This window comes from Mytilus edulis, chromosome 1 (genome assembly GCF_963676685.1).
Source record: "Mytilus edulis chromosome 1, xbMytEdul2.2, whole genome shotgun sequence".
NCBI lineage: Eukaryota > Metazoa > Mollusca > Bivalvia > Mytilida > Mytilidae > Mytilus > Mytilus edulis.
The window spans coordinates 61,866,778-61,983,421 of NC_092344.1; the positions used below are offsets into that span (position 1 = coordinate 61,866,778).

Sequence of the window (116,644 nt, forward strand, 5' to 3'; positions counted from 1 at the left end):
AATAAGTGTTTAGTATGATTATAGATTTTCACTTCTGTCGTCGTAATTTTGAAAATCAGTATTATTTATTTCGTAAAAATTATTTCCATTCTCCATTTATACTGTATACTTACCAACAAAATTATTTTCATTTACTGTGTACATCGTTCTTTTTGGCGACATTTTCCTCAAGGTTATAATTAACTTTCTTTAATCGTTAAACCTCTAACCCTTATTTCATTGATTTTGTATTCACATAATGTCAAAGATCATTTTTTTTTCGTTCAGTATATGTTCACTTGTGTTAATATGTTTTTGGATTACGTTAACCCATTTCAACCGATATTTTATAGTGTGACTTTCCGTGTGTTGTTGTTACATTATTGTTTCATCTAAGTTTAGTGTTAGTACCTATTTAAAATGTATGTTAAAACCCGTTGCATTTGTTTGCATTTGACCTTAATTAGGAGCCTGATGTTCAGTAGTTGTCGTCTGTTGATGAAATCCTTAAGTGTTTCTCGTTTCTAGTTTTTTTTATGTAATTTAGACCGTTGGTTTTTCATTTTATATGGTTTTACACTAGTGTTTTGGGCCCTTCATATATATAGCTTGTTGTTCGATGTGAGCAAAGGGTCCGTGTTAAAGACCTTACTTTGACCTACAATAATATACTTTTAGAACTGTTGACTTGGATGGAGAGTGTCTCATTGGAACTCATACCAAATACTCTTTTATCTATTGAATCATCTTATGAATTGAAATGTATTTTACTGTAAGAATTCTACAAAACAAACAACTTCATTTTTAGGCAATAAGGATTTTCAAAGCCATGAGACACATAAAATGCTCCAAAATTGAAAATATATATAATTTACTATTTTTATCCTTGTGAGAGGACTTGATACAGAAATAAAAGTAATTTTTCGTTTGGTATGTCAATTAACAGTCGTCCTTTTCTGAAAAACTTTGAGGGACTAAGTATTCATTAATAGATATCATTAGAATTAGTTAGTTCAGTGGCGTATCTAGAACTTCATAAGGGGGAGGGGCGCTGACTGACCTAAGGGGGCCCGCTCCATTGGGATAAAACATCCGTCTTCTGATGAAAGAAGAGGTAAACATGGATTCCAAATATGGTATTGTTGATCGTTGAAAGAATAGTTCGAAAGTGTTTATACTCCGATATACACAGAGTATGAACTAAATATATGATGTATTTCGACATTCTTCTCCGAAAATGATCTTCATAATGGCATTTATTAGTTTAAGCTTAAATACGGACTTTAGTACAGGTATGAAAATATGGATATTGTGTTATTCAAATTTGCTCTTGCAAAATTTTGAAATAATATTGAAAATAGGTTTATATCTTCCTCATGCAAACCTCTGTAATCATGGTACTATTATGAAGAGGAATACTACACATCTAGATCTGTAATGGCATCTTTTCCACTATAATGAATCACTATTACTAACAGTATTTTCCAACCATTTTTTCTTAAAACGTCCTGTACCAAGTCAGTAAAATGGCAGTTGTTATCTTATAGTTCGTTTCTGTTAGTGTTGCATTGTCGTTTTTGTTTTGTGTTGCACTTCAGTGTTTCTGTTGTTTCGTTGTTTTCCTCTTATAGACGATGTACGTGTTTACCACAGTTTTAGTTTGTAACCCGGATTTGTTTTCTCTCAATCGATTAATGACGTATGAACAGCGATATACTACTGTTACCTTTATTTACTATTTGTTCGTGATGCATCAAGAGTAGCAGCCCCTTGTCCTGTCATTGCAACCGGTTCGTTTCAAAGTTGATGTGATTACCTCAGTGTTCAGTTGGTATGTTATTTTTCATTCAGTTGTGTGTTTAAGATTTTCTTTTTCGACATTTGAAAAGGGACAACCAAGAGTTAAACATTTTTTAAAAGCCAGAGGAAACAGTATCATTGCCTAAACATCTTTTTTCATATACTAGTAAAACAAATAAATGTGAATAAATGAATGAGTTTTATTTATCATTAACTTCAAATAATATAGTCACAGAGAATATATGTGTAAACATTTGTAATTGCATACTGTTACGACCAGAAATTAACTTTAAAATTGTAGCCAACAAAGGTCACAAATCAATTATAAAGTCTAACGACACAAGTGTGTAAAAAATACTCGACAAATTGAAAATTCAACTTTACGACTAAAATATACGTTATGTTTTTAATCTAAATTTGTCTCCTACCTGTACATAATATGTCTAATCTGGTATGATGTAGCTTACGTAAATAATTGTGTGAAATCAACAATTTCAGATATCTTATGATAATCCAAGTATACTAATGTCTAATCTGAAAGTCTAACTTTTGTGTCTGTATATATGTATATACAGTTGTCATGGAAATTTCTATAATACTGTAAAGGGGTAACTCCTCATAAACTTCTCGGGTACGGTAGAAATTTAATTTACACATCGTAGATTATGATCATTCGTGAATTATTATGTAAATCAAATAGAAAGTTTTATCATTTCATCAGTATCTATATTTAATCTAGTGAATTCTACACTGTACATTTATAACAATATTTTGTGAGCAACTACAAGGCCAATCAAAACAAATTAGGTCAAGACATATAAACGGGATAATAACAATACCAGCAACTGTTTTCAGTTTTGTTTTTATTACAGTGAATATCAAAAGACACCCCTTTGGCAAAATAACTACATCAAGTGCAAAACTGGTATTTCAACAATGTCTCGAAATATGAACCGATTAAAAGTTGTTATTGATGACTTGACAGTATTGACACTTAACGAAACATTTCAATATTTACCGGATCCAACATTTGACATTTCGACTGAAATACCGAAAGCTTTACAAAGGTTAGTATATATAAATATAATTTCAAAAAATTACGAGAGACAAAAAATGGTTTCTACTGAATTAAATTACTTTTTTTTGCCTTAATTATTGTCTTGGATTGATATTAAATTGGTGTACAACCCATATATGACATGCTTAAATACAGCAGACGATATCCAGTAGTATTACTTCACTCTGATTTTATTTTTAGTGGAGGTGTAACGTTTACAATTCGGGGCGAAGGTTTCAATAATGTAGGAGCGATCACAGTAGACAGAGTGGTAAGTACAAAGATTAATTTTTCACGAACTCCTTTTACATAAAGGAGGACTTGATACGTGTACTTAGAACAGTTACAATAGTATTATTTATTTCCAAAAAGATATTTTTTATTAAACTGTCTCGATATCAGATTGACTAAGACCCATAAAAGCAAAAACAATTTTGAGCATAAATTAAAACAGGTATTTGTACTGCTTGTAAACTGTTCTAAATATCGTTTTGAATTTTTTGTAAAACAAATTTTATTTTAGGTTAAACCATGTGATGTACCAGATGATACTTCAACTGAATGTGAAACACCTCAAAGATTACAGAATCAGACTAATTACCAAACAATTGAGGTTCATTTTGATGGAGTGACAATTCAAGTTACTATAGAATATGTGGATGACCCTGCGTTTGAAAATTTCACTGACGTTTATCAGTATGATAAGCAATCTTCTATTGAAATTAAGGTGAGGTCAGTAAAAGAACAAGCTTTTCGTAACAGAGAAGCTTAACAGTATGCATTGTATGCTGACTTGTGCGAAGTGAGACTTTATTCAAATTCATGACTATCATTCGCATGGCGACAACTAAAAAGATATTAGAAGGTGTGGTATGAGTGCCAATGAGACAAATCTCCATCCAAGTCACAATTTATAAAAGTAAACCATTATAGGTCAAAGTACTGTCTTCAACACATAGTCTTGGCTCACACCGAACAGCAAGCTATAAGGGGCCTAAACATTTACCAGTGTAAAACCACTCAAACGAGAAAAAAATAACGGTCTTGTCTCTATACAAAACAAGAGACACGTATGAACCACATCAACAAACGACAACTACTGAACATCAGATTCCTGAGTAAGGACAGGTGCAAACAACTGCGAGCGGGGTTTAACATTTTAACGGTACCAAACCTTCACTCTTATATGAAACAATAGTGTAACATCACAACATAGAAAAGACACACTATAAAATATCAATTGAAACGGCTTAACTCACTCAAAATAAATATTCAAACAAATGAACATACACTGAATGAATAAATTTTATCTATGATCTATGTAAATACAAAATCAATAAAATAAGGATGAATAATCAAAGTAACATTATTATACCTCTGTAAAATGTTAAACAATTTCATTAATAAAAACCAGAAAAAAATCCGCCATTTACAATAATAGTACAGGCAAATGTACATAATTGTGTTGTTAATAGTCCAGTTATCATAAGTAAAAATTACTTCTTCACATGTTTTTTTTTATATTAAAAGAAAGCTTCTTTCCAGGTTTAATCAATATATGAAGGCTTAAAAATTTATCACGTCAAAACAATAATCCTTTAATGTTTGTATCAGTTGACTAAGACCATCTAATAAAGCGACACAATGATTAGTTTTATGCATGGATATTTGAAGTTCCGATTCAAACTGTCAAAAATAAATGTTTACTAACGGGAACAGTTTCTGGTTTGTTTTATTCAAGAAAACTGCAATACAAATGTATTATCAAAATTGAATTCTTAAAATCGTGAATAATTATGTTAATGGCAAAAATTAATCAGAAAAGGGTAATCAGAACTTTGAAGTTGGTTTGCCGCTTTTGTTTTTCGTTTGGTTTCTACCATAATTCAAGCCGTTAGTTTTCTCATTGAAATTCATTCACAAGTTCTGATGTCGGGCACTTTAATATCTGACTAAACGGTTTATGAGTTTTGCTCTTAATTTAAGTTCGTATTATTACATGTAGTTGGTTTCATCGGTGTTATTTAAACTGTGGTATATTATTCTTATTGGAAATCATAGCTCTTCTCTGTTATTTGAAAAAAATACTTTAAAGGTTGTGCGTAATTTTTCAGACGAAAAGTAAGTATCCACATGAATGACAAAGAATATGACAAATAAACTGTTACATGGAATAATATTTGGTTTTTTTTAACAGAAAGTAAGTTTCACCTGAGGGACAAAGAACTGTTACTTGTATAAAAATATATTGGTTTTTAATGAAAAAGTTATTTTTTACTTGAGGGAAAAATTTGGAATATAAACTGTTACATAAAATAATATTGGTTTTTAGACGGAAACCAAGTTTTAACTTGAGGGACAAAATAATATGACAAATAAACTGTGACATAAGAATATATTAGTTTACACACTAACAAGGATGATAATTTAATGTGGAGCACCTGAGTTCAGCCAAGTTTTAAAGGGGTTGACGTTGTTCAGTCCTTAGTTTGTTTTCTATGTTGTTTGAGTGACTGTATTGTTTAGTGTTTGTTTGTATTTTTTCTGTTTTAGCCATGGTTTTGTCAGTTAATTTCTACTTTGCTGTTTAATTGTCCCTTTGGCATATTTATTTAAGTTTTATAGCTACCTATTAACGATATTTTTTTGCCAGAACATCAATTTTAATGCCATTTAAAAAAAAAATTGAAATGTTAATATTTACAAAATTTATTTATAGGGTAGTAATATATTAACTGTGGCACGCCTTGAAGATTATCATATTCATATTGGATTAGATGGAATGTGTTTCATAACTGATATCAGTATGTATAACATCACGTGTTTGCCACCCAAATCAGTACCTCGGACTAATAATACAGATGAGAATACAGTTCATATTATTGTAAGTAAATTACTTAATGTGTTATAACTCTACTGCAGGCATATACCCATAAAACTTCAATGCGTAAAGCTTAATTAAAAACTACAATACATTTACAATTATCTTCCTTTTCAAAGATAGAATTTGTTTTCTTATGCTTTCAACAATGTTCAATTAAAAAAGTATGTATATATGTAATTAAAGGGCAAAATAAAAAAAAAAACCTTAACCACATTAAACGAATGGATAACAACTGTCATATTCGTGACTTGGTAAAGACATTGTTTGATGTAGAAATGATGGATTAAACATAGTCTTACGGCTAACTAAACCGCTCACTTGTATGACACTTAAATGTGACACTAGCTGAATAAGACCAATCAAATTGAAATAATTCTTATGTAAAATAATATTGTGCTTCCCTAGAACTCTGATTTCATTTCCTCAAATTAAACTCAAAGTATTGAGGGCATCGAAGTGTATTTTGTTTAAATTAATCAGCAGTATAATAACACTGAACATAGAAATGAAGCTAACAAGCCTTGTCAATTGTGATTACGGAGGGAAGAAACATAAGCGTCATAACAATTTGTTAATTAGGCACAATACATTTAAGAAAGATTATGCAATTAATCAAATTAGTATCGAAACACAGACTCCTAATAAGCCAATATCCTCAAAGACTAGCTAGGAGACCACCAGGAAAGGTATCACTGCAGTTCTTTAAAACGGAATTAAGCCTATAACAACTTATCTGAGTACGGCGCAGTATTCTGGATTAATCATAGCTCTGCAATCGAAGATTTTTAAAACAAAGGTAGTATAACAAATGTATAACAACTTTTTTACGCGAGGGACTTTTTAACGCAAAAAAATATCAAATAAAAGATAACTAACCCCGGCTCCATGCGATTACATAAACTTTACAATTTTCCAGCACTGCATTTTTCTTAAAACTAGGTGAACGTCATAAAGATAAAGGTGGATATCGGGGATTTACAGTACAAAACAGAAACAACAACAGAAAATAGCAATACATTTGTCATGGTAGTTGGAATATTAGCCGCTGGAGTAGTTGTAACTATTATCATTGGCATTTCGGCTGTTTTAGTTTTAAGGAGAAAGAAGACTAAAGCTGCCAATGAATTCAAAATGGAATTAATAGCAAAAGCAGAAATGATACAACAAGCTAGAAGAGAAGGTAAATAGTTTATTCTTATAACAGCAGTTTTATTATATGCAAAATAATAAATACAAAAATAAATAAAAAATATGTTCAAATATAAGACGCAATTTGCACTTAGAACTCATTTTTACTTAAAACATATCCAAGGCGTATACTTTTTTACATTAGATACGCGGTTTTTTTTAAATAACACTCGGTCATCGGTGGTGATCCAAACAGTTGTTAAGAATCGGGGACTGTGTCAAAGAGGGAAAACGGCCCAATGCCATAAGGTTTTCAACGTAGCGAAAATTGTCGCATCCGGAGGCGGGCTTCTGCTGGTGCTTAAAAGAAAATATATGCTAGCAAAATCGACGTAAAGTTACAATACGACAGTTTGAGTTGTATCCAAATTATTGATAAACACTAGACTAGTACTGTTACAAGTTTCTGTATGTTTCAGGTCTGTCTGAAAGAATAGAAAACTTAAGGTAAATTATACATATTGTTATACATTTAATATGTTTAGATCTGTTTTAGAAGTTATACCAATTCTATTTTCCATTGGTGTTTTACTATACTTATAAGAGATTACATGATATAAAGAGGATTACGTGGTATGATTGCTAATAAATGAGACTCTTCAAAAGAGACCAACTGACACACATATATATTGTTAATTGATACTCACGGAAACAAATAGCATATAATACTTAAACGGTAAACCTTTGCAACTTAAATTAAATTAAATTAAATTAAATCTTGTTTCACGCATATTTTTCAATTTCTTTACTGGATTAATTTGTTAACAAATGTGTAAACATACCAATAGCCATGCAATAATAGACAAAGTCACTTATAAATTTCTGTGTAAAACATTTTAAGGATGAAACAGCTAATTAAGTTCGATTTTTATTTCTAAAACAACTGGGTAAAGAGAGATCAAAATGAAACATATTTTGTTGTTAATGATACTTTCTTATAGGCCATTACTCTGCCGGTGGACTATTAGTCCCCGAGGGTATCACCACCCAAGTAGCCAGTACTTCGGTACTGGCATGAAAATACGGATTTTTGTGTTATGAAAATTTACTGTTACAAAATGATAGAAATTATTATAAATTAAGGAATGTATCTCCCTCATGCAAAGCTCTGATTCCTTTCACGGATTTGGCTATACTTTTTGGACCTTTTGGATTACAGCTCTTCATCTTTTATATAAGCTTTGGTTTTCAAATATTTTGGCCACGAGCATCACTAAAGAGACATGTATTGTCGAAATGCGCATCTGGTGCAAGAAAATTAGTACCGTTAATTTTATTAGTGGTATATCCTTAACGCTATTTCCAGGAAATTGAATAAATCCAAAAAATTCGAAAATGATAATTAATTCTAGTAATTTTTTGCGTTCCTTTGAATGGTTTTCAATATACAAATATTTTGTATGCATACCAAGGCAAATGTATAGAACTCTTACATTTACCATTGATGCTGATAAAAACATATTTGTTATCAATTTCTATTAACACAATTATCATTTTCAATTATAATAATAACAATTTTATTTTGTCAGGGGAGAAGATGGAGATCCTTATACTGAGCCTGATGAATCAGTATATGACGAAATACATTCAGATGAGGAAAACGCAAATGACGGATATGATGAACTCGGGCAACGATCACCAAAAAATCCTTATAATCAGCTTCAACAAAAAAGAGATTATAATCCAAGTCAAGATGAAATAAATGCAGATGACGAATTGCAAACCAATAAACAAAGTGATTATCTAAATATATGTGAAGGATATGAAAAACAAATATCACGAAACGATCCATTATTTATTAATCAACTTCAACAGGTGCTGAAAGCAAAAAATAGTGACAAATCTTGATAAACAAAAACAAGAGCATATGTTTAGCCGTCTGGTAATGCGATACTTACACTAAATCTCTTAGAGTTTTACTGATTGATACTTTAAAAAAACATAATTTACCTCATTGTTTTAATTGGCTTTGATCTCGCTTTCAAAATACTCTTATATTGTTGCTTTTTATTATCTGTAGTTTGTGTGTTAGTTGGCCTATTTTTGCTTCGTATCTTATATTAGTGTTGAACCCTTTATGTCAAAGGTCTGTTATAATTGGTTCTGATGTTGTGATGTACTACCACTGTCCCAGGAAGGGGGTTAGCCGCTCAAAACATGTTAACCACGCCGCCTACTTTATGGGATTATCCTAAGTCACGCGCCTGTTATTTAGCGGGTGTGGTTGGTTTATATCTATGAAGCTATATGTCTGCCATATTTGTTTTTTGACTTCTGTATTTAATATTGGCCGTTCATTTTCTCGTTTACTAGTAAATTGTTTCATATTTTTCATGCTGATGCCTTTTATAAATAACTATACTTTATGGGTCTTCCTCACTGTTGGAACCTCATATATTTGTTTCAATCTGTGCCATTGGAACTTCGAGGAATAGTTGTCTCAATGGTAATCATATCACATCTTGTTACTTGTTTATATGTACATGTATATATAACGGATTGTCTCAAAATGACGATACAAATCTCAAAAGTAAGAGTAGTTTGTTAGTATTAAGACGGATGAGTAATTTACATTAATTTATGACTGCCCATACCTTTCTGTGTAAAACATGTGTATTAACTTCTCAGTATATTAAAATTCCATTTCTTTTTTTTTTTAAAAAGATGTTTATAAAAACATAAAGAATCTTATATTTCAATTTTATTTTACTTAATTATATATGTATGTTAAATAAAGAATTCTAAAATAAAACCTATACATGTTATTCTTTTGCGTGTTATTTTGTTCATATTGATGGGTTGCCAAACCTCTAGGACTTTGAAATGAGAAATAGCAATAAAAGCGAAGTTTTATTTTTATTTTTTTACTTGGCATGTCCTGATTTTATGTCATGGATTCATACACCTTATCATTTAAATATGGGGAATTTTTTTCCGAAATTGTTGACTCCATGCACTTGGCCGGACGAAGAAAGTATGATTTATAAACACTATTATATAATAAAACATCGTATTGTTCAAAATCTTATAATAAAAGCAAAATAAATAAATCTTCCTGTGTGTGATTTGCGTAATACATTACGTTTTTGTAGCATTAAATTATGAGCTCCGTACCTAATTTAAAGCGAAGAATAGATGTCGTTTGCCTGCTAGTGCTTTTTCATGGTGTTTGTTGTATTTCTTAAACTATTAGTTCTATTATCTTTTAGACTAGACTTCATTGAAGAATGTGACAAAAGCTTGTGTCATCTATAGGTGTCATACCACCAATTAAAAGTCCCTTTCTGTTCAACCAAATTTTGCAATTTTCACAGCTTTCTAAATATTTTACCTTAAGTTTAACTTCATAGAAACTAGGCATATCCTGAATTATACATGTATCAGCTTTCAACATGCCAATTTTCACTATACCTTTAAAGCCTTCTAACATAAACCTGACCTTTGAACAGAGGTACTCCAAAAATAACCCCTGGTTTTCTGGAAATCTTAAATTAGTATACTATGGAGCGCATTAATCCTCATTTTTTTAATGCAAACTCATAGACAAGTAAATTTTGACTCAAAATGGTCTAGATATATTTCTCTTTCACCAAAAGTTTCATTTCTGCAAATTTGTTGGTTAGTTTAAGTAGACAAGGACATAAAAAGCACTATTTTGTGTCAGAGTAGGGCTACTTTCACATACGTTCTAAATTGGAAGGAGTAATTGGTGGTGTGACACCTACATGTATATATAAAAATCACAAATATCGCAAAGAAATGTGTACAATCATGTACATTGTAGCTCAATTTCAAGATTTTTATTTAGTCCTACCAAGAGGTAAAACTTCTCTAATTGACTGAAATAGTTTTGTATATACAAAATAACGAGACGAGGTATGATTGCCAATGAGATAACGATCCACCAAACTTCAAAGGAAGTGATTGGTCGGAACTATAGACAACCGTATGTCCTTCAAAAATGAGAAAAAAATAATCTGTATAGTCGGCTATAAAAGGCCCTGACATGAAAAAAAAATGAGACACTTCAATTGAGAGAAGCTAATAGCTTAACAAATATCAGAATAATTTACGGAAAACAGAAATGACAGACATAAACCAACGACAACCACTGAAATACATGTTCATGACTCGGGGCAGACACATAAAGAATTTGGTGATGTTAAATGCATGAAATGTGTTAATTGTCTCCCAACCGTCTCCTTACGTGGGACAGCGGTGTAACAATACAACATCAGAACAGACTGAACAAACGATTTGAAAAGAGCTTAACTCATTAGATCGATACTAAGCTGAGAGGGTGAAAGACATCTTAAAATTTTTAAAAAAACCAGACCAGACGTGGCAGGGTATTCATACATCCATTACAACAAAAATGCAATAAGTAGAGATTGAGAGTACTCGCAGTTACTGAAAAAAAGTTCAAAATCAATAGCCAATAAGAAAAATATGTATCTAAGATTAAACATCATCAGTACACATCCATCATCCAAAAGGTTTAGTATATAGACGTCATTAACAGTCAGAGGAAAACATGAACTTTTGCGATGCTAAAATACAGGTATCGACAGATTGTAGCACAGTGAATAAATATATTTTAAGCAACAAAAAGTTAACATACTGTATTATACTATACATATTTGTAACTTGATCTATTATATATTTGATTGTCTAACGCAAATCATGCATATACTGTATTAAATTAAATGCATTTTTTTCCTTTTGAATAATAGTGCAAATTGTTACATATACATGCAACAATGCACTACTAAAGTCATTATCATTTTTACCACATGTTGTATGGATTTTATCATACGATGTGGATAGATCATATTCAACAAATATTATAATTGACAAGATTCAGTCGTCTTCAGGTAAATTATTATAATCATGTTTGACTTTCAATATATAACTTTTCTCATATTAATGATATTAACACAGAAATAGTGAAAAGAGGAAGCGACTAAGTATTTTCAAATTGGCGATCCTTGAAGTTAATAATGAGGGAGCAATCTACAATGAAACCTGTATAAGAACTATTTGCAAACTTTATCAGTATCAAGGTCATTTATCAAATGATACACTAAGGCAGACGCAAATCCTGAAAAATCTCAGAAGTTAAGGGTTCACAACAGGATAACAAATCAAATCAAATCAAATCAAATATTTTATTGTATTGTCATATAAACTTTACAGTTTGATAACAACCATATAAATGCAAACGATTATATCACATACTATACTTAGTTTATTTGGGTCTGACATTTATAGGCTGCATTGCTCCTTTCAAGATTTTATTCAAACACTTAACCTGGTAACAGTTGAACAGAGAATAACATATCATAAGTTTGTGATGACATTTAAGTGCATCATATCCTATTTTACTAACAAGTTTCGTTTCAAACATAAATTCATACCCCTTGAGAAATGTTGTTCAAGGAAACCTCATACTCCCTAAACCTAGAATAGAATTGTTCAAAAAGACTTTTATATATTCTGAACAATTCTTGTGGAATAATTTCCAAATACCGTTAAGGATTATTACGAATGTGAATTTTTTCAAATACAAAATAACAGAATATAAAAAACTGATTATGTCATCACGTTTATTTTTATTAACGTTTTATCAAGCTGTTTTGTACGGAGCCCCGCTAGGGACATGCAAAGAAAAAAAAATATATTGTGCGCACAAAATAATATATTGTGCGCACAAAATAACATATTGTGCGCACAACTTAAATATATTGTGCGCACAAAATAATATATTGTGCGCACAACTTAAATATATTGTGCGCACAACTTAAATATATTGTGCGCACAACTTAAATATATTGTGCGCACAAAATAATATCGTGTGCGCACAAAATAATATCTTGTGCGCACAACTTAAATATATTGTGCGCTCAATTTAAATATATTGTGCGCACAACATAATATATTGTGCGCACAACTTAAATATATTGTGCGCACAAAATAATATCGTGTGCGCACAAAATAATATCTTGTGCACACAACATAATATATTGTGCGCTCAATTTAAATATATTGTGCGCACAACATAATATACTGTGCGCACAATATAATATAATGTGCGCACGACATAATATAATGTGCGCACAAAATGTTATTCAAATTCATTCAGCGCTGATGGTACGGCGACTAATATCTTCTCTTAAAAGTGAAAGAATGGAGAAATACATAAGGGTTTATTTCGAAATGGGACTCGATTATATGGAAATACTGGCACTTTTAGCAAAACATCATCACTACATTATTTCTTATCGACACCTGAAACGAATATTGAAGAAGCTACGTTTATTTCGCCGAAAACACTACACGCCACTTGAAGATGTCGTTGCTTTTATCAAAGACAACATTAAAGGATCTGGAAGGCTTCATGGTTATCGCTGGATGTTTATGAAGTGTAGACAAGCAGGTATAACTATACAAAAAGAGTATGTGCGAATTATAATGCAAATTATAAACCCTGAAGGAGTTGAAATGCGACGAAAAGGTCGATTACATAGGAGAGAATATTGTTCGAAAGGGCCAAACTTTATATGGCATTTGGATTCCTATGATAAACTTAAACCTTTTGGAATATGCATAAATGGATGCATAGATGGCTTTTCTAGACTGATAATATGGTTGGAGGCAGGACAGACTAGTAGTGACCCTCGGGTTATTTCTGGGTATTTTGTCAAAGCTATTCTTCGGAAGGGAGGACCTATGGTGATAAGAGGAGATCTTGGTACCGAAAATAGTAAGGTCGCTGAAATGCAGTCTTTTTTACGACGCAATGATAATGATACGTATGCTCGAAATAACAGTGCGTTTCTTTACGGCACAAGCCAACATAATCAACGAATTGAATCATGGTGGGGAATTTATAGAAAAGAAAACTCACAGTTTTGGATGACATTTTTTAAAGATATAAAAGAGGATGGATTATTTTCAGGAGATCATCTTCATAAAAACTTGATAAGGTTCTGTTTCCTGAGACTGATTCAGGTACTTATTTTCGAACAAAATTATCCTTCCTATTTCCCTATTTTAACGCTAATATAATTATATAGACCAAGCAAAACAAAGGAAAATTGTTTACGTCCACGGTTAATGTAATTGTGGATAAATAAAAAGAAGTCATAATAGTGACTTATGTACCCATCAATGCATGGGCATAGACCAAATAAACGCCCTTTAAACTTCTATCCGCCCTCATGTCCGATTTTAATGCTTCAACTTAAGTCCGTTTATCTGTTCATTTATACCTTTTTAAGGCTAGCCATTTGTTTTAAACTTCAATATTTGTTTGTTTAACTGTTATTATACATAAGAATAAAACCTCTCTGAAAAACAAATCAAATGTCATTACAAGGCAGATTAGTACTCCCGACATGAAATTCATTTATAGTGAGGAAATTAATTGTTTTTATTTGAGAAAAAAAACACTGTAAAGAAATGTATATACTATAGCATATATTTCTGTTTATTTACGTTAAGCAGACAACAGCTTAACTGCTTTATAAAGCTATCATAAAATTCTTTTCACTTAGATAATAATTGTGAACTAAAGACTATAATACGAACATATTTTGTGCAATAAAAATGTTATCCAAATTTTACAATGTCAACATCAGCCTTAAAATATATGCTTTAATATCATACATAATGTCACCTTCGAAAATATTCGTACCATTTCATGTCTTTGCATATAAGGTGTTTTATACACGAAAATTCATCGACTGAAACCTGAAACTAATTATTTATTTTCAATTCCAGAAAGAACTTTTAGAGGTTGTAAGTATTTGGAACGCCCATAAAATCAGAAAAAATAATAAACAACATGGTGTGTATGGACGACCGTATGTACTCTACTCGGTTCCTGAAGTGTACGGAACAAGTGATTATGTTACTAGCCCTGACATCGATGAAGTTGAAATTTGTTTAGAGCAATCTACGTATTGTAGTCTACCATGCGATGCAGACATTTACGATCTCGCAAACTTATACATGGAAGTATTAGGACATAGTTTACCAACAGATGCTTTTGAAGCTGCAACTTTGTATCGGTGTTTACTGGAACGATTTGAAACGGACTTAGCATTACAGTGATATCACTTTCAAACTTATGTAGACTTCGATATTATGATTATTTTTTCTCTGGTAACATGTAAAATTTTAAATTATATTTGTGTTTATGCATTTTACTTTATGTCTGGTTTCGTTATAGTCCGAGATTACTCTGACGTCCAACGGCTTTTTTGCCAGACAAGCGACCGTCCCACGGCCCCATCTTGTCTGGCAAAACAGCCGTTGTACGTCAGAGTAATCTCGGACTAGTTTCGTTAATGTTGATTGACACAAGACTGACATGCTGCTCAATTTACGACATTAATTTTGTTATGCCACGTCGACGATATATTTAAGATGGTTATTATATTCAAAAGTCTTGGGTCCGTCCGTCTCTTTTTAGAATAAATGTTTTTAGTCATAGTAGTTTATGTGATATAGATACAATGGATAAGCGTTGATTCTTGAAAAAGAAACCATGAGCTCGCAGGTTATAAAGTCTTCAACTGAAATAAATTCTGTGGTTTCTCTGAAGATGTCATCGGCAAAGTGTAACATATATAAAGTTAGCCAAATCGAATTAATACTTAGTTCACATATCAAAAGATTACTTTTATGTTTGATCATGTACGTAAAAGTACGAGTTTGACCCAAAACTTACTGTTCATCAGTAGTGAAATGTGACTGTGTGATCAGTCGAAGGAGTTTACCATAAATGCTCACAACAAGGTAAAACTGAGTACATATATAATTCAGAAGATGAAATATGAGTGCCAATGAGACAACTCTCCATCCATGTCACAATTTATTAAAAGTTAAAAATTATAGGTTTAGATACGGTCTTCATCACGGAGCGTTGGCTCACATCGAATAGCAAACTTTAAAGGTTCTCAAAATGACTAGTGTAAGACAACTTAAACAGGAAAATCAACTGTCTAATCTATAAAGAAAACTAGGATCACTTATGATAACATCAACAAACGACACTCAACAGGATCCTGAACAGCATTCTAATTATGATGAAAACTTTGTAAGAATTGTGTGAAATGTTTCAGGTCATGTTTTAGTTTCATTCTGGTTAATATGACAGATATTACAATAGGTCACAAGTATCTATTTTTTTTTTTATCGATCTACGATAAATTTGTACAAAAGTTGTCAGTATACATTTTGAAACTGTAACAAAGCAATTTAGGAACAGTCAATGAAAATGTATACCTCAGTAGTATATTTTGAATCAAAATATACAATTATGAATCGTTTTTCCCCAAATATGGTCCCTTTTGGTTCATCATTTATTCGAATAGTTTTGGTGCGATTGATCGCGATCAATGAGACAAATTAACTGCATATCCATCCTATCCCATAAAAAGAAAAAATCAACGAAACCAATTTTGACAGACGTTTATCGATGCAAGCCTTTAATTGCGGAATCCTGACTTTAAGCAGGCAAACATAAAATGTCACAGTTTAAACATGTTTATGAACGAGCAATCATCCACACAACTGTGACAAAACTGAATCAGCACAAAACAAGAATAACTTGTTGAAAACGGATTTATTTATGAAATGAAAAAAGGCACAGAACTTGTAATAAATAAACCCAATAAAGTACTGAAAACTAGTTTAAATTCAATTGCAAAAAATGGAAATCATTTTCCCTAGTCTAAGATATTATTAATAAGCATACACAGATATAATGAAAAAACAAGAGTGGCTATATTTTTATACCTTATGATGTCTGCTCTATGGTCGGGTTGCTGTCGCTTTGACACATTTCCTTTCTCAATTTTATTTATAAGATATTTTACATATAAATCACAAAAAGTTAACTTTGCAGGACCACTGAACCAGGATCCCTTACCGAAAAATCAGCCTTCTGGCAAACTGTTGGTGCCGCAAACACTGCGGTACGGTTGTTGCAAATAGTTTGCCGTAACTTCACCACGACTTTTTACCATGCAAACGAAGGTTGCAGCAGAACTGCCGCTAAGTTTTATAGCCTTACATAGTTTGTGATGAATTTCTGGCGACTATTTGTGGTGAACCTCCGGCAAACTTTGATCTATAGCCTGATAAAGTTTGTGGCGAACTTCTGGGAATTTTTGTGGTAAATCTCCGGCAAACTTTTAAAGCCTTAACAATTGTATAGTTTGCGGTGAACTTCTGACAAAACAAATGATAATGATGCCTTATGACCACCTTTCTGTTGATTCTTTTTCAAAACTGCACTTCTTATTCAAAATGATGCACATGAGGATCAACATTTAATTAATTATTATGACCAAAATTATTATTATGCAAAAACTGTCTAAATTAACTTACAAAGAGATGATCAATGATGAATGGCCTGTTCCAGGAACTAATCAATCATATATAACATCCGTTTACTTTTTACATGAAAACACCAACATTAAAACTTCCCTCCTATTTCAAATTCAAAGAAGCAGCAAGTCTGACTTTAGTACATGGAGCATGCTCAGTATGCGGCGAAGGATTGCTTTAAAGTTTGTTTACAAAGTTCCTTCAAATTTAAGAAAGTTAAGAGTTTGCGGCAACATTGCGGCAACTTTTACATATATTTGCCGGAAGGTCGCTGCTAGTGGCGAACACTGGTGAACAACTTTCAGGTCTTCTTGCAGCAATGTTTCTCTTTTCATAAGGGATAATGAGAACAAGGTCAGATGCCTGCCAGTTGGAAACCTTGGGTAAAATCATTCCATACAACCAAATATAGAGGGCCTATTATCACGAAAACATAACAGTCTAACACAAGGATCTTGCTAGATATGCATACACCAAATATAGTCATCCTTTTTCTTATAAAAAGAGAGAAATTAACATAAATAGTTTCCAAGTAGTCACTTTAATTCGTACATAGGTGTATGTCCAGACTACTCAGTGAACAATATTTTCTATGTAGTCAAGTTCGTCGCTTGTTGTTAGCAAATGCGTGTAAAAGAACTTAAATTTTACTTTTATTTTATCATACTATTGCTTGTATTTGTCTGGAGTGTCATTATGATAAAATAGGGTTCGTCTTCACCGTTTGACCAATCCATGTACTTTTCTACATTGGCTAGATGTATAGGGGGAGGGTTGAGATCTAATAAACATGTTTAACCCCGCCGCAATTTTGCGCCTGTCCCAAGTCAGGAGCCTCTGGCCTTTATTAGTCTTGTATGATTTTTAATTTTAGTTTCTTGTGTATAATTCGGAGTTTAGTATGACGTCCATTATCACTGTTCTAGTATACATATTTTTTAGGGGCCATCTGAATGACACCTACGGGTGCGTGAATTCTCGCTACATTGAAGACTCATTGGTGTGCTTCCGCTGTTGTCTGCTCTATGGTCGGGTTGTTGTCGCTTTGACACATTCACCATTTCCTTTCTCAATTTTTACTTTTGTTTACCCTTACGACCCATGTTCCCGCTTTATAATATTTCTGTTGTATTTGAGTAAGGCCTGACTATTGTAACCGAAGTCCTTTCATGTTTAGGATAAGGTAAGTTAAGCTCCTGTTGCCTATTTTCAGTGAACTTGTAACCTTAGATCCCAAACAGCGTCAAGCAAAAGGCAACATTTACCGGAGACACAAGCTTCTGTAACAGAAGTATAAATACAAGTGCAATCAAGGGTTCTGCAACCAGGGTATTCACATTCAGAAAATGGCCAGAGAAAATCAAAAGTGTCACCATATAAATAGTACACATTGAATATGTTTATTTCACAAGACAAGACAAGACAAGACAACAAGATATATATATATATATATACATGAATCTAAAACACACTTTCATGTTTGTTGTCTAGTTATTAAAAAAAAAACCATACATATATCTTACTGAAATTATTTATTTCAAATTTAATAAAGTATTCAAATATGTTGAAATTATAAACAATCACAAAAGTTGCATTTCAGCAACCATTCATTAAAAATTAACAATGCAAAACTCTTTAATCAGTAAAATCTTTTCTTTCTCTTAAGCTGTATTTCACCAAAAAAATACTCTTCTTTGTCATACCTTGCTTGTAAGCTCTTGTTTGTTTATTTTACATTCATGAAATAACAACAAAGTGTATGTTTGAGTATGAAACAAACTGAAAATACTGAACATGACCACTCAATGATTTTTCCACTTGTGATTATGTTAATTAATGCAATAATCATACAATGTTTATAAAAACATACACATACACAAGTGCTTAACATGCTGTTAAATTCACCACATGAACAAATGACTGCTGGTCAACGTCCAAATTATTTTAGGAGAACAAGGTCTACACAAATCAAAAATTGTGAAAAATCTCTCAAATAATATATAAAAAAAGTATACAAAAGTCAAGTTAATCCAACTTCCTTATTTAAGGGTACTCTGTATAGCTAATAATGAAGTTGCACTTCAGCAACAAACAGTTTTATAACAAAATTAAAACTGTATGAACTAAAAAATGAGTTGCATTTCAGCTACTTACATGACTAATAAAAAACAATTGAAATCTCAATAAAAATGTTAAATCTTAATATCTAATAAGTTGTGTATTTCACAAAAAAGGACTTAAATGAACAAAACCACTATCTTATTTCCATTCATCATGAGCTTCATATCATGCCTAATTTGTAGGTTCTTAGGCTAATTTCTTTTATTGTCATGTGAAAAAAACCAGGAAATACTGAACATGATATTGATACAAAGGCAATCAATGATAAAATCCTGCTGCTGATTTTACCTGGTTTGATGTAAATCAATGCAATTATACAATGTCCATTACCCATACAGAAGTATTTAAAATGTTGTTGAATTCGCTACGGAAAATAGTAAAATTTTCATAATTTCTTGGTATTCTGAGAACACGACCACATGTATGGGCTATTGGTCGACGCCCAAAACCATCAAGAACTACAAATTCAACAGTGATTGTATCCTTTCCATCCAAAATTAAATCAGATCCAGTGCAAAATCTAAGAAATTTTTTCAACAATACTTTATCAAGTTCTCTAACATACCGCTGAAGGTGGTTCATAACTTCACGTTCCAAATTAGACAAATTATCTGAAAAATGCAGCATTTTGGTAACTTTGCGATTGCTGGGTTCCATTTTACTGTATATTTCTGTCAAATTCTCATAAGAAAGAGACTGTCCGAGTTGAGATAATATCTTGGCCCAAGCATCAGTTATAAAGTTGCACTCCTGAACCATTTCCTTGTGTGCGATTTCTAGCAAAATACGCGTAATGCTTTCTTTTGTGACTGCAGACCTGCAGCTATGGTTCTCTAAAGCTTCTATAAGTTCATCATTTTCAACTGACTCGTAATCTTTTAAAGCAGTGGAAAATAAGGTTTTGTCTTCCTCAGTGATAAAACAAAGAAAATTTTCCATTAAATCTGACTTAAACTTTCCATACATTGCATTTTCCATAACAATTATGGAAAGTCCAATGGGCAAGTAATTGGCTATCTGCCATCCTTTAAATATAATTCTGCCAATGGACAGCCACTGCTCCTCTTGAAAATCGTGTCTTATTGTAGGGACTTTCTGTGAATTTCCAATGCAACAATTGTCCATAAACTCATTCCAAAATTCAGTAAGGCAATCTCTAAAAATTCCTTCCCCTACCCCTTCTTCCGCTTTTCCAGTTGGCAATATCATACTGACATCAAAAAATGTAGCATACATTATTGTTGGATCTGAAAATATTTTCATCATTTCTATCATTAAATTTCCTCTATGAACCCTAATTTTCACAGAATGGAATGGATCAAGAAATAATTGTTCATTATTTATTAATCCAGGACCATCGGTGATTATTCCAAGACTATTAGTGATTATTCCAGGATCATTGGCGATATAACTATTCTCTGGCTGACTGTCAGATTGAGTGTGGATATCATTCAAAGGAATTGTTGAGTCATAGATATCATCAATATCAGCCAATACAGGTCCAAACTGAATTTCATCATCACTGCACATGTTCAAACTGGTATGCTCATTATAAGAACTATGAGAACTGTTATTTTCATGGTTTTCTAACCTCAACAGCTGTGAAACACTTTTTTGGTCTTCATTTTCTTTGGTCCTTGTTGTTGAATTCTTTTCTTGTTCAGTGTTATCCCTTTCTTTAGGTACAGTTAGTAAATAAAACCTTAACAGCCTCATTTTGCTTCGGTCATAAATATTCTCTACAGACAAATCTAAATTAGCTGACTGGCGTTTAAAGTCCATGATGTCAACCACAAAATTTTCAATCTTACCCCTGGGTGATATTCCTTCTGGAAAGTAAAGTTTTAAAGCTGTTTCTTTTATGGCACTCACTAGAGTATCTTTATCAACAATAAGATGTCTCGTCCCCCCTCCAGTTGGCCCGCGAACTTGTTTCATCCTATCCCCTTCTTTCATCAGCCAACCAAGTTCTATACGCCTTTCACTTTTTGCTGCATGATCATTTCCAATATTCTTGGAAGTAGAAGGATTGTCATCACTATCACTTGAGCTTTCATCTATATCTTTTTTTGTTTTAAACAAGTTTCTTTTTGATGATGGATGGAGTCTTTTTAGTTTAAACATATTTTATTTACTCAAAGTAAAATGGATTGGACACAAGTAAGCCATACTTATGAAGTCCGCTCCGAATGACAATAATTTACAATACAATATTAATATGAGCATGCAATATCAAAATAAACAATATTTTACGAGTCTATCAATTGAGAAAAACAAATGAAACAGAAGTAGATGTAAACATTGAAAACGGTGATGATGATGATGATGATGATGATGACGTGAACTTACCGTAAATACATTTTCTACATAACAAGAAATCTCTCAGACCTTTTGATAAATTCGAATACGTGTTTGAATATATTCACATTTTGTTCATACGAGAGATTCGGATTACCAGATGTAAGTAGCTTAACATTTAAAATAAGGTCATCAGGAAGCCATCTTAGATTATTCATCAGAATTTCTCTCTGGTGTATATATAAAGAGCAGTCGAAAAGGAAATGGTGTACAGTCTCAATGTTACATCCACAAAAGCAAGATGGATCAGCAATTATATTGACTCTAAACAAGTCATAGTTCAAGAAAGATGAGTAGCATCTAAATTGTGTTAAAATCATATTTAGTTTCCTCGGTCCATATAGAAAGTGCTTTGGTACATCTTTATTTGGGGTATTTAACCTTTTTAATTGGATTTTAAACTTTGCTATAGAGTCTGATTTTCGAAGGGACAAATCGGTATGATTCCATAGGTTAATAGTTGATGGTATAAAAGATTCTTTAGTAAGAGATAATCTACAAAAAGGAACAATGATGTCATTGCCATTTCTCAAGGGATATGTAGTTGTGCTCTGTACACTAGGTGGAACAAGTTTGCATAGATAATCCGGAGCTTGGTTATGTTGAATGCTATAAAACATTTGTAATTTTCGTCTTTTTCTCCTGTCAGCTAAAGTTTCCCACCCAATTTCCTCATACAGAATTTCAGATTTTGTAAATATAGGCAAACCAGTAACTATTCTAGCAGCTTCTAGCTGCAAACTTTCAAGTTTATTAACATATCCTATCCCGCAATTATCCCAAACTTCAGTTGCATATTCAAAAATTGGTCTTATAAATACTAAATAGAGTTTTTCTAAATTTTTCCTACAAAGCTGATACTTGAGTTTTCTCAGGATATTTAAATGTTTCGTAACACTGATAATCAGATTGTCTATATGACTGTTCCACCGAGCATCAGAGCAAAACGTTACCCCAAGGTGTTTGTGAAATTTTGTTATAGGGATTTCTTTATCATTTAAGCAGAATTTTAAAACGGGTGCATCTTTATTTGAAAAAATCATTATTTCTGTTTTGTCTGGATTAAAAGACATTAGCCACCTCCGTGACCACTCGTTTAGCTCTTCGAGGTCACGATCAATAACAGTTTTTATTTGCTCTTGGTCGTTCCCCGAGTAATTAAACGAAGTGTCATCCGCATAGAGTCTAGTTAGAGATGTGAGTTTCTCTGCAATGTCATTTATATATATTATGAATAATAAGGGACCAAGTACTGAGCCTTGGGGTACTCCAGCTGAAAGACTGCAAAATGAGGATGATGATGTATTAATCACGACTTTTTGTTGCCTATCACAAAGATAACTCTCAAACCAGTTAAGTAGATTACCATGTATTCCGTAAGCTTTCATTTTATGCAAGAGTCCTCTATGCCAAACCTTGTCAAAAGCTCTCGAAAAATCACAAAAGACAAAACAATTTATTTCCTTCTTTTCTAGTGAGTTAAGAATACAATTATACATTTCTAATAGCTGATGTACAGTTGAATTTTTTGGCAAAAATCTAGACTGATATTCATAAATTAATTTATTCATATGTAAATGATTATATACATGTTTAAAGACAATTCGTTCCATGATTTTACCTACACAGCTTATTAACGAAATTGGTCTATAGTTTGAAGGTAATGACGAATCACCTTTTTTAAAAATAGCAATAACATTTGCAATCTTCCAGCTAGAAGGATACTTACATTGTTGGAGGTATATTTAATATTATTTGTAAAGGAACCGCCACTTTCTTAGGGCAAATTTTCAGCATTCTGTGACTAATCAAATCTGGTCCTGATGCCTTATTCGGATCAATAGTTTTGATAATATCAATTATTTCATTTTGATTTATGTATATATTTTGAATATAAGTATTAGTTTTTTCTTTAAACTCTGGAATAGGAACATTTTCTTCCTCGAGTTTAGATATCAAACCAAAGTATTTGTTCAATAAGTCACACTTCTCGCTATCCTCATAAACTATGTCACTGAACTCCTCATCTTTTATTATGTTTTGTAGAGGAGGAATATTATTTGAACTCTTATTCGACTTTATCAGCATTTTCATTATTTTCCAATAGTTTTTTGAATTTGGGGCATTACTCAATATAAGGTTATCTAAATTAGTTTCAAATCTTTCCTTAGCAAGTTTTTTTAAATTGTTAACTCTGTTTCTCTGTTTCTTGTACTTCGCAATATCCGATTCTCTTTTAAATTTCAGGGCATATTTTCTAAAACGGTCTCGTTTTCGAATTTCTCGTTTTAATTCACCATTAAACCATGGTTTATCAGAACTACGTATAGTAACTAATTTAGTGGGAATGCACTCCCTCGCGATATTTAAGAATGTTTCAGTAAATATTCCAGATAGTTCGTCCACGTCTTTATTATCAGGAAGCAGTGCATTCCAGTCTACGTCGTCCATTTTTTCTGAGAATTTAACTTTGTCAACTTTTTCATATATCCAAATTTCTCTTTTATACGAACGTGTAATAGTTGTCGGACACTCGAGAAAAATTATTGGCGCATCGTGGTCACTTATATTAGAAGGCGTTGGTAAAACATCTGAGATAAAGTACGACAAAGTGTCACTTAAAATAATTGGATCAAGTAGTGTGCTACTGTGATTTGTCACTCGAGTTGGTTTATCAATAACATTTCGCAAATTAAATATATTTAAGATTTCAATTAATTTGTTGTTTTGCGCCTTGAATAAATCACTGTTCAAATCACCCGTAATTACAATATTTTCATTGAATTGATAAGCCAATCCTATTGCATGATTTAAGCGTGTCCAATAATGACCGTCGTTCGATTCGGGAGGTCGATAGGTATTGCAGAGTAAGAATGTTTGACCTTTCGCACGGATTTCAACCCAGATAGTTTCATCTGATTGATTTTCAAGATCATTTCTACGGAGAATACCAATATCGTCTTTAACATAAATGAGAAGGCCGCCGCCAAAATTGTTACGATCTTTTCTGATGATTTTGTTTGAAAATGAATTAAGTTCGATGTCTTTGTCGCATATATTTGGATCTAAGTGAGTCTCTGTGAGAGCTAAAATATCAAATTCATCGCTGAAATTGTCTAAGAACTTTAGTTTATTCCTTATACTACGGATATTTAAAGTGCATATAGAAATAGTTTTTTCATTGACCGTTAAAGGTGTATTCGATTTCTTCATTTCACAAGGACCAGGATTTGTTTCAATATTCCCAATAATTAGGATTAAGTGAAGTACAAAAAACAGAAAAACTATGTCGATGTTTGGATTTACTGATTGTAGAAGAAAAAGTGAGAAGATTAAACAAGTGCAGCGTAAGTTGTTTATCAATATTTCGTAATATGAACTTGACCGAAAGTCGAAAAATTTAAAAGTCTTTTTTCTTGTCATATGAAATGAACCTATGGCTGCCCTGTAGTCTTCTATACTGTTACCCATTTGGGTTCAGAATAGCAAATAAGTTAAAGCAGAGGGCAGCCACACGATCCAAGCATACATATAAATACACATACAGCAGCATCATCATCATCATAGAAACAAAGTGAAAAAATATACACAAAATAACACAAAGTATAAACAAAATTGAAAGAGAAAAATACAAATAGATGTGGAGAGTCATTTTTGTTGGCTATGGGATTTATATACAAATTACATAAATAGGGATGATGAAAATATGTTTACAACATTCTTACTTAGAAGGGGTAAATTTTGGATATATAAATAATTTCAACATTGTTATTAAAGCGAAATACGGTGAAGAGAGAAATACAAACGATACTTATACCTCAACATGATTTTACTCTGAAGTATTGAATGATATATAAATGAAAGATACATGTGAACTGTTCACCCCCCCCCCCCCCCCCCCAAAAAAAAAATTCCTACATTGTAGTTTATGTTAACACCATTAATCAATTGGCCTTGTTTATTTACCTTTTTACATGATGGAATTGAAACGAAAACTACATTATCAATTTAGACTTGAATAAAAAGAACAAATGGAATAATAGTAAGTAAAACGGGAAATTTTTTGTTTGGTGTGATAGCATTATACTAATATGTGTATGTGGATGCTACTACCAAGCATCCAATTTTAGTCTGAAATTACTTCTTTTTTACAGTACCGGTATAAAATTACATTAAATATAATATAACATGTTTAGGAGATGACTTAGGTGTATATTCGCATTCAAAGGAACACGTCTTGATATACATATTATTGAGACAGTAACCTATCAACAAATACAACCCACAATAGAGACTATATTTGGACTATAATAACTGTTGTTAATAAGTTACATAATATACAATTTTGTTGTCAAATTAACATGCATGAGTATCAAAATTTACATATCCTTTTTTTTTTAAGTATTAGTAGGACTGGTGATTTATTCAAAAGCGATTTTTATATTTAACATGGAAAATCATAAACTTTATGCTTTATAGAAGTTTTTGAGAAATAAACCATGATTGGTTATAGATATATAAAATTAAAGAAAAAAGCTGTCCTGGAGAGATACTGACACTGACTGTTTAAAACATTTTTGAACGCTTTAACATTAATTGTTTTATAATCAAATAGCATTATGCCGATTGGTTATACAAACAATTGGATGATATTGATTTGTTTTGCAATATTTAGCACATATATTGAGTTACTGTTTTAAGACTGAAACCACAGATTCACAAACAAATAGGACATAAAAAGTTGTAGCAAATCTTTTTCTTATCTTTTGTAATAGTGTCTTCTTTTTTTTGGACTTTGAACCTGTACCACCCTGGTTCTTACAAAAATCTTTCACAGCTATCCTGTCCCCATAGATAGGGATGTACTTTGTCAGTTCATCATCAGACAATAATAATATCACTTGACAATCAATCTGAAAATATCAAAGAGACAAATGTTGATATAAGAGCTTGTATCATTTTGTTTGTACAACAGATGTATGTCAATATACAACAGAGCCTAAAATTGCTCACCTTGCAATTTACACTTTCTATTTACAACAATATTAACTAGAGGCTCTTAAGAGCCTATGTCGCTCACCTTGGTCTATGTGCATATTCAACAAAGGACACAGATGGATTCATGACAAAATTGTGTTTTGGTGATGGTGATGTTTTTGTAGATCTTTACTTTACTGAACATTCTTGCTACTTACTATTTTCTCTATCTATAATAAACTTGTCCCATTAGTTACAGAGGAAAATATTTTGTAAAAATTTACCAAATTAATGAAAATTGTTAAAAATTGACTATAAAGGGCAGTAACTCCTTAAGGGGTCAACTGACCATTTTAGTCATGTTGACTTATTTGTAGATCTTACTTTGCTGAGCATTGTTGCTGTTTACAGTTTATCTCTATCTATACTAATACTATATAGTACATGTATTCAAGGTAATAACAAAAAAATGCAAAATTTCTTTAAAATTACCAATTGGGGGCAGCAACCCAACAACCAGTTGTCCAATTCATCTGAAAATTACTAAGTGGATATGTATTGACTTGACAAACGATTTAACCCCTTGACAGATTTGCTCTATTAAAGTGCTTTGGTTTTTGAGTTATAAGCTAAAAACTGCATTTTCCCCCGATGTTCTATTTCTAGCCATGGTGGCCATCTCGGGTCACCTGACACATTTTTTAACTAGATACCCTAATGATGATTGTGGCCAAGTTTGATTTAAATTGGCCCAGTAGTTTCAGAGGAGAAGATTTTTGTAAAAGTTAAAGACGACGGACGACGACAGACAACGACGGACGCAAAGTGATGGGAAAAGCTCACTTGGCCCTTTGGGCCAGGTGAGCTAAAAATATGGTTAAACATAGATTTGAGGAGAACAGCTTGACATAAGTATAATTTTTTTTATGTATGCAGATTTTAATAATATATGTTGCCTTTTTAAAAAAAAAAGCTGTTTGAAAACATTTTATTTCTAATTTCAGTCTATCCTTTGTTAGTACGACTTTGACCATGACATTTGATTGATGGATGGTGGTTTTAAAAACATGGCATTCAGATGCATATTCATAGTCTTTTTCTTATAAATTGTAATATATTCAAATTCATGCTTACCTTATCTTCCTCTACCTTGTCTACAGGAATGTTTCTTTCTTTTAAAAATTCTATCAGGGAGACCATTTTTCTTTATAATTTCTATCAAAGATACAATCAATAATTAATTCTTATCAAAATACATTCATTTTGCAATAAAAATGTTTTTTTTAAACTGTGAGGGCTACAGTAACAATACTGTTTTGCTACTAATTTTTGATACACAATAGGTTCTGTCTATTGCATCAACTCCTGAACATGCTGGATAGCTTTAAATTTGACAATATACATAGATGTTTATTTACTGAATAATGTTAATTTTAGTTTATGACATGTGTAAAATAAAATTGAGAATGAAAAAAGGAAATTTGTCAAAGAGACAGCAACCTGATGCGAACAGAGAGCAGAAAACAGGTGAAGGCCACCAACAGATCATCATCACAGCAAGGCAATGCTTTGGCTGGCCCCTAAACAAAAACATGTACACATTTAGGGACGAAATCAAAAGATCAATGTAAGATTAAAAACTTAATTCAAATAGTTTGGGGGTGGGGGGTTGAACTGCTGCAAGATTTGGTTATCCGATATTGATTTTTACATATCCATATGGGTCAATCATTTTTTCTCAAATTAAGTTAATAGGGGGGTAGGGGGGTCAGCGAAAAAACTATTTGAATTAAGTTTTTTATCCTTCATTGAACTTTTGATGTCGTCCCTTAGTGATAAACGACATCATACTATAAACATCAACATACATGTATACATGAACTAAAATTAAAAATCATAAAAGACTAATTATTAATAAAGGCCACATTTAATGATTCAATATCAATTTTATATTGTTTTACTTTTTTAACCAGATACAGTAAGTGGTGTCATATATGCTACTTATTTATATACAATGTTTTGCTAAGTAAGCATACCCATACTTGGATGATGATCAAATTGAAGCGTTTAAGTAATGAGGGGTGAAGCCGGACCATGCATACATTTTCTGCTCAGTTTAGATCAAATTTTGGTGGCCAAGGTGTTTTTGAGATTATACCAATTTGTACAAAAATATGGAGAATAATTCAACTATTGGTCAAATTCAGTCTGCCTCCTAGTTTATAGACATACACATGATGTGACATAAATCACCTTCTTCGTTCGATTGTACGATCTTTGACTTTGGGATCAGATTATATTGCGTTCCAAAGATGGGTGGGGAAAGGAACGATTATCGTCGCGGTGGTAACTTCAATATTTTTTTGTAAGATGTCCCCGGGTGTGAATGTGCCATTTCTCCATTTAAAATATACCCATCTTTCTATATATATAATACATTAAAATTGTGTATCCATATTATTTATACTGAAAGAAACAGAGATTGATCTGTACTTATATATATATATATATATATGTGTAATTTTATTAACCAACTAAGAGTATGTTGGATGTGTACGGATTCAGTGTTTAGTCTTAGAGGCATGATTTTTTATAAGTTGTTAGTGGCTTTGAACTAGCTGTCAGATAACTGCGAATACTCTCAGATCTGTTCATAATGTCTTTTTGTGTCGGGATGTATAAATACCCGGCCACGTCCACTTGTATTTTGTGTCTATCTGATGAGTTCAGCCTTTTTCAACTGATTTTTATAGTTCGTTCTTATGTTGTACTGTTATACCACTGATCCAGGTTAGGGGGAGGGTTGGGATCCCGCTAACACAGGGGCGGATGCAGGAATTTTCGAAAGGGGGGTTGCTAACCCAGGGCAAAAGGGGGGGGGGGGGGGGGTGGTGCAGGGGGTGCAAAACATATGTCCCGATACAAATGCATTGATCGGCAAAAATAAAGGGGGGTGCGCACCCCCGGAACCCCCCCCCCCCCCCCCTGGATTCGCCACTGTAACATGTTTAACCCCGCCACATTATTTATGTATGTGCCTGTCCCAAGTCAGGGATCCAGAGGGGGGTTCCGGGGGTTGGAACCTCCCCCTTTTTGTGGACGATCAATGCATTTGAATGGGGACATGTAATTGGATCCCCCCCCCCCCCCTTTGTCCTGGGTTAGGAACTCCCCTTTTTAAAATGGCTGGATCCGCCCCTGCTGTAATTCAGTGGTTGTCGTTTGTTTATGTGTTACATATTTGTTTTTCGTTCATTTTTTTCTTAAATGAGGCCGTTAGTTTTCTCGTTTCAATTGTTTTACATTGTCTTATCGGGGCCTTTTATACGCGGCTGACTATGCAGTATGGGCTTTGCTCATTGTTGAAGGTCGTACGGTGACCTATAGTTGTTAATGTTTGTGTCATTTTGGTCTTTTGTGGATAGTTGTCTCATTGGCAATCATACCACATCTTCTTTTTTATAAGTACATTATTGCCAAAAATTACTGCCAGTTTATTAAAAACCCTAACTGGGCTGCTTAGTACAGACAAACTGGGCATTAATACAGGGGCATAACAGAAAAAACAGGGCAATTACAGAAAAACACATACACTTTTGTTCAGTTGGTTAATAAATGTATTAAGAAATGGGTGTTTTTATCACGGGGGGGGGGGGGGGTCAACTTCCTATTATTGGGTATACGGGGATGTGCCAAAAATATGGGTCATAATTTTGCGAGATTTTATATAAAAATGACCCTCCTTTTTAATGACATCCTATATAAAAATGCATTTACGTTTGATAACTGTATATTGATTTGGGGAATGAATTTCATATCATATATAAAGATGCTATTGAGAATGTCAATTCATATATAAAAAATTAAGGGTAGATAGTATATTTATGAATTATGAGTGATGATGAGTTAGTGCTTATATAAGCATGGGTCTTAAGGTAATGACGTTGCTAACGTAAAATGTTATTTTCGCGACGTCAAACTGTGACTTATCGGGAAAAGATGCATTTTTCGACTGATTTTTATCATTCAAATTGATTTAATTTGAAAACGAGTTCATGGACCCCTATTTTTCAAAACAGCCATTTGTTTCATTTTGCAGGGAAATGATGTGAACCAAATTTTATAAAACTGTAAATAGAGATTTTTTTTTAATTTCAATAAACATGCAGCAAAAAATGACGTATTTTCCCCTATTCATGAACATTTGATAAATATGAGTTATTTCTGAATAAAAAATGCATAATTTTTTAGGATACTTATAAAATACAGAAATTACCGATAATTTAACCAAAAAAAATTTGTGACACAGACATTAACAACTATAGGTCACCTTACGGCCTTCAACAATGAGCAAAGCCCATACCGCATATAGTCAGCTATAAGAGGCCCCGATAAGATAGCCATTTCAAAAAAGAAAGTACCCCCACCCTTTCCCATTTCCGAAAACCACTATATAGAATACCTTTTATTGTTTTGAATAAAAAAAGAAGCTTACCTTACATACATAAACCATTTTGTAAACCTTTTTCAAATTAGTCTTCTTGAACACATGGTAATGTCAGCTTGAGCTTTATTCTTCAAACGTGTGGAGCAACATGCAGTTATCTGTTCCTACTTATTTTGTGCGCACATTATATTATGTCGTGCGCACATTATATTATATTGTGCGCACAGTATATTATGTTGTGCGCACAATATATTTAAGTTGTGCGCACAATATATTATGTTGTGCGCACAATATATTTAAATTGAGCGCACAATATATTTAAGTTGTGCGCACAAGATATTATTTTGTGCGCACACGATATTATTTTGTGCGCACAATATATTTAAGTTGTGCGCACAATATATTTAAGTTGTGCGCACAATATATTATGTTGTGCGCACAATATATTATTTTGTGCGCACAATATATTTTTTTTTCTTTGCATGTCCCTAGCGGGGCTCCGTAGTTTTGAACGTTAGTATCTTACTTGACTTTTTATACTAATGTTTGCAATGTATATGTCTGAATTTTGTGTATGATCTTTCAGATGAGGGTCTCAGCTAACTGTGTAAACCTCTTAATATAAAGTATTGCTGTTATGTTGTTATTACAAACTAGGTAGTGTGGGTTATTTGGAAAAAATTTGATTTGGTATCGTGTCATGTCGGCACGTGTATGTATCTAAAACTTCGTCGAGATTGTCTTCTAAATTATTGAAGAAATAAAACTTTAAGCTTTAAGTAATTATTGTTCCCATTGTTGCAATCAGTATTAAAAAGAAGATCTGGTATGAATTCTAACGAGACAACTTTTTCCAAGAAACCAAATGACACAGAAATTAATAACCATAGGTCACATTTCCCAAGACAAGGTAATGTTCGCGCGCACTGAAAGTTAGTTAAACTAAGGATACAAACAATTAAAAAGTATATAAATTATATACATGATGTACGAATTTTATATTAAGTTACATACACACATCAAGTTTGCATCCCCCCCCCCTTTTTTTGCTTGGACTTTTTTTAATGATTAAGCATACTAGACTTCGTGAACTTTGCCATTTCCCGTGTATAATTCTAAAGATGTTTTTCGCTGGTATTTACTGATTATGTCAAAGTCATGTTATTCGCTGTGGTGGAGTTGACCAGTTCGTCCAAAGAAAAACGTCACTCAGTCATTTTGAAATTCAAATTACAGTAACACATTGCATAGGCTGAGGATGACATGCAATCATGACACATTCAAAGCTACACATGATTGAGCATGAATGTATTAACTTCTTTTTCACAATTAATAATCTTCTTAAAAGTATCCTGGATTTCTACCAAACTTGGACAGAAGCTTGTTCATGATCAAAAGATAGTATCCAGAAGTAAATTTTGTTAAAATTTTGTACCTGTTTTCTGTATTTTACTTATAAATGGACCCTTAAAATTTTTATTATAAACAATTTCAAATAGGGAGAATACAGCATAAAAAATGTCCAACCCTTACACTTTAACTATATAATATACATTCCCACGTCAGGAACCGTTTAAAAAGTGCATTTTATGTTTTTAGCCAATAACTGGTCCAAAAACATTTCGCCTCGCTCCGCTTAGCGACCTTTGAGAACTTTGCCCCCTTTCCAAAATCCTGCATCCGCCCCTGCACATCGGCTGTTCTTTAATTTGGATAGTGTTCATTTTTTTAAATTTTTCCCATCTGTGTTGTCTGAAAGTGATTACATTATAGGTTTGAGCGATAATAATATTCATACGACTTAAGAATCTCGCTTCTATAAAAAAAAAATGCTACAATGCGACTTTTCGCTCGATATGCATGGTAAAATCGTATGAAAATTGTGTCCTGCATTTTTTTAGTTGTGATCTCTGTCCTGTCTTTATATGGTTCACTCTAACCGATCCTGTCTATTTGTTCTCCTTACTTTTTTACATAAATTGTCATCTTATCTTTTTTTTATTTTGCCAAGTTGCTCATCCTGACTTTGTTTTACTCAAAACTCCTGTTATGCCTTTTTCAAATTTAAAATGGGGGGGGGGTCCAAACCCAGGACAAAAGGGGGGGGTCCAACTATATGTCCCCATTGATCGGCCAAAAAAGGGGGTTCGAAGATCGACTGGTAGGATCCAGATTGACATTCCTTATTTCCAAGTTAGTTTTCACCATGATATTTAATACTTCTAATTTGCCACTTGAATTTTCCTTCATATAAGTTTGCATTTCTCACTTCCAACATGACATTTTGAACTTGTTTCAAAATGCTTTTTATGTTTTGGCCGTCATGTGTAGTTATTAGAGTTATAGAAGCGTATGTTGATAAGATACGGAATTTCTCCCGTATTGTTTTACAGTTCATTACATGGGTGTGTTTGACTTCATGTAATTCCTGTCATTAATGCATGACCAACCATTGTTGATGATTTTCTTTAATTTCCAATGAACGTAAGTATTGTTCATATTTAATCAAGGAATACCTTTTCTGATAAAAATATCATATCAAGACCATATTTAAAAATACTTTATTGCTAACCGCGTTACGACGAAGGTTATTATAAAATTCATGTTTTTTAAAACACTATACACGGTGGGTAAGGTTGTCCTGCGAGAAAACGTTCTGTGCTGGTGATTCGGTCCTGACTGTTGCTGGTGATCATTGAAAAAATGTAAACAAAGAAGAAAATGATGATTTTTGACGTTTTCTCTCATAAAAAATGGAAGGAAACATATGGGTTCATAAACAAACCATTAAAACATTGACCCTCTAAACTGTTTCAGTAAGCGTAACACAAAAGTGCCCATTTTCAGAAAATCTAGAACTGGAAAAAAAAAAAAAAAAATGCTCATGAAGTCCGCTTTCTATACTCAAATCCAAAAGACAAAATTATTTTGTGAAAAACCCGTGCAATTTAAGAAAATTTTGCATTTTCTCAGTTTATTTATGTCCTGATACTGTGCTGGTGGGTCCTGTCATTGTGCTGGTGCTGGTGATTTTGGGTAAAAAGTTTGTCATATTTGAAACAAATGTTACAAAATCAATAAAATTTGGCTGATAATTGTATTCAATCGGATCTGTGACTCCTATTTTTACTTTAGTACATCCATTTGGCTGTTTTATAAGCGTTTTCAAATAATAGTAACTTATATTACACATTACACAAATGAGCAACATCTTTCGTCCAATAGCAGATGAAAATGTATCTAATTAGAATAGTTTTATTCAAGATATTTAACGTCTTTGAATCGATGATTCTTTACATAATATGTTAACTTAAACAGTTTTAAAAGGTGCATAAAGTAAAGCGACATTTATAAGAGGGGGTCTTTTTATTGACATTAAGGTTTGACTGGTTTATTCAGTTAAATATGCGTTCCACACACCGCTCGCAACTCCATCAAACCAACCCCTCCTCCTTTCCTCATTCATTGGTACAGTGGTGTAACAACACAACAATTTATCACATAAAACAATAACATTAAGACACAAATTATTGAACAACGCATACTCGCAGCTACTGTGAAAGCTAGTTCAAAGCCGCATTTTCTACTAATACCGGTAGATAAACCAAGTTATCTTAGATAAAAATCTCAATCGTACCGATCATAAAGTTCATGTTTTAATGTTTGATAAAGCAGAACTTTGAAAGTGTGCAGTGAATCTTGTGCTCACAACAGGTATTTCATAACTATGTATAAATCAGACATCTTAATAGAGAAGATACCGAGAAGTATTTTACAGTTAATGATCATGAAGGGGTAGAGATTGCATGGAAGTTAAACTAGGATAAGAAAAAAAATATAGCATGTTCTTGCGAAAGACTTTAAAAAGTCTTTGCATTAAACTCTAAACAGCTTCTTATTGTCGTAAATTGTTAAATTATCAACAAAATCTCAATAACTTTGTTGGAACAAACAGAACAAAGGTGACCTATACATGTAGTTGTTAATTTCTATGTCATTTTGGTCTCTTTTGGAGAGTTATCTCATTGGCAATCATAAGCACATCTTCTTTTTTTATATTTAAATAAAATTTTTATGGAGTTTGATTTACTTTTAAGCTTCAACCCTGGTCAGCCATGTTAATTGTCGGTATGCTGTTGCACCCATCGCACGTAAATTTTCATATTTCCATCTTTTTTTCTGATTTATTTTTTGGGTTTTTAACCGATCTATGAACATGATGAATACAGAGATATCATCAACATTCCTTATCGCTTGTTATAAATCCATTTCTTTAATGAATACTCATCGAATACTTTTTAAATAAGATAAATATTAATAACATTAAAATGTTTTGTTGTTTGTATATACAATAATATCTATGCACACGCATGGGGAAGAATATCTCAAAAACGTTTGCAATCTCAAGGAACGATAACTCTGCATGGATGATTAAACATATTTTGCGGGAAAATACGAATGCCTACTCAAATCCATTCTATTAGAAAAATCTAATTATTTCAGTAGAGTGTCCAATATGCACTTGTACTGCACTATTATTAATATAGTAGAAGAGAATGATATACAAATATATGAACATTATATATACATGTAGCTGTAATAAACAAGTATGAATATAATAAATAACGATAAACCAGAGTATACTGAGTTGTATCACTACAATATAATAGTCATTACGTGGAGGTTGAATTCCCTGTCAGTAATTTATTATCAACGCACGAATTTGTCCCAGAAAAAGAAATTATATCTGTAAACAAACCTTACTTTCAGGTATAGAGATGTGATTTTTTTCTGAGACAAGTCTTTATCATTTTATAAATCGGACAGCTGTCATCCGATGTTCAGTACATCAGTACTTTGTTAACTGTTATGGCTTTTAAAAGTTAAATGTACTAGGTGTATGATTTAGGTTTTTTTTTTTTTTTTTTTTGCATCTTATATACTTTTATAATTATCACTCAATTGGTAGTATGAAGCTACGAGATATTTTAATTTTAATTTTTGAAATTAAAAGCACATTTAACAAAACCGATTTCTGTATGTGCAAACAAGTGTAAATTCAACTGAAAAAAAGTACACGAAAAGATAAAATATTGATTTTGATTTGCATATCTGACCCTCCTTTCCCATCCAGCAACAGCTCTTTTTTTTTTTTTTTTTTTTTTTTTTAACACACACACGAACTATAATTTACCAATGGCCATTTTCCTGACTTGGTAAAGGACAATTTGATAAATAAAAAAATGGTGGGTTGAACCTGGTTTTGTGGCATGAATCCTCCCGCTTTCATGGCAGTGTTAAATATATCATTAAAATGACAACATAACATGTCAGGACTACAATTCAAATAAATGGGAGAACATATACTGATGATATAGGACAGAGAAACACACGAATAAAAGCTAACAAAAGGTACCAGGTTTAAGATTTAATACGCCAGTCGCGCGTTTCGTCCACACAAGACTAACCAGTGACAGTCAGATGAAAAAAGTTCAAAAGCCAAAACAAGTACAAAGTTGAAGAGCATTGTGGACCAAAAGTTCAAAAAAGTTGTGCCTTATACGGCTAGGGTTTTCTGCCTTGGATAAGAACATCCTTATTGTTAAGAATAATTCATACTTTTTCAAACAGTAATTTTTTTATAAAATGACTATATAATAGATATACATGATATTGAAACCGAAATGGTGACTATCTACAGAATAAAACCGGATAAATAAAACTACCGAAACCAGCACATAAAATTCACAGCCGAGTTAGCTAAAGCCATCAACACACAAAGTGACGTCACATTTGCATTTCTAAAACAAAATCCCAAAAATAGGATAGAATTAGGATATAATTCACGATTAGATTTGTAATACTGATATAACATTTATTAATAACAATGAAAATTACAAAACTCATTAATATCAAATTGTGGTAGTAATTTAATTTAGATAATTAATTGTATTATCTAGCTACATGTATGTCGGTGTTTTATCTGAATCAAACTGTAAACCATATTATATCGTATAAATTTACAATCTAAAATCTAGTAAAATGAACTGGGTGACTAATTATCTTTACCATATGCATATTTTTGCCGAACCTAAAGATTACCTGACTGAAGTAAGCTGACCACTGATATTTTGGCCCCTTCGCGGATTATTTTTAAACATATGGACACACTATAAATGCATAAGCACTGCTATATGTATACATTTTGGAACATTGGTGTACAATTTTTGAAGATCTTAATGGACATGTTATACCAAAATCAAAACGTAGTTGGAAGTAAAACCGGTTAAATATTTAAATAAAAAGGAATTTATTCCAGATAAAGATGTTCTTTAATGCAAAATTTTACAAAAATGTAAAATATGCAAATTTTTCGTAAACATGATATGTAGAGCTGGATATACATTTTAACATGCAGTTGAGAGCCATTCTATGCGGTACTGAATTGTTACGAGGATGTACTGTATGATGCAGAATCAAAGAGGAAGGGCCATTTTGCCGGGGATTTTTTTCACAGAAGGGCCAATTTCAAAAAGTGCCGACAGAATAAAATTTACTATAAAAACAAAAAATAAAAATGCTTTTTGATATATTTCGATTTACATATATTATGATATGTGTGTTCAATAGTTAATTTAACCCTCAAAAAGAATGAAAGTCCAATATGCGGATTTTCGGGTGTTTTTAAGTGGAAAAAACAGGGAATCCCCCCAGAAGGACATTTCAAACCAACAAAAAGTTATGTTTTTTATGACTGTTGTTATTCATAATACTTTTTCCCTCAAAAATGAAATTGGTTTAGTGTGTCCTTATTACATAAAAAAACAACTTTTTGAAGAAAAAATTGTAACATCGATAAATTGTACCGATATAGCTTCTTAATAAGAAATCTAATGATAAGTATCGCCGTAGCTCCATCAGTAGAGCACAGAACTACTAATAAATGATGGTTTTGAAGAAAAGGTTCGAATCTCGCTCAGAATAGTTGCATTTGTTTGTGTTGTTAAATTAAATTCTAATGTTTCTATTATATTTTTTCGGATGTTTGCTTAATTCATATGAAAATTCTGGTTCATTTTGACTACCAGACTCAAGCTAGCGACCAATCATAGCGACCAATCAAGCTAGCGACCAATTCTAGCGACCACTGAAGAACACAATGAGAATCAACTTGTCAAAGAATCATAATGTGGTATATGAGAAAACCACAAAACGACATTATGAAACAACGTTCTGTTAAAAATAAAATATGGCTACCAATACGGTTTATATTGTTTTTTTAACCTTTAAATAACTAGAGATATCCATCATATCAAGTCAGAAGGGACACTACAACAGCAATGTTGTCTGTAGCCTAATGTACTGACTAGTTTGCTTGCTAAATGACTGCATCAATATAAATAAGTAAAGGGAGAACGTCCCAGAAAATCGTAAAAAGTCAAAATATCGTAATACAATAGAACAACAAAGGAGATAGGGTATCTTTAATCAGCAAATGCACAGCGAAAAATATACAAAAAGCAAAGGAACAATCTTTTTTAGCGAACGATTTTTATTCCTCTACATAAACACATACTTTATGTAATTATATATTATGTATTTATAGAATGGAAAGTGCGCTCCTCTACGTATTTTACTCTATAGAGAAGGGCATATACTATATTTTGAGGTCTTCTTTACGTTTTCTCCGTTTTCCAAATGGTAAACAAAAATCAAGGATTGCAAATAAACTATTAAAAACTGATCGTATATCCCCAACTCATAATAGTTATTTAGTAATTTACAGATACGAAATGAGAATAAAAAGTAAACGAATTGAATTAGAAAAAAAAACCAACAGTGTTTGTCTATGATAATTTGCTCGCACAATTGTTTTCCATATTCAGAGAACCGTAAATAATTTTAAAAAGAACATACTTTAATAAACATGTGTACCTAGTTTCAACTTGATCTGACTACAATGTCGTCTTAGATTCAATCTAATACAGTATAAATGGATGGATACACGGACAAACGAACGAACGAACAAACCTACAGATCAGATAACATTACGGTCTTTACTGTTGTAGGCGTAGCATAGAATAACTATTTAATGTGAGTTGACTTAAACTCGTTCCTGTGTACAATGTATAAGCTTTCAAATAAACGAAATAAGAAATATCTTATGTTCGAAAGAATTACTATATACTGCCTTTCTATACATTCGGCCGCCTCAAATGGTCCGAGTACGATACACAGTTATCGTCCTTTGATTTTTCGTTGTCCACGAATATAGTCCTTAGTGTGGACAGTGTGTTACTTGCCATTTTTTTTGTATACCCCTTCCAAATGTATTTCTTCATGTTCTATGCCTCAAATAGCAAGTAATGGGGGTTAAAGCATACTGTAAAAAAAATTGGGTCATCAATTTTAAAGTAATTTAAAAGTAGTGATTTGGTCCGATTAATTAGAAAAGGTTAAAAAATAGCACATCGGAAGCTTTCAAAAGACTTCAGGACCCCCTTAACATAAAATAGTCCATATTTGGAGTTAGAGCCAAAGATTTTTCTTTAATATTTGGATGTTATTGAAAAAGTGTAGGTGGGATTCTATTCCCAGAATGGTTTTAACCCCCAAAAACTCATTTCAGTGGGCCCTGCTCTGATTTATTACCTTTCATTTGAGCCATATCCGGTGGCAAACTTTACCGTATGGAGCTTGCGAGGCTTGCCGAAAGAATGTACGTTGGACACGAAAAAAACAACATCGCCACGTGTGGGAAAAAACTTTGCCGTAGGGAACTGTACAAAAAAGACTGAAAAATGAGCCCATACCCATAACTGTATAGGTACCTCAGACTTTGGTTGGCCAGTGAAATCTTCAGGTGCACTTTCCCACCAAGGGATTGATACGAGTTGACGATATGGATAATAGCTTTCAATCTAACCACCTGCGGTCAAGAACTTTGCCGTAGTGGGATGGAAGTAAAGCGACTGCTGCCACTACCCTTAATGAACCAAAATGAGAAATTGAGTATGTTGTTGTCAGCTTCCGGTGCACTTTCCCACCTGCGCATTTTCATGAATAAAAGGGTCTGGGACAAGCTTTCAATCCCACTAGGTGTGGGAAAAAACTTTGCCGTAGGGAACTGTACAAAAAAGACTGAAAAATGAGCCCATACCCATAACTGTATAGGTACCTCAGACTTTGAATGGTCAGTGAAGTCTTCAGGTGCACTTTCCCACCCAGGGATTGATACGAGTTGAAGATATGGATAATAGCTTTCAATCTAACCACCTGCGGTCAAGAACTTTGCCGTTGGGGGATGGGAGTAAAACGACTGCTGCTACTACCCATAATGGACCAACATGAAAAATTGAGTATGTTGTTGTCAGCTTCCGGTGCACTTTCCCACCTGCGCATTTTCATGAATAAAAGGGTCTGGGACAAGCTTTCAATCCCATTAGGCGTGGGAAAAAACTTTGCCGTAGGGAACTGTACAAAAAAGACTGAAAAATGAGCCCATACCCATAACTGTATAGGTACCTCAGACTTTGGATGGTCAGTGAAGTCTTCAGGTGCACTTTCCCACCAAGGGATTGATACGAGTTGAAGATATGGATAATAGCTTTCAATCTAACCACCTGCGGTCAAGAACTTTGCCGTAGGGGGATGGGAGTAAAATGACTGCTGCCACTACCCATAATGGACCAACATGAGAAATTGAGTATGTTGTTGTCAGCTTCCGGTGCACTTTCCCACCTGCGCATTTTCATGAATAAAAGGGTCTGGGACAAGCTATCAATCCCACTAGGTGTGGGAAAAAACTTTGCCGTAGGGAACTGTACAGAAAGACTGAAAAATGAGCCCATACCCATAACTGTATAGGTACCTCAGACTTTGGTTGGCCAGTGAAATCTTCAGGTGCACTTTCCCACCCAGGGATTGATACGAGTTGACGATATGGATAATAGCTTTCAATCTAACCACCTGCGGTCAAGAACTTTGCCGTAGGGGGATGGAAGTAAAGCGACTGCTGCCACCACCCTTAATGAACCAAAATGAGAAATTGAGTATGTTGTTGTCAGCTTCCGGTGCACTTTCCCACCTGCGCATTTTCATGAATAAAAGGGTCTGGGACAAGCTTTCAATCCCACTAGGTGTGGGAAAAAACTTTGCCGTAGGGAACTGTACAAAAAAGACTGAAAAATGAGCCCATACCCATAACTGTATAGGTACCTCAGACTTTGAATGGTCAGTGAAGTCTTCAGGTGCACTTTCCCACCCAGGGATTGATACGAGTTGAAGATATGGATAATAGCTTTCAATCTAACCACCTGCGGTCAAGAACTTTGCCGTAGGGGGATGGGAGTAAAATGACTGCTGCTACTACCCATAATGGACCAACATGAAAAATTGAGTATGTTGTTGTCAGCTTCCGGTGCACTTTCCCACCTGCGCATTTTCATGAATAAAAGGGTCTGGGACAAGCTTTCAATCCCACTAGGTGTGGGAAAAAACTTTGCCGTAGGGAACTGTACAGAAAGACTGAAAAATGAGCCCATACCCATAATTGTATAGGTACCTCAGACTTTGAATGGCCAGTGAAATCTTCAGGTGCACTTTCCCACCCAGGGATTGATACGAGTTGACGATATGGATAATAGCTTTCAATCTAACCACCTGCGGTCAAGAACTTTGCCGTAGTGGGATGGGAGTAAAGCGACTGCTGCCACCACCCTTAATGAACCAAAATGAGAAATTGAGTATGTTGTTGTCAGCTTCCGGTGCACTTTCCCACCTGCGCATTTTCATGAATAAAAGGGTCTGGGACAAGCTTTCAATCCCATTAGGCGTGGGAAAAAACTTTGCCGTAGGGAACTGTACAAAAAAGACTGAAAAATGAGCCCATACCCATAACTGTATAGGTACCTCAGACTTTGGATGGTCAGTGAAGTCTTCAGGTGCACTTTCCCACCAAGGGATTGATACGAGTTGAAGATATGGATAATAGCTTTCAATCTAACCACCTGCGGTCAAGAACTTTGCCGTAGGGGGATGGGAGTAAAATGACTGCTGCCACTACCCATAATGGACCAACATGAGAAATTGAGTATGTTGTTGTCAGCTTCCGGTGCACTTTCCAACCTGCGCATTTTCATGAATAAAAGGGTCTGGGACAAGCTATCAATCCCACTAGGTGTGGGAAAAAACTTTGCCGTAGGGAACTGTACAGAAAGACTGAAAAATGAGCCCATACCCATAACTGTATAGATACCTCAGACTTTGGTTGGCCAGTGAAATCTCCAGGTGCACTTTCCCACCCAGGGATTGATACGAGTTGACGATATGGATAATAGCTTTCAATCTAACCACCTGCGGTCAAGAACTTTGCCGTAGTGGGATGGAAGTAAAGCGACTGCTGCCACCACCCTTAATGAACCAAAATGAGAAATTGAGTATGTTGTTGTCAGCTTCCGGTGCACTTTCCCACCTGCGCATTTTCATGAATAAAAGGGTCTGGGACAAGCTTTCAATCCCACTAGGTGTGGGAAAAAACTTTGCCGTAGGGAACTGTACAAAAAAGACTGAAAAATGAGCCCATACCCATAACTGTATAGGTACCTCAGACTTTGAATGGTCAGTGAAGTCTTCAGGTGCACTTTCCCACCCAGGGATTGATACGAGTTGAAGATATGGATAATAGCTTTCAATCTAACCACCTGCGGTCAAGAACTTTGCCGTAGGGGGATGGGAGTAAAATGACTGCTGCTACTACCCATAATGGACCAACATGAAAAATTGAGTATGTTGTTGTCAGCTTCCGGTGCACTTTCCCACCTGCGCATTTTCATGAATAAAAGGGTCTGGGACAAGCTTTCAATCCCACTAGGTGTGGGAAAAAACTTTGCCGTAGGGAACTGTACAGAAAGACTGAAAAATGAGCCCATACCCATAATTGTATAGGTACCTCAGACTTTGAATGGCCAGTGAAATCTTCAGGTGCACTTTCCCACCCAGGGATTGATACGAGTTGACGATATGGATAATAGCTTTCAATCTAACCACCTGCGGTCAAGAACTTTGCCGTAGTGGGATGGGAGTAAAGCGACTGCTGCCACCACCCTTAATGAACCAAAATGAGAAATTGAGTATGTTGTTGTCAGCTTCCGGTGCACTTTCCCACCTGCGCATTTTCATGAATAAAAGGGTCTGGGACAAGCTTTCAATCCCATTAGGCGTGGGAAAAAACTTTGCCGTAGGGAACTGTACAAAAAAGACTGAAAAATGAGCCCATACCCATAACTGTATAGGTACCTCAGACTTTGGATGGTCAGTGAAGTCTTCAGGTGCACTTTCCCACCAAGGGATTGATACGAGTTGAAGATATGGATAATAGCTTTCAATCTAACCACCTGCGGTCAAGAACTTTGCCGTAGGGGGATGGGAGTAAAATGACTGCTGCCACTACCCATAATGGACCAACATGAGAAATTGAGTATGTTGTTGTCAGCTTCCGGTGCACTTTCCAACCTGCGCATTTTCATGAATAAAAGGGTCTGGGACAAGCTATCAATCCCACTAGGTGTGGGAAAAAACTTTGCCGTAGGGAACTGTACAGAAAGACTGAAAAATGAGCCCATACCCATAACTGTATAGATACCTCAGACTTTGGTTGGCCAGTGAAATCTCCAGGTGCACTTTCCCACCCAGGGATTGATACGAGTTGACGATATGGATAATAGCTTTCAATCTAACCACCTGCGGTCAAGAACTTTGCCGTAGTGGGATGGAAGTAAAGCGACTGCTGCCACCACCCTTAATGAACCAAAATGAGAAATTGAGTATGTTGTTGTCAGCTTCCGGTGCACTTTCCCACCTGCGCATTTTCATGAATAAAAGGGTCTGGGACAAGCTTTCAATCCCACTAGGTGTGGGAAAAAACTTTGCCGTAGGGAACTGTACAAAAAAGACTGAAAAATGAGCCCATACCCATAACTGTATAGGTACCTCAGACTTTGAATGGTCAGTGAAGTCTTCAGGTGCACTTTCCCACCCAGGGATTGATACGAGTTGAAGATATGGATAATAGCTTTCAATCTAACCACCTGCGGTCAAGAACTTTGCCGTAGGGGGATGGGAGTAAAATGACTGCTGCTACTACCCATAATGGACCAACATGAAAAATTGAGTATGTTGTTGTCAGCTTCCGGTGCACTTTCCCACCTGCGCATTTTCATGAATAAAAGGGTCTGGGACAAGCTTTCAATCCCACTAGGTGTGGGAAAAAACTTTGCCGTAGGGAACTGTACAGAAAGACTGAAAAATGAGCCCATACCCATAATTGTATAGGTACCTCAGACTTTGAATGGCCAGTGAAATCTTCAGGTGCACTTTCCCACCCAGGGATTGATACGAGTTGACGATATGGATAATAGCTTTCAATCTAACCACCTGCGGTCAAGAACTTTGCCGTAGTGGGATGGGAGTAAAGCGACTGCTGCCACCACCCTTAATGAACCAAAATGAGAAATTGAGTATGTTGTTGTCAGCTTCCGGTGCACTTTCCCACCTGCGCATTTTCATGAATAAAAGGGTCTGGGACAAGCTTTCAATCCCATTAGGCGTGGGAAAAAACTTTGCCGTAGGGAACTGTACAAAAAAGACTGAAAAATGAGCCCATACCCATAACTGTATAGGTACCTCAGACTTTGGATGGTCAGTGAAGTCTTCAGGTGCACTTTCCCACCAAGGGATTGATACGAGTTGAAGATATGGATAATAGCTTTCAATCTAACCACCTGCGGTCAAGAACTTTGCCGTAGGGGGATGGGAGTAAAATGACTGCTGCCACTACCCATAATGGACCAACATGAGAAATTGAGTATGTTGTTGTCAGCTTCCGGTGCACTTTCCCACCTGCGCATTTTCATGAATAAAAGGGTCTGGGACAAGCTATCAATCCCACTAGGTGTGGGAAAAAACTTTGCCGTAGGGAACTGTACAGAAAGACTGAAAAATGAGCCCATACCCATAACTGTATAGGTACCTCAGACTTTGGTTGGCCAGTGAAATCTTCAGGTGCACTTTCCCACCCAGGGATTGATACGAGTTGACGATATGGATAATAGCTTTCAATCTAACCACCTGCGGTCAAGAACTTTGCCGTAGTGGGATGGAAGTAAAGCGACTGCTGCCACCACCCTTAATGAACCAAAATGAGAAATTGAGTATGTTGTTGTCAGCTTCCGGTGCACTTTCCCACCTGCGCATTTTCATGAATAAAAGGGTCTGGGACAAGCTATCAATCCCACTAGGTGTGGGAAAAAACTTTGCCGTAGGGAACTGTACAAAAAAGACTGAAAAATGAGCCCATACCCATAACTGTATAGGTACCTCAGACTTTGAATGGTCAGTGAAGTCTTCAGGTGCACTTTCCCACCCAGGGATTGATACGAGTTGAAGATATGGATAATAGCTTTCAATCTAACCACCTGCGGTCAAGAACTTTGCCGTAGGGGGATGGGAGTAAAATGACTGCTGCTACTACCCATAATGGACCAACATGAAAAATTGAGTATGTTGTTGTCAGCTTCCGGTGCACTTTCCCACCTGCGCATTTTCATGAATAAAAGGGTCTGGGACAAGCTTTCAATCCCACTAGGTGTGGGAAAAAACTTTGCCGTAGGGAACTGTACAGAAAGACTGAAAAATGAGCCCATACCCATAATTGTATAGGTACCTCAGACTTTGAATGGCCAGTGAAATCTTCAGGTGCACTTTCCCACCCAGGGATTGATACGAGTTGACGATATGGATAATAGCTTTCAATCTAACCACCTGCGGTCAAGAACTTTGCCGTAGTGGGATGGGAGTAAAGCGACTGCTGCCACCACCCTTAATGAACCAAAATGAGAAATTGAGTATGTTGTTGTCAGCTTCCGGTGCACTTTCCCACCTGCGCATTTTCATGAATAAAAGGGTCTGGGACAAGCTTTCAATCCCATTAGGCGTGGGAAAAAACTTTGCCGTAGGGAACTGTACAAAAAAGACTGAAAAATGAGCCCATACCCATAACTGTATAGGTACCTCAGACTTTGGATGGTCAGTGAAGTCTTCAGGTGCACTTTCCCACCAAGGGATTGATACGAGTTGAAGATATGGATAATAGCTTTCAATCTAACCACCTGCGGTCAAGAACTTTGCCGTAGGGGGATGGGAGTAAAATGACTGCTGCCACTACCCATAATGGACCAACATGAGAAATTGAGTATGTTGTTGTCAGCTTCCGGTGCACTTTCCCACCTGCGCATTTTCATGAATAAAAGGGTCTGGGACAAGCTATCAATCCCACTAGGTGTGGGAAAAAACTTTGCCGTAGGGAACTGTACAGAAAGACTGAAAAATGAGCCCATACCCATAACTGTATAGGTACCTCAGACTTTGGTTGGCCAGTGAAATCTTCAGGTGCACTTTCCCACCCAGGGATTGATACGAGTTGACGATATGGATAATAGCTTTCAATCTAACCACCTGCGGTCAAGAACTTTGCCGTAGTGGGATGGAAGTAAAGCGACTGCTGCCACCACCCTTAATGAACCAAAATGAGAAATTGAGTATGTTGTTGTCAGCTTCCGGTGCACTTTCCCACCTGCGCATTTTCATGAATAAAAGGGTCTGGGACAAGCTTTCAATCCCACTAGGTGTGGGAAAAAACTTTGCCGTAGGGAACTGTACAAAAAAGACTGAAAAATGAGCCCATACCCATAACTGTATAGGTACCTCAGACTTTGAATGGTCAGTGAAGTCTTCAGGTGCACTTTCCCACCCAGGGATTGATACGAGTTGAAGATATGGATAATAGCTTTCAATCTAACCACCTGCGGTCAAGAACTTTGCCGTAGGGGGATGGGAGTAAAATGACTGCTGCTACTACCCATAATGGACCAACATGAAAAATTGAGTATGTTGTTGTCAGCTTCCGGTGCACTTTCCCACCTGCGCATTTTCATGAATAAAAGGGTCTGGGACAAGCTTTCAATCCCACTAGGTGTGGGAAAAAACTTTGCCGTAGGGAACTGTACAGAAAGACTGAAAAATGAGCCCATACCCATAATTGTATAGGTACCTCAGACTTTGAATGGCCAGTGAAATCTTCAGGTGCACTTTCCCACCCAGGGATTGATACGAGTTGACGATATGGATAATAGCTTTCAATCTAACCACCTGCGGTCAAGAACTTTGCCGTAGTGGGATGGGAGTAAAGCGACTGCTGCCACCACCCTTAATGAACCAAAATGAGAAATTGAGTATGTTGTTGTCAGCTTCCGGTGCACTTTCCCACCTGCGCATTTTCATGAATAAAAGGGTCTGGGACAAGCTTTCAATCCCATTAGGCGTGGGAAAAAACTTTGCCGTAGGGAACTGTACAAAAAAGACTGAAAAATGAGCCCATACCCATAACTGTATAGGTACCTCAGACTTTGGATGGTCAGTGAAGTCTTCAGGTGCACTTTCCCACCAAGGGATTGATACGAGTTGAAGATATGGATAATAGCTTTCAATCTAACCACCTGCGGTCAAGAACTTTGCCGTAGGGGGATGGGAGTAAAATGACTGCTGCCACTACCCATAATGGACCAACATGAGAAATTGAGTATGTTGTTGTCAGCTTCCGGTGCACTTTCCCACCTGCGCATTTTCATGAATAAAAGGGTCTGGGACAAGCTATCAATCCCACTAGGTGTGGGAAAAAACTTTGCCGTAGGGAACTGTACAGAAAGACTGAAAAATGAGCCCATACCCATAACTGTATAGGTACCTCAGACTTTGGTTGGCCAGTGAAATCTTCAGGTGCACTTTCCCACCCAGGGATTGATACGAGTTGACGATATGGATAATAGCTTTCAATCTAACCACCTGCGGTCAAGAACTTTGCCGTAGTGGGATGGAAGTAAAGCGACTGCTGCCACCACCCTTAATGAACCAAAATGAGAAATTGAGTATGTTGTTGTCAGCTTCCGGTGCACTTTCCCACCTGCGCATTTTCATGAATAAAAGGGTCTGGGACAAGCTTTCAATCCCACTAGGTGTGGGAAAAAACTTTGCCGTAGGGAACTGTACAAAAAAGACTGAAAAATGAGCCCATACCCATAACTGTATAGGTACCTCAGACTTTGAATGGTCAGTGAAGTCTTCAGGTGCACTTTCCCACCCAGGGATTGATACGAGTTGAAGATATGGATAATAGCTTTCAATCTAACCACCTGCGGTCAAGAACTTTGCCGTAGGGGGATGGGAGTAAAATGACTGCTGCTACTACCCATAATGGACCAACATGAAAAATTGAGTATGTTGTTGTCAGCTTCCGGTGCACTTTCCCACCTGCGCATTTTCATGAATAAAAGGGTCTGGGACAAGCTTTCAATCCCACTAGGTGTGGGAAAAAACTTTGCCGTAGGGAACTGTACAGAAAGACTGAAAAATGAGCCCATACCCATAATTGTATAGGTACCTCAGACTTTGAATGGCCAGTGAAATCTTCAGGTGCACTTTCCCACCCAGGGATTGATACGAGTTGACGATATGGATAATAGCTTTCAATCTAACCACCTGCGGTCAAGAACTTTGCCGTAGTGGGATGGGAGTAAAGCGACTGCTGCCACCACCCTTAATGAACCAAAATGAGAAATTGAGTATGTTGTTGTCAGCTTCCGGTGCACTTTCCCACCTGCGCATTTTCATGAATAAAAGGGTCTGGGACAAGCTTTCAATCCCATTAGGCGTGGGAAAAAACTTTGCCGTAGGGAACTGTACAAAAAAGACTGAAAAATGAGCCCATACCCATAACTGTATAGGTACCTCAGACTTTGGATGGTCAGTGAAGTCTTCAGGTGCACTTTCCCACCAAGGGATTGATACGAGTTGAAGATATGGATAATAGCTTTCAATCTAACCACCTGCGGTCAAGAACTTTGCCGTAGGGGGATGGGAGTAAAATGACTGCTGCCACTACCCATAATGGACCAACATGAGAAATTGAGTATGTTGTTGTCAGCTTCCGGTGCACTTTCCCACCTGCGCATTTTCATGAATAAAAGGGTCTGGGACAAGCTATCAATCCCACTAGGTGTGGGAAAAAACTTTGCCGTAGGGAACTGTACAGAAAGACTGAAAAATGAGCCCATACCCATAACTGTATAGGTACCTCAGACTTTGGTTGGCCAGTGAAATCTTCAGGTGCACTTTCCCACCCAGGGATTGATACGAGTTGACGATATGGATAATAGCTTTCAATCTAACCACCTGCGGTCAAGAACTTTGCCGTAGTGGGATGGAAGTAAAGCGACTGCTGCCACCACCCTTAATGAACCAAAATGAGAAATTGAGTATGTTGTTGTCAGCTTCCGGTGCACTTTCCCACCTGCGCATTTTCATGAATAAAAGGGTCTGGGACAAGCTTTCAATCCCACTAGGTGTGGGAAAAAACTTTGCCGTAGGGAACTGTACAAAAAAGACTGAAAAATGAGCCCATACCCATAACTGTATAGGTACCTCAGACTTTGAATGGTCAGTGAAGTCTTCAGGTGCACTTTCCCACCCAGGGATTGATACGAGTTGAAGATATGGATAATAGCTTTCAATCTAACCACCTGCGGTCAAGAACTTTGCCGTAGGGGGATGGGAGTAAAATGACTGCTGCTACTACCCATAATGGACCAACATGAAAAATTGAGTATGTTGTTGTCAGCTTCCGGTGCACTTTCCCACCTGCGCATTTTCATGAATAAAAGGGTCTGGGACAAGCTTTCAATCCCACTAGGTGTGGGAAAAAACTTTGCCGTAGGGAACTGTACAGAAAGACTGAAAAATGAGCCCATACCCATAATTGTATAGGTACCTCAGACTTTGAATGGCCAGTGAAATCTTCAGGTGCACTTTCCCACCCAGGGATTGATACGAGTTGACGATATGGATAATAGCTTTCAATCTAACCACCTGCGGTCAAGAACTTTGCCGTAGTGGGATGGGAGTAAAGCGACTGCTGCCACCACCCTTAATGAACCAAAATGAGAAATTGAGTATGTTGTTGTCAGCTTCCGGTGCACTTTCCCACCTGCGCATTTTCATGAATAAAAGGGTCTGGGACAAGCTTTCAATCCCATTAGGCGTGGGAAAAAACTTTGCCGTAGGGAACTGTACAAAAAAGACTGAAAAATGAGCCCATACCCATAACTGTATAGGTACCTCAGACTTTGGATGGTCAGTGAAGTCTTCAGGTGCACTTTCCCACCAAGGGATTGATACGAGTTGAAGATATGGATAATAGCTTTCAATCTAACCACCTGCGGTCAAGAACTTTGCCGTAGGGGGATGGGAGTAAAATGACTGCTGCCACTACCCATAATGGACCAACATGAGAAATTGAGTATGTTGTTGTCAGCTTCCGGTGCACTTTCCCACCTGCGCATTTTCATGAATAAAAGGGTCTGGGACAAGCTATCAATCCCACTAGGTGTGGGAAAAAACTTTGCCGTAGGGAACTGTACAGAAAGACTGAAAAATGAGCCCATACCCATAACTGTATAGGTACCTCAGACTTTGGTTGGCCAGTGAAATCTTCAGGTGCACTTTCCCACCCAGGGATTGATACGAGTTGACGATATGGATAATAGCTTTCAATCTAACCACCTGCGGTCAAGAACTTTGCCGTAGTGGGATGGAAGTAAAGCGACTGCTGCCACCACCCTTAATGAACCAAAATGAGAAATTGAGTATGTTGTTGTCAGCTTCCGGTGCACTTTCCCACCTGCGCATTTTCATGAATAAAAGGGTCTGGGACAAGCTTTCAATCCCACTAGGTGTGGGAAAAAACTTTGCCGTAGGGAACTGTACAAAAAAGACTGAAAAATGAGCCCATACCCATAACTGTATAGGTACCTCAGACTTTGAATGGTCAGTGAAGTCTTCAGGTGCACTTTCCCACCCAGGGATTGATACGAGTTGAAGATATGGATAATAGCTTTCAATCTAACCACCTGCGGTCAAGAACTTTGCCGTAGGGGGGGGTGGCAGTAAAGCCACTGCTGCCACCACCCGTAATGGACAAAAATGAGAAATTGGGTATGGGGTTGTCAGCTTCTGGTGCACTTTCCCACCCGGGCATTTTCATGTATAAAAGGGTCTGGGACAAGCTTTCAATCCCAATAGGTGTGGGAAAAAAGTTTGCTGTAGGGAACTGTACAGAAAGACTGAAAACTGAGCCCATACCCATAACTGTATAGGTACCTCAGACTTTGGATTGTCAGTGAAGTCTTCAGGTGCTTTTTCCCACCCAGAGATTGATACGAGTTGAAGATATGGATAATAGCTTTCAATCTAACCACCTGCGGTCAAGAACTTTCCCGTAGGGGGATGGGAGTAAAATGACTGCTGCCACCACCCGTAATGGACAAAAATGAGAAATTGGGTATGGGGTTGTCAGCGTCCGGTGCACTTTCTAACCCGGGCATTTTCATGAATAAAAGGGCCTGGGACAAGCTTTCAATCCAATTAGGATCCCACAACCACATACCCAATTTCTCATTTTGTGCATTACGGGTGGTGGCAGCGGTTGCTTTACTCTCATCCCCCTACGTGAAAGTTCTTGAGCGCAGGTGGTTAGATTGAAAGCTATGATCCATATCTTCATATATATAGGTACATATACAATAATGGGTATGGGCTCATTTTTTCACTCTTTCGGTACAGTTCCCTACGGCAAAGTTTTTACCCACACCTAGTGGGATTGAAAGCTTGTCCCAGAACCTTTTATTCATGAAAATGCCCGAGTGGGAAAGTGCACCAGAAGCTGACAACCCCATACCCAATTTCTCATTGTTGTCCATTACGGGTGGTGGCAGCAGTGGCTTTACTGCCCCCCCCCCCCCCCCCCTTTACGGCAAAGTTCTTGACCGCAGGTGGTTAGATTGATAGCTTTTATCCATATCTTCAACTCGTATCAATTCCAGGGTGGGAAAGTGCACCTGAAGACGTCACTGTCCATCCAAAGTCTGATGTACCTATACAGTAATGGGTATGGGCTAATTTTTTCACTCTTTCTGTACAGTTCCCTACGGCAAAGTTTTTACCCACACCTAGTGGGATTGAAAGCTTGTCCCAGAACCTTTTATTCATGAAAATGCCCGGGTGGGAAAGTGCACCAGAAGCTGACAACCCCATACCCAATTTCTCATTGTTGTCCATTACGGGTGGTGGCAGCAGTGGCTTTACTGCCCCCCCCCCCTACGGCAAAGTTCTTGACCGCAGGTGGTTAGATTGATAGCTTTTATCCATATCTTCAACTCGTATCAATTCCAGGGTGGGAAAGTGCACCTGAAGACGTCACTGTCCATCCAAAGTCTGATGTACCTATACAGTAATGGGTTTGGGCTAATTTTTTCACTCTTTCTGTACAGTTCCCTACGGCAAAGTTTTTACCCACACCTAATGGGATTGAAAGCTTGTCCCAGAACCCTTTATTCATGAAAATGCCCGGGTGGGAAAGTGCACCAGAAGCTGACAACCCCATACCCAATTTCTCATTGTTGTCCATTACGGGTGGTGGCAGCAGTGGCTTTACTGCCCCCCACCCCTACGGCAAAGTTCTTGACCGCAGGTGGTTAGATTGATAGCTTTTATCCATATCTTCAACTCGTATCAATTCCAGGGTGGGAAAGTGCACCTGAAGACGTCACTGTCCATCCAAAGTCTGATGTACCTATATAGTAATGGGTATGGGCTAATTTTTTCACTCTTTCTGTACAGTTCCCTACGGCAAAGTTTTTACCCACACCTAGTGGGATTGAAAGCTTGTCCCAGAACCTTTTATTCATGAAAATGCCCGGGTGGGAAAGTGCACCAGAAGCTGACAACCCCATACCCAATTTCTCATTGTTGTCCATTACGGGTGGTGGCAGCAGTGGCTTAACTGCCCCCCCCCCCCCCCTTTACGGCAAAGTTCTTGACTGCAGGTGGTTAGATTGATAGCTTTTATCCATATCTTCAACTCGTATCAATTCCAGGGTGGGAAAGTGCACCTGAAGACGTCACTGTCCATCCAAAGTCTGATGTACCTATACAGTAATGGGTATGGGCTAATTTTTTCACTCTTTCTGTACAGTTCCCTACGGCAAAGTTTTTACCCACACCTAATGGGATTGAAAGCTTGTCCCAGAACCCTTTATTCATGAAAATGCCCGGGTGGGAAAGTGCACCAGAAGCTGACAACCCCATACCCAATTTCTCATTGTTGTCCATTACGGGTGGTGGCAGCAGTGGCTTTACTGCCCCCCCCCCCCCCCCTTACGGCAAAGTTCTTGACCGCAGGTGGTTAGATTGATAGCTTTTATCCATATCTTCAACTCGTATCAATTCCAGGGTGGGAAAATGCACCTGAAGACGTCACTGTCCATCCAAAGTCTGATGTACCTATACAGTAATGGGTATGGGCTAATTTTTTCACTCTTTCTGTACAGTTCCCTACGGCAAAGTTTTTACCCACACCTAGTGGGATTGAAAGCTTGTCCCAGAACCTTTTATTCATGAAAATGCCCGGGTGGGAAAGTGCACCAGAAGCTGACAACCCCATACCCAATTTCTCATTGTTGTCCATTACGGGTGGTGGCAGCAGTGGCTTAACTGCCCCCCCCCCCCCTTTACGGCAAAGTTCTTGACCGCAGGTGGTTAGATTGATAGCTTTTATCCATATCTTCAACTCGTATCAATTCCAGGGTGGGAAAGTGCACCTGAAGACGTCACTGTCCATCCAAAGTCTGATGTACCTATACAGTAATGGGTATGGGCTAATTTTTTCACTCTTTCTGTACAGTTCCCTACGGCAAAGTTTTTACCCACACCTAGTGGGATTGAAAGCTTGTCCCAGAACCTTTTATTCATGAAAATGCCCGGGTGGGAAAGTGCACCAGAAGCTGACAACCCCATACCCAATTTCTCATTGTTGTCCATTACGGGTGGTGGCAGCAGTGGCTTTACTGCCCCCCCCCCCCCTTTACGGCAAAGTTCTTGACCGCAGGTGGTTAGATTGATAGCTTTTATCCATATCTTCAACTCGTATCAATTCCAGGGTGGGAAAGTGCACCTGAAGACGTCACTGTCCATCCAAAGTCTGATGTACCTATACAGTAATGGGTATGGGCTAATTTTTTCACTCTTTCTGTACAGTTCCCTACGGCAAAGTTTTTACCCACACCTAGTGGGATTGAAAGCTTGTCCCAGAACCTTTTATTCATGAAAATGCCCGGGTGGGAAAGTGCACCAGAAGCTGACAACCCCATACCCAATTTCTCATTGTTGTCCATTACGGGTGGTGGCAGCAGTGGCTTTACTGCCCCCCCCCCCCTTTACGGCAAAGTTCTTGACCGCAGGTGGTTAGATTGATAGCTTTTATCCATATCTTCAACTCGTATCAATTCCAGGGTGGGAAAGTGCACCTGAAGACGTCACTGTCCATCCAAAGTCTGATGTACCTATACAGTAATGGGTATGGGCTAATTTTTTCACTCTTTCTGTACAGTTCCCTACGGCAAAGTTTTTACCCACACCTAGTGGGATTGAAAGCTTGTCCCAGAACCTTTTATTCATGAAAATGCCCGGGTGGGAAAGTGCACCAGAAGCTGACAACCCCATACCCAATTTCTCATTGTTGTCCATTACGGGTGGTGGCAGCAGTGGCTTTACTGCCCCCCCCCTTTACGGCAAAGTTCTTGACCGCAGGTGGTTAGATTGATAGCTTTTATCCATATCTTCAACTCGTATCAATTCCAGGGTGGGAAAGTGCACCTGAAGACGTCACTGTCCATCCAAAGTCTGATGTACCTATACAGTAATGGGTATGGGCTAATTTTTTCACTCTTTCTGTACAGTTCCCTACGGCAAAGTTTTTACCCACACCTAGTGGGATTGAAAGCTTGTCCCAGAACCTTTTATTCATGAAAATGCCCGGGTGGGAAAGTGCACCAGAAGCTGACAACCCCATACCCAATTTCTCATTGTTGTCCATTACGGGTGGTGGCAGCAGTGGCTTTACTGCCCCCCCCCCCTTTACGGCAAAGTTCTTGACCGCAGGTGGTTAGATTGATAGCTTTTATCCATATCTTCAACTCGTATCAATTCCAGGGTGGGAAAGTGCACCTGAAGACGTCACTGTCCATCCAAAGTCTGATGTACCTATACAGTAATGGGTATGGGCTAATTTTTTCACTCTTTCTGTACAGTTCCCTACGGCAAAGTTTTTACCCACACCTAGTGGGATTGAAAGCTTGTCCCAGAACCTTTTATTCATGAAAATGCCCGGGTGGGAAAGTGCACCAGAAGCTGACAGCCCCATACCCAATTTCTCATTGTTGTCCATTACGGGTGGTGGCAGCAGTGGCTTTACTGCCCCCCCCCTTTTACGGCAAAGTTCTTGACCGCAGGTGGTTAGATTGATAGCTTTTATCCATATCTTCAACTCGTATCAATTCCAGGGTGGGAAAGTGCACCTGAAGACGTCACTGTCCATCCAAAGTCTGATGTACCTATACAGTAATGGGTATGGGCTAATTTTTTCACTCTTTCTGTACAGTTCCCTACGGCAAAGTTTTTACCCACACCTAGTGGGATTGAAAGCTTGTCCCAGAACCTTTTATTCATGAAAATGCCCGGGTGGGAAAGTGCACCAGAAGCTGACAACCCCATACCCAATTTCTCATTGTTGTCCATTACGGGTGGTGGCAGCAGTGGCTTTACTGCCCCCCCCCCCTTTTACGGCAAAGTTCTTGACCGCAGGTGGTTAGATTGATAGCTTTTATCCATATCTTCAACTCGTATCAATTCCAGGGTGGGAAAGTGCACCTGAAGACGTCACTGTCCATCCAAAGTCTGATGTACCTATACAGTAATGGGTATGGGCTAATTTTTTCACTCTTTCTGTACAGTTCCCTACGGCAAAGTTTTTACCCACACCTAGTGGGATTGAAAGCTTGTCCCAGAACCTTTTATTCATGAAAATGCCCGGGTGGGAAAGTGCACCAGAAGCTGACAACCCCATACCCAATTTCTCATTGTTGTCCATTACGGGTGGTGGCAGCAGTGGCTTTACTGCCCCCCCCCCCCCTTTACGGCAAAGTTCTTGACCGCAGGTGGTTAGATTGATAGCTTTTATCCATATCTTCAACTCGTATCAATTCCAGGGTGGGAAAGTGCACCTGAAGACGTCACTGTCCATCCAAAGTCTGATGTACCTATACAGTAATGGGTATGGGCTAATTTTTTCACTCTTTCTGTACAGTTCCCTACGGCAAAGTTTTTACCCACACCTAGTGGGATTGAAAGCTTGTCCCAGAACCTTTTATTCATGAAAATGCCCGGGTGGGAAAGTGCACCAGAAGCTGACAACCCCATACCCAATTTCTCATTGTTGTCCATTACGGGTGGTGGCAGCAGTGGCTTTACTGCCCCCCCCCCCCCCTTTACGGCAAAGTTCTTGACCGCAGGTGGTTAGATTGATAGCTTTTATCCATATCTTCAACTCGTATCAATTCCAGGGTGGGAAAGTGCACCTGAAGACGTCACTGTCCATCCAAAGTCTGATGTACCTATACAGTAATGGGTATGGGCTAATTTTTTCACTCTTTCTGTACAGTTCCCTACGGCAAAGTTTTTACCCACACCTAGTGGGATTGAAAGCTTGTCCCAGAACCTTTTATTCATGAAAATGCCCGGGTGGGAAAGTGCACCAGAAATATTACATTAATTTCTGGACCTATGGCTGGTATAGCTATGAAAATACGGAAAGTCAAACAGAAAACAGCCCATTAAACATGTAAAAGTAACATTGATGTTTTTATAAACCATCTTTGAAGGCTAAATTAGTAGTCAGCTGTCTGAAAATGAATTTTATTGCACAACAACTTTCATATATAAAAAATCCCAAAATGCGAAACCAAACTCCTAACTGTGTATTGCTGTCTTCTGGTTCCCAGAAATTCCAGAATAAAAAACCGGTACTAAGCCAACTATACAACGGGGGAAATTTGCCCTGTTTTTTATTAATTTTTTTCTGATTATTTTTCAACACGGGTCTTTAGTGATCCTAAGTGAATACGCTTTCATTTGATACCAAAATGAACTAAATATTATACTTATTGACAAAGATTTATAAATATGCATAGTAACTATTTTGTTTGATATAATGTACTACTTTGTATGTTCTCTTGATCGTGCCGATATTCAATTTTTATAAATGTAATAGGACTAGATTGTTTCCCTTTACAGTTATCAATTATTTTCGACTGTTTTTTTTTATTTGCTTATCATATTATATTTTCATTTTATTCATTCTAATTGATATTTAATAATTGAACAAGACTGATATTCCAGCTCCTTTATTTATTTGACGTTTGTTATAATTTTGTTATGTTATTTACTTTTGCTTACAATTTTTTTAATACTTATTTAGATGAAATAATAATAATATTTCAATGTATCTGTTAAATACTGATTTGTATGCTGAAAGATTGCATACGTATCTTTTAAAGATAAAAACAATTATTGATGCATCTATTTGTGTAATATATAATAATTTTATTATGAATATATATATGTTGAATGATTGAATAAAGGTAAAATAAAAACAAGTTGATGCACAAAATCAACGAGATATATTTGAAACTTACTCTGATTACATTTGAGAAGATAAGAAAGAATATTCACACAACATTTGTTTTTGTCATTAAATCAGTATTTTTTCTTGACATTGCATTGTGTGATTGATAAAAAAATACGAATAATTTATCTAAAAAGAATGTATTGAATAAGGAATAATGTATAAAATGTTATCTGTTAGACAACTTATTACTCTTTATTCTGTATCGGTCACTTTACTAATAACATGCTATATAATGTCTGAATAAAGGTTGAAACGAGAGAAAAAAATAAAAGTTTAATCAATTTACTTAAGAGTTTAAACAGTAAAGTTGACCTTATACAGTATAAAACATTATATGACTATTCTGTATGAATACTTGTGTGATGCAAGATGTATGAGAAATATTTTTGAGAAACTCTTTTTAAAGAACAAGATTGTTGTACTAGAAACCGAAGGATTCATAACATTCATTTTCTAATTTTCGTGTTGATTATTTATGTCATTATACTTAAAACATTCTTGTGATATTTTTGAGTAATATGTAATATGTCTGTTGTATATGTTGAATTAAAGAGTAAAAAAAATGCATCTGGCTGAACGTAGTTTAAATGTTTTGACTTGATGAATGTTGCATTGAATAAATTTTGTTTTTTCTTTCTTATTATATATTTTTATTTGTTTTACTGCTTTCAGTATTATCTGAAGTGCCTTGGACTATACCCTATATACTGTTTCGAGAACCACTCCCCTCAAACCTAAATGGTTTTGAGGAAATACTCGATATTTGACAATGCCGCGGATATAGAAGCCCTTACATGATTATTCTAGTTCCTTGCTCACTTAAACATTTTATTTATCTCACCGTAAGTTGACATTTGAACGGCTGTACTTAGATTTTTTTATTCTGTTTTACAATACTTACGAATATGTTGGACCATATGCGTGCGGTCATGACCATATGCGTATACTCATATGGTCTGACCGTACGCGTATGATTGTACCATATCAGTATTAATATACTCGTTGTATTATCAACGGGCCGGACCATATGATATTTGGACCATAAGTTTTTTTTTAAATATCCAATCTGAAAACAGTAGATCTAGTTAAAACAAAAATCTCGATTTGAAATAAATGTATAATACCATGTAATATAAAGTCTTCAAAAACTGAATAACTGATTTAGATTATTAGACTCCAGCAAGCAAGCACGCTACTCATGTTTATTTGTTGGAATCCAAAATTAATATCAATAGCGATACATCACGTATTAAATATTAGTAGAACGTTGTAGTATAATGTCATTTTGTTATTTTCAGACATATCTCGAAATGGTTCTGTTACGTGTTTATGCTCATTATGTTCTTAAGTGGTCGATGGAATTGGTCGCTAGCTTGATTGGTCGATAGAATTGGTCGCTAGCTTGAGTCTGGTATTTTGACTATATAGTTTACTAGACTAAGTATATCTTTTTACATGTATCAAAGAAAAAATAATGTATTGCTTATTGTGTGCAATCCTATGACTTCCATACTCTTGACTTACTTTCTTTTCATGTGTTTATATTTATTACATATATTCAAGGGACAACTGCCGTCAAACTGATGTAGGTGCCTGTACATAACCAATAACCACGAGAATTGATTCTATAGAAATGAAGCCTACATGTTGTGGGTGTAATATACACAAAAAGTCATAACTTATAATAAGGCCATTGTTTACAAGTTTCAAAACAACAAAAAACAATTTTCGAAACCTTTTTTGAACATGGTATTATATGTAACAAATGCAGCCAACAACAATTGTGTCGCCAATTCACAAACTGTATAGATACTAGTACTGAATTTTTTACCACCGTCCCTACACTGGTACCTAAGTCATCAAAAAAAAACCCAAAAAAACAACACAACAGAACAGAACAAATCAGTTACACTACAAATCGTAATTGTAGGTAAAACATCAACAAGCTGTTGCATCTGTATCAAAACAAAGGGCCGATTTGTTAAAATGACGGAAAAGGCAATATAACATGTGATAGCAACACAGGGTGATCTATGACCAACTGATGTAAGATCTTCTCCGGTTAAAATATATACATGTATTATCTTATCTTATCTTAAAGACGACAAATTCAGATATACATATATTCAGAATGAGAAAGTCACGATTTGAATGTGTTCGATATTATCTGGCTCCTTGACAAGTTACGTGTTATGGCACCTAAAGGATGTTAATAATAAAATAAAATCAATATTAAAAAATCAATAGCCTTGGCCTTGTTTTTGTAGGAATACCTGTTCAAGGTATGAAAATAGATGATGTGACGTATTTTCATGTACATTGTACTATAATTAGCATATATCGGGCTATTTAAAACATGATTTTACCTATCTTATCGAATGAAACAAATTGCCGGCAAATTGGCTCTACCTCAAATTTTAGACAAATAATTAAGTGTAACCACTCTAGATCTGTCCGATTTTTCAGTTTGTTTATCTTATCATACTAGTAGATCAAATGTAATGGATTGATTGATTTTTTGGTTGTTAACACCAAGTGGCGAATAGAGCATGCATGCCAAGAACGATAAACAACTAAAAATAAATACAATATGTACATGTAGGTCCTGTAATAGGAGCCGCCCGGGATGAAGGTCGAGAAATTTGGACTGCAAATGTAAATAAGCGTATATTGGATAGGGACAGAAGTTTGGCCTTGCAACAGGTCACCTACGGACCTTATAAACTGTTGATACAAGGGTTCTTAACGTGCAAAAAATGCGGCACTCTGTCTTCTCGAGTCATCGGATTTAACGTCCCAATTCTGACTGGATATGGCTGCCTATTCATACATCCCACATAGCCAAATAGACACCGCACTTTCTCAAGGGTTTCTCTGCCGGTCAGAAGTCAGAACACAATAAGTGATAATATTGATAGATTTCTTAATCGCCCTTATGAGGAAAATAACTGATTACAGGAACAAAATTAACCGCAATCCTATAATCCCGTCTTCATATCCTTAACTGAAACACAACAGAATGCGAGTTATCTTCTTCTCCTTAACTGAGACATAATAGAATGCGAGTTATCACCACAAGCGAAATGGGTTACTTTTATTTTAGTAAGTCATTCTCTATTATTTGTGTATAAGCTCTTACAAGTAAATTTTGTATGAACTTTTGAAAACATGTATCGTTAAAATTCCCCCTACCGATGAAAATTATATAATTTGACGTCACAAATATGCATATCTAACTATATTTACTAAATGTATGATTACTTAAACTCGAATATATAACCATTTTTCATGCAAATTCGGCAAATACTTATGACTAATTAATACATGCGAGTAGATATCGCTATCGTGGTGGTTGTCGTTGCCTCCGTTAGATTAGCAGACATGTATATCGCCTTCTGGTTGCTGTCTTTCTTAGAAATAACTCGGTAGAATTAGGCTTTTTTTTTTATTCTTTAGAGGAAGTAGTGAATAACGGAAGTGAGGGATAAGCAATACATACGTTCACAGGGACAATTAAATACTATTATGCAATATGAATATTTTTAATATAATTATGGTCCGTCTGCAATTCGTCAAACAATTTCTTTTCTTTTCATATCGTTTTTTATTTTCTTCCCAATTGCATTGTAAAACAACCCTTTCGACACCGGATTAATATTTATATATCGAGGAATGCAGTATAAATGCTTTTTTAAACTTTCTATCGATTCGGAATTGTTTGTCAATCATAAATAATCAAAAGTATAACATATTGTCCGAGTTCACAGTTATTTCGTAGTGCATTTCTTTTAGACAATAAATAAAAATTAAAAAAATCCCACCTGCGCTTTCTCAATAATATTTGTACAGTGTGTTGTACTACATTTGGAAAAAATTATACCAAAACTATAGAATATTTCATCGACTCTAACTCAAAATATAGACAGTTTTATATTAAGGGGGTCTTGAAATCTATTAACAGCTTTCGAAATTCTAAATTTTAAACTTTTGCAGCTGGACCAAATCACTACTTTACTTGAAAATTCATGACCCAATTTTATTTTACAGTTTCATTCCGCCCATTTCAGATCTCGGGGGGGGGGGGGGGGTCCGGGGTTGTAGCCCCCTTTTTTGGACGTTCAATGCATTTGAATGGGCACATATAGTTGGACCCCCCCCCCCCTTTTTTTTTGTCCTGGGTTAGGAACACCCTTTTAAAAATGGCTGGATCCGCCCCTGCAACGAACAATGAAAATCAAAGGACGTTAACTGTGTACTCGGACCATTTTGCCGACTGTCATTTTCATTGTAATTACTTAGTCCAACTCATACCTAGTCCAAATGAAAATGACGCCTTCAAAAGCTGTTTTATAATTTTGCATGATAGTATTTATTTAGTTTTGTGGCCAGATAAATGTTCACTTGCATGAATATTTATTTTACTTGTTTTTGAATTTGATCAAGAATACAATGCATGTTACCACAGGTTCAATACCACCATGCAAAATCCAGATGTACATAAGATTTCGTAATAAACGATTTTCGACTAGCATACGTGTTTACAGGGTGCATTAAAACAAATATCTTAAGATTGTCAATTCAAGATAATTACCCAGCTCTACGATCGAGTTACAATAATTCACGAAGGTTTACATAATAGAACAACAGAAACAGATTTTGTTGTGAACGTCTATTATCATAAAATTACATTTAAACTTTAAAATTAAAATCGGTTTTGTTGTTTTGTCTGTTTATTTAATACACGCATGATGTACATTTTAAAAATCAACAGGTAAACGTCTTGTAGACTGAAAGTCCTGTCAGTATGGTGTCTTATAAAATATCCGTAAAAACTGGAGATAAAAAAGGAGCAGGGACCGATGCCAATGTTTATGTAATACTGCATGGAAAAGGTACTAAAACAAGCGAGCAGAACCTTGATACTTTCTTTAAAAATGATTTTGAAAGAGGCAGCATTGATACGTATTCAGTTGATTCTGATATCAACATACCCGAAGTTCAAAGAATCGAGCTATGGCGAGACAATAATGGTTTACTCAGCAACTGGTATTTAGATTGGATTGAGGTTACCAATGTGGAAACTGGTATCACGTCTATATTTCCTGCGATGAAGTGGATCAAAGAAGACAATCATTACTTTTTCAAACACATCGACACTTGTCTACCACAAGATGATCCTTTTAAAGATATGAGAATGCATGAATTACAGACTATACAGAAAGACTATCAGTTACAAGTGAAAGTGCCAGGACTACCTGCCCAGGTACGTGTCTTTTTGTTTTCTTATTCTATTTTAGATATTACAGTGGAACCTGTTTAAACCGAACCTCTTCAGGACTTAAGATTTTGTTCGGTTTTGGCCGATGTCCGGTTTTATCAGGTTCACAACGCACTTTATTTGATATGATGGTACTTACGAACATGTTTGGTTTAGGTATAAAACCACTAATTCATAGCCCCATTGCTTTCTATGTTAAATTCTGCAATTTCAAGAATTTATGGCTACTTTGTCTTAAGTTCAAATAAAGTGGCAGTTATTTCATGTCAAAACTGTACCTTATCCTGACTTGTGCTGCAAAAATCAACATACTGTACCTTTAATTGCATATTAGGGCGTACTGGTTCCCTGAAGTTTGATACATGTAGTACAAAAACAGGAACGTCTGATCTGAACAACCGGTCAAATGTGCCCTTCTATAAAATTCCATATACTTCTTTATTATTAACATAAATCTTTCAACAAGGTTTGTACAGTGATTCCAAGTCCACAAGCTTTCATTTGATACCACAATTAACCAAATATACCCGCTATTGACAAAGCTACAGCTATGCGTAGGAACTATACTTTGTTTAAAATATGTACTACTTTCTTGTATGTTCTTTTCGACCGGGCCTGAATTAGTGGTTCTATACCTTTATACAGGTTTTCTGTTTATACAGGATTTGGTTTATTCAGGTTTCACTGTAATGCGATACAAAACATAGATGTATAGTAAGTTGAAACTTACCACACCAGATTAATAAGATGAAATGCAGATGTGTTGTTAAAAAAGCTATATACCATTATTTTTTCTTTTCTTCAAATAATTGCCTCTCAAATATGAGAACACTGAAACGATTATGCATTAAAAAATTTAAAAAACAAGTTTAAGATCATATCAAATGACTTGATATTATTAAACGAGGACGAAAACTGATTGTTAATGTAGGCCCATCGGATATCCAGTCGGAATCAGAAAGAAAGATTTTTTAATTACTCGTTAAAATGTTTGGCTGCTCGAAGTTTTCTTTGTCTAGTTTGAAAAAATGAAAATACTGAATAATGAAAAACAGGGACATAAGCGGTGCGTGCAAGATAAACGATTTTAACGCTTTTTGCAAAGAAAATTTAAAAAGAAATAATTATCTGTCTGAAACCTCGACCTTTCATATATTTGTATGCATAGTCATTTTATATTTCTTTAAGAATGAAATATTTTTGCAATATCGAGCCTTTTATACAACCGAAAAATAACAATGATTTTTGACCGTCCTTGTTTTTGATAAAGTTGTACTAACAAAGGATTAGTGAATGGGCAACTAGTATTTTCGGAGTGACACCTTTAATTATACTTTGCAATTCATTCTTATTCCTTGAAATGAGGAAGTTTTGTGATAAATAGTTCCAATGTAAAGACCAGAAATACATGTAGTAAAAAGACACCCGATTTACACAAAAAGGGCTGCCATGGTCAGGATTAACCTAGTCAATTGTCAAACGTGAACGTCTGAACTGGACGGAACGAACCGCAAAAAACATTAGATTTCAGAATTTAATCATTAATTTTGCAGTTAAAAAAAATGACCGACCAGAGTTTTGTAACTTTGTACAACACTGAATATAAATTACAGATTTTACAAGCTTTTGTAAACAAAGTCATCAAAGGACGTCGCTATAACCAACATGAAATGATTTGTATCCAAAGGCAACAGATAGCTTTACTTTCATCATAATTATGAATGTGGTTACATTTGTTTGTAAGAATGTCCATCATAGAGTGGGTTTTTACGAAAGCCGAGAAGGATCATTCAAAATTCAAATTTCAAAATTCAAAATTCAAAATTCAAAATTCAAAATTCAAAATTTAAAATTCAAAATCAAAAATCCTACATTAATCTATCATGATTCTCCGCGCTTACAAAAGCCAAAAAAGATCGCACTTTACACTTTAATATCATACTGAAATCTATTTTAGAAAGTTTGTTAAGAACACGAACCCATTAAAACAAGGCAAAGGATCTGTTAAACCTTCATAGGGATACATCCAACTTTACCATTTGAAACTCTTGGTAACACAGCGTCCTTGCAAGTAGCAACCCTCTATCAAGAAAATAGGAAAGGAAACCCGTGCCCTATACTACTACATGTAGCTGGAAAGTCGCTTCACTGAAATGGAACGTTCACAATGGAAAAAATGAAATCATCGCTTTTTCGTAAATTTTAAATATGCATGAAATATTTACCACTGGAGGTTAAGCAAACAACAACAAATTTCTTATAATAACCTAGTTTTCTAACGGAAGAATCTAGTTATTTTTAAAATATGTATATACAAAAGACAGATTTTGTGTATCGTTTATCAAATTCTGATAATTTTTTGTTGTTATATCAACAATAATTCGTGTTAAGTTTTTGACGATATTTCTTTATGTTATTTGGGAGTTACGGTCTATGATTGACGAAAAATGATACTTTTGGCATTTATTTATGTGATTCCATTTATTACAAAAGCGTGTTAGGGTCATCCTTTTTATTTATTTTTTTCAAATTGTCGACTTTTATCTTGAAATTATCAACTTTAATCTTGCAATTTCCAACTTTAATCTTGGAATTATCAATTTAAATCTGGATGGAGGGGTTAACTTTGATTTTTTTTGGTAGGGGTGTACTATGTATGTCTAAAACAATGTGCCCATTTTTATATAATATGAACAAATATATGGTACCTATATTTATATATTAAAATTATTACCCGCCATGACATTTCCAGGCTTATGGAGGTAGAACGTCATTTAGTAGGGTGCCCAGTATCGAAAAAAGACGTCTAGTTAACGAGTTTAAGTTAACGGATAACATACGGCTATATTTATATGCAAACGATTAGAAAATCATTATATTTTTTAATAATGAATGTCGTCGTATGCTCCCATGGTCACGTTTTTCAAAATTTTGTGGTTTCTTAGGGTACCCACAGAAACCTCATCATACAGACCATCTTCAACACGAAAACAAAATTTATTGCTTTCTATGTTATTTGTTCAAATGATAATCATCATTTAGCTTAAAAATTAAATTTATCATATAATGAAAGCTGAAAAGATTTATATAATTTAAAAATAAGTATTTCATGATTTTAGTATGGCTATTTTTTTAGCTGAAATTTACCACATTTTGAACAAAAGAAAATGTATTACGTGTTACTTTCACGGGATTTTTACTCTGATTACATCAATAACACGTGGTTCATATGTGTGCCAAATATCTATTGTGTAATGTTAATCGGTGAGAAGAAAATAGCAATTTAAAACACAAATTTAGTGATCATTCTGCCTTGTTTCAAACACGCCTTTTCTCGTGCCGTTAACCGTTTTGTAGCTTACACTACCAGGTCATTAACTAGGACAATTTTCACTAACTTCATTTCTATTTTTTGCTTGTCGTATGGTCAAATTGTATATTTGGAATCCAGTCAGTTTGAAGATCGTTGTTTTGTAATTGGAAATATTTTTTGTTGGTTTCCATAACTTTAATTGTTTTTTTTTTATTGATAGTTTTTTTATAATTGTAATATACAAATCAAATCCTTCGATCACGTTTCGGACCCGGAATATGGCACACATTTACAGTCCTGTTAAACTAAGCTAATCAAACCATAAGCGAAGTAAGAATGAAATACAATGGGATAAGTGTGTTATATGTCAAGGTTCTTTTACTGAATTGCTTATTAATAATTGAGTAATAAGCACAAACAAAAGCTGTATCGAGGCTATGGGAGCACGGAAATATTTGAGTTTATTGCCTGATGCTTCAGACCTAGACCATTTTCGTACTGATGATTACAAAATGTTGTAGCATCAATCTTGCTACAAATCTTACACTAGCAGACACAACTGAAGGTTTTTTTTAAAGCTGAATGAAGTTCTTGATCGTCTCTTAAAGTGTTTCAGGACATAACATATAGAAGGTCGTCAAATTCCTGCCTGGAAAAAGTTTTTTTGAGTCAGTGAGATACAGCAGTTCTTGGGGGAATCGATTGTTCAGCATCATGGTAGATCAACAGTTACTATGAAACACGAGAAAGTCATATTCTAGCTAGCACTTCAAAGGACCCTAAATTAGCTCAGAAATAGTATTTATGTTTTAAGAATTATTTGGTACGCCCGATGAAGTAGATACTCGCATGATTTTACATATGCATGCTATTCATGTAGACAAAGAGATAGGTGTGAAAGGAATCAAGGGTAGGATAATAACAAAGTCACAAGATACAGATGTTCTAATCTTATGCGTTCCTTACATCCACTCCATGCAGCATACACATGAGCTATGGTTTCAAACAGACACTATTACTTGAATACAAGATTTTCGCATCTATATAAATATAGGAAGATGTGGTGTGAGCGCCAATGAGACAACTCTCCATGCAAATAACAATTTAAAAAAGTAAGCCATTATAGGTCAATGTACGGCCTTCAACACGGAGCCTTGGCTCACACCGAACAACAAGCTATAAAGAGCCCCAAAATTACTAGACTAGTGTAAAACCATTCAAACGGGAAAACCAACGGTCTAATCGATATAAAAAAACGAGAAACGAGAAACACGTATAAATTACATAAAAAATTGACAACTACTGTATACCTGTTCACGAAATATGTAAAAGTCTCGGGTTTGCTATCTGTAACTTTCTACCACACGTGCTGTTACATGATGCAATACAACGTATTGGACCCTGTTTAGGATCAGTAAGCGCACTGTTTTTTAGTCTTGAAGGACAGCCCAGATGATTTTACCGATTTGTCAAACCTTTCTTATTGTGACATCGCTGGACCTATAGGTGCAGATCGAGATCTTGTTGTCAGGTTGAATGATCTCAAGTCAAAACTAAAAATAGATCACTGCGACCTAAACAATTTGAGCGTAAAATTGGCTACAATTTAAAATTTCTCCCTAGTCAAACTTCCTCCTTGTGAATCTACTTTTAAACACTATGTAATAATAGTTTCACTCCAGACGTAAATTTGATGTCTTCCCGTGTAGCAGAACTACACCTTAGCATTCTTCAAAATGGGCAATGACTTGTTCCTTTCTATCTCGGAGGTCATATGTCATCCGAATTTCTGCAAGATTTAGTTTCTACTTGTAAGGGGAATTCTGTGTTTTCAAAGGGTTGCATTTGCTTTGATCAAAATCTATCATGTATAGATGTATGCCCATGTCAGGCAAATGACAAATGTCAAAATGTAAATACTCGTGTGGTTGTAGTTAGACACATTGATGGCGACGAAGATGACGATGTATAAGATTTCATTTTCTGTATGTGTCTTATAAATCATTGTTAGCAATCGAATGAAAATAACGCAGTCCATAATATTTTCTAAACAATATATAAAACATCTTCTCAATTTTGAAATCGTCGGAAATATAGTAATAATCTATCTAGTGGGGAAAGATATGTAAAAAAATAATAATAAAAAAACCTGCAATATGTTCTTTGACGTTGGCCGGGGAACTACAGGAGACCATAGAATGTAGTGTAGGTAATTCTAGCCTCGATCATAGTTTTCTATTTGCATTTGTTTTTATTTTTCGTGTTTTTGCCATGCTGATGTCTGCTTGTCTTCAGTTTATAAGTTTTTAATGTTCCTTTGGTTTCTCACGCCTATTTTGTTTGCAATTGTTTGTAAAATACATTAATGCTGAACATAACCCTCTCCCTTATTATATTTTTGGAATACTTGTAAACATTATAGCCAGTTGTTGCTTATTTTGTCATCTGTATATGTAGGATAGGGTGTTTTACCTGTTTCTAATACCTGTTTTGTTTTCAAAACTTTTTCCCCTCCCCCTTTTTCTCTGTTTGCAGTAATTTTTACTTCTGTAAAGCAAAGCTATACACAGAGCTTTATATTCAACCAAATGTGATGTTACTTTTGAAACAAATCATTTATATATACTCTTTAACACACAATAACAGAAATTTGATTTTTACCTAGAAATTGACGAACACCTTACTATCAAAAGACGTGAAAATCACATTTTTTTTTCGACAAATGATTAAAGTTGAGATCTATAAAACATCTTAAGATCGTACTTGTAGTGAATTTAATACAAAAAAATCAAATTTAGAAATTGAAATAGGTCAAGGTCACTGTTATTGAACAGCTATTCGAAAATTTCAAATTTGCACCCTATATGCAAAAAAGTCAATTTAAAGTCATTTTTGGCGATAAAAATATAAAATAAGTTCTAAATGTAGATACAAAAGATATTTTTCTCTAAATTAGTTGTTTTTATTTTCCTCCAAACGCATATATGTAGGAAAAACTAGCTATCTAAATGTGACTGTGCATTTTTCTTGATTTTTTGCTTTGACCTTTGACCCTGATTAAAAAAAAAAACGTGACCACGGCAGACAACGACGACAACGCTATTTCGATGAGGCTTGTTCTCCTCTTTACAAGGATATAACATATAGCCGTATGTTGTTCCGTTAAGGCAAATCGATAAAATTTGTTGATTGGGCACCCTACTAATTGTTAGAAAAATTATAAACATGATAAATATCGAGATTCAATGAAATACGTATTTGTGAAGAAGAGATAAACACTTTCCTTGGCTTCTTTTTTGCGGACGCCGAACTATACATTATCTATAAGTTTTGAAGAAGTTTTACTTTATCGTTTGAAGTGACAAATATTTGAATCTACATTTTAAATTGATACACAAAAAAAATAAAAATTCTCTGCTCTATATATTTTATTTCATAAAAGGAGTCTGAAATATATATCCCAAACAGCGACGAAAACCGTTTCATTGAATTAATAAAACCCGGGATTATCCTATCCGTTTTTACGGACAATTCAGGAGTAGACTTCTATCTTTTAAAATGTATATCAGAAGTAAAACAATTTAAGCAAACAACTTTAGATGACTTGGGAAATAATTCTCGAGCCAAGGTTCAAGTAATTGAAGGGGTGTATTTCGACAAATTACGTGCCAGGGAAAATACAATTCTATTCAAATTAACCAAGGGTAAAAAAAAATCGATTTACTTGCAGAGTGTCAGATATATTTGTATTTGGGTTGAATTATAATAAGATATAGAAATTTTACAATGACATGATATACATGAAAGTTAAACATCCTATGATAAAAGTTTTGCACATCTAAAAAAAATATTTATGGAAAACCGAATGTACATGTACTTGCGTCAAATTTTTCCTTCCTACGTTACTCGCCGCGATATAGCCTTTTTGTGCTAATGCGGAGTAAAGAAACCAACAATCAATCAATCAATCCTACATTACTTGCGACAGTAAATGCATTTATAGATGAAATAACTTGAAGGGTAAACATTATTAAATTGATTTCCTCAACTTGAGGTAATTTATGATAAAATGATATCACAAAAAACACAGAACCAGAATCAACCAACAACATATAAAAACCCGAATAAAACTTGCAAAAATTAATCAAAGTCAAAAACCCTCTTTGACGCCGCATTTTTAGTGTAACGTCGTGTTGTATATATGAACACCGTGCACAACGTTATATCCAAAACAAATGCACCGTATCAAATGCATATAAGAGAACACCTACTTATAAACTGTTACGCGTCGCATACTATGTATAGAGACATGCATAATACATCTTAATTAAAAGAAGGAACTCTTAAAGCTTACTTTGACAAATTTTAAACTAACTTCATTTTAACAAGTTTAAATTACATATTCTAAAATAGAACTGCAAATAAAAACAAAATGCTCTGCTCTATAGATTTTCTTTCATAAATGGAGTCTGAAATATATCCATAATAAATGCACCGTATCAAATGCATATATGAGAATATAAAGACTTTTAAACTGTTACGCGTCATGCATGATAAATCTTAATCAAAAGACAAATTTAAAAAAAGGAATTCTTAAAGCTAACTTTGACAAATTTTAAACTAACTTCGTTTCAACAAGTTTAAATCACATGTTCTAAAATAGAGATAAGAATTATTTATATTGAAGTAAATTTAATTCTTTGAAATTTTATTCTAATACGTTATTGAACATTTACTAAGAGCAAATAAATACAATAATTTTGTATATTTTATAAATTAGTTCCTTCAATAAATAAAAGTTTTAACGCTTGTCCGTCTACATGTACGTCCGTACGTATTCATGGGAAAATTTACAACTTGGACGTTTCCGCAATTTAACTTTATTTTGCCTCAAACAAATGCTTTGAAACTTATACACATTGCTAATTACCACCAAACTAAGATGAAGTTTAAATTTGGATGGCATCACTTTCACCGTTTAAGCCCATTTATAAATGGAAAAAATGTTAAATGTGTCATCTACGCGCTCTTACTTTATTTGCCTCAACCAAATGTTATGAAAGTTATACATACAATGCTTATTACCACTTCAACAATGAGCAAACCCCATACCACATAGCAAATCATATAATACCCCGATGTAATTATAAGAAAAAGAGGACTGCTTCAAATGACATCAGTACCACTGAACCAAAATGTACATACGTATGATACATAAGTGGATAATTAAAATTGAGAATGGAAATGGGGAATGTGCCAAAGAGACAACAACCCGACCATAGAAAAAAAACAACAGCAGAAGGTCACCAACAGGTCTTCAATGTAGCGAGAAATTCCCACACCCGGAGGCGTCCTTCAGCTGGACCCTAAACAAATCTATACTAGTTCATTGATAATGAACCCCATACTAATTTCCAAATTGTACACAAGAAACTAAAATTAAGATAATACAAGACTAACAAAGGCCAGAGGCTCCTGACTTGGGACAAGCGCAAAAATGCGGCGGGGTTAAACATGTTTGTGAGGTCTAAACCCTCCCCTATACCTCTAGCCAATGTAGAAAAGTAAACGCATAACAATACGCACTTTAAAATTCAGTCCAAAAGAAGTCCGAGTCTGATGTCAGAAGATGTAACCAAAGAAAATAAACAAAATGACAATAATACATAAATGACAACAGACTTCTAGCAGTTAACTGACATGCCAGCTCCAGACTTCGATTAAACTGACTGAAAGATTATAATTTCATCATATGAACATCAGGCACAATCCTTCCCGTTAGGGGTTTAGTATCATACCATCATAACATATATGAGAAGAACATAACCCGTGTCATGCCAACAACTGGTTTTTGAATAAATGTGTTTAGTTCTGATGCAAAGACCCTATAAGTGAATCAATATTAACGCCAATATATGCAATCTTTAATGACCTGACAACAGTATCGTAACTATATCCCTTCTTAATAAGTCTATTCAAAGGTTTTGTTAGTTTTTGAGGTGAATACTGACACCTTTGTGCTTTATAAAGAATATTTCCATAAAAAAATGGATGTGAAATACCTGAACGTATAAGAAGTCTGCATGTTGAGCTATATTTACGAATGATGTCCTTATACCGAAGATAACATTTAGTAAATGTTTTGACTAGTTTGTGATATCGAAAACCCTGGTGTAATAATTTTTCAGTAATACATAAATTTCTCTCGTTAAAATCTAAAACATTGTTACATACACGAGCGAATCGTACAAGTTGAGATATATAAACACCGTAAGATGGTGACAAGGGAACGTCACCATCTAAAAATGGATAATTAACGATAGGAAATGAAAAATCATCTCTTTTATCATAAATTTTAGTATTCAGCTTTCCATTAGTGATATAGATATCAAGATCGAGGAAAGGACAGTGGTCATTGTTAGTATTAGCTTTATTTAAAGTAAGTTCAGCAGGATAAATTTCTTTAATATACATACTGAAGTCGTCATTACTGAGAGCCAAAATATCATCCAAATATCTAAAAGTATTATTAAATTTGTTTATCAGATGTTGTTTCGATGGGTCTTTGCTTATTTTTGTCATAAATTGTAACTCATAGCAATACCAAAACAGGTCCGCAATAATTGATGCACAGTTAGTCCCCATTGGAATTCCGATAATCTGACGATATACGGAATTCCCAAAGCGAACAAAAATGTTATCTAGTAAAAATTCAAGGACATATATAGTATCAAAGCATGTCCAATTGACATAGTTTTTTTGTTTATTGCTACTAAAAAATGACCTAAAAGAGTTTGAACATATATATTCACATTCTGACTTTTAATTAGCATGTTCCAGAGAGGTATACAGCCGGCAAAAACATAAATTAAAGCTGGTACTCCAGGAATTTATTCGCATAGAAGTATTTTCACCTAATTCGACACAAAGCTTCTTTTTTTATCTTTATTATACACAAAATTTCTGTAGCCTGTTGTACTCGTCGTTTAATTGCTATTTTAGGAAGGAAATGATAACTTTATTTGGAAATGTTGTTTTCTAGGGCAAATCTTTTTTATTGAATTTGTTACTACCAGAAAGTTTTCTTGTGAATTTTTAACTTACAGTGTTAAAACAGAATCAACATTGAAAGATCACGTTTTCAGTGTTTACTTAGAAGGTAATATTTTGACACTAGATTTCCCACTGACAGCAATGAAAAATCCGAAAACCCTGGGTAAAATTGATATCCAGGAACATTGCAAAACATTTTCACCAGTTTCAAAGACGATTTCGGGTTAAAGAAATAACAGAAATAAATTAATAAATAATCATTTTAAAAAACAGTTGAAATTTTATATAACAATCAAATATAGTATGTCAAAACAATGTAAGCATCCTCTAAAATGAAATTAAATTCGTCTTTTCGGACACAATGCGAAATGCTTATTTTTTTACAGCATAAAACTCTCAATGTGTTCCCTGTGTGGATACAAAAAAAACACTACGATCTCCATTCTTCGCCTTCCTATTCTCTAATTTTACACCTGACAATAATTCTCATTCACTACACCGAAATGTGGACGACATATTTTTGTGTTGTATAAATGAGGATGGTGCACATTTTGTATGTGTCTGTCCCAACAAGTCAGGAGCCTGTAATTCGGTGGTTGTCGTTTTTTTATATGGTCATTTTTAAATATCAATATTAAATTATAATCCTGGTACCTTTGATAACTATTTGCTGTATATCAAATTTGTTTTTTCGTCTGAATTTTTTTACATTTGTCATTTCGGGGCCTTTTATAGCTGACTATGTGATATGGGTTTTACTCATTGATGAAGGCCATTCTGTGACCTATAGTTGTTAATTTCTGAGTCATTTTGGTCTCTTGTGAAGCGTTGTCTCATTGGCAATCGTACCTCATCGTCTTATCTTTATATAACGAAAGATTCTCAAGATTCTCATAAAAAGAAAAAAAGGAAAAAAACATTCGAATAAGGATTGAAGTGACACTCGATATCTCTCTCCCCCACCCCGGAGTAAAAGTGTTAACAAGAAATGTTTCACTTGTGTGACATAATGTCGGCACATATCCTTTGACCTTTGAAAAGTCTGTGCATAATTATATTATTAATCTACGGTATATTTTAGAGATCAATAAGACAATATTTGCTGTGTTTGGATTGCAACTGCAATAAAACAGGATTTTCTTTCTTCATTTGCGAGTTTTGAATTCTGAATTATGAATGATCCTTCTCGGCTTTCTTTATAATTACGTAAAATTTTGACAAAATTTGTATGAAATTGCGTTGTTTTTTTATATTAAGTTGAGGGTTTTTTTTTTTGGCGTTCATAAAGTTGTGTGATTTGTTAAGAAATTCAAGCCATGCTTTTGCTAGAATCGGTAAGGGCACACATTGAGCCATGATACTGTGAATTATGCAAGCATTTGGAAAGTCTTTTTGGGAACGGTCCTAGTGTGAAATAAATTTATATAAAGTTTGTCAGATTAAATTTGCCGTATCAATTTTTAATATTTAGTATATAGAGATTAATACATGGCCTTTTCCATATCAGCCTGGGTATCATCCCGAGACCCCCATATCAGCCCGTGACGGAGTCGAGGTGCTGATATGGGTCGAGGGATGATACCCAGGCTGATATGGAAAAGACCATGTATTAATCGCTTTATCATATACTTCCGACAATAGTTTTATGTAAGGCAAATAAACTAATGAATTAACTAAAACAGTCAAACATTTTATAAAGAAAATTAAAATTATGAATCAAATATACTATAGTTGTCCAACAACAGCATCATTAACTCCTTTTATATTTATGGTAACATTTCCTATAGAGGCATTTTGAAACATTGAAAATTTGGAAGAGTTTTACGATCATTACTACTCCATGTTTGTTGTACTATAAAATGATTCATAATTGTCAATAGCATTTGTTAGCAAGTATTAAACTATCCCCACAAAAGTTCCCGTAAATTTTGACGTCGTCATAAAAAACACTTGACGTCACAATGGAAAAGTAAACAACCGATACCGGAAACACCGGAAGTAACATGCACGAGAGGCACTATTATGGGTTTTGTGCACGAGATGCACCTGATATGGGTTATCAGCCCGGGTGGGAAATTATGGCTTGTGAACTTCCACTCATTACACATATGCAAAAGCTATCATATCAATGCTAAGTATATGATAAATCACATTTCGTCATAGCAGAGCTACATGACAATTTACTGCAGGTTGTGAATTTTTGGATTATAGCTCTTCATGTTTTATATAAGCTTTGGATTTCAAATATGTTGGCCACGAGCATCACTGAAGAGACATGTATTGTCGAAATGCGCATCTGGTGCAACAAAATTGGTACCGTTGATTTTATTACTACCACTGGGTCGATGCCTCTGCTGGTGGACTATTAGTCCCCGAGGGTATCACCAGCCCAGTAGCCAGTACTTCGGTACTGGCATGAAAATACGGATTTTTTGTGTTATTAAAATTTGCTGTTACAAAATATTAGAAATTATTATAAATTAAGGAATGTATCTCCCTCATGCAAAGCTCTGATTCCTTTCACGAATTTGGCTATACTTTTTGGACCTTTTGGATTATAGCTCTTAATGTTTTATATAAGCTTTGGATTTCAAATATTTTGGCCACGAGCATCACTGAAGAGACATGTATTGTCGAAATGCGCATCTGGTGCAACAAAATTGGTACCGTTGATTTTATTACAATCTTTTCAAATGCTACTCATACAATTGTTTAACATGTACTTAAATATTGTAATATCTTAAAGATTTATTACTAAACACTCAAACAAAATTTTATGTATAACGTGATTTTAAATATAGAACAAATTAAACTTATTCAAGTCAATTTAGTTGGGGGAGGGGGGGACGATAATGTGATATTATGAGTAACTAAGGCTGGGCCAGGATGTTTTTCGCCATTTGCTTATCTTTTTATATTATTCGATTTTAAACACAACTATTTCAGAACATCAAATGAACGTCTCCATATCGTGCTTACTTTAGGGGTAAATTCGGTAAATAAATATACGTCATCAGGGACCGCCCATTTAGGGGAGAGCTTTCTGTATAACACTGAAGTCATATGCTCTTCTGATTGGTAGCTTTCTGTATAACACTGAAGTCATATGCTCTTCTGATTGGTAGCTTTCTGTATAACACTGAAGTCATATGCTCTTCTGATTGGTAGCTTTCTGTATAACACCGAAGTCATATGCTCTTCTGATTGGTAGATAATGTTTGTAATAAATATTTTTTGGCAGATGGATCAAAACTAGAGTTGAAAAAAAAATAAAAAATAAATGCTGAATGTACTAATTGTTTTTCTACAGGGTTGAAAAGTAATGGGGGTCAGTATAGGAATTCAGTGCGAATCTACATTGTTTGTAAACAAGGACATCCGAATGCCCAAAAATGCCGAATGAGCCTATGTTTTTATTAGTGCAAAAGATAGCCTAGGGCTACATTTGTATTTTCATGAATGTTATAAATGAAAGATTCCAATTTCTAAAGGTAAATCAGGTATAAATTTAATTCCATACATAGATTAGCATGAAAGTCAATGGAAGATTTTTTACTGAATTTACACCTATACGTTTTGATGAGTTACAGGAAAACAACTGATCAATGATTCAATATAACTTACGAACAAGTATAGGTTTTTGTAGAGTTTGATACTCCTATTACTACCGAGTATAACAACAACAACAACAACAACAACAACAACAATACTTTATTTTAAGAGGGTTACACAGTTAGCTATATAACTAATCTTCCCTGAGGCCCTCATCATGAGAAATCAAACAAAATGCAAACATATACATTGCATACATTAGTATAAAAAGTCAAGTATGATAATAATGGTAACTTGATAAAATGTGATGAAAAAAAAATAAACATGATGACATGATCAGTTTTTAATATTATTGATATAGCTAGGTTGATTTAGTATGAAACAAATCTTTAAACTTAATAATATTCGGAAAACTTCTGCACAACCTTGGTAAAACTATATGCTTTTTAAAGATAAATAATTTAATTTTAGATGTAACGCGTCCTCTAATTGGCTGACGTTATTTTGTTATCAGCCCATAGACATAATTTAGTCATGTGACCGTGACGTCATCAACGTTTTTTTTCATGGTTTTCTACGGTTTTAAATGGAATTTAGAATTAAACTTTAAGAAATGACTGTAATATTTTTTCTGTCTATTCGAAATAACATGAAAAATGTGGTGCACACTGTTAAATAACCCGTCACGCGCGTTATTCAGTGTGCACCAATTTTTTTATGTTATTTTTTCATAGAAAATATATAAATAACTTTTTCATTTATACTATTTTTGATAATTTTAATCACTTTATTTACAATTTCTATGCTTGTTTCTATATGGCCCCAACATAAACAAAAATTATTTATTGTATTAGAATAATATTTGATGCATTTTGCAGGTTAAAGAGTTACCAGATGATGAACGTTTTTCGTTCGATTATAAAGTGAGTATAAAATTATGATTATAAAAAAAAAAGAATAAAAGAATTTCTGGAAAATATCATTATTTCCAATTCATTATGTCAGCCGATAAAGAAACAACTCCAGGTAAGTAGTTCGCCTTTTCAGAATCTAAAGGACTATGGGTAATCTCATTGCTTGTACACTAAAATGAAAATAACGTTACGTCATGGCTTGAATTTCAATTATTTAGAAAGTTTTAAACCAGTCACGTTTTGGTGTACATTTTTGAAAATATTACCCAGAATGCATTAGATTCTGAATAGGCTCATTCTAAGAGAGGTAAATTGACCATTTTCGTCACGTTCAGTTTCTTTATTCAAAATAACTTTTTTAACAAAGCTGTGATGTTTTGTAGTTTTTTTGTGTGTTTCGTTTGTTTGTGTTTTTTTTCTTCAAATTTGAAACATATTTTATTAATAATCACCTGTTAGTACATTGTTACATCAACCATAAGTTGCCAACGGAAGCAACTAATAGGCCACGATATTAACAGTCTCATTTCTTGGGGGAAAAGTAAAAAAAAAAAAAGCTCCCTTTATAAATAATTTACATCTATCTTTATACATAGCATATATCGTTGTACAAATATTTTAATGTACATGTAATTATCATTTATCTGTATATTGAAAAAAGAAAAAAAAAAGAAAGGTAGAAAAAAAATATTTATAAACAATTTCAAGCTAACAAACTAAAAGACCATAAATTTAATATAACAGAAATTAACATAACAAAAGAACGGGTTGAAGTACTATAAAATTGAAACTGGTTAAATCTTGTGAGAAAAAAAATACAGATTGAATGAAGGGACAATGAATACTTTATTCAAATGCATATAATATGGTGTGATGTATTAATATAAAGATAAATGATAATTACATGTACATTAAAATATTTGTACAAAGGTATATGCTATGTATAAAGATAGATGTAAATTATTTATAAAGGGAGCTTTTTTTTCTCATTGCTTTTCCTATAGGTATTATGTGAGTGTTGTTGTTTTAACATATGCTGAGCCTGACTCAGCTAGTATAACCATGGGACTGTATCGCAATCTCGGCAAATTATAAAGAATAACAACTTGTGTTTGAAGATTGTAGATTATAATTCCACCAGAAATGACACAGGAGTTTTTACAGAGCGTGTATTGTTTGGTAAACTGAAAGAAATAAAGATACAATAATTACAATATGTACGAAAGAAATATATGAATGTTCAATGCAATAATAATATCAAGTCAAAAACGAAAGTAGAATTCGCAGGTCAATTCATAGAATTAAACAATTACATTTCGTATTTGTTGAATAAACGTGGAATTCAAGTTAACGGAATTAACGGTATATATATTTAACAGTTTATAATCGATTTGAAACGTACTTGACGGTGATTTGTCACAATATCCACAGGAGCAGATTTGTCGTGGCATCCATTTGCAATAGACAGGTAAGGAAGAGAAAGTAAACGGTAGTGAAAATACGGTTAAGTCCATATTATTTCCGGAAAATATGAATGTCTGAAAATTCAATCCAATAGACTTTATAGTAAATATAGTTGCGTATGTGATCCAGAATACTCCCCGTCTGAAATCTACCTGATATCACTATTCCAGAAAGTATAATTCCAAATGTGAATGTCACTATATTAATCCAAAATATATACATATAATTACACAGGTTTGTTCTCTATGAGAAGAATCATATCCACGATAGGGCGTGTGTAGGTTGTGGCTTTTCCATTAACGATTACTCGCACTTCTGCTTTTCGGACATGTTCGTCTGAACTTTTAAATGAGTTCACTATAATTCCAACGGGCCATTGGGTACGGCAAATGTTTTTGTCCTTTAGAAGAATGACGTCTCCTTCGATGAGATCACGGCGATCTTCGGTCCATTTTCGTCGTTGTTGTAGTAACGGCAGGTACTCCTTCCTCCAACGGGACCAGAAAACACTGGCTAGAGCCTGTACTCGTCTCCATTCGGCAAGACAGAGATCTCGTTTGTCGAATTCCCCAAGATGGTCTGAAGTGAAAATGTAGTCCGTTTTCTGCGTCAATAACATAGCCGGAGTTAATATTAACGGATTCTCTGGATCTGTTGATACCGGTACCAGAGGTCTAGAGTTCACTATTGCTGAAACTTCTGCCATTAGTGTGTTGAGCACGTCATGTGTTAGGCTTCTTCCGGCTGCGTTAAGAAGCATAGAATCAAGAATTCTCCTAGTGATACCAATCATTCTTTCCCAGGCTCCACCCATGTGGGACGAATGCGGCGGATTGAAGATCCAAGTTGTACCAGAATTGTACAGAAAGTTATTGAAGGGTCCATCTTCAACGTTGATTGAGTCAATCTTTAAATCGTCGATTGCGCCGATAAAGTTCGTTCCACGGTCAGATCGGAAAATCTTAACTTGGCCTCTTATAGCGGTGAATCTCCTGACAGCGTTTATGAAGGCTGAAGAACTCATTTCCTCGATTAATTCGATGTGAATAGCTCTTGTCACTAAGCATGTGAATAAAATTGCCCAACGCTTTGAGTTGGCGTATCCACCACGTGTTTTACGTGAAACAATTGTCCAGGGTCCAAAGGTGTCTATTCCAACGTTAGTAAACGGAGGTGAAGGTTCAAGACGGTCCTCTGGCAAATCAGACATGATTTGATACTCGGTTTTTCCTCTGAGTTTGCGGCATGTCACACATTTGTGAATAATAGATGAGATCAAGCGTTTTGCTCCTACGATCCAAAATCCTGCGGATCGAATCGCTCCATCTGTGAAATGGCGACCTTGATGTTTTATCTTGTTGTGGTAGTGTCGAACTAATAATGTCGCTATATGATGGCGTCCAGGGACGATCAATGGTTTCTTTTCACGGAGGTTTAAGTCAGATTTGGCGATACGGCCTCCTACTCGTAAAAGTCCTCGTTCGTCCAAAAACGGATTAAGGTTAGCTATCGGACTCCGCTTATGAATTTGTTCCTGACGTTTAATGCAATCTATTTCATCTCCGTAAACTTCATATTGAGCGGATATTAAGATGAAATTTTCGGCATTCGAAAAGCCTTCCAGAGAGGTCACTGGTGCTGTCTGTTTTGACCCGTGTAAACGGGAAAAACGTTCCAAAAAGGCTATCGCTCGCACAAGTGATGTCCAGTTGGAGAATCGATTGAATCTATCAGTTCCGATACCCTTATGCTCAGGTGTGGAAAATGTTTTTGCAACATTAACAGTTGCACGGATTTCTCCATCTTCTTCTGGTTCTATTAGCTGGTATATGTCTTCAGAATTTTTCTGTTCTGAGGAAAGAAGTTGTTTTGGTCCCAGTAACCATTCGCTGCTGTGAATTGCATGGGCTGGTACGGACCTTGTTCCCGAGTCTGCGGGATTACGGTTAGTTGATACATAATTCCATTGACTTGGAGAGCTAAATTTTCTTATTTTCTCTACTCGATTGGCGACATAGATGAAGAACCTTCTTGTCTCGTTACTGATGTAACCTAGGACTACTTTACTGTCTGTGTAGAATTTTACGGTGTCTATATGTAAATCTAAATTATCCATGATGGTCTGTGTTATCTCGACTGCTAATACTGCAGCAGATAGTTCAAGGCGTGGAATAGTATGACCACTTGTTGGTGCAACTTTAGCTTTCCCAAGAATGAATCCTATGTTTGGTTCACCACTACTGTCGGTCGTGCGTAGATATGCAACAGCTGCTATGGCTTTTTCTGATGCATCAGAGAAGACATGTAACTCCTTTGTGGCGGTTTTGCTGAGATACGGCACGTAGGTACGTGGAATTCGCAATGTTTCGATAGCAATTAGAGTATCTCTCCAAGATTTCCACTCATCTGCTGTCTCATCAGTGAGAGGTTGGTCCCAATCGACGGTTTCTGATACTATTTTCCTCAATAGGAGTTTCCCTTGTATAATCACCGGAGCCAAAAATCCCAGAGGATCGTAGAGACTGTTTATCGTTGATAAAATTCCTCTCCGAGTGATCGGTTTGTTTTCTGATGATAATTGAAATAAGAAGTTATCAGTGTTTACGTCCCAGCTGAGACCAAGACTACGTTGTAGGGGTTTGCTGTCGCATTCTAAGTCTAGATCTTTAAGATTTGAAGCCAAATCACTGGCATGAAATGCAGACATAACTTCCGCACAATTAGAGGCAAACTTGTGAAGGCGTAAGTTTCCATATCTTGCTAATGCTTGCTGGGTGTCCTTCATGAGCTTAACAGCTTCCTCTTTAGTGGGACATGACGTAAGACCGTCGTCGACATAGAAGTCTCTTGTAACAAAGCTAGTCACGTGACTGCCAAACTCTTGTTCTGATGCTTGAGCTGCTTTTCTGAGTCCAAGCGTAGCAACAGCAGGTGACGGACTATTCCCGAAAACATGAACTCTCATGCGGTATTCGACAAGGTTCTTCAGTAGGTCATTGTCTTTATGCCATAAAAATCTCAGATAATTTCGGTGGTCTTTTCTGACAACAAAGCAGTGAAACATATGTTGAACATCTGCAGTTACAGCGACCATTTCTTTCCTAAAACGCAGCAATACTCCCAAGAGATCATTGGTCAAGTCTGGACCTGTAAGCAGGACGCTGTTAAGTGAAACTCCGTTACATTTGGCGGAAGAATCAAACACACCTCTTATCTGATCGGGTTTCTTCGGATGATAAACACCAAACAATGGCAAATACCAGCACTCCTCATGTTCGTGCAATGGTGGAGCAAGCTCTGCATGATTATTATCTAAGATTTTACTCATAAATGTAAGAAAATGTTCCCGCTTTACTGGGTTTCTATTCAGACTGGCGTCTAACATGTTAGCACGGTGAAGAGCCTGTGGTCTGTTGTTTGGCAATGGCTGTCTTGGCACTCGGAACGGCAACGGTGCTACCCAACTTCCTTCCGAGTCTCTCACAAATTCGTTGTCCATCTGCTTCATGAACATTTTGTCCTCATATGACTGTCCAGGCTTATCATCGTCCTTTGTTTTTTCAAAGAGTGGCGATTGTAAATCTTTCGTTACAGGGTCTGTGTAATTTTCCCGGATGTCAAACTTGCTTGTGCATGGTTGAAAGGTTGAAGGTTGTCCTGTAGGTAAAATGTTGGTTATTTTAACATTTAACTCAAAAGGAACATGCTGCTTGTTAATGCAGGTTTCTCCTATCACTACCCAACCAAGTTTCAATTGTTGTGCATATGGAGTTCTGGGTGGTCCTATGCGCTGGTCGAGGACATGGTGTGCCTCTATAAGGTCTCTGCCAATTAAGAGAAGAATTTGGCAATTTTCCTCTATAGGTGGAATGCTATCCCTAAGTTCTCTTAAATGAGGGTGATACATTGTTACTTCAGGAGTAGGTATTTCGTCCCTATTATTTGGAATATGATCACATTCAATCAGTACAGGAAGGTCAAACTTGCCATTACCATTGATTGATTCCATGATGAAACCTCTTCCTCTTTTCCCGGAAGTGACTACTTTGCCGGAGCACGTTGATAAAGTATAGTTCTCCGGTTTATCTTTGACGTCGAAAAGATTAAAGAATTCGGGCGATGCTAGTGACCGGTTGCTTTGGTCATCAATGATGGCGTACATGCGAATAACTTTGTACTGGTTATCTTTGTGATAAACATTCACAGGAAGTATTTTAGCACAAGATTTTCCACTATATGTATCTTTGCAGATCTCAGTACAGGTAGAGTTAACTGAGGTTGCCTTAGTTTCAGCCGATTCTATAGGCTCCCCGCCGTAGGCTTGCTTAGGCGAGCTAGACTGTGAACTTGCAGGTTGCTGTGGTCTAGTGATGTGAAGTGCGGTAGTGTGTTGTTTACTTCCACATTCTTTACAACTTATGCGTGCATTGCATTCCCGGCTCCTATGTGTGGTAGAATCACAACACTTGTAACATACATTGTTTTCCTTTAAAAGACCTTTGCGCTCCTCTATTGACTTGGCTCGGAACGCTCGACATTCATTCAAGGAATGCTTTGTTTTGTGAAGAATACAAAGACCTTGTTTGCTGGCGTCTCCAGATTGCTGCTCAACTGCTGTTTTATGAGCACCAACTTTAGTCTTAGGGTAAGGCGTAGACCTTGGCGCAGCACCTTTTGTATTTGGTGTGGCTTTTGACCCAAAGATGAACCCAGGATCGTTCTTTGTTTTGCTTATTTCCCTGATGAAGGCAGAGAATTCTGTGAAAGGTGGAAAGGCAATTTCATATTTGGACTTGTATCTTGTAGCCCTTGTGGTCCACTTTTCTTGGAGTCCGTACGGTAATTTTTCAACAATAGGATTTATCCCGGACGAGGAGTCAAAATATGCTAGCAAACATCCCAGCTTGGGATTTTTACTTGTGATATTCTATTTCAGATAGAATGTCAGACAGTTCGTAGAGACGTGCGTTGTCCTTATTCGTTAAGGTTGGGAATTTTGCAAGTTTACTCATGAGAGAGGCTTCCAACATTTCTGGAGCACCATACCGCTCGTCAAGCCTCTTCCATAATCTCTGTATACCTATGGTAGGATTATTGGCGTTCGACGCTCTTATGCTAATGGCGTGTTTAGCAGACTCTGGACCGAGCCACTTGATCAGCAAATCGATCTGTTCTGAGTCAGAGACTTGTAACTCATCAGTCACATTCTTGAAGCTTGCTTTCCAAGTATGGAAGGATTCTGCCCGATCGTTAAAGCTTGTTAACCGGGAGAAAAGCAGGTCCTTACGTAAGAGGAATCTAGTTATCTCCGATGTGAGGTGGATTTGTTGCTGGTGTGCAACAGGGATCTCTTCTAGTACGCCTTGTTTTTGGTGTGAAACAGGGATCTCTTCTATAACGCCCTGTTTTTGGTGTTCAGTAGGGCTCTCATCTGAAAGGCCTAGTCTTTGTATGCCAGTTACTAATCCCAGATCTGGGACTAAGGTAACTTCCGGTGACTTATTATTGGAAGGCAAGACAGCAGATGTCTGTGACAGCAAGTTCGGTGCCACGGATGGCACGAACGCTGGTGCGTCGTGACTCAGCTCGATCTTAACAGGAATTTGTTTTTTCCTTTGAGGTTCTGTTACTTCCTTTACAACAGTTGATACAGGAAGTTTATTGACGAAATCTTGCACGCGCTGGAGCGGGTCTTCCTTTTCGTCAGGGAGATCGCTATACGCTTGGCTATCATCGTATTCCAGGATACGAGCCTCGGCTTCTGCGGCTGCAGCTTCTCTCTGTGCTTCAAGAAGGTTAAATTTGGCTTTAAGCTCGGCCTTTTCCCGGCTTACTCGTGCGGCTTCTTGTTGCATTTCAGCCTTCCTGCGCATAGCCTCTTGTTCTAATTGCACTTTTCTGTGAGCGGCCTCCTGTTCTAGTTGAACTTTTCTGTGAGCAGCTTCCTGTTCTAGTTGAACTTTACTGTGAGCAGCTTCCTGTTCTAGTTGAACTTTACGTTGAGCGACTTCTTGCTCCATTTCTGCCTTTTTACGTGTGGCTTCCTGTTCCATTTCAATTTGTCTGAACAGGGCTTGTTCCTCTAACATTGCTTCCTGTTGTAGGATAATGGCATGTTTCTCTACAAAGGCTATTTTAGACTTGGCAGCCTCTGCCTTGGCACGCTTTCTCCGTGCTAGGCTTGACATGTCTGACACGTTAGAGCTACTGCTGCGTGAGGTTTTCTTACCTTTTGATGTCTTTGTTTTAGTGGATTTGGACTTTGTTAGAGCGAGGCGATGCTCATGTAGTTTTTCCATGACCAGTTCCACTTTGGACAGACGAAAATCTAAAGAGAGTTTACATGCATCTATTTCTTTTTGACTCTCCAGTGTTCTGGTCCTTTTCAGAAAGTCAAGGTACTCATCTGTGAGCCTACGATAGTTATTGCAGGTTTTAACTAGTATGTCCTGAGCTGTAAGGAGTTGCTGGAGCTCGTTAGGAGGCGTTGTTACTTCCAATAACTGGGATTCAATGTCTGCCCAGAGAGCCTTTAGTTCCTGACAGAACTTGTCACGTTTTTCGGAGAAGGCTCCTTGTCCTTTTTCAGTGAGGTCACGTACTCGCCTAGCCTCGGGATTTTCATCTGACTGGATTGTATTAGATGGATTTTGTAATAGTTCTAAAACTGGAACATTTCCCTCTGGGGTCTGTATCTCTTCTTGTTGTTCCTCATGACTGGGATCCATGTTGACTCAACGGTGTTAGGTTGCTGTCGAGTATACACAAGCTATGTAGTCCACTGTCAGTGTAAAGGTATGTACGTTGCTACGTTGTCGTTCCTTGTCTGGATATGTAAAGACAGGTTGTCGTCAATTTACTATGCTGAGCCTGACTCAGCTAGTATAACCATGGGACTGTATCGCAATCTCGGCAAATTATAAAGAATAACAACTTGTGTTTGAAGATTGTAGATTATAATTCCACCAGAAATGACACAGGAGTTTTTACAGAGCGTGTATTGTTTGGTAAACTGAAAGAAATACAGATACAATAATTACAATATGTACGAAAGAAATATATGAATGTTCAATGCAATAATAATATCAAGTCAAAAACGAAAGTAGAATTCGCAGGTCAATTCATAGAATTAAACAATTACATTTCGTATTTGTTGAATAAACGTGGAATTCAAGTTAACGGAATTAACGGTATATATATTTAACAGTTTATAATCGATTTGAAACGTACTTGACGGTGATTTGTCACAATATCCACAGGAGCAGATTTGTCGTGGCATCCATTTGCAATAGACAGGTAAGGAAGAGAAAGTAAACGGTAGTGAAAATACGGTTAAGTCCATATTATTTCCGGAAAATATGAATGTCTGAAAATTCAATCCAATAGACTTTATAGTAAATATAGTTGCGTATGTGATCCAGAATATAACATGTTGTTGGATTTTTACGTTATATCTTTATAGACCATTATTTAAGTATGTGCCTATCCCAAGGCAGGAGCCTGTAATTCAGTGGTTGTCGTTTGTTTATGTGTTACATATTTGTTTTTCGTTATTTTTTATGCCCACTTACGATAGTAGAGGGGCATTATGTTTTCTGGTCTGAGGCTCCTTTCGTCCGTCCTTCCGTTCGTTCGTTGTTCGTTCGTCCCGCTTCAGGTTAAAGTTTTTGGTCAAGGTAGTTCTTGATGAAACTGAAGTCCAATCAACTTGAAACTTAGTACACTTGTTGCTTATGATAATGATCTTTCTAATTTTATAGCCAAATAAGACTTTTGACCCACATTTCACGGTCCACTGAACATAGAAAATGAAAGTGGGAGTTTCAGGTTAAAGTTTTTTGGTCAAGGTAGTTTTTGATGAAGCTGAAGTTCAATCAACTTGACACTTAGTACACTTGTTGCTTATGATAATGATCTTTCTTATTTCATAGCCAAATTAGACTTTTGACCCACATTTCACGGTCCATTTAAAAATTTAAAATAGAAAATGAAAGTGGGAGTTTCAGGTTAAAGTTTTTGGTCAAGGTAGTTTTTGATGAAATTGAAGTCCAATCAAATTGAAACTTAGTACACATGTTCTGTATAGTATAATCTTCCTTATTTTGATGCCAAATAATATTTACCAAATTTCACGGTCCATGGGACATGAAAAAGTATAGTGCAAGTGGGCCATCCGTGTACTTTGAACACATTCTTGTTTTATATAAAAAGGCCGTTAGTTTTCTCGTTTGAATTGTTTTACATTGTCTTATCGGGGCCTTTTATAGCTGACTATGCGGTATGGACTTTGCTCATTGTGAAGGCCGTACGATGACCTATAGTTGTTAATGTCTGTGTCATTTTGGTCTTTTGTGGACAGTTGTCTCATTGGTAATCATTCTAGATCTTCTTTTTTACATGTCCTTGTGTTGGAAACAGACATATTTATTCATAGTTGCATTTGAGTTGCAGAAATGTCTTCGAAATACAACCGTTAACTAATAGTCTAATTACTTTTTATATTTAATTTTGTAATTTCCAGCATTAATGGCTATTTTCTCATGTCAACACTATAATTACATTATACTGACGAATGCTGAAAAAATAAACAAATTAGAGTGCATTGTGTCTCTGAAGTTTAGAATAATATTGCAAAAAAAACAGGTCTTTCCAATCTGCACAACAGGGCAATTGTACCGTACTTTTATGATTTCATATTTTTTTTATTATTCCAAATAAACATTCAACAAGGGTCTTATTATCATCTATGTTCCCAAGCTTTCAATACTTATTGATACCAAATGTATCCAAATGTTTTACTAATTGACATAGTCAACCCTATTTTGTGTACAAAACATGTACTTCTTTCTTGTATGTTCTTTCTGACAGGGCCAAAATTATTGATTTTCTATCTTTTATGGAATGATTTGTGTTTGATAGAATGATAAACACAAAAACCAAAGTAAATTCATTAAATTTTAAAACAAATGCTGTGCTAGATGATATGATATGTATTCTTCAACAGTTCAACATTGGAATGAAGACACAAAAATATACAGAAGAAAGTAAGAAATTAGTTATGGCCAGTGGCTACGATTGGAAGGATGTAGATGACGTCAAGACTGTGTATACGCCAGTCTTTGGAGTTCCACAGGTAATATCTTAATAAAGCATGTATCATTTACCTTTTATCATGGATAGATGCTTTTGTCCTTTTTTGTAAAATTGTTTCTTTTAAAGTTGTAACACAGTGATGACTGCTGTACCCATATTTTGACTATTTTATTTATTATGTCTGTTTTGTTCATGCATCGTTGTAAATATAACGGAATCTGATGAGACTGTCGTACAAGTGAGAGGTTTAACGCTATAAAACCGGGTTCAATCCACCATTTTCTACATTTAAAAATGCCTGAACCAAGTCAGGAATATGACATTTATTGTCCATTCGTTTTCGATTAGCGACTTTCCGATTGAACTCTCCTCGGAGTTTTGTGTTTTTGTGATTTTACTTTTTACCCTCTTAAAACACCAGTTAGCAGTCTATCTTATTCGTATAATTCGTATCGTCGTTTCTTTTCTTATGATACGATTTTTGTGTGTGCAACACCAGTTTCGATATAAACATTTGACAGATTAGCACCAAACCAAAATTTTTGAAGGTAAAACAACAAAAACGTTCGAAAAAGCAAAAAATTCAAAACAAAAATATGCAGAAAGGCCAAAATCGTCTGATGATTTATTTAAATATCTGAACAACCTTGACAATAGAGTGGCTTACACAATTCGACCTTGTTGACGATGTTAAAATTATGTTTGAATAGTTCATCTTAAAGGTAATCTTCAATATCATCCCTGCAAATTGCAACCTAAAAATTTGTTTTCTCACAATAGTATAATCTCAATTAAATAAATTAAACATTATATATATACAACAATAATTGGTCCATAGTGCATGGATGCCCTACAATCATTTTCTATGTTCAGTGGACCGGGAAATTGGGTGAAAATTCTATCTAACTTGACATTAAAATTAGAAAAATCATATAAGGAAGATGTGTACTAAGGGTGCATTTCTTTCTAACCAAAATTTTGTTAACGTTGAGTGGCGTTTCTTGTTGTTTTCTAAACGCTACAAAAGTAGAAAGAAATACATTGTTTAATCGGTGTTTACTGACCTTGTTTAAACTTATAATGCATGCAAATGTTGTTGGTAAACAGACATTTTTTACAAAAGTAGAATCAAATACAATGCTAGATCAAAGTGAAGCTAGACACAAATGAAGCGTTTGTTCTAACAAACGATGAACGACAAACTGTAGACGCATTTTTAGTGAGTGCATAGTTTGTCAAAGTTTGCAAACGTAACTATGTAAGAAACAAATGATCAAAACATGTGCGCGCTAAGACGTTTGCATTGTTTGTGTCAGAAATAAATGCACCACAAGTTTCAAGTAGATTGGACTTCAACTTCACTAAATACTATCTTGACCTAAAACTTTAACCTGAAGCGGGACAGACGGACGAACAGACCAACGATCCAATCAACTGACTCATATACAAGATACCATAATGCCCCTCTATTATCGTGGGTGGGGCATAAATAACATGAGTCGATAAAGTTGAAACTTCTGCATATGAATATCTTATTTGAACTTGTTGGTTTTTTTTTCTTTCTTTTTAACACTGAACTGTATCTATGAGTTTGACTGTCCGTACTATCGTAGGTGGGGGCATAAATAACATGCATGAGTCGATACAATTGAAACTTCTGCATATGAATATCTTATTTGAACTTGTTATACTTTTTTTATTTTTTAACACTGAATTGTATCTATGTGGTTGACTGTCCCTTTGGTATCTTTCGCCCCTCTTTTGCTTTGATAGGACTACTTACTGTAAATCACTTCAGAATTTTACACTTCTCAAGTATTATCACTACACAATGTTACATTACCATTATAAATACTAGAAAATATTCAATTAACGTTAATATAAAATCGACTTTGTCACGTAGATGAGATTATGGTTAAATGAATCGAACAATAATATTAAAATAAACTTGAGTACCAATTATACTCATCTGATATAGATACCAGGAATACAATTTAATATTAACGCCAGACGCGCGTTTCGTCTACAAAAGACTCGTCAGTGAAGCTCAAATCATAAATGCTAAAAAAGATCAAATAAAGTACGAATTTGAAGAGCATTATTCCTAACAAACGGCCAAGGCAGCCCCTCATAAATATTGCATAATAAAAGTAACACTTTATAAATTTCCAGGGGTGTACTATAAATCGGTATAAATGGTAACAATTTTTATCAAAGAAGATTTAACATTTTCCGCAATAATCCGTATTATTTTCTCTGTTTACAGGGTTCAGAATATTTTAATGATGATGCAGATTTTGGGAGGCAGAGACTTGCTAGTTTGAATTCTTCTCTCATCACCCTATGTACAGCAATCCCAGAAAAGTATATCTCTACACATATTTTAAGAATTATAGAATTGTGTGATAGTTATAGATTATCGTTGGTTATCTCAACGAGATTAATTTGTTCACGACGAAAGCGAGAAAAGCAGTCGAGTTGAGATGACCATATCGCTATTTTAACTATAACGACGTTGTCAATTTCATGTCAATTTCATTAGCAACGCCACGTCATGGTTCCTTAGTTTCTACCGATAATTTTCCATCTCAAGCGAGTAGAATGATATGAAAAATTATCACAAAATAAAATCAAAGGAAAAATACACAAAATTGCGATAATCAAATTAAATTTAAATAATATTGTGAAAGACCTGTTGCTGATTGCAGAATTCATAAAGAAGTTATTATTATCTTCTTCGTGTTGCTAACATATTTGTTTTTCTATAGAGCCAATTTATCATTGTCTTAATGTTTTCTGTTGAAAGAGGATTAGTTGAAAGGGGATCAGTTAAAAGGGGATCAGTTAAAAGGGTATCAGTTGAAAGGGTATCAGTTGATAGGGAATTAGTTGAAAGTGTATCAGTTGAAAGTGGATCAGTTGAAAGGGTATCAGTTGACAGGGGACCAGTTGAAAGCGTATCAGTTGAAAGGGTATCAGTTGAAAGGGGATCAGTTGAAAGGGTATCAGTTGAAATGGGATGAATATACCAAGAATGAGTTCGTATTACAAATTAAAGAGATTTTCTCAATGTTCTTGTTATATGGTAGCTTCCAAGAGGTTTGCTCTATAACGTTTAAATTGAAGGGTGATACAATCTTGTTAGAAACACGCGATTTAAACACCCAAATTTGTATCATAAAGTAAAAAACAAAAAACAATAAAAAAAATATTAAGTAGAGTGTGATTTAAATTTGTTGACATTTTTATAGGTTTGGAGTTACTGAAGAAATGGTTAAACCATTTTTGGAAGGCAAGACCATAGCTCAAGCCATGGCTGATAAAAGACTGTTCATTATTGACTTGGCAATTTTAGAAGGATGCCCTGCAAAGTCAGAGGACATTGTTGTAAGCGACATTGGTATCTTGTTATTCATTTGAGCGTCACTGATGAGTTTTTTACGCGTCTGGCGTAAATTTTAAATTTTAATCCTGGTATCTATGAGTTTATTTGTTAGTAAAAAAATAATGAAAGCTCTATGATCGAACAAAGCCCCAGTCATGACACTGCATATTTTTTGTTGCTAGGATGCGTTTTACTGTTGAATTGCATCAGTAATATTATTGATTTCATTTGTGAAAATGAATTCAGAGATAAAGACGGGAGTTTCTTTTCAGAATGGTGAATTATATTAAACTAGTATTGAAGTGCAGAAAAACGTAAAATATATATATACGATATATATTTCAGATATAATAGTATCAAACATATGTACTCTGAAAGTTATTTAATCGTAAACTGGAACGATCAATTTAAAAATTAAAAAATAAAAGTCCGAAAATGCAGAGTAACATAATTTCTTGACTTATTGGATAAGGGCCCTTAATGTTGTCATTGTCTCATTTATAACTTTACAATGTTCGTTATCAAAATATTTAAAAGTTGTATTTTTTTTTAGATAAAATCTTAGAAAACCAACATTATGTAAACCATCCCCCCATGGAAGGAACGAATTTTATAGATATTCAGGATTGAATATATATTAAATTTGATGCGACTGTCATACAAGTGAGAGGTTTAGTGCTATAAAATCAGGTTCAATTCACCATTTTCTACATTTGAAAATGCCTGTACCAAGTAAGGAATATGACAGTTGTCCAATCTTTTCGATGTTTTTTGTCATTTGATTTTGCAATGTGATAAGGGACTTTCCGATTGAATTTTCCTCGGAGTTCAGTATTTTTGTGATTTTAATATGTACTCCAATTTGGTATTCTATTGATCTCTTTGTATATTATTTGCAGATAACTTGCCCTTTTGCCTTGTTTTATTTCAACAATGCCGACAATCTTATGCCGATAGCTATACAGTTATTTCAGGAAAAAGGAACGACTAATCCAGTAAGTTGATTATTTACATGTGTCACATGTCGGTCAATTCCGTACCTCAAGATTAAGAAAAACGGAGTCGCCTGAAGTTAGCCGATTGGATTAACTTATTATTTTCCTCTAAAAAGGATGACGATAAAATGAACCCTATTACTATCCTTTCACTACTTCATGTTTTGCTAAATAGATTGTGTCCTTTTGATGAATAATTTGAAGTTTGATTATTATACCGACTGGTCCTTTCGTACTATATTTAAAGAAAGGAAACTACAGAAATAGTCAGTCTGCTTCGTAAAATTCTCATTCACCCAGAAATAACTTACGGATCTATTGAGTAGCATACTTTATAACAAACATGACTTCAATATTCCATATGTGAATTTTCAAATTATTTTTTACACGTGCGAACATTCCGACAGCGTATAAACAGTATATGTCTACTTATTAAAACGACATGCTGCGGATAACGACAGAACTGTCCAAATACCATCCTTGTTTTCATTATATAACTTAATCCTTTTTTTCATTTACAACACGACAACTTGTCATAGATTATTTTGTGATTGTTTTGTACTTTTTTCATAATGTTTATAATGGTCAGTCTTTCACGTTTGGTTTAAATTTGTGTTTGTCTGTCGTTTGATCGCAGTGCTGTTTATATTCAGTCGACTATCGATTTAAATTGACTCTTGACTCTCGTGTTCATTTCCCAAAACATGCTGAAAATTAAGTATATCATAAAAATAAATGTTCATTTGACTGTCTGAAGATATAAACCTCTTAAGGGGTTTTCTTCTTTTTTATACATTTTACTGTTTTTGTTGTCATTAACTGACTTTTAATCTTCCTTAGTCCTGTCTGATATTTATATCGATGAATACAAACATTTTCTTTTTCTTTCTTCATTAAATGCAAACTCGTTTGTTTAGAGTGAAAATCCGAATTTGAGGTTAGGCAGTTATTTTTGTTCAGTTTCACACGTCTGGTAAACTTATTCGGACATCTCTTGAAAGACTTCCTAATTAACTAACTGTTGTATGTTCGGTTTTTACAGACAAATCGATTATATTGGAGTGTGCTTTGTTTAATATGTCCAGACCTTTCAGTAGTTAGAATTTTAAATGTACGCTTCAACATCATATTGTATTTTCAAAAAAGCTACTGGACGATACTGAATTGACAACTAGCAAATCATATTTACAGGGCCAAATTTACTGCAATGAAGAAGTCTTAAAATTTACTGAAAGACTGAGCATGACTTTAAATTTATTGCTCAGAACTTTTCAGATGATGTTAAGATAAAATTGACCATTTATAAAGACTAAATGCCATTAACCAGCGTCATATTTGCAACATAATGATCAGTGATCATAGTTTTACGTATTTGTTACAACAAAAATGAGACTGGTCTATGATGTCTGCTGTGAAAATCGTACAATGTAAATTGCGGCTTTTGTTTTGATAGAAATCGGACACAGAAATATATATATAAAAAAAAAACTATTCCCGCTATGTAGATATTTGTGTTTCTTAAGTAAACGTTTTATACTATCAATAAATATATAGTATATTTAACTGAATGGCATAGTTAACTCAGATCCAGATATATAACATTTTTATACACGATACTGGTGTTATTTTTTATTTTAAATAATTTCTTGATTGTGTTCTAATTCTTCAAACAGGTCTTTCTACCATCCGATCCCGTGTACACATGGCTGTTGGCAAAGATGTGGTACAGTCTGGCTGATGCGACATATCATCAAGGTCTTACTCATTTGAGTACGTAGTAAACTATTTCACATAAGGCCTGCTGTAATATAAACCAACTTCTTAATCATTTCAGATACTATTAAATATTGCACAAATTGAATGATCTTTAACATAAGCGTAGGTCGTATGCTACGTAAGTCGTAATAAAAAAAAAGTAAAAATGATATAATGATAACCTGACTCATTAAGCCTGGCATCAATGTCGTTCTCTTTGTGTATGTAATCAAAGTGTAAAAATGCATCATGCATTCAAAACTATGGTAGTAATATATTTTCAACACGCGTGTGAAGTGTCGCGCGTAGTAAAATAAAATAACCTTCAAAGTGCTTTCCATGGTTTAAGGATCGCTCGAGCTCAAAACTCAAAAGTCAAGGATGTAAACATACTTGACACACCTTTTCTCAATTCATATAATACAATTATCGCCCCGCGGGTAATTTATCACATTGTGATTAGTTTAACGCCGTCACGTGGTGGCCCCCTATGAGACCGTAGGGAGTTAGTTAATTTCATAGGGGGTTCATGACGCTTAATGGTGACGTCATCTATCAATGTAGTTGTGTTTCATTGTTTATTTTTCCACAAAACGCAGCAGAAAATGTCGAGCGTGCAATAAATTCATTATACGGTTAACTACACACACCCTATGGATTTTTAATACTAACCCTCTATGGATTCGTAGAGGGTCAGTAGCGAACCATATAACTTATGATATTTAGTTCGGAAGTTCGGTTGTACCTGTAGAAACGTATTGACGTTACGCACGGTAATGCGTTCAGATTAAAATTACGTTATTATATGATTTTAGAACAGCAACCATTTGCCTATAAAAAAATAAAATCACCAACATCCATATATCTATAGAAAGGCTCGGACATTTTTTCTGATTTTAAGTTAATTCTATAAATTTTTGCACCATACATTTATTTTATTGAACTCACAAATCCTACTTTTGCGTTAAAAATTGAATGTCCGGCGTAACATTTCAGATTAAATTAAATGCATTTCTCTATGTTCCGTTGTAATTTTGCACATACAATCTGCGAAATTTAGTATATCAGATTCCTACTAGATTTATATTATAACATCATACCCGTTTTTTGGTATTGACTGAACTTTGAACTAAGCCTTCAACGAAATATTAAGCAGAGGAACCTGTCTTAGTGAGTTTTGAGGAAAGTTTATCAAAATTTCAGTTCTATTATTATTCCTATAAAATAATCAAATCATATTAAAACTATTACTCAATAGAAAGTTCAGAAAAGATAAACATTTTCAAAGTTTCAAATGTAAAAAAAACTTTTTCTTGAAGCAAATTTTTTAAAAATCGAATGTCTAGCCACTATGTCGAAACGTTATTTTTGTCCATTCCTTAGGTGAAAGATGTTGTATATATACTTATATACTAAATGTGCATTTATAATACAAAACTAACATATTTATAAGATACAAACTATAAGTTCATACAAGGTGTTTTCACTAACATTATGACGTTACATTTTTTTTCGGAAAGTATTCCCTATGTCTAGCCATTATGTCCAAGGGTGTCATTTTGACGTTTCTGCACAGGGGCGTCTTTTATACCAATACACACTATTAACGAACTGTTTAAGCAGTTAAAATAATGCCGGGAAATGTTCATTCCAAAATGGTCTGCTGAATCAAAATAACACTCAGATTAGAAAAACATACACACATAAGGAATAAACCCTTTATAGACACAAGGGAAAAGGGGGGATGGGCCGAAGGATAATTTGTTATGGACAAAAGTTTTCACGCAAATCTAAAACACCTTTATAGATTAGAAACCGATTAGAATCCGAGTTACAAAGGTCTTATAAATTTTAAACAACTATATACATACGTATTTGTAAAATTAAACCATCAGTGCTAAAAGATCGAGAAACAGTCTGAAAACTCGCACAGATATTGGACAAAATTGAGTTCCATCTAAAAAAAAATCATTTCAACTAAAATCATTATAAAAAGAAATATTGCTGAATTATTATATGACCGATTTTTATGAAATAAATACCATAAATTTTTATGTTCAATTTGTCAAAAAAATGTTCAGGCTTAATTTATCTTCTCATGTGTTTCTCCGGAAGCAAGATTTTTTTTAAAGGTTGCTATGTATTCTATCCAAAATAAAATTTGCATTTGTAAATTGTTTTCATCTAATCACAGATCAGAAAATAAAAACTATCCTTACGTAATTAATTGCCTTATACATGATAAATTTGAAACATTTCTTCATCTTATGGTATTTATTTGATAAAAATCGATCGAGTAGATACTACGCTCTTGATAACAAAATGTCAAAGTTAGTATATGGCGTCAAAATTGTCAATTATACATGTTACGTCTTGCGACGCAATACAGTGCGTAACGTCTTTACAAACGGGAAACTATATCCTAAAAATTCCGTGGATATTGTGTTTAAAAATCTGTCCAAAAACTTTCGTCAGATGAACTTGAAATTTGTGACCGAAATCGGCCTTTACCGGACATACTCATTTTTCCATATTTATTATATTGCTATACACCTGAACATTAATATTACCTACATTCTGTCGACAGCTATATTTTGTCATTGCACAAGGTCATGCGTTTTGGTTGTTGTTGACGTATTTTCACTAAAATCATTGAATGTTGAACGTGTGCTGATTGATATGTATGTGTTTGTTGCGATTGATCTTAAAATTGATTTATTTTTCTGTAACATTTAATCATAAAGCTAATTGATTTTATTATAATCCATACATAAATTTGTATCACTTTATGCCACAAAACTGTTCAGCTGTTGTATACTTCTCTGTCTGTCTTTTAATGTAATAATAATGGACAATAAAAGTTATAAAATCAATATACATTTTCAAACATCTAACACAGGAATAAAAAAAAAAATTCTAATTTAAATGACAGATAACCTCAAAGCTTTAATAAATGACAAAGAACAATTAATAGATATAGGCAGATGTGGTATGAGTGCCAATGAGACAACTTTCCATCCAAGTCACAATGTATAAAAGTAAACCATTTCAGATTAAGGTACGGACACGGAGCCTAGGCTCACACAGAACAACAAGTTATAAAGGGGCCCTAAAAAGTACTAGTGTAAAACCATTCAAACGTGAAAAAGCAACGGTCTAATCTACATGTTTTAAAAAAAACGAGAAACAAGAAACACTTATGAACCACATAAACAGACGACAACCACTGAACATCAGATTCCTGATTAAGGACAGGTGCAAACAATTGCAGCAGATTAAACGTTTTAATGGTACCAAACCTTCTCCCTTTTCTAAAAAAAAACGTATAACATTACAACTTATTTAATTGACAGAGAACCTTTAAAGAAATGATTATAAATTGACAACTGTGTTTTTTTCTCTCCAGATTTTACCCATTTCATGATGGAAGGAATATGTGTTGCGACAAAGAGAAACCTTTCACCGTCACATCCTATTCTGAGATTACTTAATCCTCATTTTATCTACCTAATGGCTATCGATTTGTATGTATTTCATTATTTCATTTAAAATGAAGCCTGTTACAGTTTCCATGAACAAAAGATTAAAATTCATATAACAGTGTGGCAGTTGAAATGGAAAGATGAACAGTTTTCCGGGATTCAATATTTTGACATATAATTTAATTTTCCTCCTGTTCTTCACGTTTATTAATTGTTTTCACGAGAACCATAAAACAAATTATTAAAGGGGCACTAGCTACGAGATAAAAAGTATAAAGCATGATGTTTTTTGTTCAATCATTAATGAAAGGGAAATAGTGAAATATTAGTTCACTTTTAGCAGCCAGTATGGTCCAATTTTGTCAAAATAAGCTAAGAAATATTGATGATTAATTATTCACTTGCAAGTGAATAATCCGACCTCATTCAATCTGTATTCATGGGAACTTCAATTTAGCCCCTTAAGAAGAGATGGATCACGCATTAATTGTTTGCCTAGTTGATTAATTAAAGGAAAAGAATGTCAACATTGAAAGTGGAACAAAAAAGGTAACTCATTTGAATAGCTGATTCGATCCTCAAAATAATAATTTTTTATACAGGTAAAACCGATGATTAACATATATCTTTAATCTATAAATGATATTAAATAGACATGGAAGAATCAAATTGCACGATTTCCGCTTTCTATTTATATCTATATTTATGTTTATGTTGCTTATATGGGGATCGGTGGTCTTAGGGAAGTCAACTCGACAATTAATTAGGTGGCGTCTTGACTTAAATACACACGAAACGAATCTATTGTCCATTTGACTTCTATATATTTACAGAAAAAAAATCTTAAAAATTCATTTTTATAAATTAATATTTTAAAAAAAAGTCCTATTTTTCAAACCTCTCAAAAACTTTATTCTGTTTAGCCTTGGTCTTGGTACTTTGGTTAACCCAGGAGGTTTCTTCGACCAAACTTCAAATGGTGGAATTAATGCTGCCTTCCACTTAATGCGAAAAAGGTGAGAACATTTCATATCTTCTTTGAAGCCAACTGAATTTAACCAACACCTTTAAAACAAATAACAAATGAAAGTCATTGTGATGGTTTTTTTTTCTGCCAGTAAAAAGATTTTGCCTTGGTTAATTACACGAATTACTTTTGAAAATTATAAGATTGATACAAATATCTATACTTAGAAGTCTTAAAGTCTTGCATTTTTCGAATTATGTAATTTGTATATTTTCTTACACATCGTTGTATCTGTGTGTTTAGATGAGACATACTTTTTACATTCTAATGTAATAAATGTACATTATTTTTTTATTAATTTCTACTTTACATTTTTTAGCATGGAATTCTGGAGATTGGATTTGAACGGAACTTTTCCAGAAAGTTTAAAGAGCAGAGGGGTTCGTTCAGATATATAATATGTTGTTACATACGATTTTGAAGGAATAAACTTAGGGGAACACTTAAAATCTAAGGATAAAAATTCACACATTAACGGCAGATAAGTGGCAGTACACAAAAACTACATAAAAAGTTAGAAGTATATAAAAGTAATATAAGTCGTATGAAATATGGAGTTATCTCAAATGCCTCGAAAGTGAAGTAATACTTTCTGTACTACTTGTGCCCGGCTAGTTCCTCATATTTGGTGATCGAATTTGGTAAAAAGCCATTAAGGTAGCACAATACAAATATACCTCCAATACCCCAGTTTCAAAATGCTAAAACTTTATTATGCTTGAAAATTTATAAAAGTGGTATTTATGGATAGCTAACAGATTACTCTTTCAAATTAACGCATGTTAGTATTATACAACAATTATGTAATCAATTATAATGTTAACTGTGTCGACAAAATTCTACAAGAAATTTCAGTTTTCAATTAAAATTAGCTTCTTCATGGATAACTGGAGAGGGTTGATTTTATTACATGTTGTTCCTACTTCTAGAGCCATTATCTACAAAAGGGTGTCTCAGATTTCGGTTACAATGTATAGATCAAATTTTACACCTAATCAAACATTTCTTGTGTGTGGTTAGGATGTTTGCACTAATAACAGATTTATTAGAGAATGGAATACGATAGCGATAATTTGAGACACCCTTTTGTAGCTCCTGTTGTGTTGTTTGAGATTTCGTTGAAATTTCCTGTATAGTTCTAGAAAGAGCTAAATTCATTCAAGTGAACTGACCAAGATTTTGCTATTAATTGCATAAGAATTGATTACATAATGATTGCATAACAAAAATATTGCATTCACAAAGATAAATTTTTTATCTAGCGATATATACTTCTTTAATTAATTTAAATGCAGTCTTAAGAAAGTAAAAAGCATTTTGGCAGATTGGCAGTAAAAAAATCTTTAATAATGGAAGACAGGATTTTGTCTCCACAAAATGGAACATTTCATTGGTTATCTGTCAGTGTCCATTTAGGTGCGCCGAATTGTTATAGTTTTTGGCATTCCTTTTGAAAATCAACAAACAAATATTACATTCAATGAAACGTAAAAATTACAACTTGACAATTTTATTTGGGTTTTTAAATAATTTCATCAATAGTTCAATCTTTTTTCTCTCTCGGTTTAATCATTAGATCATGAATTAGATTTCAAAACTGATTGCCTCTTCTATAGAATACCATTTTAGCCTCTGAGTGAATATGACATTTTAAGGTCTTACATTCATTTCGCCTTGTGGAATAAAAGTCTTCAATGCTTGCGTAATACGTAATTTATGCCCTCTCGAGTGAGAGTCGATCACGGGGAGGGACTGACATATGTTGGTTACTCGTATGCATACATATACTGATTTATTTATATTTATTGATTTCTGTAACGACAAAGATATATCTTGTATTTTCGTTTTATAATAAATCGGAATTTTAATCATTATATCCTTTTAAGTTTAAGAATGTTGGCTAGAAATCTATTCAGTGCACATTTACGTTACCAATTCAATATTTGAATTTTACTTCCGCGATTTTGAAAAAGCTCTACGAAAACAGGCAGCTATGGGGTGTTTTCCATGAGACAAATGTCTGTTTTAAACAATTGAACCAGAACTTTCAACAGCTTGATGACATCGTAGGTCTTCAAAGCACGTACTGTAAATATTTCGGAGACACATTTCTTTGTTAGTTTCTTGGATACAGGTGAACCACATAGTCAAACGTTCAATGAAAAAGTTTTTCTCAATACATGAAAATTGATACCAACGAACATAAAGGAATCCACGTTTCGTTTGAAAAAAAAACTCTCAGTTTAAAAGAACAGGGCCGAAGAATGGCAAGCCTTAGCGTATGTAATACATTTCTATACTATTTTTGTAGAGGAATGTCTTATTCGTGAATGATATTACTTTGTCTAACATTATTACTAGAGAGTTAACCCTTTGCTGGTGATAGTTCAAATATATTGCATGACATGGGGTTCACTTAATGCTCACACTTTAGCGATAAACTTTAATATGATGAGGTAACATATAGACTTTTGTATTATAAAATTCTATAAATTGTTTATTACTCATCATATTTGTTTTTGAATGCATGGGACCAAATGCGTCATTCACAAATGTTCATGTTTTCAGGTTCTTGAAGAATCTGTTTTAAAAGGCGCCTATCATATGAGGGATGATGGGCTTCTCCTTTATGATGCAATCAAAACTTACGTTCAAAAATATGTGGCTCACTATTACTGTAAGTCCCACTAAACTCATGATAATTAATTGACAATATTAACGTATTTTTCAGGAAATTCGTGTACATTTTATTTCTTTTTTTGCACTTCAATTATATAACATATCTAGATTCTAATCCAAGTTTGTGTCTTGCATTTCAGACTTTCATAGTGTGTCTTTTATTCCTGAATGTCAACTGTGTGTCATTCATAGTTGCTTTCGATTGTGTCTTTTGTCAGCGCTTCTTGTATGACTGATTTTCAACCCTGTTTCGTTTAGCAATTAATATGCCTAAGAAATACATAATAGCAGGTTCGTCTAGCTAATTTAATTCTTTCTGATACCAAACATTTTTCTACTGAATTTCGATTAATTCCAATATGAGTATATGAAACAACATGTTCTATAGGTTTCTCGTGTAAATAAAATTCATCTACACATTTTTCATTTCTTCTACTATTGAAAGTCATAAATTTACTTTTAGCTTCATTAATAAAATATCTATCTTTATTTGCAAAAGTGTCTTGTAAATTTAACATTGTCTGTAAGGAAATAGCATCTTCTGCTAATAATGCAGGAAAATGGTTTTTTTTTTCGGTTTTCGGTCATAGGAAAGTTGAAAGAGGAGCTACATGTAGACTAGTAGGACTTATAAACAATTTATGAATGTAAAACTATTCATAAAGCTTCTGAATAGAGTAAATCATGGTTAATTGAAAACATAAACTACACATTTTTCTGATACAGAATTTACTCAAAATTGTCCAAAATCTGATCTTCGGGTCTAGGCAGAAACGAGCTTCTCTATTTATTTGTCAATATTCACACTGCAATCTCGATGAATATGCAGTAATGCTAGCGATGATAACCTGTCATTGTTCATTGTTGATCGTACATTTGATTTTAACAGACGTAGTACACTGATAGATCACCACGGCAGCACTCGCGAGATGTTATAAACCAGTGTACGTGTTCGCAATCGAGCGACCTCCCAATTGAATTCGTCAAAATTACATACCAGGTCAGTTTAGTAGGTCTCAGACAATGTTGAGATTTGTTTGTTTGTTATATTTCCTACAACACGAGGAAGCAGATACGGCACAAAGAAGCGATTTTCTGATAATACCAGACGCGAGTCTACTCTCCAGTTCCATTATCATATGGTCTATAAACGCAAAATATAATGAGACTTTCCAAAACTGTTTTGGCGTGTTTCCAGGACGAGTGGCTCTGGTAGTCCGTCGAACACATCGCCGTGGGATAATTTCAACGATATCGAAGGGTTCTGATAAATCTAATGCCGATTGGTATATCTCATTCCAAACAGATAAACCGTTCTCTGTAAAATGTGCTCCGAAACTACATGTATTAGAGACTGAGTATAACAAATTCAAATCTTGTAAAAGATACAAGTTACTGTCCGATTTTGTCATGCATGATCTCCAATAAAACTTCTATTTTGAAACCAAATGCCGTTGTTTAATGACATTTCATCAATTAAAAAAGTGAAACATATGTGTTTCCTTTTAAATTTCCTTTATAAATTTTTAATTTTGCATTAATTTTTTTGCATGCCGAACCGATGTGCACGCAACTGCGTGTTATCGTATAGGGAGCTACGCGCCTGCCTATATTAATAATTATCAAAACTTCATTTTTATTATTCAGCCGTAGAAGGTTCAATGAAAGCTGACTATGAAATACAGAACTGGGGCGCAGAAATTGTGAAATCAAGGGATGATGGTGGTGTAGGAATTTTGGTTCGTATTTTCTAACCTTTTATTGTAAATAGTATCCGTGTCAGATTTCCACTCTTACAATAACTTGTTCTTTCGTCTCCTTGTATGTTCTTTAAAAAAAGTCAACTAGACTGTATAGAACTTAATTAAAGTCAACTTATCATCGATCTTCGGTGTTTGGTGTGTATTTCTGGATTCAGTGGCAACAGGAACTCTCAAAGAAACAGTTTCAGAAAACAAAAGTCTTATAAATGCAATTAAAACTATAATCTCATAACTAACGAATAATATCAAAATTCAAGATCGTCTATGGTCAACCAACAACTAATGAGTGGCAGATTACAAAATAAGCAACTTTAAATAATATAAAAATAATGCAAAACATTATTACTAGTGTCAAAAAGAATAACTACATGGTGAATGTATCTTTGAAATCCTACAGTTAAGTAAGTAAACAGCTATAATATTAACTGTAAGGTATATTACATATTCAAATATTGGTATATTGTTCATTTTTTTTTTGGTGAAGTAACAATTCATATAAGTACTCTTTATTTTATTGTATGTATATAATAATTAGTAAGTACATGATTTTTTTTCCCAAAAGTAACACCAACATATAATACAACAATATTGCAGGGTGTTCCAAATAATGGTCACTTTGAAACAATTGACCAACTAGTGGTGACATTGACAGCCATTATCTATACATGCAGTGTAGCCCATGCTGCAGCTAACTTCCAACAGTATGACGAATATAGTGCTCCCTTTAGATTCCCATTCACCATGCATGGAGTTCCTCCTAAGGATAAGGTAAGACCTGTTCGGTTTTTTTTTGTAAAATTAATAATGAAAAACCAAATACGAGCTTACTTAACACGGGAATGCAATCTAGTGACACACAGAAATATGAGCATATAAAAAATGAAAGGGACTTTTTATTCATCTGTACATAAAAGATTAACCTTCTTACTGCACAGTTCAACTGATCACATAAACAGTAACACCTAATTCCTCCGAACAACACTTGATCGATAGAGCCAGACTGGAGCTGCAAATAATGACATTACCTTGAATTTTACCATGCGTCAATGAAAACTGCAACATATATTTAAAAAAAAAAAAATGTTTACTCTAAAAAGGAAAATGACAAAAACACCAAACTCCAATGTAAGTTCAGAACGGAGAGTCCCTAATCAAATTGCAAAAAAAATGTGCAAACATATCAAACGAATGGATGATACCTTTCACATTCCTTACTTGTTACGGGCATTTTATTATGTAGAAAATGGTGGACTAAACTTTGGTTAATATAAAGTTAAACCTCTCACTTGTATGGCAGTCGCATACAATTCCATTATATTGACAACGATGTGTGACCAAAACAAACAGACATAATAGAAGACCAATTGGTGGTCTTCGGCTGTTGTCTGCTCTTTGTTCGGATTGTTGTCTCTTTGACACATTCCCCATTTCGATTCTCAATTCTATATCGATTCAATAATATATCGATAAAAATGTTCAAAATAGAGATTTCTCGCTGCATTGAAGACCCATTGGAGGCTTTCGGCACATTCACCATTTCCATTCTCAATTCTATACAACAAAGAAACACAAAAAGGCATATAGGAAAGCACATTTGCAAAACTGAAAAACAACAATACAAAAATTTACCATGGAACAATAACACAATACCTAGATGCATAAGTACCAATCCACGTCAAATGGATATTACTGAAAATAAATTAAACTGTAAAAGATATATTCACAATAAGCTATACTTTAAGACCATAGTGTATTTTGTGAAGTTGATAAGGAATATTTATCAACAAGGTCTTGGTACCTTCAGAGGAATATTATTCGAAAAAGATCGACAAGTCTGTGATTCATCTACATTCTGCTCAAACACTGGTGACATTTTATAAAGAGTCGCAGAGATCTTGAATATCGAAATGTATTTCCCATAAGCAGGTGAAATTGGTATATTGCTACAAAGATAGGGGAAATAGATAATTTCTCAAAATCTAAATCGTCTCGTTTGTCATATATTCTGTTACTCAGATACTTAAGTAGTAAATTATTTGAATTACATGACAAATATTTATACGAACATGTGGTCAATGAGACATCTCTCCATCCAAGTCTCAATTTGTAAAAGCAAACCAGTTTAGTTCAACGTTCGGTCGCCAAAAAAGACCCTGGGTTCACACAGTAAGCTATAAAGGGCATAAACAAGGACTTGTGTAAGCCCTTGTAACGGTAAACCAAGGGTCTAATCTATATAAAAAAAATAGAAACGAGAAACACTTATGAACCACAGCAACAAACCACTGAACACCAGGTTCCTTAGTTAGGACACGTGCAAACAAATGCAACGGGTTTCAACGTTTCAATAGATACAAACCTTCAATCTTACCCGAACCAATAATGTCACATGTACATCGCAACATAGAAAGAACGCTTTCTGCTTGTTTCATTTGACATAAAAACAATGCATTTGTTGTTTCTTCTTTAGATCCTTTAATCGAAAAAAAACTAGTGGTATCATCGGGGCTAGGCGTCAATCAGTAGTGTTATCGAAGCATTAGTTGTGATAAACGGTTTATCAAAGTTCCATCTGGGTTGTAGTTTTTATACGCCCGTCGTCTTTTAGACGGGACATATTATGGTATACCGTTGTCCGTCCGTACGTCCGTCCGTCTGTCCGTCCGTCGTCCACACTTCGGACAATAACTCAAAAACGCTTTCACCAATGTCCATGAAACTTAAGTGAATTGTTTATATCTATTGACGTAAGCTCCCTTTCGTTTTTTTTTTAATTTCAGATTTTAAGTTTTGGATTTATGGGGCTTTATTCATAAAAAAAGGGGGATTTTCAACACTTCGGACAATAACTCAAAAAGGCTTTCACCAATGTCCATGAAACTTTGGTGAATTGTTTATATCTATTAATGTAAGCTCCCTTTCAATTTTTATAAATTTCAGATTTTAAGTTTTGGATTTATGGGGCTTTATTCATAAAAAAAAAGGGGGATTTTCAACACTTCGGACAATAACTCAAAAAGGCTTTCACCAATGTCCATGAAACTTTGGTGAATTGTTTATATCTATTGATGTAAGCTCCCTTTCAATTTTTATAAATTTCAGATTTTAAGTTTTGGATTTATGGGGCTTTATTGATAAAAAAAGGGGGATTTTCAACACTTCGGACAATAACTCAAAAAGGCTTTCACCAATGTCCATGAAACTTTGGTGAATTGTTTATATCTATTGATGTAAGCTCCCTTTCAATTTTTATAAATTTCAGATTTTAAGTTTTGGATTTATGGGGCTTTATTCATAAAAAAGGGGGATTTTCAACACTTCGGACAATAACTCAAAAAGGCTTTCACCAATGTCCATGAAACTTTGGTGAATTGTTTATATCTATTGATGTAAGCTCCCTTTCAATTTTTATAAATTTCAGATTTTACATTTCCGTGTTATGAATTTTTATGCTTAAAATAGGGGGGATTTTCCAATTTTGGGACAATAACTAACACTTCCACAAAATTTTATGCAACTTTGATGAATTGTTTATATCTATTGACATAAGCTCCCCTTCCATTTTTATAAATTTTAGATTTTACGTTTTCTTAAGTAATGAATTTTTATACTTAAAAAAAGGGGATTTTATGAAACTTTGGTGAATATATTAATGTAACATCCCTTTTGATTTGTATATATATTTCTAGTTGATCATATAAATTCATTTAAAGCATAAAAGACAAGTTAAAAGAGCAACGGGTGTATCATGCGCTCAAGTGCAGCCCTTTATTAAGGGTTGACACACGTTTGTTTACATGACTCAAAATTGGTGCTATAATTGACAGTAAAAATATCAAATATATCTTGATAATAACGCATTGAAACAAACAAGAACATCTGAAAAGTATCTTTGTTATCCCTAACACATGTCGTAGGAAAGTTTAATATGAACGTCCTGTGTCAAGGAAAATCGCACGATTCCTCTTTGGATACTTTAGTTGACAGGATACATGTATATCGAAAGAACAATCTGAGTGTAAAAAAAAGAGAATCAAAGATTGACAGTTCATGTGAGATACATAAAAATAGACAAGAATAAATAATATCTCTCGATAATAAACCCTTTATACATTGAAAAAATAGCAGCCTTCATATTATTTAATATGAAGCTTCTCAAATATTATTTTTTTTATCATTTTATTTATTTTAGAGTCCAGTAGTGATTGAAACTATCTTGAAGTCTATTGCTAATCGAGCTGAGCTTCTCGGAGTAATGTCAATAACAAAAGTACTGAGTGAGAAGGCAACACAAAGTCTTGGTGACTTTGAAAAGCAGTTGATTGTAGATCCACCGGCAATACAAATTGTAGATGAGTAAGTTTAAACTTTGTACAGCGTTAATATTTCTGATCTTTCCTTTCTAAATTATTAAGGATATAAGTAATAGAGTATTCTTTATGGTTGTAAACTACTTTGATAAATGAAGTTTTTATATCATGCCTTAGCATCTGTTACGAATATATGCCCTTTTATAAAATGTAGGTAACAATTTTTTTTGTAATTTTAAACATAAAACATGTACTTGCATTAAAATCGCCAGATGGACATGCAAATATTATAAGAGTTTGGTCGCTTTAATGAGTTAGTATATATAATACAAAACATTCAATATTTTCGCCAGTTACAGATTAAACCACAGGGTGGTCTATCTCATTTACAACAGCTGTATAAATGTTTTGCTTATTATATTTTGTTCTGAATAAGGAATAATGATTTGCATTTCAAACACCTCGAATAATTTTCAGTCAGTGCTATTAGTACTTACTTTAAGTTTTAGTAAACTTTAATGTAGCTTCTAAAGTGGTAAATTTCCCAACTGTTTTATGAAGGACTGCTTTAATTAGATTGTCTAAGCTATTTACTACGTGCATTTCAAAAGTAAAATCACAAAAGTACTGCACTCCGAGGAAAAATTCAAAACGGAAAGTCCTAATCAAATGATAAATTTAAAAGCTGAAACACATCAAACGAATAAACAACAACTGTCATATTCCTGACTTGGTACACGCATTTTCTTAAGTAGAAAATGGTGGATAAAACCTGCTTTTATAGCTAGCTAAACCTTTCAATTGTATTACAGTCGCATAAAATTCCATTATATAAATATTGATAACGATGTGTGAACGTTCGTGTGTTCGTCCGTCGGTTCGTGCGTTCGTCCATCTGTTCGTCTGTCCCGCTTCAGGTTAGTGTTTTTGTCAAGGTAGTTTTTGATGAAGTTGAAGTCCAATTAAATTGAAACTTAATACACATGTTTCATATGATATAATCTTTCGTATGTTATTACCATATTAGAGTTTTTAATCCAATTTCATGTTACACTGAACATAGATAAAGATAGTACTAATGGGGCATCCGTGTACGTTGGACACGTTCTTGTTTGTTTTTCTTGAAGACGTCTTCTAACAAACACGTTGACTTCTTCATCGGCATGTAGACATACAAATTTTAAAAAATACATAATATCAAACCTGAAAACAAATGTTTTGTATAGTATTCGTGTTGGTCTTTGAACGGAATTGTATTTTATCGATGTTCAAGTTCATACACCAGACAACACCACTGTAATAAATCGTGAAACTGTTTTTAAAATTCTTAAATACTTTCTTTAGTTGTTTGTTCAGTAGTCCGTCATCTTGTTGTCTTTGTAGATTTCGACAAAGCTTACGGGATGTAGGGAAAAGGATTGACGAGCGCAACAAAAGTCGGGAGCATCCATATGAATGGCTTCATCCTTCTGCGATACCAAATGCCATTAGCATATAAAGTTGTGTCTAAGTTGTATTAACTAAACACTATCATGCAAAATAATTACTATAGTGACTTCTGAGGATCAATCTATCTTTGTAAACTGTTGGTTCAATTATATGATTTGACCTCACCATAATTTTATATGTTTCTTTATATGCTTGGTATACTTAGCCTACTTGAAGCAGCATCACAATAATTTTTTGATGTCCAATATACATAGATTGAATTAAATACAAATAACTAGCATCAGTGTTTCTTTTATTTTAAAACGAGTCACTTATTCAACATATTTAATTGCATTTTTTTCTGCTGAGAGGCCTTAACTGGTCTGTTTTATTAACTCTTGCTTTCTTGCTATATATATATATATATATATATATATATATATATATATATATATATATATATATATATATATTTTGATTAAATATTAGAAGATATAAGGTGTGTGTCGTTGATTTTGATAAATAAGAAGCTGTTAACGTTATTTTTTATTAGCTGTCGTAATTCCAAATACACCTTAAGTTAAAATTATACATTGGCAGTACAAATCATTTCACAATTATTGCAGGTCATGGGAAAATACCATTACTCTTTGTATGTCAGTTTTGAAAAAAGAAGTAAAATCACAAAAATACTGAACTCCGAGAAAAATTCAAAACGGACAAGAACTTTTGATGATAGTTAACAAATTAATTTGTTAACAAAGGATCTCACTAAATTTTCGTTTACTTGTGAAAAATAAATACTACATGACAAACAATGTATTTTAATCGCTTCTAGTATATTCAACCATATAGGGATTCATTATGGTATCCCTCATATTTAGAATATTTACAGATGTGGTCGATAAAATGTGCTTCACATCACGACCTTTAAAATAAAGAGAAAAATCTTCTAAAATTAAATTGCATTGATCTAGCAATATGCATTACTTTTGGTAGAAAGCGGACGTAAAATAAATCACTGACCACGCAGAATTCATTCAGTTGCACAGAACTCACACTTTGCTATAGGCAAAATGCACTTCACTATTAAAATCCTATTTAAAAAGATTCTTATAATAAATTTTACATTACCCTATACTCTTATATGCTAACATATTTATTACGTGCATTAATGCGATAATTAATAGAGAGTCTTGATAGTACTTTTTTATTGTTATAATGTTAATAAAAAGAATTTACATGCAGTGGGTTACATATAAAATTTGAAAACTGGTATTTACGACAATAATATTTAAGGTTTTTTTTAATGCGGAAAATATTTAAATTCTGAATTCAGGTATGTTACTATTTATACATATTTTATGATTGAAACGTGTGAGAACAATTATTTCTGAATTTCGATATATTTGTTATTTTAGATAAGGAAAGCGGGAAGATCGTTTACATGTGCAAATAAAAGGTTATAAGTTCAGTTCTGTGTGAACAGGCCTATCAATATTCTATATTTTTGTATGTAAATAAAAAATATCATGTTGATGATATATTCCTATATTTAAAATTCCTTTTAATCTAAATGCATTTTTTCAAATATCGGTAATCAAAAAAATGACCCGACTTAGGACAAAAAATATTTTTTATAGAAAAAAAAGTATATTCATACAGCAATTATATTACTACAAAAACGGTAATTCATAACCAAGGGAAAAAGAGATGGTATCTACAAAGGCACAAATGCATTATAGAATTTGAATATAAGTAGAAAAATCATTCATTAAAATGAACTAGTATTTTCTGACGACTTAAATAAGTAATAATATAATGTATTTCTTTTTAACAAAGGCACTGGCAAGGTCACGTCTACTTTGTGTTTTTGTAAGATTTTTTTTTATTTGTATCCATCTGATGAGTTAAACCATTTTCAACTGATTCTTGTAGTTTGTTTTTATGTTGTACTGTAACACCGCTGTCCCAGGTTAGAGAAGGGTTAAGCGCTCATAAACATGTTCAACCCGTCACATTTTTAAAGTGCCTGTCCCAAGTCAGGATTTTGTAGTTCAGTTGTTGTATTAGTTCATTTTTCTTTTTTTTTGTAAACTGTTTTTTACTTGTCGTCCGTCGTCCGTCGTCGACCATTGTCGTTAACTTTTAGAAATATCTTCTCCTGAAACTACTGGGTCAAATTTAACCAAACTTAGCCACAATCATAATAGGATAACTAGTTTACAAAATATGTACGGTGGCCCGGCCAACCAACCAAGATGACCGCCATGGCTAAAAATAGTACATAGGGGTAAAATGTAGAATAATCTGACAGGATAAAACTGTTCATTAGGTCAAGATCTATTTGCCCTGAAATTTTCAGACCATTTAGGCAACCCGTTGTTGGGTTGTTGCACCTGAACTGGTAATTTGAAGAAAATTATGCAGCTTTTGGTTATTATCTTTGATATTATTATAGATAGAGATACACTGTAAACAACAATAATGTACAGCAAAGTAAGACTTAAAAATAAGTCAACATGATCAAATGGTTAATTGACCCCTTAAGGAGTTATTGCTCTTTATAATAAATTTAAAACAAATTTTCATAAATTTTGTAAATGTTAAAAATATTTTTCACTGTAACTACTGAGTCAAGTTCATTATAGAAAGAGATAATTGTAAGTAGCAAGAATTTCAGTAAGTAAGATCTACAAACACATCACCATACCATCACCAAAAACCCAATGTTGTCATGAATTCATTTGTGTCCTTTGTTGAATAGGCACATAGACCAAGGTGAGCGACACAGGCTCTTTAGAGCCTCTAGTTTATAGATTAGGCCGTTAGTTTTCGCAATTGAATTGATTCATATGTTCATGTCGATTCCTTTACAGCCGACTGTAAGGTATGTTTTTTTTTCTTTGTTGAAGGTCGTACTATTGCCTATAATTGCTAACATCCATTTCATTTGAACTTTCGTGGATAGTTGTCTCATTGGTAATCTTACCAAATCTCCATATATTTATACAGTAACATTATAATGCAAATTATGGAAGTTGTTCATTCCAAGAAATATAAAGTGTATTTCACAAATATCTTTATACAAGAATTTAAACAAACTCTTATTTCTATCATAATACTGTTTCCCATAGTTTAAAATAAATCACAAGGAACAGCACTGTTGAATTTCCATGTTGATTAGAATGTTGAATTGCATGATAGGCGTAGTCTTAGACAGTCATTTTTAATGAAATATTTCTTTAAACATTTACAGTATACTTTTGTTGTTTTGTTCACATCTGTACCATCGGTTATATAACACCCCGACTGTTACCTTTCTTTGGTTACCTTCTGAGTTGGATTTGTTTATCTTATATGTGTCTACCTAGATGTAAATGTGTTTAGATGCATGGTAAGTGTTCTTCTTCAATTTTGCTTCAGTTTCGAAGTTACAGTCAGATGTATTATATGGTTAGCTACAGCAGACTAAGCAGTGACGTTTTCAATTGGTCGTTGGATTGAATGACGATTAGATGACTCTAAATTAGGAATTTTGTATAAAATGCTTTGGAAAAAAGAGCATGGTGATGAAAATGTATATATCACGTTACGTAATTGATTTTCTCTACAAATCATTAAAAACACGTTGGTTGGTCGGATACGCTTTTGAAATTTTAATAAGAATAACCTTTAAGTAATCTCTCTTCATAAAGCAAACATTGTCTTCGGGTCCAAACTGCTAGAAAGTATCGATAAAAATCAAAACTGAAGGAACTCATTATGTCTTCACTAAACATCCATATTGACAAAAACAGCTCATGTGTCACTCTGAAACATCGGAAATCAGTTCAAAAAATCCATGACAATCAGAGATCTTTTCCCGAGCCTGCATTGGTAGCTATCAGGCAGTCCAAAAGTATGTTGCGAAAAGAAATATAAATGACCCCAGTTGTATATTATGAATCCATTCATGAGTTGACAAACGTAATTAAGCATACAGATGCACGAGTCACTAAGGTCACTAAAAGAATATAAAGATTATAGCAATGTGACTATGCTTCAATGGCTGTTTTATCTACAAAGCTTATTCCTCATTATCACCTTATAAAGTCAACGCATAACCTTGACGAATTAAATCGTTTTGAAGTTTTAGTAGTTCAAACAAACATCCAACGGAATAAGCACTATAATGAAACACGCAAGGAACTCGCATGATTATTGCATTTGTCACAAACGCTATGGGAACGGAAAGTCAATCATTGAGCCGAACTATATGATGACAATATCGATGTACAATTCTTCAGTTGTACTAGTACAGTTGTATCATTTTCGTGCTGCATTACTAATTTTAGATGATCCGATATATATTTCTTTAATTTCCACTTTGGTAGGTTTTAATAGAATCTTGTGTATGCATATATATGATATGATATTGTGTGGGTGTGTTGTGGTGATAATGTGTGTGCTTTTTTCATCAATTCTTTCATCAGTCCTATGGTTTTCTGTTCTTCGGTTCAATTCTTCAATTCTATCTGGTTATCTTTTCTTCCCTTAAATCTCCAAGTACTTCAATGTCTACACATTGTAATAACTTCAACTTGGAACAAAGAAGCGTCAACATATGAGAGGTCATGCATGCATCACGTACACCAGTGTATTACTTAAATGTCGTCTTTTCCTTACTATAACAGATATTTGAATACACGTTAACCTTTTCTTTATATATCTGATTACATTATGCTAGATATAAAACCAGGTTTAATCCACCATTTTCTACATAAGGAAATGTCTGTACCAAGTTTAACAGTTGTTTTCCATTTTTTGACATGTTTGAGCTTTTGATTTTGCCATTTGATAAGGAACTTTCCGTTTTACATTTTCATTGGAGTTCGGTATTTTTGTAATTTTACTTTTTGGTACTACAGTGGGAGGCTCCAGCGTTAACAAGTTTTTCATTTTCAAATATAAAAGTTTCTTATTTTTACTTTTGAAGACATTTGGATTGTTAAATTGGTTGTTGGTTGCTAAACTTTTAGTAGCAAATATTTCAGGCATGTTTGGGACAAGAATAAATTAAAAATAAATACAATATGTAGGTCCTGTAATAAACGCCGTCTAGGATGAAGGTCAGGAAAATTGGAACTTAACGTATATATTCTACACTTATGCAAAATCTAGAATTAAACACAGCAGCGTTAATTTATTAGTTAATTGCATTTAATGCACAAATTTAAGATTTACTTCAGGCAAATTGTAACCTCTGATTTTTCAATTGTTCATTTATATTCCTACTATATAAACACGTAAAACAGATGAGACCAAAAATATATAAAGCAGAAATATGTGTTATTGATTTACATGATCACAACACGTCTATTAAAAAAAGCATACACACAAATAGTTATGAAAGCCTAAAAAATAAAACGTTCCAGAATATAACAATCAAAAGGCCGAAATAGACCTTTAACTTCCATTCATTTTGAAAATTCTCTTTAGATAAAAAAAAAAAAACAATCCTTTTTTTCTATTTATTTAATATTCGACATATCCTTGTGCGTTAAAGTTTAGAGTAAATCATCACAATGTCATATGAATATTACGATGTTTTCCGTATGACTCATATGTAAATATTCCTCGAAAAATTCAACCTTGTGTTATTTCTACTTTGTTGGTATCACGTTGTTTAATTACAACTGTTTTAGTAACAATGTTCTACACATATGACGCTTATCTTACCAAAGATGAATAACGAATAAGTGAAAAGTGTGTCGTTAATCTGCGGGTCTGCTCAAAGAATAATCGTGCTGATTAGTTTGAACATAGTGAAATCACTGGCATTGGAAAATCCATCTCGTGTTCTGCATCATTTTTTTCTTCAAAAGGACTACGTAGCTGTTTAAACTCAAGAAATGTCAGATTAAATATAAATATGGTAGATGATATCATTCTGCAAATGTTGTCAGTCTTTCAGTGAAATTATGAATAGAAATTTAAAATTCGAAATCATACGTTTTTCCGCAAAGAAGTTATGTAAAGGAATGATATAAGGAATTTTCTACTTGTCGACCTATAAGAAAAATTTGAAAAATCAATGAATTTTAAGACTCGAAGCATTTAAAGAACTAAATGACAAAAAAAAACCTAAAATAGCTATATTATAATCTTTGCTTAAAAATCAACATTAACCTTTTCAATTACCTTATTTGAATGACTCTACTGAATAATATTTTGCATTATATATAGATGTTTACAAATCAATGAACATGGAAGTACAGTACAATAAAAAAAAAAAGAGTGACAAATAAATTTTAGAAGTAGATGCTAAATTGAGGCACTACATATGTATAACTCTAGCTGTAATATTTTCTTATTTGTTTTACTGATCAAAACCAAATCATTAGGCCCGTCATAAGACAGCTTCAATATATTGTCTCGTATTTAGTTAATTTACATTATATCACAAAAGAGATATAAAAAAAACTGTGTATGAATAAATTTCATGTAAAGGGCTTCTTTCTAAATTGTATTTTTCATCATTTTTTATGAGGTCAATCAGAGAGGTAATGATGATGATCACTCCAACAATTCGTATTTCTGATTCGGTTCTATTTTCGCATTAATGCATATTCATTTACATTTACCTATAATTAAGGTTTTTTTTAATAGCGAGGCTGTTTATTAAAACAAGGGTCACATGCAAACATTGCGACTTATTATCAATGAATTGTGTTGTCAATATCCATAACACGTCACATTTCTACTTGATTGTTGAGTTTGTAAATAGATCAATAACCGTACTTGAACTATATCTAGGTCATGTTTGTTTACAAAATTCTATTTATATTAAGATTATAAAATGTTTAATTTAAGTCGGTCAACATTCTAGAAAATAATCATTGTACATGTTGTAATTCTAGTACAAATTGACAAAAGTTCAATTTCTAATTTCAAATTAAGTTCAATTTTATATTTGTTGTTGACAGTTATGTCACTCTTTCTCACTTCAAATATACAAAAAAATTGTTTTATTTACTCTATATATCTTTGAATATATTTGATCCTATTTCCTTGTCAAAAGTAAAATATAGGAATATACGTATCATATGTGATATGATTAATTGATTATTGTTTGCTTAAAGAAAAGCGGCAGATATTCTACATACATTCAGGGGGAATGCACAATTTCCCCCAAAGGTTCAGCCGGACAATGAACATTTATTTTGCAATTGAAAAAAGAGGGCAAACTGGCAGACGTTTTGATTTTCAACAG

At 34.6% G+C, this 116,644-nt stretch overlaps 3 protein-coding genes across 5 annotated transcripts; 2 read left to right on the top strand and 1 right to left on the bottom strand.

Moving 5' to 3' along the window:
• The first annotated feature begins 3,673 nt into the window (after positions 1-3,673).
• LOC139525209 (uncharacterized) lies at positions 3,674-9,523 on the top strand. The gene is made up of 5 exons (XM_071320433.1): positions 3,674-3,706; positions 5,556-5,720; positions 6,660-6,900; positions 7,328-7,355; positions 8,438-9,523. Exons 1-5 carry the CDS (start codon positions 3,674-3,676, stop codon positions 8,754-8,756), a joined length of 786 nt encoding a protein of 261 aa, XP_071176534.1. The 3' UTR covers positions 8,757-9,523.
• Positions 9,524-11,684: 2,161 nt separating this feature from the next.
• On the top strand, positions 11,685-109,690 carry LOC139486236 (allene oxide synthase-lipoxygenase protein-like). 3 transcript variants are annotated; one of them, XM_071271026.1, is made up of 16 exons: positions 11,685-11,782; positions 62,670-63,161; positions 77,973-78,017; positions 88,477-88,605; positions 90,832-90,929; positions 91,817-91,952; positions 92,850-92,945; positions 94,619-94,715; positions 98,107-98,224; positions 99,106-99,198; positions 99,529-99,589; positions 101,778-101,886; positions 103,536-103,627; positions 104,246-104,419; positions 107,844-108,007; positions 109,345-109,690. In XM_071271026.1, exons 2-16 carry the CDS (start codon positions 62,703-62,705, stop codon positions 109,457-109,459), a joined length of 1,986 nt encoding a protein of 661 aa, XP_071127127.1. In that variant the 5' UTR covers positions 11,685-11,782; positions 62,670-62,702; the 3' UTR covers positions 109,460-109,690. The 3 variants fall into 3 exon arrangements, with proteins under 3 accessions (XP_071127127.1, XP_071127123.1, XP_071127136.1); XM_071271022.1 differs by lacking the exon at positions 11,685-11,782 and adding an exon at positions 33,594-33,693; XM_071271035.1 differs by lacking the exons at positions 11,685-11,782; positions 62,670-63,161 and adding an exon at positions 33,672-33,693.
• On the bottom strand, positions 18,824-21,551 carry LOC139525285 (uncharacterized). The gene has a single exon (XM_071320515.1). The coding sequence runs from the start codon at positions 21,549-21,551 to the stop codon at positions 19,740-19,742; it is 1,812 nt and encodes a 603-aa protein (XP_071176616.1). The 3' UTR covers positions 18,824-19,739.
• Positions 109,691-116,644: the final 6,954 nt, after the last annotated feature.

Excerpts from the sequence above, each read along its gene's own strand:
- LOC139525209 (XM_071320433.1), top strand. The coding sequence starts at position 3,674 with ATGGCGACAACTAAAAAGATATTAGAAGGTGTG. Across the intron at positions 5,721-6,659 it reads AGAATACAGTTCATATTATT|GTGAACGTCATAAAGATAAA; the intron begins GTAAGTAAATTA and ends TCTTAAAACTAG. Across the intron at positions 6,901-7,327 it reads ACAACAAGCTAGAAGAGAAG|GTCTGTCTGAAAGAATAGAA; the intron begins GTAAATAGTTTA and ends TGTATGTTTCAG.
- LOC139525285 (XM_071320515.1), bottom strand. The coding sequence starts at position 21,551 with ATGTTTAAACTAAAAAGACTCCATCCATCATCAAAAAGAAACTTGTTT.
- LOC139486236 (XM_071271026.1), top strand. The coding sequence starts at position 62,703 with ATGGTGTCTTATAAAATATCCGTAAAAACTGGAGATAAAAAAGGAGCA. Across the intron at positions 98,225-99,105 it reads TACCTAATGGCTATCGATTT|CCTTGGTCTTGGTACTTTGG; the intron begins GTATGTATTTCA and ends TATTCTGTTTAG. Across the intron at positions 99,590-101,777 it reads AAAGTTTAAAGAGCAGAGGG|GTTCTTGAAGAATCTGTTTT; the intron begins GTTCGTTCAGAT and ends TCATGTTTTCAG.